Here is a 144,179-nt window from a genome sequence, read left to right as displayed (position 1 = left end):
TTGTAAATTAGCTGAAGCCAATGCTTACACCTATCCAATGCTCGCATCTCCACGAGGAGAGGAATGTACAATTGGTATGCAGCCGTTGATTTCACATGGCTTCATCAACAGATGGAATATGTCCCAAATTACACCCTATTCCCTATAGACAGTGCACTAATTTGATAGGGCTCTGGTCAAAAGTAGTGCATTTTACAGGGAAAAGTTGTAGGGAATAGGGTGCCCTTTGGGACTCATTCCACCTGTTGAGACCCACCCTACCTATTGTAAACCATTTCTCCACCCCATTCCCCCAGTTCAGTAAATGAAAGGGAGAGGCTGTGACTATAATTGATGTAATAAATTAATTTTCCTATCAATAACTTTATTTGATCAACTGCCTTTATTGTGTATGTGTGTCACTTTTAAAGGTGAGATGAATCAGTGGCCGTTCAGCCTTGGTATGGGATAACTGATAACTGATAACTGATAACTGATAACTGATAACTGATAACTGATAACTGATAACTGACAAAATACCTCATCCTTAGGAAATCATTGGGGAAATAAGTCACACTTCCAGGTTGCACAAATCTTTATTTGACTTGCTGTAAAACAGAGATGCAGACCGTATAAAAGCATGCGTTGTTTGAATATGTCTTCATTGTGTCTTAATTGAAAAGGAAAGCATAGTCTTCCTTTATTTACCATTTCAATAAGGAATGAGCAATACCAGTATTTTAATGGCTATAGAGGAAGTTCTAACACTTCAAGACCCTATCGTCAGACGGCTTTTCACAAAGACGTCATGGTAAGTAATGGAATCCAAGTTTCTGGGTGCGTGGGGAGATAGTGAGCGGGAGAAATAACCAGTGGAGGCAGCCACAGGCAGGTAGAGCTGGGCCAGGTGGGATTGGGCCAGGCAGGTCCAGGTGTCAGGCCAGAGTGTCCTCAGTTGCGGTTTAAGAGCCTCGGGCCCTCCCTTCCGGAGGAGACAGAGAAAGAGTACATACTGTATTAGGGTTAACGAGAGCATGGCTAAGAGCAAAGTACACCGCGTGCACTGGGGGTAGAGAATAATCAATAGTGTCGCTGTGGACACTGGACAATCTGACTAACACCTGTTTGACCTCGCTATGATACTGTAGGCCTACTTATGTTACCTTTCTGAGTCAATTCAGGTAGCATTCAATGCCCTGCATTTGCGTTAACCATGACAGCCAGCGTAAATAAAGAGATGTGCAGACCAGTGGAGGTTGCTGAGGGGAGGATAGCTCATAATAATGGCCGGAAGGAGCAAATTGAATGGGATACCATTCCACTAATTCCACTCCAGCCATTACCATGAGCCCGTCCTCCCCAATTAAGGTTCCACCAACCTCCTGTGGTGCATAAAGATAATCAGCTTCTGAGTCTGTGAATCCTTTCCCCTTATGTATTGTTCATGTCAGCCAGGCCCATCTTTTCAAAGACACACCATTTATTTCAATCTCGAGTTAATTAAGTAAAACAAGGAGTCTATTGCTCCATTCTTACTTTTGTTTTCACTTATTGTTACCTGGTAAATAACCAACAATCATGGATAACCACAAGGAGAATAAGGTGAGGAAACAGTCCATGTCAGCCAGGCCTATATTTTTTGAAGAAACACATTTTATTTCAATTTGTAATTGAGTAAAATAATTTATTTTGTTCTGTTCACAAGATAATTCAGAAAGTTGCGGTAAACAGTGCCACACTCTGAATGTTCTATTCTCAGCCAGGCCCATCTTTTCAAAGAAAACAATTTGATTCTCTCTCTCTTTGAGCAAAGAAATTAGTTTTGTTGTGATCACAAGAAAATCCTAAGAATACAGGTAAAGAGCGCCACAGTCACACAGACAAATCGGAATGTTCTATCATAAAGTAAGAACAATTAATTTCCCTGGCTGATATGGCTGCTACTTAGAAATACTATAACAGTACATTAATAGATGACATTCACTGCTATAAACCAGTCTCCAATAGAATCGCATAGTTTACACAGACCCATCACGGTCGCTTCTGCTGAGGCGCCTGAACCTGTAGAGCCAGCTGAGGCGCGGGAACTTGTAGAGCCAGCTGAGGCATGGGAGCCCGATGAGTCGGCTGAGGCACGGGAGCCCGACGGGTCGGCTGAGGCATGGGAGCCCGACGGGTCGGCTGAGGCATGGGAGCCCGACGGGTCGGCTGAGGCATGGGAGCCCGACGAGTCAGCTGAGGCATGGGAACCCGATGAGCCGGCTGAGGCATCCCCTGTAGCTTCGGCAATGAAAGCCTGATGAGCCAGAACCTGTCGAGCCAGCCGAGCTACCTGGAGCAGGAGTAGACGTGACAATGATGCTGCTATTTCTCAAGGCCTTTTAGGCTTATATACAGGGATGCAAACTTGTCACTCTTCTGCGAAATTCGCAGTTTTGATCTCAAAATAGGTCATCCACGTGAATCGTGTCAATCCATTAAAAAAAACGCTTTGGGTGGGGTGGGTCTGACAAACGTGTGCAGACGGAGAGCTAAAATATTTTCTCCCTGTGTGATCACTACCTTCTCTCTCGAAATGAATGACTGAGCACAGAATGCATCCCTACGCGTCCTACAAATAGAATATCAAACAGAGTTCAGAGCGTGATATCAGATGTGTCATATCAGAATGAGCGCTTCATCCAATATTATGTGTGACAGCTGTGAGCAGCCAGGCGCATATCCCAAAGCAGCTCTTATCCGACTCAGCTGCTTCTCTCCATCAGTTTTTAAATGTTTTTTTTAGCTGTGATTGTGAGCTGGGGTGTGCAGGCAGTGACGGGGTTTCTTTTGTTTCATTTGTTTAATTATTGGAGCGGCTCGCAGCGTGAGCGAAGTACATTCATACAGCATCTTTTCATTCTCTCCTGTAAGAACAAGCAGCCTCTGAGTGCCAATGCCATAGAGGATAAACAGAGCACAGTGAAAGACATGCTTTACATCACTGAAAACCACTCAAAAGTTATGCCTCATATTACCGGAGCTACCTTCTCGCCTTTATACCGTGAATTGGCGCACATTTTACATAATTTTATAAACCATGTCGCAGGCCACAAGTTTTTGTTTTGATAACAAACAACCTTGTTCAGTCATGTTACTTGGCTGGCTAGCTAACATGGTACCTTGGTTATGCACAAATTTGGGTGGCACAGGAAAAACGGAAAAGGGATAGATGGCCTACTCAAATCAAATCAAATTTTATTGGTCACATACACATGGTTAGCAGATGTTAATGCGAGTGCAGCGAAATGCGTCCTTCTAGTTCCGACAGCGCAGTAATATCTAACAAGTAATCGAACAATTTCACAACGACTACCTAATACACACAAGTGTAGAGGAATGAATAAGAATATGTACATATAAATATATGGATGAGCGATGGCCGTGCGGCATAGGCAAGATGCAGTAGATGGTATAGAGTACAGTACATACATATGAGATGAGTAATGTAGGGTATGTAAACATTATATAAAGTATCATTGTTTAAAGTGACTAGTGATACATTTATTACATCCAATTTTTAATAATTAAAGTGGCTAGAAATTGAGTCAGTATGTTGGCAGCAGCCACTAAATGTTAGTGGTGGCTGTTTAACAGTCTGATGGCCTTGAGATAGAAGCCGTTTTTCATTCTCTCGGTCCCAGCTTTGATACACCTGTACTGACCTCGCCTTCTGGATGATAGCGGGGTGAACAGGCATTGGCTCGGGTGGTTGTTGTCCTTGATGATCTTTTTGGCCTTCCTGTGACATTGGGTGGTGTAGGTGTCCTGGAGGGCAGGCAGTTTGCCCCCAGTGATGCGTTGTGCAGACCTCACTACCCTCTGGAGAGCCTTACGGTTGTGGGCGGAGCAGTTGCCGTACCAGGCGGTGATACAGCCCGACAGGAAGCTCTCGGTTGTGCATCTGTAAAAGTTTGAGTGTTTTCGGTGACAAGCCAAATTTCTTCAGCCTCCTGAGGTTGAAGAGGCGCTGCTGCACCTTCTTCACCACGCTGTCTGTGTGGGTGGACCATTTCAGTTTGTCCGTGATGTGTATGCCGAGGAACTTAAAACTTTCCACCTTCTCCACTACTGTCCCGTCGATGTGGATAGGGGGGTGCTGCCTCTGCTGTTTCCTGAAGCCCACAATCCTCTCCTTTGTTTTGTTGACATTGAGTGGGAGGTTATTTTCCTGACACCACACTCTGACGGCCCTCACCTCTTCCCTGTAGGCCGTCTCGTCGTTGTTGGTAATCAAGTCTACCACTGCAGTGTCGTCTGCAAACTTGATGATTGTGTTGGAGGCGTGCAGGACCACGCAGTCATGGGTGAACAGGGAGTACAGGAGAGGGCTGAGAACGCATCCTTGTGGGACCCCAGTGTTGAGGATCAGCGGGGTGGAGATGTTGTTTCCTACCCTACCCAGGGTTTCGAGCTTAATGGCGAGTTTGGAAGGTACTATGGTGTTAAATGCTAAGCTGTAATTGATGAATAGCATTCTTACATAGGTATTCCTCTTGTCCAGATGAGTTAGGGCAGTGTGCAGTGTGATTGCGATTGCGTCATCTGTGGACCTATTGGGGCTGTAAGCAAATTAGAGTGGGTCTAGGGTGTCAGGTAGGGTGGAGGTGATATGATCCTTGACTAGTCTCTCAAAGCACTTCATGATGACGGAAGTGAGTGCTACGGGGCGATAGTCGTTTAGCTCAGTTACCTTAGCTTTCTTGGGAACAGGAACAATGGTGGCCCTCTTGAAGCATGTGGGAATAGCAGACTGGGATAGGGATTTAATAAACTTTGAATTTATAACCTGAACTCTGGGTTGACTAACTCTGAACTGTCAAACTCAGTTTTCGGTTTCAGATTAGGTAATAACAATAAGTTAAATCAACTCTAAGTTAAGTTACCCCTGAGCAAAGCACATGCATGAGGAGATGAAAAGCCCTCATCAATGGATTGCAGATAACATGATTCATCATGGCAACAGGAGAAAAAAGGGCTCGAACCTCATACTATAGAAATATTAATGAATGCGTATGTAGAATATGAGTATACAGTATATTTAAGAAAAAAAGCAATACAGTAGCAGCAGCAAAAGAACGTGAGCTGGTGTGGCAGAAAATTGCTGACTGAGGCAATGCGTGAGTATTAATTGAAAAAAAAGAAACATTTTATCTTGAGTGTTCCACTTATTCAACATTTATAAAATATAAACTCAGCCAAAAAAAGAAACGTCCTCTCACTGTCAACTGCGTTTATTTTCAGCAAACTTAACATGTGTAAATATTTGTATGAACATAACAAGATTCAACAACTGAGACATAAACTGGACAAGTTCCACAGACATGTTGTCACGACTCCAACCGAGGCAGGCTCTCCTTCCCGTTCGGGTGGCGCTCGGCGGTCGTCGTCACCGGCCTATTAGCTGCCACTGATCCTTTTCTCCCCCTCCTTATGTGTTTATTGGTTACACCTGTTTTGTATTAGGTTTGTAATTAGTTGGGCTTATCAGTCAGCCGGCTCGCCCGTTTCTTTGTGCGGGATTGTTAGTTGGTAAGAGTGGTGTTTGTTTCGAACTACGTTGTTACTGGACTGTTTTCGTTCCCCCCGTGTCTGGGGTTGTTTTATGAGAACACCCAGTGTATAGAAGGGTGGCCTAAGTTTCTCAGTGTTCATTAAAAGAACATTTGTTATTGCACCTGCTGTTTCCTGCGCTTGACTTCGCACTCCGACACCCAGTCCTTACACATGTGACTAACAGAAATGGAAAAATGTGTCCCTGAACAAAGGGTGGTGGTCAAAATCAAAAGTAACAGTCAGTATCTGGTGTGGCCACCAGCTGCATTAAGTACTGCAGTGCATCTCCTCCTCGTGGACTGCACCAGATTTGCCAGTTGCTGCTGTGAGATGTTACCCAACTCTTCCACCAAGGCACCTGCAAGTTCCCGGACATTTCTGAGGGGAATGGCCCTAGCCCTCACCCTCCGATCCAACAGGTCCCAGACGTGCTCAATGGGATTGAGATCCGGGCTCTTTGCTGGCCATGGCAGAACACTGAGATTCCTGTCTTGCAGGAAATCACGCACAGAACGAGCAGTATGGCTGGTGGCATTGTCATGCTGGAGGGTCATGTCAGGATGAGCTGAGGGAGGAGGATGTCTTCCCTGTAACGCACAGCGTTGAGATTGCCTACAATGACAACAAGCTCAGTCCGATGATGCTGAGACACACACCCCCAGACCATGACGGACCCTCCACCTCCAAATCGATCTCGCTCCAGAGTACAGGCCTTGGTGTAACGCTCATTCCTTCGATGATAAACGTGAATTCGACCATCACCCCTGGTGAGACAAAACCACGACTCGTCAGTGAAGAGCACCTTTTGTCAGTCCTGTCTGGTCCAGCGACGGTGGGTTTGTGCCCATAGGCGACGTTGTTGCCTGTGATGTCTGGTGAGGACCTGCCTTATACAACAGGTCTAGAAGCCCTCAGTACAGCCTCTCTCAGCCTATTGCGGACAGTCTGAGCACTGTTGGAGGGATTGAGTGTTCCTGGTGTAACTCGGGCAGTTGTTGTTGCCATCCTGTACCTGTCCCTCTGGTGTGATGTTCGGATGTACCGATCCTGTGCAGGTGTTGTTACACGTGGTCTGCCACTGCGAGGACTATCAGCTGTCCATCCTTTCTCCCTGTAGCGCTCTCTTAGATGCTGACCAGACCGGACACGTCGCGTGCGCGAGCGTCGCAAAATACATTTAGAAATCCATGTTATTCAATTATTTCACCCACACTGCTTGCGCACGCCAACGAGCGTCTGTGACGCCAAGGGCTAAAATAGAAGTTGTTCCTATTTCTGACACACATCGCGCTGAAAGTCATCTCCTCATTGGTTTATAGAAGCAGGTACCCACGTGCCATCTCCTCATTGGTTATACCCACGTGGGTGATTGAAAGACGAACTTTGTTGCCAGTTGTCGTGGTAATACAATGAAAGTTTAGATGCGATCACCACATAAGTTCAACGATGAAAAAGCCTGGAAGGAGGAGAGATGACTAGAAACGATTCGGTTGGCCGTTTTATGTGTGGATTCATTGTCGGAGTAGAGGTCCTTGTGCATTTCAGGTAAAATAACAACTCAATGTTTATATTCCAGGACAAATTAGCTAGCAACAGCAAGCTAGCTAAACAGGACAAATTAACGTTAGCTAGCAAGTGTAAGCTAGCTAGCTAAATTGCCATACATGTTTAATGCTTTTCGACCTGTCCCCAAATTAATGTAATTGGTTCAGAGTTTTGATATTTTAACCTGCGTGTCGTGATCGCGTTTGGTGTGGGGGGGGGGGTAAAATAAATTTATGCACGATAGCGCACGATGGCGCACGCGCGCAGCCGGTTTGGGTTCCGTGTTAGGCGTCTCACGGTACGAACATTGCAATTTATTTCCCCAGCCACATCTGAAGTCCTCATGCCTCCTTGCAGCATGTCTAAGGCACATTCACGCAGATGAGCATCTTTATTTTGGTGTTTTTCAGAGTCAGTAGAAAGGCCTCTTTAGTGTCCTAAGTTTTCATAACTGTGACCTTAATTGCCTACCGTCTGTAAGCTGTTAGTGTCTTAACGACCGTTCCACAGGTGCATGTTCATTAATTGTTCATGGTTCATTTAACAAGCATGGGAAACAGTGTTTAAACCTTTACAACGAAGATCTGTGAAGTTATTTAGATTTCTACGAATTATTTGAAAGACAGGGTTCTGAAAAAGGGCCGTTTCTTTTTTTTGCTGAGTTTGTGTGTGTGTGTGTGTGTGTGTGTGTGTGTGTGTGTGTGTGTGTGTGTGTGTGTGTGTGTGTGTGTGTGTGTGTGTGTGTGTGTGTGTGTGTGTGTGTGTGTGTGTGTGTGTGTGTGTGTGTGTGTGTGTGTGCGCGCGCGCGCGCGCGTGTGACTGCGCTTGCTTAATATTTATGCAGGTGAAACCCAACAGGCACACAATGTTCTTGGCAGCAACTGAAGATGAAATATACATTTGTGCTTATTATACATTTCAAATTTGACCTCCATTGTAGCCAACAGAAAAAAGGCTGATGGCTGAAAAAACAGGTGGGGGTCCACCACCACCAGCACTCACAGAGGCTGAAGAAAAGGCCCTCAGTGAAAACAGTGGGCAACCTATTGTTGAAGGCATCTCTGGAGGAAGCTCATCTGACCCAACCACCCCCCAGGACACAAGAGCCTACATGAGAGGTTAGTTATTCAAATGAATGATATATGTACATTCATCCATTTGCCAGTGTTACCTCAGTGATGCCCACCCATCCATCTTAAACACAACTTGGCACATAGATTTTCTTGTAGCGATACAATTCTTTGTAATTGACTGCTGTTACTTTTTCAGATTCTTAGTTGTCCTTCAGACGTCATAATCTGTTTTAAGGTGACACCGAGTTATATATTTAAAAATTTGTGATGTGGCCTGCACACTGTTGTAAAAATAAAATTCAAATTAGGTGGGGTAAAGTTCTAATTCAACTGTCTAATCTTCTTCATCTTCTACCAGTTACTGATGGTGTAATCTGCCTGGTGGAGCCTTCTGCCATAACAGACCTCCATGCAGTTGTAAGTACTCTTAATACTCCACAGATTTTTCATGATGGGTTTAGAGTAGAACACCACAATTGTTAATTTTCATAACAGGAGGACGATGACGACACCTTGTCAGCTGCCACAGAGAGGGAAGATACCGAGAGGCCTATTGAGGTTCACACCTTAAAAATAACATCTAACAGTTGATGATAGTGTTGTACCATAATAAAATGTGCACCTTCTTTTTCTCTAACAGAGCAATGCTGGAAGTTACAATGAGGAAGAGGGTCCATTCACCTCCACAGCACAACTTACCTAAGTAAGATGTTGTTCAGCATTGGCCCATGACTTACAATGAAACTAAGTAGACCTGGCACTGTGAAATTCAATGTCATTTTTTTTCTGTTCCTATAGCTCCCTGTGAAACAGCTGTACAAGGTGTACTTAGAGAAACAAATTGAAAAATGTCATTTAGAAATTGACCACATAAGGCTGCAGATGCAAAAGATAAAAATAGAAAAACAACTGCTGGAACATCAGTTAAAGGTGGGTGATTACTGTATTAACTACTGTACTGCATTTGTACTTGAAGGAAATAAAGAAGACTTCATAAAAAGAAAGGCATATTGTCTTTATTTGACACTGGGGAGGTGACGGGTCAATCAGAAATGATGGTAGCATATTGTGTCTCTGACTGCTCTTCCATCTGGTGCGTCAGCGGGGTGGTCAGGATCGTTATCAGGATCATTCACTGGCTGAGTAGGACGTTGACCTCCTCTAATTGTGGCAATGTTGTGGAGAATCACACATGATCTCACAATGTCACATGCCCTTTCTGGGGTGACCCTGAGCCTACGAAGTCACTGGAACCGGGCCTTGAGCATCCCAACGGTCATCTCTACCCTGGCTCGTGTCCTGCAGTGAGCCAAGTTATAACGTTGCTGCAGGCCGGGCTCAGGATCAGGGTAAGGGGTCAGCAAATAGGGCTGGCAGGGGTACCCTCTGTCACCGAGCAGGTAACCATCAAACTCTCTTATGATAATATGAGGATACAGTTGAAATTTTCAGTTGCAATAGGAGGAAACAAAATATTGATTATAATAGCACATAGCTAAATATATCAACTCACCACCGGCAAATCTAGCGCTCAGTGTACACTCACGAATTTGAGCGTCATGCACAGTTTGTTTCCACGTTGCTGATGGTGTGGGCTGCATCACATATTATCTTCAAAGTGCAGAACAGTAATTAGTTGCAGTAGCTGTATTGTGAAGTATCTTTCATTTGGAATGCTACTATTTAGGCTGACCTGCACATTACTGCTGTGTGTCTGTGACTTGGGAACACCACAAAAGTGTACGGTAAACGTTTCAGTGCAAGAGTCACATTTCTGACAGCCCGACAGATGGTTGCCTTGGAAATATGCTCAGCGTCACCAATGTTATATAGAAAACTCCCATTGGCAAAAAAACGAAAAAAGAATTTGTTCTGAACTGAGAGCATGTCCACGATGTGTCTTATGAAAAACTGAAACGCTCAAACAGATAATCATCAGGGAATGATAAAACATCCAAGCAGGGTCTGATCACTCTCTCCCGACGGAGTATTTGTGCTTCAATAACAACTGGCTCTTCAAGAAACGGACACGCCATGTCTGACACCTCTTTCAGTCTGCAGGCTTCAGCTAAAGAGGAGGAGAAACTCGGGGTTAGTTGAAGAAAACCTGCCAGCGAGCAGGTTAGCTTCACAGAGTATGTTGCCATAGTAACTGACTCAGAGTTAAGCTGAACTGGCTTTGTGAAACCGAAAACCCAGAGTTTCCTTCAACTCTGAGTCAAATAACTCTGAGTTTTCACTAAACCCACTTTCTGAAACAGGGCCCTGGCCGTGTGGTGCCAGGACAACAACCTCTCCCTCAACGTGATCAAGACAAAGGAGATGATTGTGGACTGCAGGAAAAGGTGGACCGAGCACGCCCCCATTCTCATCGACGGGGCTGTAGTGGAGCAGATTGAGAGCTTCAAGTTCCTTGGTGTCCACATCAACAACAAACTAACATGGTCCAAACACACCAAGACAGTTGTAAAGAGGGCACGACAAAGCCTATTCCCCCTCAGGAGACTGACGAGATTAGGCATGGGTCCTCAGATCCTCAAAAGGTTCTACAGCTGCACCATTGAGAGCATCCTGACTGGTTGCATCACTGCCCGGTATGGCAACTGCTCGTCCTCCGACCGCAAAGCACTACAGAGGGTAGTGCATACAGCCCAGTACATCACTGGGGCCAAGCTTCCTGCCCTCCAGGACCTCTATACCAGGTGGTGTCAGAGGAAGGCCCTAAAAATTGTCACTCCAGCCACCCGAGTCATAGACTGTTCTCTCTGCTACCGCACGGCAAGTGGTACCGGAGCGCAAAGTCTATGTCCGAAAGACTTCTTAACAGCTTCTACCCCCAAGCCATAAGACTCTTGACCATCTAATTAAATGGCTACCCAGACTATTTGCATTGCCCCCCCCCCCCCCCCCCCCCTTTTACGCTGCTGCTACTCTTTGTTTAGTCACTTTAACTTTACCTACATGTACATATTACCTCAATTACCTCGACTAACCGGTGCCCCCACACATTGACTCTGTACCGGAACCCCTTGTATATAGCCTCGCTATTGTTATTTTACTGCTGCTCTTTAATTTTTTCTAACTTTTATTCTAAAAAAACGACCGGAAGTTCATGGATTCGGAAGACGGGCTGTACCATGAGCTGGGCTGTCTCCTTAGGTGAGGGCAACTTAGGAATGGGGATAAAATGGGCGGCTTTGGAAAACCTATCCACCACCGTAAGGATGGTGGTGTTGCCATCTGATGGAGGGAGACCCATGACGAAGTCCAAGGATATATTGGACCAGGGTCGGTGAGGAACAGGGAGTGGTTGAAGGAGGCCAGCTGGAGCTTGCCACGGAGTCTTGTTCTGTGCGCACACAGTGCAGGCAGTAACGAACGTGGATACGTCAGGAACCATTGTGGGCCACCAAAAATGTTGTCAGATGAAAGCCCAGGTCCAACAGGTGCCAGGATGACAGGTGAGTCTCGAGGAATGTGCTCATTCCAGAACTGGAGCGCAGGCAGAGTCCGGGACAAACATCCGGTTAGTCGGTGCACCCGGTGAGTGCAGAGAGGGGGGAAGCAAGGGTGCTGACTGCCTGGCTTTCATTTCAGTGACTGTTAGAAGATTAATTGTGTTACTATTGTTATTGTTCTACACAGTTTCTATATTGTTTCAGTCATTTTAGTATTTGTTTTGTTGAAAAATATGATATACACTACACTGAGAGTACAAAACATTATGAACACCTGTTCTTTCCATGACATAGACTGAATCGATGTGAAAGCTATAATCCCTTATTGATGTCACTTGTTAAAATCCACTTCAATCAGTGTAGATGAAGGGGAGGAGACGGGTTAAAGAAAGTTTTTGTTTAAGCCTTGAGACAATTAATACATGGATTGTGTATGTGTGCCATTCGGAGGGTGAATGGGCAAGACAAAATATTTAAGTGCCTTTGAATGGAATATGGTAGTAGATACCAGGGGCACCGGTTTGAGTGTGTCAAGAACTGCAACGCTGCTGGGTTTTTCACACTCAACAGTTTGTATCAAGAATGGTCCACCACCCAAATGACATCCAGCCAACTTGACACAACTGTGGGAAGCATTGGAGTCAACATGGACCAGCATCCCTGTGGAACGTTTTTTACACCTTGTAGCTCTGTGGCCTAGGTAGTCCCTGTAAATGTATTTCATTTGTTTATTTAACTAGGCAAGTCAGTTAAGAACAAATTCTTATTTACAATGACGGCCTACCCCGGCCAAACCCTAACCCGGACGATGCGGGGCCAATTGTTTGCCGCCCTATGGGACTCCCAATCACAGCTGGTTGTGATACAGCCTGGAATCGAACCAGCATCTGTAGTGACATCTCTAGCACTGAGATGCAGTGCCTTAGACCGCTGCGCCACTCAGAAGGTAGGGTCAGTGAAAAGCAAAACACTGCCAAATTTAGGTTACACATCAACACTTGACACTACTGTTAAAGGGACAGTTCAGTGATTTTACATATTTAGACATTTATATGGGATCCATTCCCCATGAAAGTCAATATCCCCTGTTTCGCATGCATCAAATTTCATGCACAAATCACTTCCTAAAAGAAGTGCGTTTTTCAATGAATTGGTTTTAAATTATTTTGAGATGATTTGGGTATGACATTTAAAACATGCTAAACGGGGAAGATTGACTTACATGGAGAATGCCAAAATGCTCATGTTGATAACGGCTGGCAGTGGCTTGCTTAACAAATCCAAAAGTGTGTATTCGAGTCACTTCTTGTTCATAGACTGTTTTCTAAAATGACAAGCGGCGAGACCCAGATGCAGACACTGGAGGCAGATGGTTTGAGTCTCTGATATTTATTCAAATACAAGGGGCAGGCAATAGGCAGGTCGAGAACAAGCAGAAGTTAATTAACCAGGTCAGAGTCCGAAACGCTCGACAGGCTCGAGGTCAGGGCAGGCTGAATGGTCAGGCAGGCGGGCTCAGTGTCAGGGCAGGCAGAACAGGGAGGGCTAAAAAACAGAGAATAGGAAAACAGGAGCAACAGACAAATAGAGAACACAGGTATAAATACACTGGGGATAATGGGGAAGATGGGAGACAAATCAAATCATGGTTAGCACATGGTTAGCAGATGTTAATGCGAGTGTAGCGAAATGCTTGTGCTTCTAGTTCCGACAGTGCAGTAATATCTAACAAGTAATCTAACAATTCCCCAACAACTACCTAATACACACAAATCTAAAGGGGTGAATGAGAATATGTACATGTAAGTATATGGATGAGCGATGGCCGAGCAGCATAGGCAAGGTGCAATAGATGGCATAAAATTTAGTATATCCATGTGATATGAGTAATGTAAGATATGTAAACATTATTAAAGTGGGACTATTTAGAGTGACAATGTATAAAGTGTCTAGTAATCCATTTATTCAAGTGGCCATCGCCTTCTGGATGGTAGCGGTGTGAACAGGCAGATGCCTCACAAGCCCTCAACTGGCAGCTTCATTAAATAGTACAGTCTCAATGTCAACAACATTAAATAGTCTCAACGTCAACAGTGGAGTTCCTCTGTCCAGTGTCTGTGTTCTTTTGCCCATCTTAATCTTTTCTTTTTATTGGCCAATCTGAGATTGCACGCACTCAATTCTTCATTTCTGCGACTTGCTTGCTAGCTGAGATTTCTGATCACGTTAGGCTGCGTTTCATTTTATTTTTATGTCAATTTGATCACGGGGAGGCACTAGCAATGTCTGCAGTTTTCGGTTTTGCTATTTGTTTCAAGTGTATTAGTCTATAAATAAATCTCTTTGCCAAAATTCGTCATCTCTCCCATGTCTTACTTGACTAGTAGTTCTGAAATGTTTATTGTTTGCCTACATTTTACTCCCTCCTCTATGTTTAATATAACACACATACATTATTTATTCATTTCGTTGCCTATCCTGATGCGGAGTTTGTGCTACAGAAAGTACTTGACTCTAGCCACAAAATTAAGGAAATTAGAAGGGGGGAGGATTTCGGCAAGGCTATTTTGTTGGCTGCCGAAATTCTCTCCCCCCCCCCCCCCCTCTATTTTGGGATTGCATGTCCTGGCACACTTCATAATCATTTTGGTAGCTCATATTGACCAGTAGTGTGGGCCACAGAAAGAATTTGAATCTAGCCACAAAATTAAGGATATTAGAAGAGGGGGAGGATTTCTGGACATTCCCCCCCACCGTCTATCTTGGGACTGCAAGGCCTGGCACACTTCTGAATCATTTTGGTAGCTCATGTTGACCAGTAGTGTGTGCTACAGAAATCAAAATTAGATTATAAAGAAACATAAACGTTTATTTTAGAAACATTTTGTAATGTTTAAGAAAATAAAGATGAAACACAAATATTATCACACAATAACACAAAAACATCAGAAAGTTAAGTTTGTTAACAAACATTAAATAGGAAATAAAAATTTTGATCTTTGCATAATAAGATATAAAATGACAATAAATATAATATAAAAAGACAAATAACCTAAACAAATGTTGGAAAGCTGCAACAGCTCGACTGAACATTTAGTCCACTTTCTATGGAAAGTTTTCCAGGTGATACCGTCACCTGGAACTCATGCCTAACCTAGTCCTGACAGGCAGCGCAGACATAATCCTCCAATGATGGGATGGTTTTCATACAGGACTGGTTGAACCATTGTGGGCAGCGGTCACAACCAATCTGAAATTTATGATGAAAAATGTTAAGATATTTTAAACATTAAATACATTTTCTTGATTTACAATTATTTCATTGTCAGACAAAGCGGATAATACTACCTCTAGAAATATTACTGCTTATACAAATTCGTTCTCGGAAAAATTTGCCTTTAGAAGTAAACAAGCAATTACCCAGTTACCCAGTGTTTTCCTCATTATTGTCCACCTCCCCACAGAAGTGGCACAGTTGGCTCAGGTCATCTAGCAAAACATAATGTCAAGTAGTCTATACATCTTTACATTTATTTTTCAGAGCAAACAGGGAACATGGGAATAGTATAGGTTTCTTGTAACACAATTATTTAAATACATGTGTTTTAGTGGCCATCTAGTCAGAAGTTGGATCAGAGATAACCTTGAAAGATACACATAGTTATTTTATTTTTTAAATCTACAATTATATTAAATTAGAAATTGAACATACCAGTGTTTGAGGAGAGTGACTGCTATTTATTTTCTCATGATAACATCTTTGTCCGTATTTGAAAAGACAATCGACTCCTTCAGAACACTGGGAAGAACATTTGATGGGCATTTCAGTCTTCTCCAACAAAATTATGTTACACTTAAGATTCTAATTCGCACGTAAACAACGACACAGCTATAATATCATTTGACAGTTCTGTTTTGCCTTTCAGTCAGTATACTTTCAGTAGGTTAATTGAACATTACTTATACTCTCATACTTACTTTCAAGGCAAAGACTCCACAAGAAGTAAGTATCTTGTTGGCATTCGTGAGGAAGGGTACCACACGCCCATCTAGAGATTTACACCCCTTCTCTCTCAGGAATGATCTGAACATATATGTTAATAAAAATACAGCATTTTGAAACACTTTAATGATTACAATATAGAGATTAATAACAGTATAGCATTTCAAAGACTTTATTGATTCCATTGTAAAATCTTTTTATTAAAAGCAGTTTTTACCTTGTTTATTAAAAGCAGTTTTTACCTTTACCTTGTACGTCATAATGATCGGACCAAGACGCAGCGTGCGTAGAGTTCCATCTTTCAATTAACAGAAACTCACCAAACAAAACAAACAAGCACAAACTGTAATGAATTTCCTCTTCGTCTGAGGAGGAGTAGCAAGGATCGGACCAATGTGCAGCATGGTAAGTGTCCATAATGAAATATTTAATAAATCAACAGAACACTGAACAAAAATAACAAAAGTACAAACAAACAACCGAAACAGTTCCGTATGGCGCAAACACGAACACAGGAAACAACCACCCACAAAACACAATAGAAAACAGGCTACCTAAATATGGCTCCCAATCAGAGACAACGACTGACACCTGCCTCTGATTGAGAACCATACTAGGCCAAACACATAGAAATATAACAGAACAAAACATAAAAAAACAACATAGAATGCCCACCCCAACTCACGCCCTGACCAACTAAAATAAAGACATAAAAAAGGAACTAAGGTCAGAACGTGACACAAACAAAACGTGACACTACTGGTGTGCACACAGGCAACTATCTGTAGACAAGATCCCACAAAGCACAATGAGGAAATGGCTACCTAAATATGATCCCCAATCAGAGACAACGATAAACAGCTGCCTCTGATTGGGAACCATATCAGGCCACCATAGAAATACAATTCACCTAGATGACCCACCCTAGACACTATCACGCCCCAACCAACATAGAGAATAAACAGCTCTCTATGGTCAGGGCGTGACACCTTGTCACCCCCTGGCATATTTTTATCTTTCTGGCACTTTGCTCCATTGGCTCGAGGAACAGAGCCCTCTTTTGGGATGACTGCATAACCTTTCAAGTTTAGACAGACACACACATTACACACACATACATACAAACATATTACATTCACATATATTACACAGACATAAATACACACATATGGCACACACACATTTTACACATGTGTATGTGTTCACATGTATATTCTGTATTATGTATGTATTTCTTAGTTCTTAGTACTGCCTTAGCGGCTCTTACCGTCACAGTCCAGTGGTTGTGTCCATTGATGATGCCAATAATGTACTTGTACATCATTGGATCAATCTGAAATTTAAAAGAGCAAGGAAACAGTTGCTGGAGTTCAAAATCTGTCAAATATAACATATATAATATATTATGATATTATGACAATAATCCAACCAACCTTAAGTTTTGATTTCTTGCTCCCCCAAATGCCAGTCATTTCAAAGGTGTCAATGTAGAAACCTTGCTCGGTTGACTGCCTGTTAAAATTCCACACCAGATGGAACGTGTAGGCATTGATGGTCTGACAGGAAAAAATAAAGACAATGAAGGTAAATCTGTTACATGGAAAAACAACAATTTAGGTTGTCCTTATAAATACACAGATTAATCACACACATACAGTGTTTACATGTACTGTATGTGCAACACAGTCTTACCTCGCCTTCCAGCTCCATATTTGGACCAGTCCTGTGGAGATTCTGATAAAAGATTTGATATGGGCCGATTCTAGACAACAGCACATATACATCTTTCCCTCCCCAAGCCTCTGCAACACCTGGAAAAATTTACCTGTAAGTGTACTGAGATATATACAGTGGGGAGAACAAGTATTTGATACACTGACAATTTTGCAGGTTTTCCTACTTACAAAGCATGTAGAGGTCTGTAATTTTTATCATAGGTACACTTCAACTGTGAGAGAAGGAATCTAAAACAAAAATCCAGAAAATCACATTGTATGATTTTTAATTAATTAATTTGCATTTTATTGCATGACATAAGTATTTGATACATCAGAAAAGCAGAACTGAATATTTGGTACAGAAACCTTAGTTTGCAATTACAGAGATCATACGTTTCCTGTAGTTCTTGACCAGGTTTGCACACACTGCAGCAGGGATTTTGGCCCATTCCTCCATACAGACCTTCTCCAGATCCTTCAGGTTTCGGGGCTGTCGCTGGGCAATACGGACTTTCGGCTCCCTCCAAAGATTTTCTATTGGGTTCAGGTCTGGAGACTGGCTAGGCCACTCCAGGACCTTGAGATGCTTCTTACGGAGCCACTCCTTAGTTGCCCTGGCTGTGTGTTTCGGGTCGTTGTCATGCTGGAAGACCCAGCCACGACCCATCTTCAATGCTCTTACTGAGGGAAGGAGGTTGTTGGTCAAGATCTCGCGATACATGGCCCCATCCATCCTCCCTTCAATACGGTGCAGTCGTCCTGTCCCCTTTGCAGAAAAGCATCCCCAAAGAATGATGTTTCCACCTCCATGCTTCACGGTTGGGATGGTGTTCTTGGGGTTGTACTCATCCTTCTATTCCTCCAAACACGGCGAGTGGAGTTTAGAGCAAAAAGCTCTATTTTTGTCTCATCAGACCACATGACCTTCTCCCATTCCTCCTCTGGATCATCCAGATGGTCATTGGCAAACTTCAGACGGGCCTGGACATGCGCTGGCTTGAGCAGGGGGACCTTGCGTGCGCTGCAGGATTTTAATCCATGACGGCGTAGTGTGTTACTAATGGTTTTCTTTGAGACTGTGGTCCCAGCTCTCTTCAGGTCATTGACCAGGTCCTGCCGTGTAGTTCTGGGCTGATCCCTCACATTCCTCATGATCATTGATGCCCCACGAGGTGAGATCTTGCATGGAGCCCCAGACCGAGGGTGATTGACCGTCATCTTGAACTTCTTCCATTTTCTAATAATTGTGCCAACAGTTGTTGCCTTCTCACCAAGCTGCTTGGCTATTGTCCTGTAGCCCATCCCAGCCTTGTGCAGGTCTACAATTGTATCCCTGATGTCCTTACACAGCTCTCTGGTCTTGGCCATTGTGGAGAGGTTGGAGTCTGTTTGATTGAGTGTGTGGACAGGTGTCTTTTATACAGGTAACGAGTTCAAACAGGTGCAGTTAATACAGGTAATGAGTGGAGAACAGGAGGGCTTCTTAAAGAAAAACTAACAGGTCTGTGAGAGCCGGAATTCTTACTGGTTGGTAGGTGATCAAATACTTATGTCATGCAATAAAATGCAAATTAATTACTTAAAAATCATACAATGTGATTTTCTGGATTTTTGTTTTAGATTCCGTCTCTCACAGTTGAAGTGTACCTATGATAAAAATGACAGACCTCTACATGCTTTGTAAGTAGGAAAACCTGCAAAATCGGCAGTGTATCAAATACTTGTTCTCCCCACTGTAAATGGATCAACCTGACAAGATTACATGCATACATTTGTTTATATCAGTAGCTGCTGCTGCTGCTGGTGTGGTGGCTGAGGTGGAGGCCGCTAGTGTGGTGGCTGTGGAGGCCGAACCTGCTGGTGTGGTGGTTGTGGAGGCTGCAGCTGCTGGTGTGGTGGCTGTGGAGGTGGAGGCCGCTGGTGTGGTGGCTGTGGAAGCCGAACCTGCTGGTGTGGTGGCTGTGGAGGTGGAGGCCGCTAGTGTGGTGGCTATTTAGGCTGCACCTGCTGGTGTGGTAGTTTTGGAGGTTGAGGCTGTTGAGGCTGTTGGTGTGGTGGCTGTGGAGGCTGCACCTGCTGGTGTGGTGGTTTTGGAGGTGGAGGCTGTTGGTGTGGTGGCTGCTGATTTTATTTTATGAGGGATCCAAGGAGTCTCCTCTACACGAGGCCTCAGGTGATCCACACTTGTTTTAGGGAAGATAACCTCCTTGTCATCTTCCAAGTCCACACTCTTCCCTTCAAGACCTCGAATCGTATATTTGCCCAGATAGTTTGGATCTAGTTTGCCCCCTTTCCTCTGCTAGCTTCAGATATTTACCCTCCACACCCTGTCACCCACATTAAGTTTTGGGACTGTGCCTTTTGTTTTTTTGGAAGATTTCCTCTGGACTTCACTAGTGTTGTCAACCAACACCTGTAGTAACAACATTGTAGATGGAATTGCTATGTAATTAACCTATCTGTTAGGTTAGGGTCACCTACATCACACGCACTAAGACACGCACAAACTTAAACACACAGAAAAACAACTGGCTTTAGTGGCTCTCTCCAGGAAACCAGGGCAATAAATCAGAAGAGTGACAGGGTGAGAGGTCTCCACACACACACACACACACAACCCCCCACAGTTCTACTGTGAAACCTGACACCTTCACACTAGTGTTGGAGTCTATTACTCAAGAAAGTACACATGATTGCTAGCCCCCAGGTCCAGACAGTACCACCTGGAAAACTATCCATGTCCAATTTGAATAAACGTGAAGCACAACAGCTCCCAATGGCACCAATCAGATTATACTCAGTCCTATACTGTGTATCCACATATAACCTATACTGCTAAACTGCAATTACATAGCTGTTCCTGTTTAACTGCAATGTTGTTTTGACAGGTAAGTTAAAGTTATGTAATAACATAGTAACAAATGTACACTAAATGTAAAATGGTAACATTTGAACTTTATATTCTCAAAATGAATATACTACATTTTGTAAATGCAGGAATGTAATCGTAAAGCCACATACCACTATTGGAGTGTACTCCACCTCCTGTTTGATGGATGTCATGCTGGCCTGGCAAGGTACACATTGTGACACCTGATTGAAGGAGGAAAAATATTAGGACTGATAGAGCTATAGTTTTCAAAAGTGTTTCAATAGTTCTCAACAGCAATTGCCAACTATTAAAACACAAAAACATCTGCATATTTTTTCACAAGAAGTATCAGAATAGAATAGCCAGTTTCATTTAGATAAGAGGACATTAGATTCATAATTATCAGCGGACATCCCTGACCAATAAAATATTTTTTAGATTGCATCTCTTGTTTTTTTTGTCCACAATGAGCCCCAATGCTGCTCGCATGGATACATTATTAAACATGATAAAAGTATTCATTAAGAATACGATTTCAACAAGTTGGCCTACATTCAACAAGTTGGCCTACTTACTTCAAACCTCTACTGTTGATTCTAAGACAAAATGGCTAAGTTTTAGCCACCGTCTGGAAACCTGAGCCATACTACTATATTTTGATAAAAGGATAATCTATGAAACTATGACATTTAGATAAAATCACTCAGCCATTTGGATTTGATAGTAAGCTATTTTGTCATATGCACAGGTGAGTGTAAACGATGCATTATTAATCCCAATGTTAAATTAAATGATGGCAGTTTAAGACAAGTAGATCTTACCTTGATATTATAAAACCGTTTTGTAAACTACAAAATTAACACAACATTGAATTGACAGCTGCAACATCGAGAGCATCCTGACTGGTTGCATCACTGCCTGATACGGCAATTGCTCGGCCTCTGACCGCAAGGCACTACAGAGGGTAGTGCGTACGGCCCAGTACATCACTGGGGTTAAGCTGCCTGCCATCCAGGACCTCTACACCAGGCGGTGTCAGAGGAAGGCCCTAAAAATTGTCAAAGACCCCAGCCACCCCAGTCATAGACTGTTCTCTCTACTACCGCATGGCAAGTGATACCGTAGTGCCAAGTCCAGGACAAAAAGGCTTCTCAACAGTTTTTACCCCCAAGCCATAAGACTCCTGAACAGGTAATCAAATGGCTACCCAGATTATTTGCATTGTGTGCCACCCCCCAACTGTGGCACACAATGTAAAACAACTTTAAGTAAAACAACTTTACTTAAGACAGAAAATAAATATATCAAAGAAATAACTTAGGTTTTGCTCGGTCTTCCTTCTCTCTCTTAACTGGTGTCAGGGATACCTTCTGGGACTCAAAAATTGAGTATTTCTTCTCCCTCGGGAGGAGCTTCCTGCTGACATACATGATGGGGTGCTCCTCACCTTCCTGCTCTTGGGACAAAATGGCCCCTACCCCGGTGTCAAATGCGTCTGTCTGGACCAGGAGGTTTTTTGAGAAGTCCGGGGTGACGAGTACCCGGGTGCGAACATAGCACATCCTTCAGGGCCTGGAATGCCGCCTCTGTGTCCTCCGTCCATCGCACCGTCTGGGGTAGTCGTGCCTTTGTTAAATCTGTCAGGGGAGAAACTATTGCGGCAATGTTAGGTACAAATCTACTGTAGTAGCCTGCTAACCCCAGGAATGACTTTAACTGCCTCTTGTTTCGGGGGACTGGCCATCCCCTAATGGCAGCAACAACAAAAAATATTGGGGTTTCACATTTCCCCTCCCGATCTGATATCCCAGGTACTCCACTTCGGCGAAGCCCAGCTTGCACTTGTGGGGGTTCGCGGTCAGACCTGCATCCCTTAGCGCATCAACCACAGCCTGTAACTTACACAGATGTGACTCCCAATTGTCACTGTGCACAATTATGTCATCTAGATAAGCCTCTGCGTACTCACTGTGCGGCCGCAGGACTCGGTCCATGAGCCGCTGAAATTTCGCTGGTGCCCCGTGGAGCCCGAAAGGCAGAACCCGGTAGTGGTATAGCCACCCCGGGGTGGAGAAGGTAGTCTTCTCCCGGGAGGCCGCTGCCAGTGGCACCTGCCAGTACCCCTTCGTCAGGTCCAAGGTGCTGACGTATCTCGCTGTCCCCAAACGATCAGTTCGTCCACCCGGGGCATGGGGGTAGGCATCAAACTTACTGACCTCGTTCAGGCCCCGGAAGTCATTACAGAAGCGGACGGTTCCGTACGGTTTCGGAAAAAGCACTATGGGGCTAGACCACTCACTGTGTGACTCCTCCTCCAGTACCCCCATTTCTAACATTGTTGTTACTTCCCGCTGGACCGCCACCCTCCGGGTTTCTGGTATCCGGTATGGCCGTTTACGCACTTTTTCTCCCGGAAGGGTGTGGATCTGATGTTCCACGAGGTCCGTGCGCCCCGGCACCTCGGAGGAAATGGCCGTATTCCGCTGGACCAACTCTCTGAGCTCCTGTCGTTGGGTCGGGCTGAGATCTTCCCCCATTGCCACTTCAACCGAGTGCGGGCCCTGTGGCCGGGTCCACGTAACGCACAGCGCCACTCTCGTGGTTGGGCCTCCCGGTTGTAGACACACTCCTGGGCACGTTGCGCCTGGGCCATGTGCTCTCTCACCACTGGCCAAATCGCCGCCATCCTCTCCCTCATCTCCTCCACATGTTCTACTACGCTGCGAAGGGGGGTCGGCTGCTCTTCCAGGCCTCCTTGGCTAGGTCCAGCAGCCCACGACCATACAGGGGCCGACGACCATACAGGAGCTCAAAGGGGGAGAACCGCGTGGATGCTTGGGGTACCTCGCACACTGAAAACATCAGGTGGGGCAGCAGATGGTCCCAGTTCCTCCCGTCTCTCTCAATGACCTTCTTCGGCATATGTTTCAGGGTCTTATTGAAGCGTTCCACCAGCCCGTCGGTTTGTGGATGGTACAGACTGGTTCTCACCTGTTTGATTCGTAACAGATTGCAGATATCCTTCATCACACGAGACATGAACGCGGTGCCCTGGTCTGTCAGGATTTCCCACGGAATCCCCACCCGGCTGAATAAATGGAAGAGCTCCCGTGCGATACCTTTGGATGCCGCCGTGCGTAGCGGGATTGCGTAATCCATGATTACCAGGATGTATTGATGTCCCCTCGCGGTCTTCACCAACGGACCCACCAGATCCATTGCCACCCGCTCGAATGGCACTCCTATAATGGGCAAGGGAACCAAAGGGTTTCGATACTGCACCCTCTGAGCTGTGATCTGGCACTCCGGGCAACCTCCACGACACGCTTGACTCCGGGCCAGTGGAACCGGTTCCCGATCCGCTCCCTGGTTTTCTCCATCCCCAGGTGTGCGCCAAGGAGGTGGGTGTGGGCAAGCTGCAACACAGTCCTAACATACTGGCTGGGTATGAGTAACAAGTCTTTTGTCTCCCCATTATGCTTTACTACCTGATACAATAAGGTACCAGGTCCCTCCTCCACAGTGCCTGGAAGAGATGGCAGTCTGAACCGAGGAGAATGAACACGGGTGGGTTAGGCACAGCCCCCACGCGAATCTGGCACTCCCCCTTTGGGGTGGTTATCCTCACGGGCACCGTTGAGTGCCTCTTTGTGTCCCCGTGTACACAGGACACTGTCACCTCCTCGTCCCCCGGTTCCTCCTTCCCCTCTTGTGTGAGCCACTGCGGGTGGGCCAGGGTTACCATGCTGGCGGAGTCCAGCAGAGCGCTGGTGTTGATGCCATCGATTCGTACCGGAACCAACCGGAGGGGCCGTCTCGGTGTGCGCCCAACAGGAGGTGACGTAACTCGCCATCCGGGTTATCCACAAGCTGGGGGGTGTGGAGGGCATGGCCTCCTCCCGACCGGGACAGCTTCACGCGAGGTGCCGCGGCTCACCGCACTCATAGCAGTGTCTCTGATCAGGGTCCAGCAGCCGCCGGCGTCGTCGGTTTGTGTCACCCTCCCGCTTCACAGCCTCGGCTGGTTCCGTACGGGCCCCTCTTCAGCTCCTCGCCTCTCTTTGTGTTGGTCGCCCCCCTTGCTGCATCTCCTCTCTCCGCTCGGGCTCCTCTCAGCAGGTCCTGGGTGTTCTGGTGAATTTCCACCGCTGTTAGCAATTCCTCCAGGCTCTGGGGGTTCTGCATGCTCACCGTCTTCTTCATCTCGTAGGGCAGAGCCCGAAGGTATTTATCCAGGACGAGTTTGTCGAGCATCAGGAGGGATGGTACTTCCGTCAGTAGCCAGCCCTTGGTCAGCCGTACCAGGTCGCTCATCTGCGCACGGGGGGACAGGGTGTAGTCAAAGGCCCAGTCGTGGACCAGTTGTGCACAGCGTGCGAGATTGAACCCATAACGGCTTAGTATCTCCCATTTGAGTCCCTCATAATATGCGGCCTGGTCAGTGTTCAAATCAAAGTAGGCCTTCTGGGCCTTCCCAGAGAGGTAGGGTGCCAACAGGCTGGTTCACTGGGACTGGGGCCATCCTTCCCGCTGTGCCGTCCTCTCGAAGGTGCACAGATACGACTCCACGTCATCTTCCTCCCTTAACTGAACCAAGAACTGATTCGGGCCAGACTCCTGAGCCCTCCCAACCTTCAACTGGGCTACCTCCGCTACCAGTCTGTGGTTTTGTTGGTGCTGCTCCTCCAGCGCCTGCTCCTGGAGAGCCTGTTGCTTCTGCTGGCTAATGATGAACTGAGCCACCAGCTCCTCCATGGTAATCTCCGCACACTCGACCCCACGGCACCCAAATCTATTGAAGTGCCCGCATTCTCCACCATATGTGGTAAACCGTGGGGTGTTGGGTTGAGCGTGCAGAGATTGACACAGAGACAGGGAGGCTTTAGTCTGAAAAACAACTTTACTTAAATCAAAGAAATTAGGTTTTGCTCGGTCTTCCTTCTCTCTCTTAACTGGTGTCCGTCTCTCTCCCTTCTCTCCCACTGTGTGCCATCGGGCTCCTTTAATTTAGCCTCCACGGCTGGTTGGCACTTTCCTCTAATTACCTCCACTTAGCTGTCCATGTCGGGGTGCCCAGCTCCCGTATTCCCAGCAGAGGGAGCCAACCTTCGCCTCAAGTACCTCCCCTCTATTATCATCCCCCGGGGTAGACCTCCTGGGATACCACAATGGATATGTTGACTTATATATTTGAACTTTGTTTTTCACCCAGAGTACAAATTTTAGATTTATTATTGTTATTATTATTTTATTATTACTACAGTACCTACATTCTTAAAAACGAAGACAGAAACAGTGTAAAAATTATGTAGGAAACGACTTAAGAGGAAAAAGCACGATGGGATGGGGGATTGAGGGATGGGTAGAGAGAACAGTAGAGGGCTCTGAAGCCTATTATTTCTGAAATAACCAATTCCTTTTGTGAAATAATAATTCCAATAATCATTTCGTGAAATAATAATACAAAATAATTAATTTTGTGAAATAACCAATTCCAATTCCTTTTGAGTCTAATACTTCATGTGACACACATCAGAGGGCATGATAGATCACCAAAAATGATTATGAAGTGTGCCAGGTATTGCAGTCCCAAAATAGAAGGGGGGGGGGGGATTTTGGCAGGCAAGAAAACAGCCTTGCAGAAATCCTTCCCCCCTTCTAATACCCTTAATTTTGTGGCTAGAGTCAAATACTTTCTTTGGCGCACATCAGAGTCAAATACTTTCTATAGAACAAACTCCACATCAGGATAGGCAACCGAAATTAATAATGAATGTATTTTTATTTGATGTACAGTGAGGGAAAAAAGTATTTGATCCCCTGCTGATTTTGTACGTTTGCCCACTGACAAAGAAATTATCAGTCTATAATTTTAATGGTAGGTTTATTTGAACAGTGAGAGACAGAATAACAACAAAAATATCCAGAAAAATGCATGTCAAAAATGTTATAAATTGATTTGCATTTTAATGAGGGAAATAAGTATTTGACCCCTTCTCAATCAAAAAGATTTCTGGCTCCCAGGTGTCTTTCATACAGGTAACGAACGGAGATTAGGAGCACACTCTTAAAGGGAGTGCTCCTAATCTCAGTTTCTTACCTGTATAAAAGATACCTGTCCACAGAAGCAATCAATCAATCAGATTCCAAACTCTCCACCATGGCCAAGACCAAAGAGCTCTCCAAGGATGTCAGGGACAAGATTGTAGACCTACACAAGGCTGGAATGGGCTACAAGACCATCGCCAAGCAGCTTGGTGAGAAGGTGACAACAGTTTCTGTGATTATTCGCAAATGGAAGAAACACAAAAGAACTGTCAATCTCCCTCAGCCTGGGGCTCCATGCAAGATCTCACCTCGTGGAGTTGCAATGATCATGAGAACGGTGAGGAATCAGCCCAGAACTACACAGGAGGATCTTGTCAATGATCTCAAGGCAGCTGGGACCATAGTCATCAAGAAAACAATTGGTAACACACTATGCCGTGAAGGACTGAAATCCTGCAGCGCCCGCAAGGTCCCCCTGCTCAAGAAAGCACATATACATGCCTGTCTGAAGTTTGCCAATGAACATCTGAATGATTCAGAGGACAACTGGGTGAACGTGTTGTGGTCAGATGAGACCAAAATGGAGTTCTTTGGCATCAACCCAACTTGCCGTGTTTGGAGGAGGAGGAATGCTGCCTATGACCCCAAGAAACCATCCCCACCGTCAAACATGGAGGTGGAAACATTATGCTTTGGGGGTGTTTTTCTGCTAAAGGGACAGGACAACTTCACCGCATCAAAGGGACGATGGACGGGGCCATGTACCGTCAAATCTTGGGTGAAAACCTCCTTCCCTCAGCCAGGGTATTGAAAATGGGTCGTGGATGGGTATTCCAGCATGACAATGGTCCAAAACACACGGCCAAGGCAACAAAGGAGTGGCTCAAGAAGAAGCACATTAAGGTCCTGGAGTGGCCTAGCCAGTCTCCAGACCTTAATCCCATAGAAAATCTGTGGAGGGAGCTGAAGGTTCGAGTTGCCAAACGTCAGCCTCGAAACCTTAATGACTTGAAGAAGATCTGCAAAGAGGAGTGGGACAAAATCCCTCCTGAGATGTGTGCAAACCTGGTGGCCAACTACAAGAAACGTCTGACCTCTGTGATTGCCAACAAGGGTTTTGCCACCAAGTACTAAGTCATGTTTTGCAGAGGGGTCAAATACTTATTTCCCTCATTAAAATGCAAATCAATTCATAACATTTTTGACATGCGTTTTTCTGGATTTTTTTGTTGATATTCTGTCTCTCACTGTTCAAATAAACCTACCATTAAATTTATAGACTGATAATTTCTTTGTCAGTGGGCAAACGTACAAAATCAGCAGGGGATCAAATACTTTTTTCCCTCACTGTATTTCACCTTTATTTAACCAGGTAGGCTAGTTGAGAACAAGTTCTCATTTGCAACTGCGACCTGGCCAAGATAAAGCAAAGCAGTTCGACACATACATCAACACAGAGTTACACATGGAATAAACAAACATGCAGTCAATAATACAGTAGAAAAATATATATACAGCATGTGCAAATGAGGTAGGATGAGAGAGCTAAGGCAATAAATAGGCCATGGTGGCGAAGTAATTACAATATAGCAATTAAACACTGGAATGGTAGAGTGTGCAGAAGATGAATGTGCAAGTAGAGATACTGGGGTGCAAAGGAGCAAGATAAATAAATAAATACAGTATGGGGATGAGATAGACTGGATGGGCTATTTACAGATGAGCTATGTACAGGTGCAGTGATCTGTGAGCTACTCTGACAGCTGGTGCTTAAAGATAGTGAGGGAGGTAAGAGTCTCCAGCTTCAGAGATTTTTGCAGTTCGTTCCAGTCATTGGCAGCAGAGAACTGGAAGGAGAGGCGGCCAAAGGAAGAATTGGCTTTGGGGGTGACCAGTGAGATATACCTGCTGGAGCGCGTGCTACGGGTGGGTGCTGCTATGGTGGCCAGTGAGCTGAGATAAGGCGGTGTTATATGTATGTGTGTTATATTAAACATAGAGGAGGTAGTAAAATGTAGGCAAGCAATAAACATTTCAGAACAACTACCAGTCAAATAAGACATGGGAGAGATAACGAATTTTGGCAAAGAGATGTATTTATAGCCTAATACACTTGAAACAAATAGCCAAACCGAAAACTGCAGACATTACTAGTGCCTCCCCGCGATCCAAACCGTCATAAAATATAAAATGAAACGCAGCCTAACGTGAACAGAAATCTCAACTAGCAAGCAAGTCGCAGCAATAAAGAATTGAGTGCATGCGCGTTCACGCGAAGGGGAGGGGGCATTCTGTCAGGGGAAGTTTTTCGGAACAACACCAGGCTGATGGAAACAGACAATTTGTTCCTTCGACATGGTGAGGTCTTTTTGTGTAGGTGGGATCTTTTTTGTGTTGGTAAAATGTATTATGCAATAAATGGCAGTAGAAACGCCTTTATGCGCAAATATTGCTTTAACAACCACCATATCGAAGTAAACTTGGGAGTTGCATGATGATATGTTGTGTGGTCCTCCCACTACGACTCGGAAAAAAATCTGTTTTTAGGCTACAGATGAAATAAGATCAACTTCACGGTGTGGTGAAAGCGCACTTGACGAGCTTGATGCTTGACGCGCCTTTAAATATTGAGGGTCTTATTCTGGTGACATAATGATCGATGCCTGGCTGCTGTTAGACAAATAAAAAATGTATCGCTCTTATCCATAATAATCTCATAATGTAGGTAGCCTACCCGCGCTGCATCTGCGAGCTGTTGGCTAAAGTGCACGCGCCAAGACCAATGCAACAGTGACAACACTATCAGTAGCCTTGAAAATGCAGTGGAAACCCATTTAACTTGTATTTTTCATTCGGTACATAAGAATTTAAGGAAGTTAATTTAATGTGCAGTATGTCATCACTCATGGACTTTTATCCTCAATAAATCAGTTTGATGGAAACAAATCTCTGGTGGGAAAATGTGCACATTGTTTTATGCAGATTTTAGAATATTCGCATGAAAATCTGTCGCAAATTGGATGGACACCTCGCTCATTAAGCAAAATAAAGTTGCTGGATGTCTTTCCATCTCAATAATGATTTGAGATTTTGCACTGCAAAGCAACCTGGAAGTCGTTGTATTAAGAATGATTATATGACTTTCTTAATAATTTCTCCAGGGTTCTGTGTTGCATATGCAAATTAACTCCATAATCATTCAGTACTGTTGTCAGAAAATGTTTAACTTTTAATTGCCTGAGGAGGAAACATTGCAATGGTAACTTAGTAATGGGCCCTTAACTGTCTCTACCACCACATGAAACGTTTGCATTAATTATGCTTGTGTTCAACTACTAATTTATTTATTTTTATTTAACCATGCAAGTCAGTTAAGAACAAATTCTTATTTACAATGACGGCCTACCAAAAGGCAAAAGGGGACTGGGGCTGGGATTTAAAAAAATAATATATATATATATACAGTGGGGAGAAGAAGTATTTGATACACTGCCGATTTTGCAGGTTTTCCTACTTACAAAGCATGTAGAGGTCTGTCATTTTTATCATAGGTACACTTCAACAGTGAGAGATGGAAAAATCCAGAAAATCACATTGTATGATTTTTAAGTAATTAATTTGCATTTTATTGCATGACATAAGTATTTGATACATCAGAAAAGCAGAACTTAATATTTGGTACAGAAACCTTTGTTTGCAATTACAGAGATCATATGTTTACTGTAGTTCTTGACCAGGTTTGCACACAAAATCCCTGCTGCAGTGTGTGCAAACCTGGTCAAGAACTACAGTAAACATATGATCTCTGTAATTGCAAACAAAGGTTTCTGTACCAAATATTAAGTTCTGCTTTTCTGATGTATCAAATACTTATGTCATGCAATAAAATGCAAATTAATTACTTAAAAATCATACAATGTGATTTTCTGGATTTTTCCGTCTCTCACTGTTGAAGTGTACTACCTATGATAACAATTACAGACCTCTACATGCTTTGTAAGTAGGAAAACCTGCAAAATCGGCAGTGTATCAAATACTTCTTCTCCCCACTGTATATACAGTTGAAGTCTGAAGATTACATACACTTAGGTTGGAGTCATTAAAACTCGTTTTTCAACCACTCCACAAATGTCTTGTTAATAAACTATAGTTTTGGCAAGTCGGTTAGGACATCTACTTTGTGCATGACAAGTAATTTTTCCAAAAATTGTTTACAAACAGATTATTTCAATTATAATTCACTGCATCACAATTCCAGTGGGTCAGAAGTTTACATACACTAAGTCAACTGTGCCTTTAAAACAGCTTGGAAATTTCCAGAAAATTATGTCATGGCTTTAGAAGCTTCTGATTGGCTAATTGACATCATTTGAGTCAATTGGAGGTGTACCTGTGGATGTATTTCAAGGCCTAACTTCAAACTCAGTGCCTCGTCGCTTGACATCATGGGAAAATCAAAAGAAATCAGTCAAGACCTCAGAAAAAAATGGTAGACCTCCACAAGTCTGGTTCATTCTTGGGAGCAATTTCCAAATGCATGAATGTGGTACACGTTCATCTGTACAAACAATAGCACGCAAATATAAACACCATGGGACCACGCAGCCCACATACCGATCAGGAAGGAGATGCGTTCTGTCTCCTAGAGATGAGCGTACTTTGGTGTGAACAGTGCAAATCAATCCCAGACCAACAGCAAAGGACCTTGTGAAGATGCTGGAGGAAACAGGTACAAAAGTATCTATATCCACAGTAAAACGAGTCCTATATCGACATAACCTGAAAGGCCGCTCAGCAAGGAAGAAGCTGCAGGAGGGACTGGTGCACTTCACAAAATAGATGACATCATGAGGGAAGAAAATGATGTGGATATATTGAAGCAACATCTCAAGACATCAGTCAGGAAGTTGAAGCTTGGTCACAAATGGGTCTTCCAAATGGACAATGACCCCAAGCATACTTCCAAAGTTGTTGCAAAATGGCTTAAGCACAACAAAGTCAAGGTATTGGAGAGGCCATCACAAAGCCCTGACCTCAATCCTATAGAAAATGTGTGTGCAGAACTGAAAAAGTGTGTGCGAGGAAGGAGGCCCACAAACCTGACTCAGTTACACCAGCTCTGTCAGAAGGAATGGGCCAAAATTCACCCAACTTATTGTGGGAAGCTTGTGGAAGGCTACCCGAAACATTTGACCCAAGTTAAACAATTTAAAGGCAATGCTACCAAATACTAATTGAGTGTATGTAAACTTCTGACCCATTGGGAATGTGATGAAAGAAATAAAAGCTGAAATAAATCATTCTATCTACTATTATTCTGACATTTCACATTCTTAAAATATAATGGTGATCCTAACTGACCTAAGACAGGGAATTTTTACTAGGAGTAAATGTCAGGAATTGTGAAGAACTGAGTTTAAATGTATTTGGCTAAGGTGTATGTAAACTTCCGACTTCAACTGTGTATATATATATAGAGACAACACAACACTACATAAAGAGAGACCTAAGACAACAACATAGCATGGCAGCAACACATGACAACACAGCATGGTAGCAACACAACATGGCAGCAGAACAACATGGTAGCAGCACAAACATGGCACAAACATTATTGGGCACAGACAACAGCACACAGGGCAAGAAGGTAGAGACAGCAATACATCACGCAAAGCAGCCACAACTGTCAGTAAGAGTGTCCATGATTGAGTCTTTGAATGAAGGGATTGAGATAAAACAGTGCAGTTTGAGTGTTTGTTGCAGCTCGTTCCAGTCGCTAGCTGCAGCGCGCTGAAAAGACAAGCAACCCAGGGATGTGTGTGCTTTGGGGACCTTTAACTGAATGTAACTGGCAGAACGGGTGTTGTATGTGGAGGATGAGGGCTGCAGTAAATATCTCAGGTATTACACGTACAGATTCTTCCTATGGGGGTGTGGCTTTGAATTGTGAAGAATACCCATATATGGAGGTATTAACTCAGGGGCACTGCGGCATGCTGTCTCGAATATGATGCGATTGTGTTTCATGTAATGAGCTGTTTTAGCTTGAACACAGTTTCAATATAATGGGTTTACACAGACTGATGTAATAACAAGGGCGTTAGAAGCCACATATATACAGTGTATCTTCTTTAGTGTTTTTGTTCTCACATTAGTGCCTTATGTTGGTGGTTACTTTGTGTCATGTAAACTTTTATGGTGTTGTTTGTTTCATATAGCTCAGAGGGCTCCGGTAGAAAGTTTTATAATTACGTTTTTCCAGTCATCCGGTTCTTGGAATAGCCCTGCTGGCGCTGAGAATATACGCTGTATATATAAGCTTCAATGAAATATTCGGCTCAGCTGCTCTGTAATGCCCTTTTCCCACTATCAAGCCAAACTGTACAGTGCTGGCACTGAGGTTCTTCTTTCAAGTTGTCCTTTCCCGCAACTGTGCTGGATGCGTTACCAGGCCAGCGCAGTACAGTTCGGCACAGCTTAGTAGTGTGATAAGGGTATAAGTGCACCTACACAGAGCTGATAGCTCGTCTTGTGGGGCACAAAGCAGGTTGATTTGCAGTGCCTTCAGAAAATATTCACACCCCTTGACTTTTTCCACATTTTATTGTGTTACAGCCTGAAATGGAAATATTTTAAATGTAGATTTTTGTGTCACTGATCTACACACAAAACCCCATAATGTCAAAGTGGAATGATGTTTTTAGAAATGTTTACAAATTAATATAAAATGAAAAGCTGACATGTATTGAGTCAATAAGTATTCAAACCCTTTGTTATGGCAGGCCTAAATAAGTTCAGGAGTAACAAGACACATAATAAGTTGTATGGACTCATTCTGTGTGCAATAATAGTGAAAACAGTCGAGCGGTGAATTTCAAACACAGATTCAACCACAAAGACCAGGAAGGTTTTCCAATGCCTCGCAAAGAAGAGCGCCTATTGGTAGATGGGTAAAAATTCAAAAAGCAGACATCGAATATCGCTTTGAGCATGGTGAAGTTATTAATTTCACTTTGGATGGTGTATCAATACACCCAGTCACTACAAAGATACAGGTGTAACTTCCTAACTCAGTTGCCGGAGAAGAAGGAAACTGCTCAGGAATAACCCCACGAGGCCAATGGTAACTTTAAAATAGTCTAGCAATGATCAACAACCAAGTTGAAAGAACTTGAAGAATAAAAAAATATATATTTGCAAATATTGTGCTATCCAGGTGTGCAAAGATCTTAGAGACACAGCTGTAATCACTGACCAAGGTGATTCTAGCATGCATTGTCTCAGGGGTGTGAATACTTATGTATGTAAATATGATATTTCTGTATTTCATTTTCAATAAATGTGCAAAAATTTGATATTTCTGTATTTCATATAGATAAAATGTGCAAACATTTCTAAAAATATTTTTTCACTTTGTCATTATGGGGTATTGTGTGTGGATGGGTAAGAAAAAACATATTTAATACATTTTTAATTCAAGCTTTAACAACAAAATCAACGAGGCACTGTTCAGAGCTCTGCTTATTACCAGGCAAGAAGGCTTTGAAGAACCCCTCCAGGTATAACAATTAAATCCGCAACTGAAGACAATAAACAACTTCTCTGATAGAAAACGGCCTATGTGGCATCGATATTATTCTAGTGTCAAAATTTGCTCAAGTGTAAATAGTACATTTTTGGCATAAAGTCAGCCTACTCAGATTACATGAGTTTGTCATGACTTGAGGGTTGAATTTTGATTTCGACAATGCTCACTTGCCCATTAATACGGGATACCCAGCTGCAGTAATTGCGCTCTATCCAATCCTACCTCTGCGGCTCGGACATTGTTTACCTAAAACAACACATTGCTCATTTTTTTTTCTTGAGAAATACTGTACCAAACACCTTATGTAGATGTAAACTTGCACGACTAAAATCACTGCAAAAGCCTAACATTTAATTACAGATTTATTTAGTAATCTTAGATTCATTCAGACTATTTTAGGCTTTCCTCCTAATGTGTCTCATGGTGGACAAACATCAGTAACTGCCACGTCAAACCCCCAAGACTGAAACAGAGAAATGCCATGCAGAATCGGTGCATTCAGTCCCTCTTTAAAGATTTTTATTTTTGTAGGATTTGAAGAAACTTCTTTCTTTGGCACTAATAAAATTCTTCCTTCACCACTGAAGTTTTTACGAACCATTTTGAACACAAGTGTAAGATTATAGAAACAAGGAGAGTGCAATGTCAGGAGATTGTTGATGGTGCCCTGGGATGCAACTATCCCTCATTAATCCTAAAGTTAGTACCTGTGCAGTCGAAAATAAGCCTGCAGGAATATATGATTGAATACCTAGTCTCCCTATGAGAGTAAACTTTTTGTAAAAAAAAGTGTGTTATTGACACTCAGAGATGATGTTCGGACTCTCCAGAGAGTGTACCTATGAATCTTGTAAACAGGATTAGAGGATAAAGGGGGTTAGTAACGCTTCTGGAGTTAGTAGTAAATCCATTAAAGTCATTATATTCAGCTGAAAATGAGCAACTTCAACCAGTGTATTGTGTGATTTCTTATTGCTACCTCACTGACATTGGGCTTCTGAGTGGCGCAGCGGTCTAAGGCACTGCATCTCAGTACTAGAGGCATCAATACAGACCCTGGTTTGATCCCGGGCTGTATCACAACCAGAAATGATCGTGAGTCCCATAGGGTGGCGCACTATTGGCCCAGAGTCATCTGGGTTAAGGGAGGGTTTGGCCTGGGTAGGCCGTCATTGTAAAATAAGAATATGTTTACCACTACAGGATTGGTGGGTCCCCCACGGGTTGGTTGAGCAAACGTAGGCTAATGCGATTAGCATGAGGTTGTAATTAACAACAACATTTCCCAGGATATAGACATATCTGTTAATGGCAGAAAGCTTACATTCTTGTTAATCTAACTGCACTGTCCAATTTACAGTAGCTATTACAGTAAAATAATACCATACTATTGTTTGAGGAATGCACAGTTAAGAACTTGAAAAGTTATGAATAAACCAATTAGCACTTTTGGGCAGTTTTGATACAAAATCTTGAACAGAAATGCAATCGTTCATTGGATCAGTCTAACACTTTGCACATACACTGCTGCCATCTAGTGGCCAAAATCAAAATTGCGCCTTTCTCTTACATTTCAAAGATGATGGTACAAAAAAAGAAAAAAAGTTTTTTTTTTCTTTGTATTATTTTTTACCAGATAATTAATTTTACATTAATTTCACATTTCCACAAACTTAAAAGTGTTTCCTTTCAAATGGTATCAATAATATGCATATTCTTGCTTCAGGTCCTGAGCTACAGGCAGTTAGATTTGGGTATGACAAAATTGAAAAAGGGGCGGATCCTTAAGAGGGCTTGCCTAGTTAAATAAATATTGCCTCTGGCACTCCAATTTTGTCTCCAGTGAGTTAACCTACGAATCTCATAAACAGGACATCGCTTTAACAGACTTACATACAGTTGAAGTCGGAAGTTTACATACACCTTAGCCAAATACATTTAAACTCAGTTTTTCACAATTCCTGACATTTAATCCTAGTAAAGATTCACTGTCTTAGGTCAGTTAGGATCACCATTTTATTTTAAGAATGTGAAATTTCAGAATAATAGTAGAGAGAATGATTTATTTCAGCTTTTATTTCTTTCATCTCATTCCCAGTGGGTCAGAAGTTTACATACACTCAATTAGTATTTGGTAGCATTACCTTTAAATTGTTTATCTTGGGTCAAACGTTTTGGGTAGCCTTCCACAAGCTTACCACAATAATTTGGGTGAATTTTGGCCTATTCCTCCTGACAGAGCTGGTGTAACTGAGTCAGGTTTGTAGGCCTCCTTGCTCGCACACACTTTTTCAGTTCTGCCCACAAATCTTCTATGGGATTGAGGTCAGGGCTTTGTGATGGCGACTCCAATACCTTGACTTTGTTGTCCTTAAGCCATTTTGCAACAACTTTGGATGTATGCTTGGGGTCATTGTCCATTTGGAAGACCCATTTGTGACCAAGCTTTAGCTTCCTGACTGATGTCTTGAGATGTTGATTCAATATATCCACATCATTTTCATGGTTGTGATGGTATTCTTCGGCTTGCAAGCCTCCCCCTTTTTCCTCCAAACAACGATGGTCATTATGGCCAAACAGTTCTATTTTTGTTTCATCAGACCAGAGGACATTTCTCCAAAAAGTACGATCTTTGTCCCCATGTGCAGTTGCAAACCATAGTCTGGCTTTTTATGGCGGTTTTGGAGCAGTGGCTTCTATGTATAGGAATCGTTTTACTGTGGATATAGATACTTTTGTACCTGTTTCCTCCAGCATCTTCACAAGGTCCTTTGCTGTTGTTCTGGGATTGATTTGCACTTTTCGCACCAAAGTACGTCCATCTCTAAGAGACATCACGCGTCTACTTCCTGAGCGGTATGACGGCTGCGTGGTCCTATGGTGTTTATACTTGCGTACTATTGTTTGTACAGATGAACGTGGTACTTTCAGGCATTTGGAAATTGCTCCCAAGGATGAGCCAGACTTTTTCTGAGGTCTTGACTGATTTCTTTTGATTTTCCCATGATGTCAAGCAAAGGGCCACTGAATTTGAAGGTAGGCCTTGAAATACATCCACAGGTACACCTCCAATTGACTAAAGTTATGTCAATTAGCCTATTAGAAGCTTCTAAAGCCACATCATTTTCTGGAATTTTCCAAGCTGTTTAAAGGCACAGTAAACTTTGACCCACTGGAATTGTGATACAGTGAATTATAAGTGAAATAATCTGTCTGTAAACAATTGTTGGAAAAATGACTTGTGTCATGCACAAAGTAGATGTCCTAACCGACTTGCCAAATCTATAGTTTGTAAACTTCCGACTTCAACTGTATTTGTCACGCCCTGACCTTAGAGATCCTTGTTATTCTCTATGTTTAGTTAAGTCAGGGTGTGATTTGGGTGGGAATTCTATGTTCTCTATTTCTTTGTGTTTGGCTGAGTGTGGTTCCCAATCAGAGGCAGCTGTCTTTCATTGTCTCTGATTGGGGATCATACTTAGGCAGCCCTTTTTCCCTCCTTCAGTGTGGGATCTTGTCTCTGTTTGAGTGCATGTAGTTTGCACGACGAAGCTTTTCGTTCGTTATATTGTTTATTGTTTTTTCTTGGTGGAACATTTAAATAAAATAATCTACTCCTACCACGCTGCACCTTGGTCTCCTTCCGACGACAATCGTTACAGTATTTCAGCTTAGAAGCTTCTGGAGTTGGTGCCTGTCAATCAATAACACTGACATTCAGTGTGTGCAGTCATTATCTTTAGATTAGCAACTTCAGCCAGTTAAGAGAGCGACCGAATATTGCCTCTGGCACTTGAATTTCCAATTTCCTGATCTCTCACAATTAATACACAGATCTTTAATCTGTCTTTGATGTTGTTTCTGTCTTTGATGTCAGGCTGTCATTGTCAATGTGAGTTTGTTCTCAACTTACCTCGGAAAATGTATGTTATAATGATCATGAATCTAATAGATTTCTGACCATATAATGATTTCATTAATCATTGTATCTCCATGTTCATTACATGACTATAATGAGTATGATACTAATGCGTTCTGACCATTTTCTAAAACTGGCGTGCGCAGAGGTAAGCGTGCTCCCACCAGACAATCTCAGGATGAATCTTCCAAAGCACCACCTGCACTGCTTTTCAATTCCATTGGATTCTGTCTTGATATTTTTGTATTAAATCCCTTGGTCGCCTCAACTTGTGCCAGTCACTCTTTCTCATCCTTCTTTGTTACTTGTCCCAGACTCGCAATGTAATTCCCAAGTGACTGTAACCGCTTGGGAATCCCCCCACACTACACACACACACACACACACACACACACACACACACACACACACACACCACACCTACCTCTCTCTGAGTAGGAGCACTCTACTGTCTACCCCGCCCCACAGCAGAGTGAAGCCAGCAGAGCATTCAGTAGACTCATTACCCCAGATGGCTCAGGATAAAAAAGTAATCATCCTGGGAACTTTGGTAGCATTTATACTGTGCCCTCAGTGCTGTCATTTGACCTGACAGATTGTGATTCTGAGATGTTATGATAAGTATGTCATTAACTAGAAAAGTGTTGGCCATTATCTAATATAATACTTGGTGAGGAGAGATGCCGGTCGGTTGCTGTTGTCGTTAGCTAGAGAGCTAAAGGAAGTGTTGGTCTACTGAACTACTTGAGAGCAGAAAGCTACCAGAGGAGTCAGTAGACTCATCCTGGATGGATCGGGGTAATAACGGGGAAACTGTGAGCCATTTGTACTGTGCCCTTAATGCTGTCATTCAATTGAGATTCCACTGAGATGCTGCATTAAACCCAATTCATACCGTGTGTACGTTCCCAAATCACAAACTTCAAGTAGCTACACAAAATGGCATTGTGTAGCAAAACAACTCAGACGTGTGCAGCCCCACAATTATAAACTTGACCGATGTACACAGGATCTACATTTTTCGTAGCGTTCTTGCATTGCGTACTTGCCATATACATTAGGCTTTTTACTACAAGTCGAACAGTGTTGCTGTTATATATAAAGCTAATGACCTTTTTGGTCTAATATACTACTTGATTAGGAGAGCAGAAATCCAGCAGAGGTAAAAGATAATACCGGGGAACTGTGGGACATTTATACTGTTCCCCCAGTGCTGTCATTCATCCGGACAGATTGTGAATACAATTAGCTATCCCTATATTAAATCCTATGAAATATTCTCAAGGGCACACAGAGAAAGGTCAAGAGAAGTCTTATTCATCTTGAAGGAATGTGTTCCTATCAAACTTGCGGGATCAAACACATATTGGCTTTACGATATGCCCGTAATGCATTCATTGGTAATCCCCATGCAGTATTTTTTCCTATTAAGTTTCAATTACACTGTTGCAATTGAAACACAGAAATAACAAAAATAAAAAACTGATTTGTCATGCATCTCCTCAATAAAACCATAAAGTTGAAACTGTTTTTATAATTGTTTTATTTAACCAGGCAAGTCAGTTAAGCACAAATTCTTATTTACAATGACAGCCTACACCGGCCAAAACTGGGCCAATTGTGCGCCGCCCTGTGGGACTCCCAATCACAGCCGGTGGTGATACAGCCTGGATTTGAACCAGGGTGCCTGTAGTGACACCTCAAGCACTGTTTAATGTGCATGCTTTACAATAGGCTTCTTAAAAGCAATATAATTAGTCTTCTGTAAACAATCAAGCCCTTACTAAACCCACATGACAGGTATCTCAACTATATCTCTTTATACTGAAGACCATTCCAAAACATTTGAGACTCTATGCGAGCATGCAAATAATTCCTAAATATGACACATTTTGTTTAGCAATGAAAATGTAAGTGATGCTGAAAACTTTTGTCGTTGTAAAAATATTCAATTCTAAATCAGTTTACACAGGAATAAAAGATTGCAGTTTTCAGAAAGCACTTGAAGCTAAATACTATACATTTTGGAGTAGTACTACAAAGGCACATAACATGTGTTTAGCATATGTATTTACTTACTGTCGGTGGAAATTCCCCCCTTTTTCCATTTCTTTATGGATGTCATGCGTAAATCACGTCACCTTTTCTATTTCTATGAAAGCTGTCTTCTCCATCTCCCATGTACTGTACTTTCATATTGCCTGTGCTATACATTCATAGTGAGTGGGATTTTGATGGTATAGCTAGTACACCGAACGGTACAACAACACATTGAAGAAGACAGTTAAGAAGACTGTTACAATCTATAATTGTGCCTCCTGAAACATTTGAACATTTGAACAGAATAAGATATTCAAGCTTCACTGATTACACATTAATAAGCTAATTTACAAATCTGGGTATTGTTTCTTTTTCACAGTTCAATTATTAGATAAGCTTTATAAATGATGTGTTCCACCTGAATATTAATATCCGGATGAAGAACTCTTTCATCTGCACAGAATAATCATTTGAATATCCCACAAAACAATTCGTATGTTTGTGGGAAATCTATTTTAAATCCAAAGCCAAAGACAACTTTCGCTCTAGCCACACTCACTGTACACATTCAATCAGTGATACATTTGTTATTAATCTTGTTTCATTTTTGGTATCCCCAGTCAGAATTCTGCTCCAAAGTCGAGGCCAAAACTTCAACACTGTTGCTTTCGCTCCATCCAAACTTTCACTGTACACGTTCATTCAGTCACAAATACGGTCGTTTTGGTACCCCCACCCCCCTCACTCATATTTAATCTGGACATATACAGGCTGCTGGTGGGAGTCTACGTACACGTTCTGCTCCTCTCTGTCTGGGGTGATTCTCTCTGGGGTCCCATTGTGTTGCGGCTTCTCGTTGACAGTACTACGCAGGGTCAGTTGGGTGCAGCCGGAGGTCAGCTGGCGCACGTGACCGCCGCATGAGCCGTAGCGACACGTGACCTGCCGGAACATCTCCCGGAAGCGGGTGGACATGAGGCTGTAGAGGATGGGGTTGACCGCCGAGCTGAGGTAGAAGAAGACCCCGGAGACGATGTGGACGTACTCGAAGACCAGGTGGTGGTGGCCAGTCCAGGAGTTTATGAAGCTCCACATGAGGCGGTCAATGTGGAAAGGAGCCCAGCAGATGCCGAAGACGATCACCAGTACGCCTGGTGGAAAGACGGACAGTTGGATGGACAGAAAAGCAAGCAGACAGATGGACGGAGGGGCAGATAGGCACTCAGACAGACAGATGCAGACGGACAGGCGGATAGAAGAAAATACATTTGCAGACATTGAGAACAAGACATGTTTAAGTGACAATAAACATGTTTAGAAACGAATATATTGGTTTGTACTTCAGCACAGAATTTTAAATCCAAATTCAAGAGATCGGTCTATAATTTGTCACTTTCCAGAACGTCTTATCATCTGAAAGCAAGAGCAATATTTAAGTAACAATGGACACGATTAGGAACTAATCTTTTAGTTTGTACTTCAGAAAATACCTGTAAAGCCCAATTCAATGGAGATATCGGGCTATAATTTGTCATTTCCTCTTATCTCCTCTCAACCCTTCTGGTACTGTAGAGAAAGTGGGTGAGGACTTACACAGCATCTTGCTAATTGAAAGAGTTTTAAATCACAATTGAATATAGATATACAGTAGGTCTATAATCTGCACATGTCCAGGACATTCTGGTACTATAGAGACAGTGGATGTGAAACTCACATAGCATTTTGGTGACCTGCCGGTGGCGTGCCGTCTGCTGCTGCCTGTGGACACTCCAGTGGCTGTCCGAACCAAAACTCGGCCCGGTCCCCAGCCCCTGCATGCCCCTCTCCATCCTCAACTGCAGGCCAATGCGCAGGTACAGCCCAGTGATGATGAGCATGGGCAGCAGGAAGAAGACCAGCGTGGTCACCTGGATAATCAGGTTGTACATCCACCGGGGCTTCACCATCATGCAGATGGCCGACTCGGGGAATTGGCGCCCGAACCGGTTTCCCAGCATGGCCACCCCGTGGAGGCTGGTGTTGGGCACGGCGCACGCCATGGACATGGCCCACAGCATCAGGATGACGTGCTTGGCGTGGGCACGAGTGGCGACGTGCTTGACCTTGAGCGGGTGTATCACGGCGATGTATCGCTCCACGCTCAGCGCTGTTATAATGAGGATGGACGCAAAGCAGACAGTCTCGAACAGGAAGGTCTTGAAGTAGCAGCCGCCAGCACCGAACAGGAATGGGTAGTTGCTCCACATCTCATAGAGTTCCAATGGCATACCCAGGACTAGGACCAATAAGTCGGACACGGCCAGACTGAATAGGTAGTAGTTGGTTGGCGTCCGCATCACCTTGTTGCGCACGATGACGCTGCAGGTGAGCATGTTCCCTAACAATCCCACAATGAAGATGATGAGGAAGGTAATGCAGACAGGCAGGAACATGGGTGACCGCCGGAAGCCTAGAAACTTCTCCAGGTACTGACTCCGACTCAGGCACATGTCCTCCATGTCATCAGCACTGATGTTGCCCAGGGCCCAGGACAAATTCCAACCCAGCTGGTCAGGAGTGGTGGCAGGTAGACCCAGAGAGGAACAGTTATCCTGAGCCATTGTGGTTTATGGGGACAGAACACCTGAGGGGGAGAATGGAGATAATGAATGGAAAGAATAGGAACGGAAAGTTTTGCTTGTCTCAGTGTAGGTGACAGTTAGTTTAACTCCAGTCTGAACTAACAACATCTAGCAGTTTTTGAATAACCTTGTTAACAATAATTGCCCTCAGCAAATGTAAATGAGAGCTTTGGGGAGACTGATTGAAATGGATGTCACATACAGTCAGGTCCAAAATAATTGGCACCCTTGATTTATTTTTATTTTTTTATTTAACCTTTATTTAACCAGGAAGGGCTCATTGAGATTTAAAATCTCTTTTTCAAGAGCGTCCTGGCCAAGATAGGCAGCACCAAGTCATTACAAAAATTACAGACAGACAACATGAAAAACTACAAGTAATCTAGTAAAAACCATTGAATTCACAAGAGTATCACAAAATCAAAAACAGCAAATTAAAAACATTGACAGGTCAGGGAATCAGCCCCAAAATCCTTCATCAGTGATTTAAAAACACCAATCGGGACAAGTTCTTCCAGTTTAAAATTATTTTGTAAGGTGTTCCAAGACGATGGCGCAGAGTACATAAAAGCCCTTTTAGCAAATTCAGTTCGGACATTTGGAACAGTTAGCAGGATAAAGTCCAACGAACGAAGAGAATACCCACCACATTTCTGAACAATAAAAAGGTAGTAAACCCAAAATGGCTTTGTAAATAAAAGTATACCAGTGACTGAGCCTACGAGTGACTAGAGAAGGCCAGCCAACCCTGGTATACAAAGTGCAGTGGTGCGTAAGGGTTTTGCAGTTTAAAATAAATCTCAAAGTGCCATGGTAAAGAGTGTCAATTGATCTCAAACACTGAGCGGAAGCATTCATATATAAAATATCCCCATAGTCTAGTAAAGGCATACATGTAGCTGATACTAGCCTCCTGGCTTCAAAAGAAAAACAGGCCTTATTCCTAAAATAAAATCCCAATTTCAGCTTCAATTTTTTTGTAAGTTGTTGAATATGCAATTTAAAAGAGAGGCCGTCATCAATTAGAATTCCAAGATATTTATATGAGGTTACAACCTCAATCTCCTTGCCCTGACAGGTAGTAATAGGTGAAAGGTTCAGAGGTCTATTTCTTGCATTAGAAAACACCATTAGTTTAGTTTTGTCAGTATTGAGGATAAGCTTCAATTGACACAAGGTATGTTGAACAGTATAAAAAGCAGTTTGCAAGTTCTGGAAAGCTTTTGTAAGAGACAAGGCTTGATAAAGATAAGCAAAAAAAAAAAACGGTATAAATTAAATTACACATACTGAGCTATATTATATGCTCAAATTGGAAAATGATATTATTTTATACAAATATAATTGCTCAGAGAAATAGATTGTGTTTCACAAGTACTATATATATTTTAAAGAGGGGTCAAAATTATTTAGCCAAAAACCTGGTTGTCTCTGTCAAGAGGCTGAAACTTGTGGATCTTCCAGCAAGACAGTAATGCCAAGCACACATCAAAATCCACAAAGAAATGGTTAATTGACCACAAAATCAACATTTTGCAATGGCCATCTTAGTCTCCTGACATGAGCCCCTTTGAAAACCTGTTGTTTGAATTGAAGAGGGCAGTCCATAAGCGCAGATGAAAGATATCAAGGATCTGGAAATATTCTGTACGGAGGAATGGTCTAAGATCCCTCCCAATGTGTTCTCCAATCTCATAAAACAGGGGTGCCAATAATGCAGAAAAGTACCTCACACCTACTTTAAAATATGGTGGTGGATATTTTATGTTATGGGGCTATTTTGCTTCCACTGGTCTTGAGGCCCTTGTTAAGGTCAATGACATCATGAACTTTACCAAGTACCAGGACATTTTAGCCAAAAACACAGTTGCTTCTGCCAGGAGGGTGAAACTTGGCTGCAAATGGATCTCCAATCTTATAAAACATTTTTGAAAAATTCCTTAATCATAATAATACATTGCATTTATTACACACTTTTCATTGAAATACAATCAAATTACTACAGCGAGTGAATTAAAAATAAAATAAGAGACAAAACAAGGACACATCTAGACAGGGACACTGACACCATGATGCTACAAAGGACAAGGACAACAAGGGGTACAGCTGTCAACAGAAGGCTTTCTTGCCCATAATATACATTAGTTTGAAACTGATTTTATTTCCTAAAATTATAACAAACTTGTTACCCTCAGGGGTTTTGCAAACACATTTTTTTCCCATGAACAAAGAACACAGTATTATTGAATCAAGTGCCCAAAATAGATCTATTTTGAAGGAGTCATTCACTTGTGATTGCACATGCCGTCTGTAATGAGATGCCTACCTAGATGTATTACCTCAACCATTTAGAAAACCTTTCATCCACCAACCAATGTACTTCATGTAGCAAGAGCAAGTCTATTTTTTTTTTGACGGAAAGGAACAGAATTATTGATTTACTTTTCCAACTCAAATATTTCTTTATATGAGTTATGCTACAGTTCATACTGAATGAATGTAGCCCAATTTAGGCACTGTCATTGTATTTTCCTCTTGTTAGAATTCAACCAAGTGAGATAGATTTTTTTTTTTTCTGATTTCCTGGTCTGTGGCATCAAGATAGACCCTTTCATGTGTGAATGGGTAAATATATCTTGTCTCACTAATACTGCTTTGCTCACACATATTGCAAATGTAATAGAGGATTGCATGATGCTTTACCTTGCCTGATGACTTGTGTTTGCTTGCAGGAAACCCCGGTTACATTGGTGACGGGATCTGGTTCTCCTGCACTCCACAAGGCAGTTTTAGCCCATTAAGCTAAAACCACGGAATTAGCTCGGGGTGCTAATGCAAGTCTTCAGGTCCAGACAAGGTAACTCATCACATGAGCTTGTTTCACAGAACTACCTCTGTTATGTAAATGTTGGTGAATCGAATCAATATTCACAGAAAGATCAACAGGGCTTTCCCGTTCCAAAATTGACGTCCAAGCACATGCTAATTTGCTATTGCACAACGCTGTTGCTCAGAGAAACATGACCAATGCCAGCCTGTCATAAATAATACAAATTGTCTAAACAAAGGAAATGTGTCCAAACAGATTTTGTCTCTCTGAAAAAAAACAATATTAATTATGGTAATTATTATAATAATAACACCTTTACTCAGTGGTGGAAAAAGTACTTGTCATACTTGAGTAAAAGTAAAGATGCCTTAATAGGAAACGACTCAAGTAAAAGTGAAAGTCACCCAGTAAAATACTACTTGAGTAAAAGTCTAAAAGTATTTGTTTTTAAGTATACTTCAGTGTCAAAAGTAAATGTGATTGAAATAATATACTTAAGTATCAAAGGTAAAAGTCAAAGTATAAATAATTTCAAATTATTTTGATTAAACAAACCAGACAGCTCTATTGGGGCGGCAGGTAGCCTAGTGGTTAGAACGTTGGGCCAGTAACCTAGCTGACAAGGTAAAAACCTGTCGTTCTGCCCCTAAGCAAGGCAGTTAATCCACTGTGCCCCTGGTGCTGAAGACGTGGATGTCGATGAAGGCAGCCCTCCACCTCTCTGATTCAGGGTGTTTGGGTTAAATGCTGAAGACACATTTCAGTTGAAGGCATTCAGTTGTACAACAGACTAGGTCCCCTTTCCCTATTTTCTTTTTATTTATTTTTTACGGATAGCCAGGGGCGTACTCCAACACTCAGACATAATTTACAAATGAAGCAATTGTGTTAAGTGAGTCCTCCAGATCAGAGGCAGTAGGGATGACCAGCAATGTTCTCTTGATAAGTATGTGAATTGGACTGCTAAGCATTCAAAATGTAACAAGTAATGTACTTTTGGGTGTCAGGGAAAATGTATGGAGGAAAAAGTACATTATTTTCTTTAGGAATGTAGTGAAGTAAAAGTAAAAGTTGTCAAAAATATAAATGGTAAAGTAAAGGTAGCCCAAAAAACGACTTAAGTAGTACTTTAAAGTATTTGTACTTAAGTACTTTACACCACTGCCTTTACTTGTTTAAGTATTTGACTCTATACTGCCATGCACCAAACCAGCCACGGCTCCAGCTACATTAACCCCCACAGCTTGGCTAAACTCCTGAGACTAATTCACTCCAACCAACTACTGCACTCCCCCATCCAAATTCATATAAACTTCAAGGTTATTAGCTATGGGAAGTATTAAAATATAAAGATGAATATGGAAATACAAATATGCCTTCCACTGTATTATTTATACTGCATAAATGTATACATTATTAATTTGGACATTCTCTTAGTGATACAGGTACTACATAGAGTTTTGAACACATGGCTATTTTTGAAGGAACAAATAGTTACTTGGGAGGTGACTACAACTATTTGAATACAGATCCAAAAAAGTACTACTTTTTTAAATCTATTTGAATACAGATCTCAGAACGTGACTACTTTTCAAAACTATTTGAATACAGATCTGAGAAAGCAACTACTTAAAAATATATATTTGAATACAGGTCTCAGGAATGTACTACTTTTCAGAAACTATTGGCCTTTTACTAATGGCAGGGCTGTATCTGGAGCTGCATGTTGAAGATATAAATATAATGAATAGCAAGCACAATCTCCTATACAATTCCAATCTATCTGACAGTCATGTTTGATCTACACAATACATGTATTAATACATTACTACATTATGTAAATATCCAATTTCCTGAATGTCCATTACCCCAGGTGTACATAATCAAGTCAAACCAATGAACCAATTATATTTTGTACAAATAGGTATAATAAGTTGTGACGCTCAACTACTGTATGACTCGTTCAACATGCCACTGAAAAGGTAAAACGTTGAAATGAATTGAATGATACCTGAACATTCTGCAGAGACATTAAAAGCCATTTGCAAACAGCAAGTTGGATGCTTAGCAAAAACAACTTGTGAAACTCTGTGTCCATCTGAGGGCAAGTGTTCTTGTTTCAAACACACACGATACCATCTTTAAAGGAATGGATTACTCAGAATACAAACTAACATGATTCTGCACCTACCTTGGCTGTGGCTGATTCAAGAAAGCAGTTTTTGGATATTTAATTTCCTTTCTACATTTAATAGCCATATTGTTACTGTTCGCATGCTCAGTAACACTTAACATTGAACTGTTCTTGTGCCTGTGTAATAAAACTGTAATTACTTTTAACCAACATTTTATTAGCTTGTTGTTACATAATACTTTGGTAATTGCATTTTAATAGCATAATGAGCTGAGAGTTTTTGTAAGTACTGTATACAAGAGGAATAGGCGCTGTTCCTTGTTCCACTCCGCTATTATGCAGTCATCAAGCAATTTCCAAAGTCCAAGGTAACAACAATGTTGCTATTGTAATAATCATAAAGTTACTACACTTAAGAACTTGATGTGAAGTGTTGCTGTATTGCCTTATGTCTTACTCATTATGAAAATATATTGTTTGTCATTCTGCAGCTAGAAAATAGGTCTTTTTTTCAGTTGAGGTGATTCCATGTCACACATTTATTTAATTCAAGGCTATAGGCTATATTAAGAGTCAAATCTGAGAGACCTGGGAGGCAACCCGTCTTTCTAGGGAGAATATATTTGTACTATGAAGCGGAATTATCTATATTTAACTTGCTGTTTGCAGATACAGAAGAATCTCAAATATAAAATATTTAGATTTGTTTAACGCTTTTTTGGTTACTACATGATTCCATATGTGTTATTTCATAGTTTTGATGTCTTCGCTATTATTCTACATGTAGAAAATAGTAAAAACAAAGAAAAACCCTTGAATGAGTAGTGTGTCCAAACTTTTGACTGGTACTGTATATGTGTGTAATAATATTTCACATAATTTTATTAGGTGTTGTGTGTTTGCGCACGCCACGCATTTGAAGAATTGTAAATCCATTGTGTAAGGCAATGGAGTTTGCGTAGCGAATTATTCCGATGAAATGTGTCCATATATTGGTATTTTACTGCCACCTATCAGTTGTAACTGTGAATGCTACATGGGTCCATGACTGAGATGAGTTGAGCAGTGTGTCATTTTGTGTCATGGATGAAATATTCCACCATCGGAGGCTATCGCTTGTGTAACTTGGCTACATTGGTATTTACGTTTGGTGGAAATTGTTTGTTAATTTCGATTAATGTTGTTGGAGCTGTTGTGTGTTGTATGGTGACCTTAGGCTTCATCAAGGTTTATTTGTGAGTAAATCTGGCTTTGATAATAGCCAGTGCCTACCCAGGCACCGACCTCACCGCATGTCACTGCAAAAAGGGAACGTTACTCTCTGTGTCTACCAATAACCACTGATGGACACTAATGCAACTTGGATTTGTTTATGGACATTCGTTTATAATAAGCATTCATGGTAGTCATTATGGAAGTGTCCTTCCCTACTCATTTGCCATTGATGTAAAGATGGAAAACTCACCTAGTCCTTTTGAAATGTTCTCTTCTTATTCCTCTTCAGACATGGATGTAAACGAGAGGGGGAAAGGTTGCAAATCAGTGTTCATCAATTGTCCTCCACTGCTACGATTTCAACATTGCAACGAGTCCGTACTTCTGTACTTTGTCTGTTTGGTTCCCCGTGTTCATACCTCTAGAACAGCCGTAGTGAAGACTGAGAGTGTTGCTCTCTGCTCTCAGTCTTTATGAACTGGAGAGCTAAGCGCCAAAAGGAATCTCTCTCTCGCGCTCTCGCTCTCTGTTCTCAGTCTTTATGAACTGGAGAGCTAAGCGCCAAAAGGAATCTCTCTCTCGCGCTCTCGCTCTCTGTTCTCAGTCTTTATGAACTGGAGAGCTAAGCGCCAAAAGGAATCTCTCTCTCGCGCTCTCGCTCTCTGTTCTCAGTCTTTATGAACTGGAGAGCTAAGCGCCAAAAGGAATCTCTCTCTCGCGCTCTCGCTCTCTGCTCTCAGTCTTTATGAACTGGAGAGCTAAGCGCCAAAAGGAATCTCTCTCTCGCGCTCTCGCTCTCAGTCTTTATGAACTGGAGAGCTAAGCGCCAAAAGGAATCTCTCTCTCGCGCTCTCGCTCTCTCGCTCTCACATTCGTCTCCTTTGTTCGAGTAAACGATGCTCAGCTCTCTATAACCTCCTCCTCTCTCTGGTCTCATCCCCTATGTGCAGTCAGATCCATAATTATTGGCACCCTTGATTAGCAAAAAAGTAAAATTAAATAAATAATTCAAATTCTGAGCGATATTGTATGTTCAAAGATATGTCTAAAACATTATTTTATATAAATACAATTGCTCAGACAAAGACATTTTGTATACAAAGTAAAACAAAATGTTTCAAAAAGAAAGGGGTCAAAATTATTGACACCGCTGTTCTCAGTGCATAATCTTTCCACATCCTTGACATCCTTCGTCTGCGTTTATGGCGCTCGTCAATTCAAACCACAGGTTTTTAATGGGGTTCAAGTGCAAAATGAACCATGGTCTAAGATCCCTCCCAATGTAGGAAAAATGCTTGGTTGCCAATCATCATTTTGGACCTGACTGTATGTGGTGTAATTAAATCACTAGGTCTTAATCCTGTGGTACAGTGCCAGACTATGACACTTAGCCACAATTAGGCTGCAGGCTGATATTGACTTGGCGTAAGACCCTCCTTTAGTCTGTTATTATTTTATTTATATATGTAACATTTTATTTATTCAGTCCAGTCAGCATTTATTTATGTGGGAAGTCAATAATTTATTATTTACATTGCCGGCCATTAAGAGGCCTCCGGCAGGCATTTGAGACATCAGAAGAACAGGAAAAGAGAACGACAGGATACTTTTTTAGTAGCTCTAGACTTGATAAGAGGTTCTTGCATAAGGTCTGGCATTTCTGGCATTGTGATATGTCATACCTAGCCTGTTTAAACCAGACCAATGGTGAGCGCAGCGTTCAGTCTGGTTCAACCAGGCTATACTGTATGTCATACTGCTCAGTGCTTTTAGGGAGTAAATTAATCCCATCATTTCGAAATGTAACAGTTCCCGCACCGGAGCCGCCACCGAAGTAGTCCGCACCTTTGGGGGGGGGGGGGGTACTGTCACGCTCTGGCCATAGAGAGGCTTTTATTCTCTATTTTGGTTAGGCCAGGGTGTGACTAGGGTGGGCATTCTAGTTTCTTTATTTCTATGTTTTCTGTTTCAATGTTTTGGCCGGGTATGGTTCTCAATCAGGGACAGCTGTCTATCGTTGTCTCTGATTGGGAATCATACTTAGGCAGCCTGTTTTTCCACCTTAGTTGTGGGTAGTTGTCTGTGTTAGTGACCTGTATAGCCCTAGTCAGCTTCACGTTCGTTTTTGTTGTTTCTTGTTTTGTTGGCGACATTTTATAACATTAAAAGAAAATGTACGCTCATCGCGCTACACCTTGGTCCGGTCATTTCCCTGACGACGTTCGTGACAACACCGGTGAAAACTATAGGTGTAGAACTATTGTGCATCTGTTCCCATGCATTAAGGATATAATGAGATACATGTATTTGTTGGACATGTCTCTGACAAACTGGGTGTCATGGATTGTTGGTGACCATTGTTGGATGGCTGTCATTGTTGTCGGTGACCTCTCACAAACTATCCCAGGGGGTGCATTTCAGGAAACCTTCAGTCCCTTTTCAGTTTTTCTCGTTCGCTCTATTTTGTCCTTCACTTTTCTTCAGGAGAATGCTGAAGGACACGGCAACCTGCAGCTGAAAGAGTCCTGTCAGAGTCAATATACAATATATAGAGGATACTCTATGTCTCTTGCTTTACTGGAATATTCTGGAAGTAATCTTGGCTAAAGCTAGTCATAAGCATCAAAAAATTCCTCAGCATGACCTTGCTAAAAGGGATTATCATTGTCACATCTAATCTTTTTTCCATGATGCTACTTATTTTATTATTTGATATATATACAATGTATGTACAGCATGTCTCTCAACTGTTCAAGACAAGTGACAGAAATCGTTTATTAACTTTTTTCAACTATCGCCCCTGTGTTTATTGACAGATGAGTCTCCTCATCTATCAATAAAGGTCCACTCTGTGATATTAACTGAATGATGGCGTGGGCCTTTAACGGACTATTGAGAGCATGCTACCTCAAACACTACCTTTATGGAGAGGGTGGCTATGATCATAGGTGGACTTGGACTTTTTGGCAGGGGATGCACTGAAGAAAAACTATCGTTGACATAGGCTATGACACAGGCTGTGAAGATGTAACACCAACACGTGAGACAGGGAAAACCAGTGGTGTAGTGGTTCCCCCCAAATTTCCCAAACGGCCCGCCCGGCGAAGGAAAGGCGTCCTGTGTAAAATATTATAATAGAAACAGTAACATACAATACACTCTGAATGACATAAAACGTATTGGTCTTTCACAGTCAGGCCAACTCAAGCTGTACTACGGAAGTAGACTAATAGTAGGTATACTATTGAAACTGATAAATTAGGCTGTCAACTGTCAGAAATAGACAGGTTTCAGATTTTTCCTTTTTTCCCCAGGTTTTTGCTCTCGTACTTTTTAAATAGAAAAACAACAGAATTGGATGTTCTAAGTCCATAAGAATGCTTAAACCACATCAGGAGACCACTTTTGAGGTCTGGGAAAAATCTAAGATGTTTTTATTTTTGAGTGTAGTTCAATTAAATCAATAGTTAAAAATTTAATAAAATTGTATTGGTCACATACACATATTTAGCAGATTTTATTGCAGGTGTAGCGAAATGCTTGTGTTCCTGGCTCTAACAGTGCAGTAGTACATGTGCAGTAGTATCAATTCACAACAGTACACACAAATTTAAAATTAAAAGAATGGAAGTAAGAAATATATAAATATTAGATTGAGTAATGTCGGAGGAACATTGACTAAAATACAGTAGAAATACAGTATATACATATGAGATGAGTAAAGCAGTACGTAAACATTATTAAAGTGACTAGTGTTCCATTTTTAAAGTGGCCAGTGATTCCAAGTCTATGTATATAAGGTGCAGGGTTGCGTAACCGGGTCAAATCAAATCAAATGTTATTTGTCACCTACACGTGTTCAGCAGATATTACTGCTGGTGTAGCGAAATTCTTGTGGAAGCTAGTGATGTCTATTTATCTGATGGCCTTGAGATAGAAGCTGTTTTTCAGTCTCTCGGTCCCAGCTTTGATGCACCTGTACTGACCTCGCCTTCTGGATGGTAGCGGGGTGAACAGGCTGTGGCTCGGGTGGTTGATGTCCTTGATGATCTTTTTGGCCTTCCTGTGACATCGGGTGCTGTAGGTGTCCTGGAGGGCAGGTATTTTGCCCCCGGTGATGCGTTGGGCAGATAGCACCACCCTCTGGAGAGCCCCGCGGTTGCGGGCGGTCCAGTTGCCGTACCAGGCGGTTATACAGCCCGACAGGATACTCTCAATTGTTTGTGGGGGTTTTAGAGGCCAAGCCATATTTCTTCAGCCTCCTGAGGTTGAAGAGGCACTGTTGCGCCTTCTTCACCACACTGTCTGTGTGGATGGACCATTGTAGATCGTCAGTGATGTGTGTGCCAATGAACTTTACACGTGGTCCACCCTCTGCTGTTTCCTGAAGTCCACGATCAGCTCCTTTGTTTTGTTGACATTGAGCAAGAGTTTATTTTCCTGGCACCACTCTCCCAGGGCCCTCACCTCCTCCTTGTAGGCTGTCTCGTCATTGTCGGTAATCATTAGTTACCCTTTAATTCAAGTGTGCAGGAACCTAGAGCACAATTGTTTGGTTAGCAGTGTTTCTGTAGCACATGAGATGGCGTTTGCACAACGAATGACCACTAGATTGATGCAAATAATCATGATATCGTTCTGCCATGTAGGCATAGGTTACTTTGTAGCTAGTTAATTAACATTTAATTGAGAAGGTTTTTGGGAAAGCCTTTCCATCTACCAGAAGACTGTTAGTTAGGCCTATCATTACCATCACTACATTTTTCCTGTTCCTTAAATCTTTGAAACTTGGAAGGTTTACGTCATTTTATGAGGCATACAAAGTACAAAGTCGCCTATAGCCAAAATCTCACCACAGAAATATGGAGGCAGTTATTTTATAAAGACTTACTCGAATCAAATCAAATGCCTCGCAAACAACAGGTGAAAACGAACAGTGAAAAATGCTTAGTTATGGGCTCTTACCAACAATGCAGAAAGAAAGAAAATACAGAAATAATAGAAAAGTAAAATGCGTAATAATAAAAGCAATAATAAATACAAAATAATTAACAATAATTTGTTAATATACACTGGTACAGAGTACCAGTACCAAGTCAATGTGCACGGGTACAAGGTAATTTAAATAGATATGTACTGTACAAATAACTAGAAATAAAGTGAGAGATAATAAACTGTAGCAGCGTATGTGATGAGTCAAAAAGTTCATGCTAAAAGGGTCAATTCAGATAGTCCGGGTAGTTATTTGGTTAACTATTTAACTAACTCTTTAGCGGTCTTACTATGCCTTGATGACTTGGGGGTAGACGCTGTTCAGGGTCCTGTTGGTTCCAGACTTGGCGCATCGGTAGAGCTTGCCGTGCGATAGCAGAGAGAACAGTCTATGACTTGGGTGGCTGGAGTCTTTGATAGTTTTTTGGGCCTTCCTCTGACACCGCCTGGTATGGAGTTCCTGGATGGCAGGGAGCTCGGCCCCAGTAATGTACTGGGCTGTACGCACTACTCTCTGTAGTGCCTTGCAGTCGGATGCCAAGCAGTTGCCATACCAAGTGGTAATACAGTCAGTCAAGATGCTCTCAATGGTGCAGCTGAATAACTTTCTGAGGATCTGAGGGCCCATGCCAAATCTTTTCAGCCTCCTGAGGGTGAAGAGGCGTTGTCGTGCCCTCTTTACGACTGTGTTGGTGTGTGTAGGCCATGAAAGATCCTTAGTGATGTGGACACCTAGGAACTTGAAGTTCTTGACCTGCTGCACTACAGCCCCATCGATGTTTCCTCCGTTTCCTGTATGTTTCCTCCGTTTCCTGTAGTCCACGATCAGCTCCTTTGTCTTGCTGACATTGAGGGAGAGGTTGTTGTTCTGGCATCACACTGCCCGGTCTCTGACCTCCTCCTTATAGGCTGTGTCGTTGTTTTCTGTGATCAGGCCTACCACCACTGTGTCATCATAAACTTAAAGGAGTAGTTTTTTACAACTTGATGTTAGATGGTTCCTCACCCTGAAAGTAGGTTATGGGCTAGGAAAAACTGTAATCCACGGTTCAGTTTTCTTTAAACAGCCACTACAAACTTCCGCCAACTTTAGCCACCACAAGCTAACAATCAATGAAAGTGATGGGAGCATGTGAGCATGTTTAAAAAAAAAAGTTACATCAAACCAAATATGGAGATAATTAGAATTGATTTCAATCTCAAGGTCCTTAGCTTAGTAATGAGCTTAGAGGGCACATTGGGGTTGAACACTGAGCTGTAGTCAATGAACAGCATTCTCACATAGGTGTTCCTCTTTTCCAGGTAGGAAAGGGCAGTGTGGAGTGAAATAGAGATTCTGTCATCTGTGGATCTGTTGGGGCAGTATGCAAATTGGAGGGGGTCCAGGGTATCTGGGATGATGGTGTTGATGTGGACCATTAACAGCCGTTCAAAGGATTTCAGGGCTACAGATGTGAGTGCTACTTGGCATTCTTGGGCACAGGGACTATGGTGGTCTGCTTGAAACATGTAGATATTACAGACTAAGTCGGGGAGTGGTTGAAATTGTCAGTGAAGAAACTTGCCAGCTGGTCAGTGCATGCTCCGAGTACGCGTCCTGGTATTCCGTCTGGCCCTGTGGCCTTGTTAATGTTAACCTGCTTAAATGTCTTACTCATATAGGTTATGGAGAGCATGATCACACAGTCGTCTGGGGAAAAAATGCTCTCATGCAGGGTTCAGATTTTCTTGCCGATCATAGAAGGCATTTAGCTCGTCTGGTCTAGTTTGCAAGCCCTGCCACTTCCGATGAGCATCAGAGCTGGTGTAGTAGGATTCGATCTTAGTCCTGTATTGATGCTTTGCCTGGTTGGTGGTACGTCGGAGGGCGTAGTGAGATTTCTTATAAGCGTCCGGATTAGTGTCCCGCTCCTTTAAAGCGGCAGCTCTAGCCTTTAGCTCAGTGCGGATGTTGCCTGTAGTCCATGGCTTCTGGTTGGGATATGTCCTGTACATACGACCATTGTTGGTAACGATGTCGTCGATGCACTTATTAATGAAGCCGGTGACTGATGTGGCCAACACATATATCCTCATACGCGTTCTCCTGTTCTATTGGTTTTTTTTTCAACTTCTTCCGTTATCTAGCAGCCAAAGACATTACCTTAGTCACGTTAGCAACCCATGCTAGTTGTTGCATCTATAACACTCCCTTCTTTTGAAAATGTATATTTATCGAATTTATATTTCCATCTCTGTCTTTGAAACCTCTCGCATGTGCGGTGCACATTTTAGTTGCATTTTGGAACATTCACGCACAGGCCTACCGCCGTGTGCACATTTATGTGCCAAAAATGTTAAGAAATAATAGTTTATTAAGATTTTAAGCTAAACATTCTGATCTGTTCCACCAGCCTTATTAATTGATACACCATATCTCTCCACTGCACTACTTTGATATGCATCAGTGGGAAATAAGTGGGTATATGACGTATACTGTACCTGCGTATACCCTCCACTACACCACGGCATGAAACACTATCATGTGGTGAAGCTCCTGTTCACTGACAGCCGCAACTTAACAATCAGCTGTTGCCTTTTTGCCATTAACAACATTGCACAGCAACAACAACAAAAAACATGTAAAGAATGATTTAGGTGGATTGTACTGTAAGACCAAAGAAGGACAAATGGTCTGCAGTGTGTTGTTTAACATTGCCCCTTTGACCTAAATCAGCAGTCAAATTTGACGGAAACAAAAGCCTTCCTGGTTCATTGTTTGGCTATTCTTTATCGTGACACCATCCATAAAGTGCTTATTTAATGAGGACCACACTCAAAGTTGAAACACATAATACCTTTGGATTGACTCAGTCCATATTATTATTCATCACCGTTTATAAAAAGGATCAACCAATTATGGAGTTCTGATGCACACAAACCCTATTTACGTGTTGATGTTGATACGTCCAGAACTTTAATCAATATGTGCTGTTACAAGTTCCTCGGCGTACACATCGCTGATGATCTGGTGATGAACTGACAGAAAGAAGAAAAAAATGGGGATAAACGTGGCCATGATGACATTGTTTTCCAGTCATTTCTCGCCACCAGGACATTTTATTATTGCCACTTCTCAGGAATTTCAGTGAAGTACCCTTCCTGTTATTTACTTCCTTTGAATGTCAAGACTACGCTGCTAGCGTGATGTTGACCGTAGGAGTTGGCAAGACGGCACAAATACATCTGGGCCGACGTCACTTGTTTGCACTGTACCAGACCTATCCTGTTAAGGACATGGAACAATGCCTGAACTACCCATTATAGTACAGGAAACATCCCTTTAGTTTATAGGTTTGTTTGTTGTTTGGTGTTGCCAAGCAGGTGCACTACAGTCGGACTGATTAATATCAACAGGTTTCATCTGCACAGACTTAAAATGTAACCTTGTATCCCTTTTATCTTGTTTGCACAAAACCACCCCCAGTGTACCTGCACTGCCAAAGTGCATCCTTCTCAGTCCTTGAACTTTTCCGATACCAGTAAGTGCTATTGGCAAAATTGGAGAAAAGGACACTCTGGAGACGTCATAACTGACCCTTGTCCACACCAACAAAATAATCGAGAGATGGTCTGACATCACTAAAATGCATTTGACATATTAGAATACATGTCTGCCACTTAACACAGTTGCAGATCATGTGGGTGAAAATAGGAATGCAATGTTGTGCCTGAACATACAGACCACAGCTTGGAGTTTCCACCAACTTAATGCAGGATAGTTCATCTGTGTAAAGTAGGCAACACCACTTAAAATATTTGGATAGAAATGGGTCTCTCAGATCTCTCAGATCCTTTCACTGAAGTCACCATGACCAGAGAATTAGAATACACAACCAGAAATCTATTATTTGATGTTTCTTCAGAGAAAATATATGTGTAGTGATGTGCTATGTTTTTTTGTTATTGTATTGTAATTTGAAATTGTATAATAAAAAAGAATACAAATAATAATAAGAGAGCCCTATTTGGTAAAAGAATAAGCAAAGAGAAACGACAGTCCATCATTACTTTAAGACATGAAGGTCAGTCAATCTGGAACATTTCAAAAAGTGCAGTCGCAAAAACCATCAAGCGCTATGATGAAACTGGCTCTCATGAGGACCGCCACAGGAAAGGAAGAACCAGAGTTACCTCCGCTGCGGAGGATAAGTTCATTAGAGTTAACTGCACCTCAGATTGCAGCCCAAAATGTGTCACAGAATTCAAGTAACAGACACATTTCAACATCAACTGTTCAGAGGAGACTGCGTGAATCAGGCCTTCATGGTCGAATTGCTGCAAAGAAACCACTACTAAAGGACACCAATAATAAGAAGAGACTTGCTTGGGCCAAGAAACACAAGCAATGGATATTGGACCGGTGGAAATCTGTCCTTTGGTCTGATGAGTCCAAATTTTAGATTTTTGGTTCCAACCGCTGTGTCTTTGTCAGAGTAGGTGAAGGGATGACTGCCGCATGTGTGGTTCCCACCGTGAAGCATGGAGGAGGTGGTGTGATGGTGTGGGGGGGCTTTGCTGGTGATACTGTCTGTGATTTATTTAGAATTCAAGGCACACTTAACCAGCATGGCTACCACAGCATTCTGCAGCAATCCGCCATCCCATCTGGTTTGCACTTAGTGGGACTATAATTTGTTTTTCAACAGAACAATGACCCAAAACACTCCTCCAGGCTGTGTAAGGGCCATTTGACCGAGAAGGAGAGTGATGACGTGCTGCATCAGATGACCCGGCCTCCACAATCATCCAACCTTAACCCAATTGAGATGGTTTGGGATGAGTTGGACCACACAGTGAAGGAAAAGCAGCCAACAAGTGCTCAACATATGTGGGAACTTCTTCAAGACGGTTGAAAAAGCATTCCAGGTGAAGCTGGTTGGGAGAATACCAAGAGTGTGCAAAGCTGTCATCAAGGCAAAGGGTGGCTACTTTGAAAAATCTCAAATAGAACATTTGTCTAACACTTTTTTGGTTATTCCATGATTCCATGTGTTATTTAATAGTTTTTGTCTTCACTATTATTCTACAATGTAGAAAATAGTAAATATATATATATTTTTTAAACTAGACAAGTCGGTTAAGAACAAATTCTTATTTACAATGACAGCCTACCCCAGACGACGCTGGGCCAATTGTGCGCCACCCTATGGGACTCCCAATCACGGCCGGATGTGATACAGCCTAGATTCGAACAAGGGACTGTAGTGACACCTCTTGCACTGAGATGCAGTGCCTTAGACCCCTGTGCCACTCGAGAGCCTCTATGATGTCTCTACTGTGTTACAGTAGTGATTACAAAATAGGTTAATTTGATCTTGTACACATTTGCAACTGAAAGCTGAATTACAGTATACAGTATACAGAATTACAGTATAAAACAGAGTAGATTTAGATAGGGGGAATGGATGAAGGGTTGATTGAAGCAGGTTAGGACTGGAGGGGAGGGAACATCGTTGAGTGTCTGAGCAGAGGGAGCATTGCATCGCAGCCATGCATTCGGGCAGGTAGCGTTCTCCTTAGATCTGTAGATCTGGGAAATATCAGGGAGTGGGTTTGCCGGAACAAACTTGTTTTGAACGCCAAGAAAACCAAGGTTATGTTGGTCTGTTCCACCAGGAAAAGGCCAACACAACATAGGATGTGAATAGGGGGGGGGGGGGGGGGGGGGGGGCGCTACAAATTGAGGAAGTGGCAGAAACCAAACTACTAGGGGTGCAGCTAGACAACTGCTTATCATGGTCATCTCAAATAACTTCTATGTTAACACAAATATTTAAACTGCATGCATGATCAGGAGGATAGCTAAATACTTACAGAGAAAGATTCTTAAGCAAACAACCCAAGCATTAATTGGGAGTCAGGTGAACTACTGTTCTGTGGTCTGTGGAAAGGCTTCAGCAAGTGAGATTAGGAGGCTGCAGATTGTGCAGAAGAAAGCAGCAAGGATTGTTTTAAGGTGGAGATATGATTCTTCTGTTGTAGTCATAAACAATGCTCTTGGGTGGTCATCAATCAACAAGATGATTGGGGAAAAGACATGCTTATTTTATTTCATAGTGTACACCATTTAAAACGCCCAAACTCCATTCACAAGAGTATTCAGTTGGTAAGAGACAGACATTCAGTAAATACGAGGAATAGATTGTCCACCGTCTGTCTATGTGTTATCCCGGCAGAAAAGAGAAATAGGCAAAATAACATTTGGATTCCGAGCAATAAATAAATGGAATAATTTATCTGAGCAAACCAGAAACCGTTCGCTATATAAATTCAAACAATACTTAAGAACCTTTTAAATAGAAATATAAATTGGAAGGTTGTGTAGGACTATGGTAGATGAAGGAACCAATCTTTTCAGTATTTATCTGGTCAATATGTAAGTGTATTATGTCTGTTGTTTGTAACAGTGTGTTATATGTGAAAATGTGATTGTGTTATAAATTGTATTTGATTGTTTAAGGACTCTTGGAAGATTAGTCCGAATGAAGACTGAAAAATATCCTAATCAAATCAAATCAAATCAATATTTATTGATGGTTAGATCCTACTGTCCTCTCCCTCAGATTGTCTGGGACAAATCTCTCAACCGATGGGTGGACAACATGTCCCTTTGTTGCAGAGATTTAATTTCTTCATTGATAAGCATTACATCACATCTAGTTGTGGGTGTAAAGTCCTGTCTCCCTTTTATTCTACAGAGCAAGCCTGTGCCACCACCTCCCACCATGTCCTTGATGAAGCCTGGTTGGTTAGGGGACTACAGAATCCACAAGTAGTGGACGGCAGTGTGTTTGAGGCCCCCAACATTTATTTTGCAAAACACAAAGCTTAGAGATTACTGTAGTCCTCAAAATAAAATAAAAACATAGCATTCAAAATGTCATTCTTGATGCTTTTACACTACTCTTACATAAAACATTTTTTTTAAAGGTCTAAAAGTGTACTTACTATGCCTGTGATATGTGGTTGTCCCACCTAGCTCACTTAAGATGAATGCACTAACTGTAAGTCGCTCTGGATAAGAGTGTCTGCTAAATTACTCAAATGTAAAACATAAAAATGATATTTGGAGACTTCAGAGATTCAATCCAGAGATTCATTCCATGCCTGTCTAATGTAATGCTCAAGATCTGAGGAAATACAGAGATATTTTACAATGATTTGATGTCACTTCACTAGAGTTTGTTTCTCATGATCTCAGCACCCATCTCATCCAGGTTGGCCTCAGACACAGCATCCTGGAAGAACAGAGCTGAAAAGACAAGGTGGCACACATACACTCTTAGAAAAAAAGGTGCTTTATAAAACATGAAATGGTTCTCTGGCTGTCCACATCGGAGAACCCTTTGTAGAACCATTTTTGTTACTAGGTAGAACCATTTTGGTTCCAGGTAGAGTGTATAGATGGAATGGGAATAAACCCAGACCCAGAACACTGACACGTCCATAAACCTTCATAGCAACAGGAGACGTTACAGCCACAGAGTTGATACTAGTGAGCAGCAGGAGGCCATGTTATTGTATACTCTTTAGTACAAGGCTACTCATTTCCAAATGCTGTAGTTTAGAGCAAGCATTCTTTCTAATGCACCGCTTTAAACTAACATTGGGAGCATATAACAGTGTGTTAAATAGGTACCACCAGAGTATTTCTCTATGTTCATCTGCCCGTCCACTCTTAGCAGTGTGACATCGCCACATTGGGAGTTTGAGTGGCCCGGTGGGAGAGGCATCGATGACTGTCAGATGGAACTCTGTGTCCTTTTTACACACAGTCTGCCAAATTCCCAATAACTCTCAGCTGGATAGAGAGAAAGGATGCTGGAGACGCTATATCGAGCGGTGGGGACAGAACATGGAGGACCAGTAGTGTACTGTACTGTGTGTGCGGGGGAAAAGGACGAGGAAGATGGAGAAATAGGACAGCAAACAGTATAGCCTTCAGGGTTCATCAACAACTTGATCTTACAAGCTCACCGAGATATCTAATGTTCATCCAACGGCTGCCAGACACCAAGCAGGTGATCTACATGCGCACGGCCCTACAAATGGAAAAGCTACAAATGGAAAACCTCCATTCCATCACATTTGCTAAGATGTTTCCCAGGGAAAGGTCTATCCTAGATTTTAATATTGTGGGTTGGTTTGGTATCTCTAGGCCTAGGGAACACTAGTCAAAACCCATTGAATAGGGTGATACAAATCAATCATTGGATAAAGCCAGGATCCGCTCAGTGACTTCTATGACAAACAAATGAGGAAGTAGAGGGAACAGTGGGAATTATACCGTAACATTCGGGGTTCTATATTTTCTTCACACGTGCACACATTTTTGGAATGGGCATAATAGTAAAGACATGTCATTTAACAGTAAAACATTTTTCATTTCCTTTCAATGTGGCATGAACACAACCAGTCATGATATTTTCATCTTACTGGCAAACGAATCGCTTCGAAAAGTAGGCTGGCCACCTGCGCTACCTCGTCCACTATAAAACAATTCCAGCGTCCAAACAGTGCACTGTGCACCCGCCACTTGATGAATGGAAAGAGACATCTGTTACGAAACACCAAAAAGTGTAATGACATTCGCCGTTCTCATTGGGTCTACACGGTTGTGGTCTGAATGATTTGATACGTCTTGCTGACAAAAGGACCTGTTTTTTTTTTGTAGAAAGAAAAGTTGGGACAACTGAAAAGGGGCTGAAATATGGGACTGTCCTGGGATGAGTGCAGCCATGACACAGAGGTGGGGGTGTATTTTATTTTATTTTCATATTTACCACTGTAGTGGTACAAATCGCATTTTAAACACATAGGAGAGTCTGTGATTGTGCGTGCACACACTTGACACACACACACACACTCACAAACACCAGTTTTAAACAATTGCATCAAAGAGAGGACCGTTGGTATAGTCATGTACTGTACATTTTCACATTTGATTGACCTAATCTCCAGCAGTTAAACAGCGGGAAGACCTCCATATTCAGTTAAATCAGTTCTAGTTATGAACACAGTTTGATGAAAGCCATAATTGGGAGACTAATGGACAGTCTGAGGAAATAATTGATCAACTCTTAGGGAGAGGATTTGAGTGATTACCTTCCGACAGTTAAGATAATTGAAAAACTGTTTTATGTTTAGGATGTTTATTACCATAGAAGAACAAATGTTCCATTTCAAAGGGGTTCAAAGGCTTACTTGAAAAAGAGATGTAACTCTGGTAAAAAAAAAAAAAGGATAAATAAAACAAAATTAAAAAGTTAAATGTTGTTGAACGTTAGTTGAACATCTACTGAACATCTCCACACCATATATTTGGGGTAAGTGTTACCAATAAAATGCCAAAAGCTACAATGAAAAACTATCTGTAAGATAATTGCATTCACCCGCTTGTCATCTACAACCAAATGGATGGTATAGGTAAGATTAACTGACTAAATGTATTTGGGGATCATAAAACATTGTATATTTAGTTTTTTTCCTGTCTATATGCCTCCCCCTCTGTTTGTTTTGTTTATTATTTTGTGGTTCACATGGTCCAGTAAACCTCAGAGGTATTTTTCCATGTGTGTTAGGATTTCCACATGTTCCCATGGAGAGTGTTTGTTGTAAAATAAAATTGTTTAATGAAATATATGTTCCTTTATTATTTTCCCCTAACCCTAACTTCCTATGGAGAGTTAGTGGAAAAGCTACAAGAAAAAACAGATAATGGGAAAGGTAGCAGACTTGGGATAAACAGCTATCTCTCTAAGAGACACTGAGGAAAGAGCTATTATTCAACATCCTTCCGGAATTGGACCACAATTCTTAGCACCACTTGACAGACCTGTCCACAGTCTTGGATAGATGGCTCACATGCCACAAAGCCACAAAGACACACAGGATGGGGCCGACAAAGATGGTCGCCTCGCTTCAGGTCCTTACAAAACTATGCAGTTATTTGTTTTTTTATGTATTATTTCTTATATTGTTATCCCAGAAAATCTCAAGTGTTATTACATACAGCAGGGAAGAACCATTGGATATAAAAGCGATGTCAACTTACCATCATTACGACCAGGAATACGTCTTTCCCGAAGCAGTTCCTTTGTTCGGACCTCCACCCTGGACATGCGATCTTATCCCAGAGGTCGACCCAAAACAACGTGGTTGCCGCAGGAGAGGCAGACGGAGCGGCCTACTGGTCAGACTCAGAAGGCAAGCTCACCATCCACCGCTTCCGAGCATATTACTCGCCAATGTCCAATCTCTAGATAACAAGGTGGACGAAATTAGGGCACGAGTTGCCTTTCCGAGAGACATTAGAGATTGTAACATTCTCTGTTTCACGGAAACATGGCTCACTCGGGATATGTTGTCAGAGTCGGTACAGCCACCTGGTTTCTTCACGCATCGCGCCGACAGAAACAAACATCTCTCTGGGAAGAAGAAGGGCAGGGGTGTATGCCTTATGTTGAACGACTCAAGGAACTCAAGTCCTTTTGTTCACCCGACCTAGAATTCCTTACAATCAAATGCAGACCGCATTATCTTCCAAGAGAATTCTCTTCGATTATAGTCACAGCCGTGTATATCCCCCCCAAGCAGATCCCTCATCGGCCCTGAAAGAACTTTACTGGACTCTATGTAAACTGGAAACCATACATCCTGAGGCTGAATTTATTGTAGCTGGGGATTTTAACAAAGCTAACCTAAGAACCATACTTCCTAAATTCTATCAGCATATCGAATGCGCTACAAGAGCTGGTTGCTTTCTGGATCATTGTTACTCGAACTTCCGAGATGCATACAAAGCCCTCCCCTGCCCTGCCTTTGGCAAATCTGACCATGACTCCATTTTGTTGCACCCATCCTATAGACAGAAACGAAGACAGGAAACGCCCGTGCTCAGGTCAATACAACGCTGGTCTGACCAATCGGATTCCACGCTTCAAGATTGCTTCGATCACGTGGACTGGGATATGTTCCGGATAGTCTCAGACAATAACATTGACATATACGCTGACTCAGTGAGTGAGTTTATTAGCAAGTGCATCAGAGATGTTGTTCCCTCTGTGCCATTAAAATCTTCCCTAACCAGAAACCGTGGATTGATGGCAGTATTCACGCGAAACTGAAAGAGCGAACCACCGCTTTTAATCATAGCAAGGCGACCGGAAACACGACCGAATACAAACAGTGCAGCTATTCCCTCCACAAGGCAATCCAACAAGAAAGCGTCAGTATAGAGACAAAGTAAAGTCGCAATTCAACGGCTCAAACACGAGACGTATGTGGCAGGGTCTACAGTCAATCACGGATTACAAAAAGAAAACCAGCCCAGTCGCGGACACCGACGTCTTGCTCCCAGACAAAATAAACAACTTCTTTGCTTGCTTTGAGGACAATACAGTGCCACTGACACAGCCCACTACCAAAGCCTGTGGGCTATCCTTCTCCGTGGCCAATGTGTAAAACATTTAAACGTGTTAACCCTCGCAAGGCTGCCGGCCTAGACGGCATCCCTAGCCGCGTCCTCAGAGCATGCGCAGACTAGCTGTCTGGTGTGTTTACGGACATATTCAACCAATTCCTATCCCAGTCTGTTGTCCCCACATGCTTCAAGATGGCCAGCATTCCTCCTGTTCCCAAGAAAGCTAAGGTAACTGAACTAAATGACTATGCTTTGAGAGACTAGCCAAGGACCATATCACTCCCACCCTACCTGATACCCTAGACTCACTCCAATTTGCTTACCGCCCCAATAGGTCCACTGACGATGCAATCGCCATCACACTGCACACTGCCCTATCCCATCTGGACAAGAGGAATACCTATGTAAGAATGCTGTTCATTGACTACAGCTCAGCATTTAACACCACAGTACCCACCAAATGCATCATTAAGCTCGAGACCCTGAGTCTCGACCCCGCCCTGTGCAACTGGGTCCTGGACTTTCTAACGGGCCGCCCCCAGGTGGTGAAGGTAGGAAACAACATCTCCATCCCGCTGATCCTCAACACTGGGGCCCCACAAGGGTGCGTTCTCAGCCCTCTCCTGTACTCCCTGTTCACCCATGACTGCGTGGCTATGCACGCTTCCAACTCAATCATCAAGTTTGCAGACGACACTACAGTGGTAGGCTTGATTACCAACAAAGACGAGATAGCCTACAGGGAGGAGGTGAGGGCCCTCAGAGTGTGGTGTCAGGAAAATAACCTCTCACTCAACGTCAACAAAACAAAGGAGATGATCGTGGACTTCAGAAAACAGCAGAGGGAGCACCCCCCATCCACATCGACGGGACAGTAGTGGAGAAGGTGGAACGTTTTAAGTTCCTCGGCGTACACATCACGGACAAACTGAAATGGTCCACCCACACAGACAGCGTGGTGAAGAAGGCGCAACAGCGCCTCTTCAACCTCAGGAGGCTGAAAAAATTTGGCTTGTCATCTAAAACACTCACAAACTTTTACAGATGCACAATCGAGAGCATCCTGCCAGGCTGTATCACCGCCTGATACGGCAATTGCACCGCCCTCAACCGCAAGGCTCTCCAGAGGGTAGGGCAGTCTGTACATCGCATCACCGGGGGCAAACTGCCTGCCTTCCAGGACACCTACAGCACCAAATGTCACAGGAAGGCCAAAAAGATCATCAAGGACAACAACCACCCAAGCCACTGCCTGCTCACCCCGCTATCATCCAGAAGGCGAGGTCCGTACAGGTGCATCAAAGCTGGGACCAAGAGACTGAAAAACAGCTTCTATCTCAAGTCCATCAGACTGTTAAACAGCCATCACTAACATAAAGTGGCTGCTGCCAACATACAGACTCAAATCTCTGGCCACTTAAATAAACAGACTTAATAAATGTATCACTAGTCACTTTAAATAAGGCCACTTTAATCATGTTTACATAGAGGTATCACTAGTCACTTTACATAATGCCACTTTAATCATGTTTACATATCCTACATTACTCATCTCATATGTATATACTGTATTCTACACCATCTACTGCATCTTGCCTATGCCGCACGCCATCGCTCATCCATATATTTATATGTACATATTCATCCCTTTACATTTGTGTGTATTTGTGTGTGTAAGGTAGTTGTTGTGAATTTGTTCGATTACTTGTTAGATTTTACTGCATAGTCAGAACTAGAAGCACAAGCATTTCGCTACACTTGCATTAACATCTGCTAACCATGTGTATGTGACCAATTTTTTGGGATTTGATTTTATCATTGGCAATGCCATTGAGGACTTCCACCATTTTGAAGTAGCCAACTGGGTTGGACTTGTTATGGGTCAAGGAAGAATCACAGAATTCCATCCGGGTCAGCAGGAGAAATCAGCCAATGAATCATACTCCGCGCGCATATGCAGGTGGCAGTAAATCACCAACCTTGGCTTTATACACAACGCACTTCGGCTGCCATTATGCACCCTTTCAGTTTGTTTCATAGAAGTAAAAGAAGACGAAATGAACTACTTTAATGAAGAAAGCCCTCAATGGCGCTGCCCATGCTGTCACGGAACCATTATAGAAAAGCCCTCTATCCAACTCTTTATCAGTCCCATATTTAAACCATAAAAAACTCAGAAGAAGATCACTGGCATGAAATATATTGAATATATGACTGACTGGTATAACTCAGTGGTGTAAAGAGAGACAATCTATAAGCTTCACATCCCCATGGTTCCCTTTACATCTGCATCATACCAATTGTGTCCTTTACATTTTCTAAAGGTCTGTTGCTGTCGAGGCTTGCACTCCCTATACAGAGTCCGTGTCAGCCGTACAGAGTCTGTGTCACAATCATGATTTATATGTCTTGAGACATGACACCTGCTGCTGTATAATGCCACAGTGTCATTCATTTGGCAATGGAGGCTGATGTAGGCCTAATACTACTTTGGACTTTTAATATTCAGTTCCAATGATTGTTAGCTAGTGGCGGCTAAAGTTAGCTGACGTTTGTAGTGGCTGTTTATTACAGTTTCTCCTGGGCCATGGACTACTTTCAGGGGGGTGAACCATGTATTGATAACCTCCTAATGTATTGGTATCATCATTGAAAGACCTAGGCACCCTCACCACCCTGCATCCCCCTGCTAGCTTGCCACTGAAGCTAAGCAGGGCTGAGTCTTGTCAATACCTTCATGGGAGTTTTTGCTGGAAGGACAGTAAGGGGCACTCTTTTCTCCTGTCAAAGGAGATTGGAACGTTTCCCTGCAAAGGGTGCTGTCCTTCTTATAACATGAGCAGTTGAGCATGCCACCATTGACCATTGACCGCCTCACAGACAGCAAATCATATATAACCTTATTCATACCACATGGTTATGTTTAATTGAAAATGGGAATAAAGAAATCCTCCCTCTGCAACTCTTTCCCAGATTTATGCTGTACATATTGACCATTATTTTACACTGTCTACTGACACAACAACATAGTACAAAAGTTTGATTTGTAATGATTCTATCAAGCACTAGATGGCGTCTCCACTCCATAATTTTGTGAACATCTGGCATTCAGACAATAATGTGATTAAGCAAATAGCCAGCAGGTTTCAGTGCAAGAGAACATAACCAATGTCCTCATGCCAGCTTGAATAACTCACAAACCCTTTCAAATGCCAGGTTTCTTCACCGATGACCTAAATCCACCCCTGTCACCTGTATGGGAACTAGAAGGGACCCCTGCCACCTGCTCGGTGTCAACATCCCTTAAAGGGCAGTTTGGGATATTTACAGATGTTTTTTGTCATTTAAATGAATGACCATCATAGTCAAACCTGTTATTCAGCCATCGGCATCTCTGAAGGACAGTTTGCATTTTCCCAGATTTCAACTTCAGGTTTGTTACAAAGATGCTTAAAGATCTTGACAAACCACAGTAAACCACAGTCCTGGGAAACATTCCAGCTAGAATCCTGAGTGATGCTGCTGATCGTATTGGACCTTATGTAACGCACATCATCAGCCTTTCCATTCAACATGGAAAGGAACCACAAGAGTTGAAACATGCAAGAGTAGTTCCTTCCTACAAGAAAGGAAGCAAAGTTGAACAAGGGAACTACAGACCAGTGTCAACATTGAGTGTATTGTCACGGTTTTAGAAAGAGCACTCCATGAACAGATCCTAAAGTACAGTACATTGATGACCATAACACTTTATATGACATTCAGTCCAGTTTTAGGCAATCTTATTCTACCGACACTTGTTTACTATACTTGACTGACTGACTTACAAAAGCATTTGATACTGTGAACCATGATATTTTGTCATACAAACTGAAAGCAATTGGTTTTGGCTCCAACTCTGTATGATGGGTGAAGTCTTAACTAACTGATAGGGTCCAAAGGGTGGATGTGGACAGGACACTGTCGGATGCTAAGGAGATAAACAGTGGTGTCCCCCAGGGGAGCACTTTGGGAACTTTGCTTTTTTTGCTCTACATAAATGACATGGACTTTGCCTGTTCATGCCCTCTGTTCCTGTATGCAGATGATTCTGCCCACTTGGTTTCACATAAGAATAAGGAGACTGTTGAAAAGACCCGAAGCAGCCAACTGACTATAGTCACCAAGTGGTTATCCGACAACAATCTGTCTCTGCATTTAGGCAAGACAGAATGCATCCACAAAGTGTGAAACTCTTCTAACTTCTCAGTCAAGTGTAATTGTGTAGCGGTGAAGGAAAAATGCTCTGTTATATAATTGGGATGTGAACTGGACCAACACATGACAGGCGAACTCATGGCTCTGAAGGTCATTGGGAAGGTTCACTCCATGACAAAAATTCCTGCATACAGAGAGGACCCTGGCAAACATCTCAGATACCGTGCCTCTATGACTATGCGTGTATCTCATGGTTTAGTGGCATAACAAAAAATCTGAAGGACAAATTTCAAACAGCCCAAAACAAACAAATGAGAATTATACTCAAGCACAGCTCGAGGACACACATTGGTCCTAATCATTTCAGGGAACTGAACTGGCTTCCAGTTGATCTCCGGGTGGTGCAGATCAAACTGTTGGTGGTTTTTAAAGTGATACATGACCTTGCCCGCAGTTACCTGTCTGGTTATTTTCATTTCATTAGACTCTCACAGCTATCACACCAGAGCCAGTGTTGCCAATATCAGACCGCTGGCTATAGGAGCATGGCTGGAAAAAAATTCTTAACACTGGTGCAGAGGAATTGAATAGTGTACAGTACAAAACCATATAAAATCCATCCCTAAGCTAAGTTTTAATATAAACCTTAAGAAAGGGTTTATGGGCAAAATGCTTTAAAACTGCACAGGCCTAAATAAAGTATAGTTGTTTCAATGAATGTTACTTGCTAATTGATTTTATTCCTTTGACCATTTTCTCCCTATTGATGAGATGTAATTTAGATGTATTTTGTTTTCATGTCATAATCTTGTGTATATTTGTTTTCATATCTATCTATAAGTCTTTGCTAGGTAAAGCCCTGCGTTATCTCAGCTCACTGGTCACCATAGCAACACCCACCCGTAGCACGTGCTCAAGCAGGTATATTTCACCTGTCAATCCCAAAGCCAACTCCTCCTTTGGCCACCTTTCCTTCCAGTTCTCTGCTGCCAATGACTGGAACGAATTGCAAAAATCACTGAAGCTGGAGACTTACATCTCCCTCACTATCTTTAAGCATCAGCTGTCAGAGCAGCTTACCGATCACTGCACCTGTACACAGCCATATGTAAATAGCCCACCCAACTACCTCATCCCCATATTGTTATCTATTTTTGCTCTTTTCTACCCCAGTATCTCTACTTGCATATCATCATCTGCACATCTATCACTCCAGTATTAATGCTAAATTAACCACTACGGCCTATTTATTGCCTTACTTCTCTAATCTTACTACATTTGCACACACTGTATATAGATTTTTCTATTGTGTTATTGACTGTATGTTTGTTTATCCCATGTGTAATTCTGTGTTGTTGTTTTTATCGCACTTGTAACGGATGTGAAATGGCTAGCTAGTTAGCGGTGGTGCGCGCTAATAGCCTTTCAATTGGTAACGTCACTTGCTCTGAGACCTTGAAGTAGTGGTTCCCCTTGCTCTGCAAGGGCCGCGGCTTTTGTGGAGCGATGGGTAACGATTCTTCGTGGGTGACTGTTGTTAATGTGTGCAGAGGGTCCCTGGTTCGAGCCCGGGTCGGGGCGAGGGGACGGACTAAAGTTAAAACGGTTACATTGATGTTGTTGACTCGGATCACTGGTTGCTGCGGAAAAGGAGGAGGTCGAAAGGGGGATGAGTGTAACGGATGTGAAATGGCTAGCTAGTTAGCGGTGGTGCGCGCTAATAGCCTTTCAATCGGTGACGTCACTTGCTCTGAGACCTTGAAGTAGTGGTTCCCCTTGCTCTGCAAGGGCCGCGGCTTTTGTGGAGCGATGGGTAACGATGCGAGGGGACGGACTAAAGTTAAAACTGTTACACACGCACTTTGCTTTATCTTGGCCATGTCGCAATTGTAAATGAGAACTTTTTTTCAACTGGCCTACTTGGTTAAATAAAGGTTAAATAAATAAAACATTTAATAAAAATAAATATATTTTCACGAGGACCACAATGGAAATACGTTTTGAAACTTTTTTGTGTCACCCTCAATGATTTTAATGGCATCCACATGTGTTGTATTGTGTTTTAAAATGTTCAAATAAATCCAATCAACCTCCCAAAAATGCAATATCTCCATATCACTTAGAAATATCACTTAGAAAAGCCCCATGAGCTTAGTTAAACTGTCTTAACCTATCATAGCCCAAAATATAGGGTTGGTTTACTCTTGGTGAACAATGTATTTGTCCAATTATGGAGCGTGCCTTCAAAAAGCTATGGAGAGACATTCAGGTCTGAGACATGTAATTCATTAACGCACTGACTTACTCATCGGGGACATGTCCTAGCAATGCACTCACACATAAGTGAGCCTTTCCTAAGGCACTTGACTCATACATACAGGTACAGGAGAAGAAAAACCTGCTCACTCTGACCCCACTATGAAACATATAGAGGGCATTTGACCTGCAGAAAGGGATCCCTGTTTTTTCTGCCTCAAACTGTATTGATAAGGACACAGAATCCCACTTCTGTGATGTGGGATGTGTCATCCACAGACAATCAGAAGCCAGAGACAACACTGGTGATTAAATAAGACATTAGAAGTTGATGTTTGAAGTGACGTAATCTATTCAGCCCATCTGTCATTTCTTAGTTTTCCGCTTGGTCTTGCCCAGCGGGCAAAATATGACATGGGATGTCATAAAGGGACAATTTTCTGGTTGAACTGTAACTTCCTTGTCAGCTAACCAAATTACAACCAGGTAAAGACGTTTTTTTTCAGGACTACAAAAAGACGTATAAACAATGTTTTCAGTCACTTCAGTCTGATGTCTTTTCAACCAATATTACCCATGTGACATGACCAGGAAAAACTCCAGTCCAGCCCCTAATTCTACACCATTATGCAATCGAATTTAATAACCCCCCTCACACTATCTCACTGGATATAAACTACTATTGTCTATTCTTCCATTGTTTCCTTCCCTCCACTCTCTTCCTATGGGAGTTCTGTTTGGCTGGCGAATCCTACTGCTGATGGATGTAAACATAAAATTAGGCATCAGTCGAGGGCAGTAATTGTTGCTTGCGCCGGAGCCACAAGTGAACGAGGCAAACCAGGCGAAACTCAGCAGAAAGTGCAAGGCCAAGTTGATCTAAATTCCCCTTCCTCCTGCTCCGTAATGGAAAAACACTCTGAAATGTCATTTCAAACAGACCCCAATGTAATCCGCAGCCCAACGAGGCCCACTTAATCAATGCTATGGACATGTGCATAGAGGATGAACAGTCTCCAAATGGAAAAGGAGTTCTGAGTCAGCTCACAGGAGATTAAAAAGAAGGAGATGAATAATGGAGGAGGGGAATGGTGGGAAAATTGCCCGAATGTGGCGAATCATCAATAACAGACGGAGGGTGGGAATACTTTGGGGTAAAAAAAGACTACTGCTGAAAATGAAATATCCCTACCCCGAGTTGTTTTTAATTAGTTTCACTGTGTCTCGTTTTGTTTTCGTCGTGTTGACTCATTATGCGAGTAGGCTGAGAGAGAGTTTGGTGTACTCAGAAAAACTGGGCACAATGGTTGTGGTAAGCCCACAAACAAGAGCTGTCTCCCATGGCAACCAGTTGAATAATAGTAGTCAGGTGACATTGGATGCGTTGACATATTTGAGTAGCCTACTCATACAATTTTACCAGGTTGACACTGACAGGTTCATAAATAATCCCGGTTCAGGATCTATTTTGAAAGATCCCAACACATTGAAGGTGTGTGAGCATTGATTCATATTTCATCAGGTTGTGGTGCAACACTCACATGGTGAAAAAAGTAACCCTCCACCTCCACAGTCTTGGAGCCCTTAGGCACCAACTAGTTCTTTCTCCACGCGAATCATTAGTGTCTTGCAGTGAATCAAGATCTACTCCAGAACCCCACTGACTTCTCATTTCATTGGCACGAAAATGAAGCGAATGACAGTCTTGTTGGCTGAGAAATTAATATATACGTTTTATACAGTTTGACACTATTATACGTCAGTATTGAAATACAGGACAAATATATTTTTTGGTATGACAGTGTGTTTGAGTTTTGGTATTACTTTTTCAAGTTTATTATTCATCAGTCTGCACTGCAGTAACTTTTTATGTCTACGGCTCCTATTCTATTGCCTTCATAGCTGTAAGCCTTACCTCAGTCTTGAAATATATACATAATTTAGAACCAAGACACACAGACTTCCAATATTGTCCAGAGAGCTTTATTCACCTTTGTTTTATGCCCTGGCCTTCAATTCCCTCCCCCCCACCCCCGCCCCATACACACACACACACAAACACAACCCCCCTACACACACACATACACACACACCCCGTCCGCACATACGGTAGCAGAGTCGACTGACTCCATAATTCGCAGGAGAGCTCAGGCTCTGAGATGATCTGTCATCCTCTCCTGTCAGCTTAGCGCCACTGTGCCTCCCCTTTCAGACGCTGTTTCGCAGCTGATACCTCTAGTGCAATTCTCTATTCCCAGGCTTATCCTTGGTTACGTCCCAAATGGCACTCTATTCCCTACATAATGCACTACTTTTGACCAGAGCCCTATGAGGCCTGCTTTAAAGTAGTGCACTTCATAGGGAATAGGGTGCCATTTGAGAGGTAGCCCTTGACTTGTGTCGTCTCGCTGCAGCGTCTCTTCGGCATGCTTTGTGAAATGTGTTTTTCCCCCACCTCCTCCCAATGACTGAATTGTCATTTGTGGACTGCAGCGGGATCGTAAAAGGTTCTCTCCACAATGATTCTTCATAACACACGTCACCACCACAGCAAAACCAAGATGTTTGTATTCTCAGTCCATGGTCAAAAGCTAAGGTATACAGTATGTGATGGACTTGACTACCTGTGTTAGGATCTGTTTGAATGAATGAATAGATAGATAGATATCTATCTATCTATATTATAGTCATTTTGCAGGGCACATCCTTCTATCTATATACAGTGCCTTCAGAAAGTATTCACACCCCTTGACTTTTTCCACATTTGGTTGTGTTACAGCCTGAATTTAAAATTCATTACATTTAGATGTTGTGTCTCTGATCTACACACAATACCCCATAATGTCACGATCCTTTTCCCAGAAATGACTGGACCAAAGCGCAGCGTGGTACGTGTTCATGATATTTTATTTATTCAGAACACTTGAACAAAAATAACAAAGCGGAAAAAAAAAAACAGTTCTGTAAGGTAACTAAACTATACAGAAAACAACTACCCACAAACACAGGTGGGAAAAGGCTGCCTAAGTATGATTCCCAATCAGAGACAACGATAGACAGCTGCCTCTGATTGAGAACCACAACCGGCCAAACACAAAGAAATAGAAAACATAGAATTAAGAAACTAGAATGCCCACCCTAGTCACACCCTGGCCTATCCAAAATAGAGAATAAAAGCCTCTCTATGGCCAGGGCGTGACACATAATGTCAAAGTGGAATTTTGTTTTTAGACATTTATTCAAACCCTTTTGCTATGGCAAGCCTAAATAAGTTCACGAGTAAACATTTGCTTAACAAGTCAGATACGTTGCATTGACCTACTCGGTGTGCAATAATGGTGTTTAACATGATTTTTGAATGACTATCCCATCTCTGTATCCCACGCATACAATTATCTGTAAGATCCCTCAGTCGAGCAGTGTATTTCAAGCACAGATTCAACGACAAAGACCAGGGAGGTTTTCCAACGCCTCGCAAAGAAGGGCACCTATTGGTAGATGGGTAAAAAAAACTGACATTGAATATCCCTTTGAGCATGGTGAAGATATTAATTACACTTCGGATGGTGTATCAATACACCCAGTCACTACAGAAATACAGGCGTCCTTCCTAACTCAGTAAACGGAGAGGAAGAAAACTGCTCAGGGATTTCACCATGAGGCCAATGGTAATTTTAAAACAGTTACAGACTTAAATGGCTGAGGATGTATTGACAACATTGTAGTTACTCCACAATACATAGTGGAAATGACATAGTAAAAAGAAGGAAGCTTGTACAGAATAAAAATATTACAAAACATGATTCATGTTTGCAATAAAAGTTAGCAAACGGCACCTTATTGATCTCCTGTGTAGCTCAGTTGATAGAGCATGGCACTTGTAATGTCAGGGTTGTGGGTTTGATTCCCACAGGGGACCAGTACAAAAGATAAGAGTGTCTGCTGAATGACTAAAATGTAAAGTCATACTATGAAGAAATTGGCAAAGAAATATATTTTTTGTCCTGAATACCAACATCACTGAGTAGCACTCTTCATATTTTCAAGCATGGTGGTGGCTGCAACATGTTATGGGTATGCTTGTCATCGGCAAGGACTAGAGAGTTTTTAGGATAAAAAGAAAAGGAATAGAGCTAAGCACAGGCAAAGTCCTAGAGGACAACCTGGTTCAGTCTGCTTTCCAACAGACAGTGGGAGACAAATTCATATTTCAGCAGGACAATAACCTAAAACATAAGGCCAAATATACACTGGATTTGCTTACCAAGACGACATTGAATGTTCCTGAGTGGCATACTTACAGTTTTGATTTAAATCGTCTTGAAAATCTATGGCAAGACTTGAAAATGGCTGTTTAGGAATAATCAACAGTCAACATGACGGAGCTTGAAGAATTTAAAAAAGAATAATGGGCAAATATTGTACAATCCAGGTTTGCAAAGCTCTTAGAGACTTACCCAGACAGACTCACAGCTGTGATCACTGCCAATTGTGATTCTAACATGTATTGACTCAGAGGGTTGAACATTTATCTAATGAAAATGTATTTGTGTTTCATTTTCCACCCCCCCCCCCAAAAAAAATAATTTCCACTTTGACATCACAGAGTATTTTGTTTAGATCGTTGACAAAAAAATGACAAATCCATTTTAATCCCGCTTTGTAACACAACAAAATGTGGAAAAAGTCAAGGGGTGTGAATCATTTCGGAAAGGCACTGTAGATAACTTACCTGCCCTCTAATTAATATACAGAACACTATAGAGCATTCTCTCAGGCCTCAACCTTCTGGAAACAGCAGACAGAATCATGGTGGTGTTGATGATAACGTGTTGATGGCAACATGTTAATGTTGGTGTGTAAATGATACTGTTGACCAACACGTTCCTAGGAAGAGGAAGTCACAGAATGAGTGAGACGTTTAGATTTCACACCCGCATAGATGCTGGCAACACTCTTCAGATGACAGTCCTTCCTCTCTTCAGAAGCCCCTCTGTTGTTAAGTTCCTGCTATAAGTGGTGGTCTGAAATGCAGTGTTTGCCCTATAACTCACCTAACGCCTTTCATACTTTCCCCCTTGAATTTGGGAAACACTGGTCCTTTGTGAAATGACAGAAATCGATCCTCTCTCTCTTTCTCTCTCTCGCTCTTTTTTCTCTCTCTTTCTCTCACTCTCCAACACATAGGTATCCAATACACATAGGCAGGAGAGTGAGAGTGTTACCACCCCTACACACAAATTAAAGTATTTGAAAACCCTCCTCCATAGGCTACTTGATAGACTGGCTACTCTTTCCTTCTTGATAGCACTGACTGAACATACCGTTTATTTGTTGTCTTGACATCTGCTAATGAGAAAAACACCCTGTATAAAAAGCACACTTTCCATATTCTCAAAAGAAAAACACTATGTTTTGAGTCTGTCAACTATTAACGCACCCAATACAGCGCTAGAAGCATAAGTTCCATCACAACAACACCAATTGATTACAACCCCCCCCCCCCCCCCCCCACAAGTATATACAGTATGTATATATGCTGCATTCTTGGAATTGATGTAGATTTCCCCCCCCCCCCCTTCATTTTAGTATGTCATTGATTCTATGAAAAAGCCAGGCAGCAGCATCATATTTTTTGGTTCAGTGTCAATGTAGTGATATGTGGTTTAAAGAGCCCTCCTGTCCATCACTGTTTCAATGGAGGGGCAGACCCAAGCATGCTGGGAACTGAACTGTAGATAATAAGACAACAAAGACTGGGGACAAAACAAAAAATAGTCGGGAGCTGGGGAGTCTGTGAGAGTGGGTGGGTTCGGGGGGGGGGGGGGGGGGGGTCACATGGGGGGCTAGGGGGAGCTGGTCATGGGGGGGATCAAGCTGGTGAGAGGGCAAAGGGGGGGGGCTTTTTGGGGCAGGGTGGAGAGGAGAGAGACAGATGAATCAGCAGTGTTGAAGGGGAGCCTTGTTTGAACATGGGACTCATGAGTGCCATGCCCTGTAGCCTACACACACCACTGGGGGGAGAGACAAAGGAGAAGAGGTCTAGTGTAATGGAGTTTTAATCCTTATGAGTCTGAGTAACATCATTTTTAAAAATCCCATCAAAATCTGTCAATTTAAGGTGGAGATGTCAGGTATTTTTGCACGGGCAGCACTCCGGTAATCCACAAAACCGGTAATCCACAATATGGAAAGGGGAGACTCAAATGAACATGATGGTGTTCTCTGTTTTGCTCTGTGACCACCACAAGTGTCACGGGACTCGTCTGAAGGTAACCCATAGAAACAAATGGAAGTATGGAAGTCGTTTTGTGCCAACAAAAATAAGGGGTTTAATGTGTCAAAAAAATATATATATATTTCCTGAGCTCTCTTATATCTCCTAGACATAGGACAGACATTTCAAAACCGTATTCCTTACGATTTTGACTGTCTTTTTTGCCATTTATGAATGTGTTATTCAAGGTGTTTCTATGGGCTAGAGTGTTAAAGGCTATATAGTAGCCATCGAGTTTGCTGACTGAACGACGGTGGTAGGACTGATCACCGATGACGATGAGCCTCCTATAGGCAGTGTTGTGCCAGGACAACAACCTCTCCCTCAACGTCCGCAAGACAAAGGTGCTGATTATGGACTACAGGAAACAGAGGGGTTGTAGTGGAGCGGGTCGAGAGCTTCAAGGTCCTCAGTGTCCACATCACTAAGGAATTAACATGGTCCACACACACCCACACAGTTGTGAAGAGGGCACGACAGCGCCCCTTCCCCCTCGGGAGGCTGAAAGGATTTGGCATGGCCCCTGAGATCCTCAAAAAGTTCTACAGCTGCACCATTGAGAGCATCTTGACTGGCTGCATCGCCGCCTGGTACGGCAACTGCAAGGCACCCGACCACAAGACGGTACAGAGGGTGGTGTGTATGGCCCTGCCATCTAGGACCTCTATACCAGGCGGTGTCAGAGGAAGGCCCAAGAAATTGTCAAAGACTCCAGCCACCCAAGTCATATACTGTTCTTTCTGCTACCACACGGCAAGCAATACCACTGCATCAAGTCTGGAACCAACAGGACCCTGAACAGCTTCTACCCCCAAGCCAAGAAGACTGCTAAATAGCTAATCAATGGCTACCCGGACTACTTGCACTGACCAATTTTTGCACTAGCTCTCTTGCACTGACTCTATGTCCTCACACTGGACTCTACCCGCATACTCAAACACACTTACACTGACACCCCAACACACAAATACACACACCACACACACATAATATGCTCACACATGCATACTGACGCCACACACACACTTTCACACTCACCACATACGCTGCTGCTACTGTCTACTATGTTGTTGCCTAATCAGTTTACTCCTACCTATATGTACATATCTACCTCAATTACCTCATACCCCAGAACATGGACTCTGTACTGGTACTCCCTGTATATTGCCATGTTATTTTACTCATTATTATTATTATTTGTTATTCACTGTATATTTATTCCTATTGTCACAATTTCGATTTATTTTTCATTTTTATCTTTAACTCTGCATTGTTGGAAAAGGACCCGTAAGCATTCCACTGTTAGTCTACACCTGTTGTTTACAAAGCATGTGACAAATAAAATATGATTGGACACTCAATAACCCGCGGGAGGCGCTATCTATCCATTTCAAAACGAGGCGTAGATATTGACATTCGTCCCCTATCCACAGTTCGTTTTGTATCGAAAATTGATTGATTCAGACAGGTTAGGATTTGAATGAACAGAACCTCCACATAAACCAAGGCTTTTCTCTTGTCTCTGATGCTGGTCCCCAAAGTAGACGACATTCTCTCTGCGTCTCGGCAGGGGTGTGACTCGGAGAGCAAGGCAGCTGCTCCACAGCCGACAACCCCCCTCTCCCACCCCTTCACCCACACGCCCCAGCCCCCCTCTGTCTCGGCAGTCCCAATTGCCATTCCAACGAACACTCCTTGAGGAGCAACAGCTACAACTGAGTCCGCGAAGTGGATTACTGAGTTTTTCGAAGAAAAAAAAAAGATTTGCAGTATTTTTGGAGCAATGTGCGAGTGTATAGATGCGCTTTTGGACTACAATTTGGCATCGATAAAGCGCGAGAAAGGCGGAGAGAAAGCGCATTGTAATGCTCCATAGCTTTGCTGTTTCTCCGTGGATTTGGCCGATGATTTGAATGAGTGAATAACAAAAATTGCTTGATTACTACTTTCGGCGATTGGATGTAGGCTAGTGGAATGGTTTTATTTGTTGCATTAATTCAAGACATGAGAATAAAGAGACGTGTAAAAGGTTCTACGTCTCCGGTGGTTTAGGTGCTGTGTATTGTGTGGCACCATCCGAAGGGTCCAGGCAAAAGCTTTATTAATGTTGCAAGATCCTAGTTTATGACAATGGATTACTTGCTGTGGATATGCAGCGTTGTGCTTCCCGTGGTATTAGCTGTTGAAGGTATGTATGTAAAATAATTTAATATACTACACTTTTGTTTGAACTTTTCTTTCACACGTAGCATCATTCCGATTAATCAGGTTCTAATACAAAATTAATTGGTATATACAGTCTGAAACTAATGACTGCAAAATCGTGTAAATTTACCTCAAGACAGAATGTTGAATAAAATGACATTTGTACTCGGAATTTGAGACAAAATATCCACAGGAAATATTGTTTACCCGACTTTTTAGAGGGCTGTTAGGTACAGTGCCTTGCAAAAGTATTCAGACCCCTTGGATTTCTTCACATTGTATTGTGATTAAAATGAACGTAATTGTCTTTTTTTTTTTAACAATCTACACAAAATACTTTCATGTCAAAGTGGACGTGGTTTTTTACTTATATATATGATGCTATAAAAAAATCTAACAAATATAGTCGTTGCATACGTTTTCAGCAAGCCTAAATTGGTGCAAGTGTAACATTTAGCTTAAATCACATGGACTCATTCTGTGCAATATTAGGATTGGACATTATTTTTTCATGACTAACCCTTCCTCTGTCCCCCATCCATACATACATTACATCTGTAAGTTTGGCTCCCGAAGTGGCGCAGCAGTCTAAGGCGTCACTGGTTCGAATTCAGGCTGCATCACATATGGCCGTGATTGAGGGGTGTACAATTGTCCCAGCTTCGTCCATGTTTGGCTGGAGTAGGCCGTCATTGTAAATAAGAATTTGTTCTTAATTGACTTGCCTAGTTAAATAAAAGGTTAAAGTTCTCTCAGTCAATTATTCCATTTAAAGCGCAGATTCAACTACTAAGTTGAGGGAAATTTTCAAATGCCTCATAAAGAAAGGCAGTGATTGGTAGATAGGTAACAAAAACAAATCAAACATTGAATATATCTTTAAGCATGGTCAAGTTAATAATTATGCTGTGGAGGATGTATTAAACCACCCAGACACATCAAAGATAGTCATCCTGCTGAACTGAGCAGCAGGACAGGAAGAAAACTGCTTAGGGATGTTACCACTCACCATGAGACCATTGGGGATTTTAAAACAGCTACAAAGTTTAAAAGCTGTGATGGGAGAAAACTGAGGATGGATCAACAACGTTGTACTGACTCCACAATAATGACCTAAATGACAGAGTGAAAAGAAGAACACAAATATACTAAATCAAAATATTCCAAAACATGCATCTTTAGGCACTAAAATATTACTGCAAAAACGGAATACACTTTTTGGCCTAAATGCAAAGTCTTATGTTTGTGGGCAAATCCAACACAACACATCACTGAATAACTGCGGCCTTATTTGCAAGCATCGGCAAATACTGGGGATTTTTTCAGGATAAAAAGAAATGGGATGGAGCTAAGCACAGGCAAAATCCTAGAGGAAAACCTGCTTCAGTCTGCTTTACACCAGAGACTAGGAGAGGAATTCACCTTTCAGCAGGACAATAACCTACAACAAAAGGCCAAATCTACACGGGAATTGCTTACCAAGAAGATAGTGAATGTTCTTGAGTGGCAAAGTTATAGTTCTGACTTAAATCTGCTTGACAATCTATGGCATGACTTGAAAATAGCAATTTGTGTAGATTGCGGACAAAAAATGACAATTAAATCAAATATTATCCCACTTGGTAACACAATAAAATGTGAAGAAATCCAAGGGGCTTGAATACTTTTGTATATGTTTGGCACCTAGGTAAAGTTAATTTTGTACTGGACATTCGTTTTTCTCTCGTCAATGGCTATTGAACCAAGCCTACCATGACACTGAATATTGTATATTCTGAATCAGGGGAGGATGGAGAACAATCAACACCTTTTTTGTTGGGTGGTTTAAAAAATATATGTTTTATGTAAATCAGAATAAAAAAATAACAATGAAATTCACACAAAAAAGGTGTCCGAATATATAATTTTCAATGTCAGGCTCCCGAGTGGCGCAGCGCACTAAGACACTGCATCTCAGTGCTAGAGGTGTTACTACAGACCCTGGTTCAATTCCAGGCTGTATCACAACCGGCTGTGATTGGGAGTTCCATAGGGCGGCGCACAATTGGCCCAGCGTTGTCCGGGTTAGGCTGTCATTGTAAATAAGAATTTGTTCTTAACTGACTTGCCTGGTTAAAAAAAATGTCATGGCATGCTTGGTTCAATAGCTATTGACAAGAGAACTGAATATCCAACATAAAACACATTTTACCTTGATGCTGAACTCAATCAATCAAATTCATTTAAAAAGCCATCAGCAGATGTCACTGAACCATGTACCTACAGGCTCTATAAAAAATCAGGTAAACAATACTTTCCTGTGGAAATGTTGTCTCAAATTTCGAACAGCTTGAAGGATAAACCGCCCAGACAACCGGTAGAATAAGTTTAGATATAATTGTATTCTGGCTTGTAAGGAACATTTACATGATTTTTACAGGCATTAGTTTCAGGCTGTATATACCAATTCATTGCGTATTACAGCCTGATTAATCAGACTAGTAGCCTAGATGTTTCCAAAGAATGTGGGTGTTTGCAAGCCATGATGAACTGCCAAAAATGCGATTATGTTTGAATATTACATTGTATAATAAGATGAAGCGCAGCTTTATTTTGCCAATTGCATGGCACATACAAAAATCTGTTATTTTCATTGCAGGTTTTAACTGTAATAGGCTTAAAAATTGTTTTTGCTAAAACGCCTCTGTTGCCACAGTTGAAAATGGATAGAGTAGATCGATTGTTAGGATACAAAGTTACCATTTATGTTCATACTATTCGGTACTGCCTGTTTTGTATCACACCACTGTATTGTGCTGTGGTTGAGTCACACATTGGATTTATTCTATGAAAACTGACCAATGAGAACATACACACAACACACACAGCAACAGTTCCTTGGTATAGTATATTTCCCCACAAAGGAAAGCAGGGACGTCCCATGCATTTTCGGGTCCTCCACGTGTCACCCATATGTATCACACGTCATTGCAGCTGCATCCCTGTCGCTATTGTCAAGTACCCTTTGCTGTGTTATTACACCCACTAGTTGAGTATTTCCTCATGTACTTATGTTGGGTTGCTTGACCAAGCCCACGATACAGCTCGATTTGACATAAAGTATTAATCCTAGATAAAACACCCATATACTGTATTTTGGTTCTCACAAAGTACACAGGGTATTACCACAGATAGGAGCTAGTTACCAGTGTCTTTGATATTACACTAATGGGGCGGTTATATACTGACTGTTCATATATGTTCAAAATAGGTGCCAAACATTACAACATGCTCAGTGTTAAAAGCTTTAGCGTCAGTCTATACATTTTCTTTCTGTAGGGAAAAGCCAATATCTCTAGCAATTTAAAGAGGAAGGAAGAAACAAATCCTCTAATATCCTGAAGCTTTCTCTCCTTTCAAAATACTTCACTTATATGTAGTCGTTTCAGGAACACAAACAATACTAATCGTATTGTAATTACCAGAGGATCATAATCTCCCAGTTGCTAGCCAGTCAATACCAATCAATGGTGTGTGTCATTGGACACATACAAAATGACAGTCCAAAGATACATGTATGCAAGTTGCCTTTTAGATGTGTCTGATCAAGCTGACTGTAATACACAATGTAATTGGTATATACAGCCTAAAACATTGGAGTGCAAAATCATGTAACATTTCCTTACAAGCCAGACTGTTGAATATAATTACATTTGAACTATCTCTACCTGTTGTCTGGGCAGTTTTTCCTTCAGCTGCTTGAAATTTGAGACAAAATATCCACAGGAAAGTATTCTCTCAACCAGTGAAGCTGGTTGAGAGAATACCAAGAGTGTACAAAGCTGTCATCAAGGCAAAGGGGGGGCTACTTTGAAGAATCTAAAAGATCAAGTATATTTTGATTTAACACTTTTTTTGGTTACTACATGATTCCATACTTGTTATTTTGTTTAGTTTTGATGTCTGTTACAATAATAGTAAAAATAAAGAAAAACACTTGAATGAGTAGGTGTGTCCAAACTTTTGACTGGTACGGAACATCAGGAGGGTTGGCAATCCAGGTCCGCGGTTTGTGCTGAGTTCATGGTTTAGTCGACTTGCTAACTGGTTGTATTTATACTCGTGCTTTGGCCAACTACTGTAGTTTAGCAGGTCGGACATTTCAGAGTTTCCTAGTTCCGACTAGCACATATCCTGTGTGTTGGGTTATGCCAAGCTGGCCAAATCCCAGGGAGAGATGAATATCCTCGGATTTATTTCTGCTTTATGCAGGGTCACACACTTTTAATTGAAGTCTGTGTATTTATGAATTGTCAATCTGATATCTTGAATATGGTTTTTATGCCAATAATTTGTGATTGTTTGTAATGGTATGTCGAAGTATCCCATGTACCATACTTAAAGCAAAAAATCCACTCAAGATATTGGACTTTCAAGAAGCAAAGTGCCCAGCTAACCTAATCCAAGGCAACTTCATTTAGGCTATACCAGCTCCTTTATATATTTCCAATTTCCGCCACGTTCCCTGCCTGCCTTTCCTTCTCTGAGTAAAATGTGCTTCTCTTGGACGCCAGCCAGTGTTATCGCTCATCAATTATGGTGTCAGCATCTAAATCAATGCAGCGGCAGCCTCCCTAGCTGGTCTCACAGAGATTTTCATAGGCTGATGATCAGCCAATTTTCCCCCCGACCAACAACTTCAGTTACTCAACACTGGGTTGTTAACTAATGTCTGTCTTCTGAGGATGGGTGGAGCTTTGAGTAGCTGAAGTGCATTATGGGTTTTAGGGTTGTCGGGGTCGACGCCTCGTTGTCAGTATGGTGGATTCCAAGAGATTCATTGGAATTTGGTTCTTGAATTGGCAGTTGCCTGTTGGTTTCCATTACTTTTGTTTTTGACAAAAAGAAATTGTCCTTCAAATGAATCCAATTAATTTGAGTAAAGTTTAGTGCCGTTTCACTCCAAATAGATTCATTGGATTTCATGGAAGTCTTGAATTAGCAGTTTCACATTGGTTCCCACTAGGATATGTCTTTTTTCAATACCAGTATGTCAGTTGAATTTTTATTTATTTGGTGGTTTTGAGTGCAATGTCCAACTGTGTCCTTGGGTCTGTCCATGAGTTTAGCTAGTGACATAACCTCTGGCCTCCTAGTCACCCATACAATGCACATGTGACTCACTGACCCTGTCATCGTCTTTATGACTAACCCCTTTAACAGTAATGTTGTGTCCTTCTGCTATTTTCAGAGTCGCAATGGTATTGGAACGTAACTGCAATTACGTAATAGCTCAGAAAACCTGAACATCCTGCATAGAGATAGCTCACTAGGTATGCATGGCTGCAGAAGAACACACTAATATCCAATCATCTCCGTGCGTATAACTGCGGAAGAGCATCTCCATATCGGCGCACGCTTTATTTATCTCTTCTCTATAGAGCATACAGTAAATACGCATAATTATGAATGGAAGCATATGCGCAGATGCAAATAGCCTGAAGGAGAAAGTTGAATTGGGTCAGCTTGAGTTGATTAAAGCGGGTTCATCAAGCGTCAAACATAACATTGCGCAATCTTGCAATTGTGTGTAGAAGAAAAAGGAAGATGCACTCACACGCAAACTAGATGGCGAGATAGTCATACAGAAGGCCTAGGCACTCTGAATTTGCCACTACGAATTTGCTGTTTACAGTCCAAATACCCATTTGTTGTATGTATCCGATCATGCACAAAATCAGCGGAGAGATGTTACGCCTTTGAATATTTCATCTGTCTGTGGGTGTGAGTGTGAAATTAATACGAGGAGAGGCCTTCCTTTCATAGCAGCCCATCTCTACAAAGTGAATTAAACATTAGCATGTGTGCTCCCATAGCAGCAGTGAGCATGTTTGCTCCAGTGATCAAAAACAGTATACACCATGGGCGGTGAATGCGATGCTGTAAGGACAACAAGTTCCCGTTTGAGCACAGTTTTTTGGCCCTGGGGGAGGCATCATCACTGCCAGTTTTATGACGGGGGGGGGGGGGGTAAATTGCCGGATTTGAGTTATAGCAACAAGGGGAGACTTTTAAATGGTACATGTACATGAAGGGCAAATGCGTAGGTAGAGAGCTGTACATTTGGGACGCTATTCAATCAAAAGCTGTGTCCGACTTTCAGGTTCCTGTCAAAAACGATATGTACTTCATTCGCGTGCGTCTAAAGCGTTTTTTGATTTAGTAATGGGCCTACAGTAAATTCTTCTCAGTCTGAATTTAACTCATGTGCTACGCCCGTGGATACAGGACCTCTAATCTACACTGATGTTCTTTGTGTGTTAGTGCGTGGAACTCTTCCCAGGCAAACACATGTTAAGTCATAATGAGCCTCACTAAGGTCTGTGGAGAGTTCAGTTGGGGTAGAGTTTATGTTACCTCAAGGCACACAGAGCATTGGAGCTAAAATCCAAGAATCAACCTGGACCCTTAGATGGGCTTTTTGTCTTGGCTCTTGTTGAATGTGAAGACAGCTAGTCGGTGTTCTTGCTGCCTCAAGAAGCCCATCAAAGTGCCAGATTTGAGTTACATGGTACATGTACATGGAGAGCAAATGCGTAGGTAGGGAGTCCACTATCCAATCAAAAGCTGTGTCCGGCTTTCAGGTTTCCGTCAAAAACAATGCTTCTAAAGCATGTTTGATTTATAATTTGGGCCTACAGTAAATTCTTCTCAATCTGAATTTGGCTAATGTGTTTAAGCCTGTGGATACAGGACCTCTAATCTAAAATGTTCTTTGTATGTTAGTGCGTGGAACTCTTCTCATGTCCTCAATCTTCACACAATACCCCATAATGACAAAGCGAACAGGTTTTTAGAAATGTTGGCAAAAAAATGTTTTTTAACGTATTTACAAAAGTATTCAGACCCTTTGCTATGAGACTTTAAATTGAACTAAGGTGCATCCTGTTTCCATTGATCATCCTTGAGATGTTTCTACAACTTGGAGTTCACCTGTGGTAAATTCTGTTGATTGGACATGATTTGGAAAGGCACACACCTGTCTATTTAAGGTCCCATAGACCCACCAAGCCATGAGATCTAAGGAGTTGTCCGTAGAGCTCCGAGACAGGATTGTGTCGAGGCACAGATCTGACAAAAGGATACCAAAACAGTTTTGCAGCATTGAAGGTCCCCGAGAACACAGTGGCCTCCATCATTCTTAAATGGAAGAAGTTTGGAACCACCAAGACTCTTCCGAGAGCTGGCCGTCGGGCCAAACTGAGCAATCGGGGGAGAAGGGCCTTGGTCAGGGAGGTGACCTACAATCTGATGGTCACTCTGACAGAGCTCCAGAGTTCCTCTGTGGAGATGGGAGAACCTTCCAGAAGGACAACCATCTCTGCAGCACTCCACCAATCCGTTCTTTATGGTGGAGTGGCAAGACAGAAGCCACGCCTCAGTAAAAGGCGCCTGACAGCCCGCTTGGAGTTTGCCAAAGGCACCTAAAAGACTCTCAGACCATGAGAAACAAGATTCTCAAGCTTGTAGCATCATACCCCAAAATACTCAAGGCTATAATCGCTGCCAAAGGTGTATAATTACTCTATTAGTACATTCCAAAATCACTAATAGATTTTATATAACCTTTATTTTTACAGGGAGTCACGCATGAAACCAATTTCTCTTTTTGTCATTTCTATTAAGGCACAAGGCGAGACCCAAATGCAGACACAGGAGACAGATGGTTTTAGTCTTACAATGTTAATTAATCAAAGGGATAGGCAAGAGAAATATTGTGGACAGGCAAAAAGGTCAATAGCAGAGTCCAGGAGGTACAGAGTGGTAGACAGGCTTGTGCTCAAGGCAGGCATAATGGTCAGGCAGGCAGGTACAAAGTCCATAAACAGGCAAGGGTCAAAACCGGGAGGACTAGAAAAAGGCGAATGCAAAAGCAGGAGAACGGGAAAACTGCTGGCTGACTTGGAAACATACAAGACGAACTGGCACAGAGAGACAGGAAACACAGGGATAAATACACTGGGGAAAATAAGCGACACCTGGAGGGGTTGGAGACAATCACAAGGACAGGTGAAACAGATCAGGGCGTAGCAAACTGCCTTAAAATCCTATATCTGTAGGAGCATATAGAATTTGGTGTAAAATGAAAGCCAAGAGTATATTTTTTGGGAAATGAAGACATGGATACGTTTTTCAATCATTTTCCTGTGCTGTACTGTATAGTTTACTAGGGCTGGCACAATTACCGTATAACCATGTAACCGACGGTTATGGATGAAATAAAATAACTGTCATAACCGTAAAAAAAACTTTGAATAATCTCAAATATAAAATATATTTTGATTTGTTTAACACTTTTTTTGGTTACTACATGATTCCATATGTGTTATTTCATAGTTTTGATGTCTTCACTACTATTAATATTATGTCCAAAGTTTTGACTGGTACTGTATATAATCATTTTGAATTGACAGCTGACTGAAGAGGGGACGGCTGGGCATTCGTGCGGTTGAGTCCGTTTCTGAGATCAATCAATCAATCAATCAATTTTATTTTATATAGCCCTTCGTACATCAGCTAATATCTCGAAGTGCTGTACAGACACCCAGCCTAAAACCCCAAACAGCTAGTAATGCAGGTGTAGAAGCACGGTGGCTAGGAAAAACTCCCTAGAAAGGCCAAAACCTAGGAAGAAACCTAGAGAGGAACCAGGCTATGAGGGGTGGCCAGTCCTCTTCTGGCTGTGCCGGGTGGAGATTATAACAGAACTATGCCAAGATGTTCATAAGTGACAAGCATGGTCAAATAATAATCATGAATAATTTTCAGTTGGCTTTTCATAGCCGATCATCAAGAGTTGAAAAACAACAGGTCTGGGACAGGTGGCGGTTCCATAACCGCAGGCAGAACAGCTGAAACTGGAATAGCAGCAAGGCCAGGCGGACTGGGGACAGCAAGGAGTCACCACGGGCGGCAGTCCCGACGCATGGTCCTAGGGCCCAGGTCCTCCGAGAGAAAGAAAGAGAGAAGGAGAAAATTAGAGAGAGCCAAGATTTTCAAAATTTCCATAAATGACAAGCATGGTCAAATAATAATCAGGAATAAATCTCAGTTGGCTTTTCATAGCCGATCATTAAGAGTTGAAAACAGCAGGTCTGGGACAGGTAGGGGTTCCGTAACCACAGGCAGAACAGTTGAAACTGGAATAGCAGCAAGGCCAGGCGGACTGGGGACAGCAAGGTGTCATCATGCCCGGTAGTCCTGACGTATGGTCCTAGGGCTCAGGTTCTCAGAGAGAAAGAGAGAACGAGAGAATTAGAGAGAGCATACTTAAATTCACACAGGACACTGGATAAGACAGGAGAAGTACTCCAGGTAACCAACTGACCCTAGCCCCCCGACACAAACTACTGCAGCATAAATACTGGAGGCTGAGACAGGAGCGGTCAGGAGACACTGTGGCCCCATCCGAAGAAACCCCCGGACAGGGCCAAATAGGAAGGATATAACCCCACCCACTTTGCCAAAGCACAGCCCCCGCACCACTAGAGGGAAATCCTCAACCACCAACTTACAATCCTGAGACAAGGCCGAGTATAGCCCACAAAGGTCTCCACCACAGCACAAACCAAGGGGGGGCGCCAACCCAGACAGGAAGATCACGTCAGTAACTCAACCCACTCAAGTGACGCACCCCTCCTAGGGACGGCATGAAAGAGCACCAGCAAGCCAGTGACTCAGCCCCTGTAACAGGGTTAGAGGCAGAGAATCCCAGTGGAGAGAGGGGAACCGGCCTGGCAGAGACAGCAAGGGCGGTTCGTTGCTCCAGAGCCTTTCCGTTCACCTTCACACTCCTGGGCCAGGCTACACTCAATCATATGACCTACTGAAGAGATAAGTCTTCAGTAAAGACTTAAAGGTTGAGACCGAGTCTGCGTCTCTCACATGGGTAGGCAGACTGTTCCATAAAAATGGAGATCTATAGGAGAAAGCCCTGCCTCCCGCTGTTTGCTTAGAAATTCTAGGGACAATTAGGAGGCCTGCGTCTTGTGACCGTAGCGTACGTATTGGTATGTACGGCAGGACCAACTCGGAAAGATAGGTAGGAGCAAGCCCATGTAACGCTTTATAGGTTAACAGTAAAACCTTGAAATCAGCCCTTGCCTTAACAGGAAGCCAGTGTAGGGAAGCTAGCACTGGAGTAATATGATCAAATTTCTTGGTTCTAGTCAGGATTCTAGCAGCCGTATTTAGCACTAACTGAAGTTTATTTAGTGCTTTATCCGGGTAGCCGGAAAGTAGAGCATTGCAGTAGTCTAACCTAGAAGTAACAAATGCATGGATTAATTTTTCTGCATCATTTTTGGACAGAAAATTTCTGATTTTTGCAATGTTACGTAGATGGAAAAAAGCTGTCCTTGAAACAGTCTTGATATGTTCGTCAAAAGAGAGATCAGGGTCAAGAGTAACGCCGAGGTCCTTCACAGTTTTATTTGAGACGACTTTACAACCATCAAGATGAATTGTCAGATTTAACAGAAGATCTCTTTGTTTCTTGGGACCTAGAACAAGCATCTCTGTTTTGTCCGAGTTTAAAAGTAGAAAGTTTTCAGCCATCCACTTCCTTATGTCTGAAACACAGGCTTCTAGCGAGGGCAATTTTGGGGCTTCACCATGTTTCATTGAAATGTACAGCTGTGTGTCATCCGCATAGCAGTGAAAGTTAACATTATGTTTTCGAATAACATCCCCAAGAGGTAAAATATATAGTGAAAACAATAGTGGTCCTAAAACGGAACCTTGAGGAACACCGAAATGTACAGTTGATTTGTCAGAGGACAGACCATTCACAGAGACAAACTGATATCTTTCCGACAGGTAAGATCTAAACCAGGCCAGAACTTGTCCGTGTAGACCAATTTGGGTTTCCAGTCTCTCCAAAAGAATGTGGTGATCGATGGTGTCAAAGGCAGCACTAAGGTCTAGTAGCACGAGGACAGATGCAGAGCCTCGGTCTGACGCCATTAAAAGGTCATTTACCACCTTCACAAGTGCAGTCTCAGTGCTATGATGGGGTCTAAAACCAGACTGAAGCATTTCGTATACATTATTTGTCTTCAGAAAGGCAGTGAGTTGCTGCGCAACAGCTTTTTCTAAAATCTTTGAGAGGAATGGAAGATTCGATATAGGCCGATAGTTTTTTATATTTTCCGGGTCAAGGTTTGGCTTTTTCAAGAGAGGCTTTATCACTGCCACTTTTAGTGAGTTTGGTACACATCCGGTGGATAGAGAGCTGTTTATTATGTTCAACATAGGAGGGCCAAGCACAGGAAGCAGCTCCTTCAGCAGTTTAGTAGGAATAGGATCCAGTATGCAGCTTGAAGGTTTAGAGGCCATGATTATTTTCATCATTGTGTCAAGAGATATAGTACTAAAACACTTAAGTGTCTCTCCCGATCCCAGGCCCTCGCAGAGCTGTGCAGATCCAGGACAGCTAAGCCCTGGAGGAATACGCAGATTCAAAGAGGAGTCCGTAATTTGCTTTCTAATGGTCATGATCTTTTCCTCAAAGAAGTTCATGAATTTATTACTGCTGAAGTGAAAGCCATCCTCTCTTGGGGAATGCTGCTTTTTAGTTAGTTTCGCAACAGTATCAAAAAGAAATTTTGGATTGTTCTTATTTTCCTCGATTAAGTTGGAAAAGTAGGATGAGCGAGCAGCAGTGAGGGCTCTTCGGTACTGCACGGTACTGTCTTTCCAAGCTAGTCGGAAGACTTCCAGTTTGGTGTGGCGCCATTTCCGTTCCAATTTCCTGGAAGCTTGCTTCAAAGCTCGGGTATTTTCTGTATACCAGGGAGCTAGTTTCTTATGACAAATGTTTTTCGTTTTTAGGGGTGCAACTGCATCTAGGGTATTGCGCAAGGTTAAATTGAGTTCCTCAGTTAGGTGGTTAACTGATTTTTGTCCTCTGACGTCCTTGGGTAGGCAGAAGGAGTCTGGAAGGGCATCAAGGAATTTTTGTGTTGTCTGAGAATTTATAGCACGACTTTTGATGCTCCTTGGTTGGGGTCTGAGCAGATTATTTGTTGCGATTGCAAACAACATGGACTCTTAACATGGACTCTTAACAACGTGATTAAACTGTGTTGCCCTGTTTTTAAAACAAGCAAGGTGTTGCAGCAAATGATGAATAGATTGGGCTTGGAACTTCTAACCTTGGCAATTTGACAGGTAAACTCATTTGTAAATTATTATTCTATATCTTTTTTTTTTGCTATTCGAACCGTTATTACGGAGACTGTGGTCATTTGGCGGGCCAATTACCATCATCCAAAATTCCATGACCGTCACAGCCCTATACTCTACTTTTCTTTACCATACTGTGAAAACATGTGAAGCATAGACATCTATGGTTGGTAAAGTTTTGTCCGGTCTGGACCAACCAAATTGGGTCTTGTTTGGGGAGCAGATCTCATTAGAATAATAGCCAGTGGGTAGAATAATACTCATGCAAAGGAGGATATTACACTTTTCTACCTTTGTGTACCTATTTAGGATGCATCACCATGAAGAGAATGACATTCAAATGTTATACATTTCTGTATAGTACAGATCCAGGACCCTTTGATGTCGTTCTGTTACCGTCATTCTGTTACCGGGTGTTGACCCACTTTAGTTCAATAATCAAAGTAGATTTCTTTCAAACTCAAGGTATCATGTTATAGCTGACACCCCATTTTATCTGCAGACATCTTTGAATCTTAAGTCGGACTAGATATTTATCAAAGAGTTTGGAAAATGTGATCACCTAAAAAAAACAGAGAGATTTTACTGTCATTCTGTTACCAAACTTTGCATCGGCGCTGTTGCTCAAGTAAATGTGTTTCAGTAAAATTGTCAGTAGCAATTGTTAAAAGTAGACTCATGTCGGTGTATGGTTTGATAAACTTTGCAATCAATGGTTTTTGCTTGGCATACATTTTAATGTGAGAAAGTGAGTCTCAGCATCACCCTGTTATCCGTGGAATTGCCCTTTTACAGATGAGCCCTGTATACACATCAATATACATGTCAATATTCACATCAATACACAAAAAGCAAAACACAGTCATGGAAAACAAACACATTCTTCATTAAAAAGGTGCTCAATCAGCCTTTTGAAATGTATTATAATCCATTTGAAGCGATAGTGTGATCAACGGTTTTGGCGCCATTTCGTGCTGCTTTGAGACAAGCGTGGGGACTCGTCTTGATAAATCAATCAATGTCCGATTTCTTTCTTTTCACTAAATCTTTGTTTGGATATTGGTTATGCTACAATTAGGCTGTGGAAATGTTATCTAAGTTGAGGTGCTGCTCATGATCATCTTGTCTCGTTGGCTCATTTGTTAGCACTGATCAGAACATTTTGCCAAGCGTGGTACTTACTGTATGTAGCATAACACGTGGATTATTTTCCTCTTCAGTCGCCTGTGACTCCTCTTAATCGATCAATGTGATTTTGTTCCAGTGAATCGCCATCTGTATATTTGGTTAAATCTCTGTCTGGGCAAATAAGTAGAGGGGTTAGCTCATCTATCACTGATTAGACACAGTTCGCATTGCGATAATGTAGCCTAAATCAAGTGTAGGCCTATTATTTTAGCTTGATCGCGTATAGGCAACTCCAAAAGCCCACGGAGGTTGTGAAATGTGAACACAACACTCGCATGCTTTTGAAAATATCGATTGTCTATTGGTATCGTGATGAAGATACTCTCATTGTAAGACCCTACGCCTTCTCCCTAACAAAGCGGAGTGAGGGTAGAAAAAGACATGAAACGTCGATCAAAGAAGCATGTGCTTGCCTTGGGCTCAATTCAAAATGACAGCCATTCCACACCTTGCTGTATATATAAATATTATTTCCATTTTATTCTGTTATATTGAATTCTATTCTTAGGCTACCCTAATCACAGTCAACACACATATTTTATAGAAGGCTAAGTGTGTCTTGTTTGTTTGATGAACAAAACTACTATAGGCTGCATAGACCAGTAACATAATTCATCTCAATATGTCATTTGATTCTTTTGAAATGCCATTTTATTCGTCTTATAATGTTTCTTCGGACCTGCCTAAAACAAATGTAATAACGGATTTCCTTGTGATGGTGTATATTCAATGGATTTATTCAAATAGACGTCCACCCACATGGGCCCACGTCTACTATCGCTCCTAAACTTGCCTGCATGTGCACTGGAGATTTAAAAGGCTTATCCCGGCAAGAATGTGGTAGAAATGGGACCATATGAATTGGGTTCTAAAAAACATTGGCTGATTTTTTTTTAGCCGGCGCCATACCGTAAAGTCTGTCTGCAAAGGGAATGAGAATCAAGAAGTTAACCTTTTACACCTTATAGCTAATCTAGATCCAAACTATGGTAATAAGGAAGCTAGGACTCAGGGTTGGGGAGTAACTGATTACAAAATAAACTAACTGTAATCAGTTATGTTACCAGCAAAAAGCATTCTAATCAGATTACAGGTACTTTTGAAAACTAGATGGTTACTTCTTGGATGACTTTTAAATTCAGAAAGGATGTTTGCGAAAATACATTGACACCTTTTTCTCAATGACATTAAATTGAGCATTGAAAAAAGGTGCAAGTAACCTACCCAACCCTGATAGTTTTTACCCTTATTTAACTAGGCAAGTCAGTTAAGAACAAATACTTATTTACAATGATGGCCTACACTGGCCAAACCCGGACAACGCTGGGCCAATTGTGCGCCACCCTATGGGATTCCCAATCACGGCTGGTTGTGATACAGCCTAGAATTGAACCAGGGTGTTTGTAGTGACACCTCAAGCACTGAGATGTAGTGCTTTAGACCGCTGCGCCACACGGGAGCCCAAGACCCCATGCTTGAGCTTCTATTCAAAGTAATTGACACAACTGTAAATTGGATGTGCATTTGAGTAAGCAAAGAAGATAACCTTTTGCAAGCCTTTGGTGTGTTTTTAATGACTTCTCTCAACCATCATACAGATTGACAGGTGTCAACGATGTCTCTTGATCCTCTTATTTAATCTCTTTCTTCCCTTTATTTGTTTACCTCCTCATCCGTCGATTTTCATACTGCTGACTCTCTCAGAATTACCTGTATAATACGAGGTCACCACTCTGGGGAATCCAATATGGCTGGGCCGAGTAGTGATTTGTGATTGAATGTGATATCACTTAGTAATAAAGCTTTGAAATTCGATCGAGGTGATTTCTCCCTTTCTCCCTCCTACATTTTCTCAAATTTCTACATTTTCGGTGGTATCAAAGGCAGACAGATTTTTCTCTTCCGTCATCATCTTTTTATTTAGAGCTTTATGAGGATTTAACCGTTTTCTCATGACAGACTTTCTGTGTACCCAGTTTTTTATGTATCCGTGTGGAATTGATGCCGATGGACTTACTGTCGTCTTATGAGAAGAATTGACTAAAATAATCAATTAGGTAAACAATAGACTTCTGCTTTTTGGACTATAATTTTATTTCCAACCACCACTTAATAGTTATTGCAGCGTTTCCCAAACTCGGTCCTCAGGACCCCAAGTGGTGCACGCTTTCGTTTTAGCCCTAGCACTACACAGCTGATTCGAATGATCAAAACTTGATGATTAGTTGATTATTTGAATCAGCTGTGTAGTGCTAGGGCTAAAAAGAAAGCGTGCACCACTTGGGGCCCCGAGTTTGGGAAACCCTGAGTTATTGTTTGTTACAATAGCTTCTTGGTTTAACTAACTCTCCTGTTCTTGATTTATAGAAACACTAATGGACAGCAAGTGGGCGACAACAGAACTGTCCTGGACCACATTTCCGGAGAGTGGGGTGAGTGTGTTGTTATTCCACAGCATTTGCTGCTTAGTAGAGCTCCCCCTGCTTAAACGACACACCTCCCACTGTTTTATACCTCTCTTTGCAAAGTTTCTTTTCTTTTCTTCGTTGCTAAAAACAAATGAGAAACATACACCTTTACGTTTGACTTTTAAGCAAAGTTTTTCTGAAATGAAGATCCCCCCCCCCCCCCCAAACCTCCAAAATAGTCCAAAACTCAAATCTCCCTAAAAGTCCCGAAACATAAATCTCCAATATAGTCAAAAAATACTCAACTCTGCTACATACTCATATTGAGTACATAGACCCAAAACGGCAACAAACACAGCTACAAGCAACACTAGCTGAAGAATTTGGACATACAGTACCAGTCAAAAGTTTGGCCCCCCCTCTAATTCCAGGGGTTTTCTTTGTTTACTATTTTCTACATTGTAGATTAATAGAGAATACATAACAACTATGAAATAACACATTGAATCATGTAGTAACCAAAAAAGTGTTTAAACAAATCAAAATATATTTTATATTTGAGATTCTTCAAAGTAGCCACTATTTGCCTTGATGACAGCTTTGCACACTCTTGGCATTCTCTCAACCAGCTTCTTGAGGTAGTCACCTGGAATGCATTTCAATTAACAGGTGTGCCTTGTTAAGTTAATTTGTGGAATTTCTTTCCTTCTTAATGCGTTTGAGCCAATCAGTTGTGTTTGTGACAAGGGAGGGGTGGTATACAGAAGATAGCCCTATTTGGTAAAAGACCAAGTTCATATTATGGCAAGAACAGCTCAAATAAGCAAAGAGAAATGACAGTCCATCATTACTTGAAGACATGAAGGTCAGTCAATCCGGAAAATGTCAATAACTTTGAAAGTTTCTTCAAGTACAGTTGCGAAAACCACCAAGCGCTATGATGAAACTGACTCACATGCGGACTGCCACAGGAAAGGAAGACACAGTTACCTCGGCTGCAGAGGATAAGTTCATTAGAGTTCACTGAACCTCAGGTTGCAGCCCAAATAACTGCTTCACAGAGTTCAAATAACAGACACATCTCAACATCCACTGTTCAGAGGAGACTGTGTGAATCAGGCCTTCATGGTCGAATTGCTGCAAAGAAACCACTACTAAAGGACACCAATAAGGAGAAGACACTTGCTTGGGCCCAGAAACACGAGCAATGGATATTAGACCAGTGGAAATCTGTCCTTTGGTCTGATGAGTCCAAATTTGAGATATTTGGTTCAATCCGCCGTGTCTTTGTGAGACGCAGAGTAGTTTAACGGATGATCTCCGCATGTGTAGTTCCCACCGTGAAGCATGGAGGAGGAGGTGTGATGGTGTGGGTGTGCTTTGCTGGTGACACTGTTGGTGATTTCTTTAGAATTCAAGGCACATTTGACCAGCATGGCTATCACAGCATTCTGCAGAAATATGCCATCCCATCTGGTTTGCGCTTAGTGGGACTATTATTTGTTTTTCAACAGGACAATGACCCAACATAGCTCCAGGCTGTGTAAGGGTTATTTGACCAATAAGAAGATTGATAGAGTGCTGAATCAGATGACTTGGCCTCCACAATCTCCGACTTCAACCTATTTGAAATGGTTTGGGATGAGTCGGACCGCAGAGTGAAGGAAAAGCAGCCAACAAGTGCTCAGCATATGTGGAAACTCCTTCAAGACTGTTGGAAAAGCATTCCAGGTGAAGTTGGTTGAGAGAATGCCAAGAGAGTGCAAAGCTGTCATCAAGGCAAAGGGTGGCTACTTTCAAGACACTCAAATATGAAATATTTTGATTTGTTTAACACTTTCTTTGGTTACTACATGATTCCATGTGTTATTTCATAGTTTTGATGTCTTCACTATTATTCTGCAATGTAGAAAATAGTACAAATAATGACAAACCCTTGAATGTGTCCAAACTTTTGACTTGTACTGTATTTCTCTTAAAGTGGAAGAAGCCAATAGGCAAATTACAGCTGGGAATTAATGTTTCAGCTGATCATATCCCCCATAGAAACGGTGAGAAAATAAAACAACATATATTTGACCCCCAGGCTAACAGCTCGACAGACCTTCCCCACTCCCGGGCAGTGTAATTTGTCTTTTGTACGTGAGCGCAAAGTCAGTCAATGAAAACGGCGGGTTACCATGGCAACAATCTCCAGCAGTCCATTCTTTTCAGGCCTTTCTGCAGACTCACACCGAATGTCTTTGCACCCCAAGAAGTCATATGTCATTAGGGCAAGGCGGCCCTCTCAAAATGCGTGACAAGCCCATACGTTCTGTCCGGGTGCAATTATCATATTTGTGAGGTATTGCTGCTGCGACGTGGTGCACTTGATTTATGGTGTAGAATGCTGACTCCTGGACTCATCGTTTTGGAATAAATTGCATGCGTGCGGGCTCTGCCAAATATGGAATTATGCATTCTGTTCCTCTTGTTGAATTGATCAATGTTTGGAGCCCTCATTAAGAATGGAAATTAATTATTCAGGTTGAGTTGTTAGAATCAAAAGATTAACTTCTTGGAAAAGGTGATTTATTCCTTGGGCAAAAATATGTTAATAACCCAGTTAATCATGGATCATGGTTAATCATGGATTTAATCCTGTAATAGATAGCTCTTTGAATATTTCCTATAGGTAGTCATGCCTATATTGTAGAATATATTTGGTGTAGAATATCTGGGGATATGAACTGGTGTAAATGGTATTTTTGCTGACTGTAGAGAACCATATCGCAGTTAGACCGTTGTTGAAGCTAAGTGCTGTGAAATAATTAATTGACTGCTTCACTCAATGAGGTATACTGACCACGTTTCATAGCATGCAAAAATACTTCTCACGGCTTTGAAGAGTAGGCTTGGAAATGTTCCACTTGAAATATTCCACTTGAATCTTAAAGTACCGTAAAACTTCAATTAAACGCTGAGTCTCAAATAGCCGCCTGTCCCTTTTAATAGCCGAGCAACGGCACACATTTCAGCACACAAACACCTGTTTCAAATAAACACCGGATCTAAATTAATTGTTTATGAGGTAACCATGAATTACCATGAATTGTTTATGAGGTTTAATGTTTGATTTGTTACATTAAATAATTCAGTAATGTCTCGAAAGAATGATGGCAATCATCCGTTTTTATCACGGGTAAGAAACTGCCAGCCATTGGCTGCTAACAGCTGAGAACTTCTAGCTAACTGGCAAGCACAAAAACAATCAACTTCGGGAGTACAAGCCCCCAGAAATCGTCTGGTTGCCCTCTAGTGGCAAAAGTAAGAACTGCCGAAAATGTATCGTCAAAGACAAAAATAATTACTCTGTGAAAGAAAAACATTTTGGGGGTGTTGAAATAGAGGCATACTAAGACAAATAAAACGTGACACAGTGTGTAAATGATAACACATTATTGAAGGAAATGAAGAAATGTATTAAAATGCTGGAAGTGAATGCTGGAACTAAACAATTAACTATTAAAATGAGCAAAAGCTGTGCGCGTTCGGGAAATAGACGCCTGGCTCAAATAGAAGCCGGTCTCTAATAAGCGCCTGTTGTGTTCAGTGATTTGAGCAAATAAACGGCCAGTCTATTAATGAAAGTTTTACACTATACACCATAACACCTCCATGATGCAACCAGAAAGATGACATTGAATTTGAATTGCCCCTTTAGTAAATAATGCACTGTTTGCATTATACACGATTTGAGATTAGAAATGGCAGAACTCATTAAAAATAGGCCCTATAATCTCTTTCAATATCAGCACTTACTAAATTACTGTAGCATTTGGAGAACCAACATTTCCTAGGAAGGACATTCGGATTGCTACCTTTCTTGTGCAATTATACTATGATTATATGAAGACCTAGGTTCAATTAGTATTTGTTTTCTTTCAAAGGCTTTGCATGTTAGTGCCTGCCTGGAGTGCCAGATGAGTGGGGTTTGCATTTTTGGCACTATTGCATTGGTTCAAGCAAGCTCAACCAAACGCAGCTAAACTATTTGAAATCAAATAAATACTATTTGAACCCAGGTCTGATGATATCTACAGTTCTCTTCACTAGTAACATTGTTTGTCTGTTTTCCTGCAGTGGGAGGAGGTGAGTGGCTACGACGACTCAATGAGTCCTATCAGGACATACCAGGTGTGCAACGTGCGCGAACCCAACCAGAACAATTGGCTGAGGACGGACTTCATCCCCCGTAAGGGCGTGCTGCGCGTCTACGTGGAGCTCAAGTTCTCCGTCCGTGACTGTGCCAGTATTCCCAACATCCCCGGCTCCTGCAAGGAGACCTTTAACCTCTTCTACTACGAGTCCGATGGCGATACCGCTACGGAAAGTAGTCCCTTGTGGAGGGAGACCCCTTATGTCAAAGTTGACACCATTGCCCCTGATGAGAGTTTTTCCTTGCTCGAAGCAGGCAGGATCAACACCAAAGTGCGAAGCTTTGGCCCTATTTCCAAGGCCGGCTTCTACCTAGCCTTCCAGGACCTGGGGGCTTGTATGTCCTTGATATCCGTGCGGGTTTTCTTCAAGAAGTGCTCGACGACCATCGCAAACTTCGCCGTCTTCCCCGAGACGGCCACAGGGGCCGAGGCCACCTCCTTGGTCATCGCCCCGGGGGCGTGTGTGTCTAACGCGCAGGAGTTGTCCGTCCCTCTTAAGCTGTACTGCAACGGGGATGGGGAGTGGATGGTTCCCGTGGGGTCTTGTACCTGCATGCCGGGGTTTGAGCCTGCTATGGCCGACACACAGTGCCAGGGTGAGTTTTTAGTCTATAGGTGCCTGTTTTTACTTTTAACTAAAGCCTGGTTTTTAATGATTAACTAAAGCCTGGTTTTTAATGATTAACTAAAGCCTGGTTTTTAATGATTAACTAAAGCCTGGTTTTTAATGCTTAACTAAGCCTGGTTTTTAATGCTTAACTAAGCCTGGTTTTTAATGCTTAACTAAGCCTGGTTTTTAATGCTTAACTAAGCCTGGTTTTTAATGCTTAACTAAGGCTGGTTTTTAATACTTAACCTAAGGCTGGTTTTTAATACTTAACCAAAGCCTGTTTTTTAATACTTAACCAAAGCCTGTTTTTTATGCTTAACCAAAGCCTGGTTTTTAATGCTTAACCAAAGCCTGGTTTTTAATGCTTAACTAAAGCCTGGTTTTTAATGCTTAACTAAAGCCTGGTTGTTAATGCTTAACTAAAGCCTGGTTTTTAATGCTTAACTAAAGCCTGGTTTTTAATGCTTAACTAAAGTCTGGTTTTTAATGCTTAACTAAAGCCTAGTTTTTAATGCTTAGCCAAAGCCTGGGTTTTTTATGCTCAATTCAAGTCACACAGTCTACTCCACCCTCTGTATGTATTGTGTGGCGCATGAATGAAGGGTGAAGGAGGGTGGAGAGTTTGCATTAATGAGCTGTTGCGGAGAGCAGCAGCATACAAATATTGAGAGAGGGGGGGGATCGGAGGGAGAGGGAGAATGAGATAGTGAAAGGGAAAAAGAAGATAGTGAGGAGAGAAAGGAAGATAGTGGGAGAGAGAGAGCGAGATTGTGAGAGAGAATATTGTGTGAGGGAGAGACAAAGAGATTGTAAAGGAGAAAGGGAAATTGAGGTGGAGAGAGATATACTGTGAGAGGGGGAAGGAGAGATAAAGCGAGAGACAGACAGAGGGAGAGAGAGAGAGAGAAGGACAATGAGATTGAGCCGTGAATTGCTGATTGCCCATGCCAAAATGAGGAGCGGTCAGAGAAAGAACGAGTAGCTTCCTCGTCTCTCTCCTTTCTCCACCTGGGCGTGAGAAACGGCGAATAACACGCGCCAGAGAGCTCATTTATGGCCATTTGGCGGCTCAAGGTTAAAAGCCTGTTGTCGACGCCTGATAAAAGGCTTCAGGCGTGGCGGAGGCGGGCGGTGGCGAGGAGGAGGAAGTGTAATTTCCTGTATGGTCTCCCCACCGTTAGTTCATCTACAGACGGCTGCACTCATTACCACCGCTCAGACCACCGTGAGCCAACACTGCCACCGCTCACCATTAATCACAGGGACGTTACCTCAGTCTAGAGAGAGTTAGAGAGGGAGAGAGAGAGGTGGAATGAAGAGAGAAGAGGGGGGGTTGTAGAGAGGGAGGGATGGAGAGAAGGGGAGAGAGAGAGAAAGAGGGAGAAATAGAGAGGGGAGGAGAGAGGGAGGGGTGGTAGAGGGTGGGGGAGAGGGAGGGTGAGCGGGAGGTGGGGTAGAGAGTGAGATGCCAGTGAGGGCCATAGAACTTTCCGGTATCAGAGAGAGAAAGACAAATGGGCATGCCCTCCAAGGTTAATGGATTAAAGCGGTGGATTCAGGTGATTGTCCTCGAGAAACAAACAAACAAAAGAAAACGATGCTGCAGTGTATAATAATACAAACATAAATCAGATTCATGTTTCAAGAGTGTATCTTGGCCTGAGGTCTTAGTTGAGTTACGAGATCCAAAACACATTTTCATGTTATCTTAACTTATCTATTTATTATATGGTTTTTGAGCTAGAATGTGGAACTTTAAAGTTCGCTAATTTCACACGAAGTAGTATTCCGGAGAATTAGGACTTAGCTTAAATTCAAACTGGAAAACCACTTAGCCCGACTAGTTAATCACAACCTCTCGCCAGAAAGGTTTTTACGAGCCCCCATGCTGATCAGACAGATGTTAAGCCAGAGCCACGGTTTTACACCACACTTAAAGAATGTGAGAAAGGTGAAAGTAAAGTCTAGTTTCTAAGTGATATTCACAACCTCATAGTGTAAACCTCCTTAACCATACTTTTAGTACAAATCTTAACCCCATTTGATGTTGAGACCTTTTTTGGTTTATCTTGACACTTTTGTCAATGAAGTTGCAGATTGAATTGATAGAGGATAGGCCCCCAAAAAGAGAAGCAAAATAGTATCCCTATAGTTGCATATGATTGATGATCAAGCTGCTTTGTATGTGTTCAGACCCACCTTTTTGAATTGTGTTCTTCTAAGCCCCACATAGACACTGAGTGATGGATTCAGGTGTATGCTTACTTTCAATCCTCCATCCTTGTTAGCCAGACCGGAACAATCTACTGTAATCCGTCCATCTTCATCTTTCGCTCTCAATTTACCTGTCATCCATAGTCCTCTCTGGGATAGATTGAAATCGCTCATATGTTATGATGAAAATGAGAGGGTATGAAGGATTTGCACAGACTAGCTAGAAGTTTATAAAGACTTCCTGACATATTTCCAACCCACACGGACTGAGATAGTCTAGGGTGACGATATGACACGCGAAGGTATTTGACAGACTAGCTAGAGGGATGTGACAAATGAGGAGGGGGAAAAAATCTTGACCTTTACATTTTTGTATTGGTTTCCCGTTAAAACGATAAGAAATGTTAATAAATGCCATGTGATTTCAAAATGCGTCCGTTTCAGATAGTTAAGCGTTGTACCTGCGTTACCATTACTGTACCTCAATTCCACCTTGCAAATGTTGCATTTTACCACCTTCTCATTTAATAACTTCGCAAAGCATTGCCATGTAGGACTTCGCTGATGTCGCTTGCCTTTCTCTGCCATTTTTCCAACTGTTAACAGCAATGACGTAGTGGTGGAGAGTCGTCTCCAAAATAATCGACTCCTTGCACGTCGACTCTCATTTCTGAGAGTCATTACACATTTGCGTCTTTCAAAGCATGGGAGAAAGAGGGGAAGGGCACAGTACAGGCAGGTCGGCCACTAGTTAGACAGAGTCAGAATCGTGCACTAGGCCTATCTATCGGCAATCAAAAGCTGAATCTCACAATGGAATGCTTCATCTTGCAATGTCTCACAACATCAGTAGAGCAGGGCCTATCATTAAGGAATAAGCGAGTATATTCTACAGGCACCAGACCGAAGACTGAACACACACTTGCATCATTAGCGAAGAGAAAGAGCAGGCAAGCCAGCACGAGGCAGAGAGAGGAGGGGGCAGGCAGAAAGAACAGTGTGGATATGTCATGGTAATCTGTATCTCGCAATGTCTTGTCTCGCAAATTAGCCTAAAGTTTACCTCTTCCTCTCTGGTTTTATTTAAATTACACAACTTTCCCCAGGCCTTTCTAGCCTATCGTCTAGTTAGGCTATAACACGGCAAATAATATGTTTCGTGATAACTGCACTGTGATTGACATTTTGCGGGAGGGGGTAAGCAAATGATTTTCTCTTCATGTTAACGATCCCTGTTTCGTTCACACCCCTCGCTAGAAGTTTCCTTAATAAAGAGTTAGGTGTCCCTCGCCCATTCAAACTCAACCAGAAAGAGATAGTCTCGTGTGACATTATGTTTTCAAAAGATTTGGACAGAGTAGCTCTCTCAAACTCAACGAGAGCTGCCCTATATCAATAGTTAGGCCTTTCTAACATACTTGACCCCGGCCGGACTGAGATTGTAGTATGTGGCCGGCCTTGGTTTGGTGTTGTGCTTTATTGACTTTGACAGTGTTCTGACTGTCCCTTTCGCTTTTGTCTTTCCAATATAGCGTGCACCCCCGGGTCATTCAAGTACAAGCAGGGGGAGGGCTCGTGTTACCCCTGCCCCCCCAACAGTCGCACGGGCTCCAGGGGGGCCAACATCTGCCTATGCCAAAATGGCTTCTACCGTGCCGACAGTGACCCTCCGGACTCAGCCTGCACCAGTAAGTCAAGCGCACCGTTTTTCATTAGCGGTTGTCATTGGCCGTAGAAATTCAAGGAAGATTCTCCGTTGAGCATGGGAGATTCTCCATGCTATTTAGTCTAGGACTAGGCTTAACCTTTGTCTGAGGAAATGGCCCAGGGAGTTTCGAAAACCGCTATGGTGTAAGTGTCTGCGAAGGCAGTTTAGTTTTAACTTGAGCATCTACAGTTGTTTCCACAGACACCTTTTATCCGAGAAATCACAGTTTTTCTCAGAGATATCACAGTTGATGTGTGATAGACATGCACTGCTTTGACATTGTGACATAGCCTAACACCAAAGGCCTTTTTTTCTCTGGCGTAACATACTGTGACTGAGCCCCTATGACTCGTGCAGACTCTCCTTGTTGAGAAAATTCGGACTGTGTCACTGTGTCCAAATCTTTTCAAACCACTGTGTCACTATCCTCGCAGACCATTCGGACTCCATACTTCCCCTATAGCCTGTCAGAGCGTGTGCCAGGCCTGGCAGACAATGTTTAGCAAGGGGTCGAGGGTGTTGTACTAGAAAGCTCAGCTCGGGCTCGCGTTGGGAGCCCAGCATTTCAGACTTTGTGCCCAATTAGATGAGGCCACATTCCAAACTGTGTCAGTCTAATTGGATAGGACAAAGCATGGGGAGGGGGGGGGGGGAACTAGCTCCACTTAGGGCGAACAGGCAGAGGAGCTGAACTGAGTTGGTTGAGATGTGTGAACTGAGACACTCTGAAAGCATTACCTCGCCTCGACTTGCCTCGCCATGTGCTGCTGCCGTAGTAGGTGTTGTCTGAATCGGCTTTGAGAGGGGTTTGGGTTTAGATTTCCCCTCAGCCTCTGTAACTGGATGAAGGAAACATTCTGCTTGCTGCTCCAGTTGTCCCCTGTAGCATTTATCACACGTTACCCCGATTTCATACCGTTCTTATTGAAAGAGCTCGTCTCTATTGAGTAACACTGTTCCATAGGTATACACTACTATGCACCACCGCTGCGCAATAGATCATTTCAATTCAGATCATCGCTATTTTATGGGTAATGAATCAAGTTTCATGAATAGTGATGTTTAAGTCAAGCGTGGCTTGGATATGGTTTATATTCGCTATGCGAATCCTGCTATTTATTTCACCATGTATAGCAGAACATATTTCTACTTCATGGAATGAACTCCCATTGCTATTTAATGGGTAATGATTTAAGTTCCATGAATTATAATGTTGGAAGTCATGCATGGAATGAACACGGTATATATAAAATAAATGAAGACTTCTGTTCAATTCATTATGTGCTGGAGATCACGTTTCTCCACCAGAAAGTGGACAATTGTATGAACTGTATGGATCCAGGAAGATAAGCCCTAATTGGTATCTTAGTAAGCAAATCTTAAATGCTTAGAGTGGGGTTCGAAGACTATGGTTTTAACAGTGAGGTTCTAAAAGTGAGGTTCTACAATATTAGCCTCTATAAGCGGTGTTCAGAGGACATCACTAACCCGTATGTGGCGTTTCTGTCCAGCCGTGCCCTCGCCACCTCAGAACGTCATCTCCACGGTGAACGAGACCTCGATCGCCCTGGAGTGGGAGGAGCCGCTGGACGTCGGCGGGCGGGACGACGTCATCTACAACGTGGTGTGTAAGAAGTGTCTGCGCGACCAGAGCCCGTGCTCGCGCTGCGACGACAACATGGACATGTCGCCGCGCCGACTCGGCCTGACCCAGAAGAAGGTGGTGGTGAGGAACCTGCAGGCGCACACCCGCTACAGCTTTGAGGTCCAGGCGGTCAACGGCGTCTCTGGGAAGAGCCCCGGCGCACCGCGATACGCCACCGTAAACATCACCACCAACCAGGCCGGTTAGTATCGTCGTAACGCCTTGTCAGCGCTTAACGTTAGCAGCACTCAACATGAATACTTGATATCGGCACTCACTCTCACCTCACGACAACACACCACTCAAGGTCACCACTGTAAGTAAAGTAGCTACCTAGCACTTAACATCACCACTCTGACTACACGACGACACACCACTCAGTGTCACCAACTTTACCACTCAACTCCGGTTAGCAGCAACAAAGTCATCTACTTTCTACCGTCTCATCTCGTTCTGAGTACTGATGCTTTGTGTGAGTTTATGGCCTCAGTATGTGTCATTTCAGCCTAGTACCAAATCAATCAACTGAAATGTCATGGAGAATGGTCAGATAAATGTCATGGTAAGAAGTCAGATAATCGTAAACATTGCTAGATGAAGAGCTTGTACACTTTGCTAATTTCATTTATACCGTGGAACAAAAATGCTCTTAACATATTCAACATGAAAGCTTGTATTTCTTTTACGTGTTAACATCACCCTTTTTTTTGTTGTCCAATCACAGCACCGTCAGCAATACCCACAGTGCACCTGATGAAGTCAACGTCAGACACCCTCAGCCTGTCCTGGCTTCCCCCAGAGAAACCCAACGGGGTCATCCTGGATTACGAGATTAAGTACTACGAAAGGGTAAGGCACTGGTCCCAGATCTGTTTGTGCTGTATAGCCCACTCCCATTGCCTTTTTCCCAGCCTCTAGCCTGGTCCTAGATCTGTTTGTGCTGTATAGCCCACTCCCATTGCCTTTTTCCCCAGCCTCTAGCCTGGTCCCAGATCTGTTTGTGCTGTATAGCCCACTCCCATTGCCTTTTTTCCCAGCCTCTAGTCTGGTCCCAGATCTGTTTGTGCTGTATAGCCAACTCATAGGTGTTGTAGGTGTTGACTATACAGCACAAACGAAATCTGGGACCAGGCTCACTGTTCTCTGATTCAACCAGGATTTACATAAGTAAACATTTACTCTGTACCTTAAGTTTGAAGAGTCACTGGAAAGAAAACAACTGTACAAAATCTGTTTGAAGAATAAACATGGCATCTTTTGTCTGATGTAGCCTGGGTTGTTTATGGCATTTCACAGGTTAGCGCTCACTTGATGCAGATGTGTGCTGTTTTCTTCAGCAGCATCAGCACCACGTGCCGATAGACCTCAGCATGGACATAGACATGCTGCTCATATAGGAAGGAATATGAACCAAATGAACTCACCTACATCAAGAGAATGCTGTCCCTTTTTTTTTTAAAGAAGAAGAATTTCGCTTTTTTCCCCCCCGATTCTAATCAATGTGTTGTCGGGTTCCTCAAGGTTTTCTTGCTTCTAGGGAGTTTTCCTTGTCACTCTGCCTCTGATTTCAGTCTAAGCTGTGTTACTGTAAAATCACGTGACAACTGCTGATGTTAAAAAAGGGTTTGATAAATACATTTGTTCGATTGGTTGATTGATTGACGTGTTCCATAGGGCCAGGCCATGTCTCACACGGTGACGGCCCAGCACAGCTCAACCCGTGTGGAGGGACTGAGGGCTGCCACTCCCTACGTTGTCCAGGTCCGGGCTCGCACTGTGGCTGGCTACGGGCACTACAGCATCCCTATGGACTTCAGCACCTCCATACACAGTACGTGTTTCTCTCTCCTCCTCCTCCTCCTCCTCCTGTGCTCCTTCGTTGTCTCATTCTTTCTCTCTGTGTTCTGTGTCGATCTCTTCCTCCCCATCGGTCTCTGTGCCTCTTACTTTCCCTCTATCTCTCCTCCTTTTCTGCCTTCACTAGTTCATTGTCTTTTTCTCCTCCTCTTTCTGTCGCTCTCTCCCTTCACTGTTTATCATTGTCCTCCACCATTGCTAATGCCTTTCATTTTTTTCTTCACCGGGGTGTTTCAAAGCTTTTCTATGTTCACTTTAATAAGTACAATCCATCCAAGTAGTGAAAGAACACTGAAGAAGCAATTTGAAGAAGCTGTCTGTTTTTAAAGAATTTGCTCTTAATGGCTGTGTGATATTTCTACAGTCTGTTATGGAAGCAGATTAATGCAGGATTAATACATATAAAAACATTGAAATAAAATGTCTTGTTTTTCAATATCCGTGTTTTCTTTTTTACCAGAGTGCATTGCTTTTTGGAATAAGTAAGTAGCCTTGCACAAGGCTTGGCTTCCAGGAGCAGCAGCCAGTCTCCTGTTTCTGTAGCGTGAGGCAGCTTGATGTGCAGGACGCTAGTCTATCGCAAGGCCTTAACCCCAATCTAATTCAATGCTGAGTGCCAAGCAGAGACGCACTGGCCGGGGATCGAACTCCCAACCTTCCAATCGCAGGCCGCTAACTTGGCTTTTTGTAATAAAGCACTTTCATTGTGTCTAAATGAAAAGCCAAACACAGATTGGAATACAATTCACATCCCATTATTTGTTTTGGCATGAATCCGCTTCCATATTTCACGAGCTGTTTCTTTAAGAATCCCTCAGTGACATTTCAGGTGTTTATTGTTTGTTTATCATAGTTTTTTATTTCTCAGGTGACCCTCAGAAATCGGTGCAGGACCAGCTGCCGCTCATCGTGGGCTCAGCGTCGGCCGGTCTAGTGGTCATCGTTGCCATTGTGGTCATGGCCATAGTTTGCTCTAGGTAAGTAAAAAAAAAAAAAAATTTATCTATTTATCTAACACAGGCCTTTTTGGTCATTATTTGGCAACTTCTTGAATCCTGAAAAGGCCCTTAGAAAGCCTTAAGCCAACCTTAGCATTGTTCCATTCTTCCAATCCCGACTGTCTGAGCACAATCTGTCATCTTCTGCTTGTTATTTGAAAGCAGCCTGTGGAGTGCCAGCCAAGAATGAGGATTGATCATACGAATGAGATTGTGCGTGTGTGGTCCTTGTTTGCAGGAAGCAACACAGCAGTTCGGAGCTGGAGTACACAGAGAAGCTGCAGCAGTACGGTGAGCACTGGGGGAGGGTGTGTGTGTTGGGGGAGCGGGTTGTGTGTTTGTGTGTGTTGGGGGCAGGGGGGTTGTGTGTGTGTGTTGGGGGAGTGGGTTGTATGTGTGTGTGTTGGGGGTTGTGTGTGTGTGTGTGTGTGTGTTGGGGGAGTGGGTTGTATGTGTGTGTGTTGGGGGAGTGGGTTGTATGTGTGTGTGTTGGGGGAGTGGGTTGTATGTGTGTGTGTTGGGGGAGTGGGTTGTATGTGTGTGTGTTGGGGGCAGGGGGTTGGGGGGAAGGGGTTGTGTATTTGTGTGTGTGTGTTTGGGGAGGAGGTTGTGTGTGTGCGCGCATGTGTGTGCATACTATACAACTCTAATCCTGAAGAGCTGCAGCTTCTGTGGTCCTTTGTTCAAACCAAGATGGTAAAACCACCTGATTGAATGAATTATTCAGTCATCTGACCAAGGCAGGAAACTGCATTTGCTCACAGAAAACCATGATTATCTAGATCACCCCCCCTCGCTCTTCAAGAATCCCCGAGCTGTGTGATAGATATGCCCATGTGCTGTTCATGCTTACAATTTGATTCCAGTCATGACTGTGTTAGTTAGTCACTCCACATTGGAACAAGTCACTCCACATTGGAACACATGACTTCCAAACTGCCAGTGTCACGCATATCTGATGAACGTGTGTGTTCAAGACCTGGCGAAAAACATCTGACGCAATCCTCCCTTCATTCATTTCATCTCTCTAGTTTCCCCGGGGGTGAAAGTATACATTGACCCGTTCACTTACGAGGACCCCAACGAGGCCATCCACGAGTTTGCCAAGGAGATAGACATCTCGTGTGTGAAGATCGAGGAGGTCATTGGTGCAGGTAACCAATATATATAGCTAGTTGTTGAAGTTTTGTCTTTAAAAAAAAAAAGATATTTGTTTAGGGGGTAGATCAGCTTTAATATTGCAGATAGATTGTGGCTTCCATCAATGTAATTGTCTGCATCATTTCCAATCCCCATATGTTTTGTATATAGATATATATAGATATATATATATTTTCCTATATTATTTTCCCCTAACACTACCATCCCTCCCACTAATTGGAGTAAACTAATAGACAACAACACTTAGGCTTCTACTTCCAGCTTATACTTACTATATACGTTTTACGGACACCGAATATTTTACAAAATGTATCTTTTGTATGTTTTTAGTTCCACCCTTCAGCTCCACTCAACCCCTCCCATCTATATCTGAACACCATCCAGTTTTCGATTTCTATTGGCCATATATTTTTCAACTGTACTGTGATGCTTCACAAAAGTACTGAACCTTAGATTCTACATATTGTAAATTAAAGATAACATTTTTTTGCTCGAGTATTATTATGTTATTGATCGATTGACTATGCCTTTTTTAAATCACCCAGCAGTGCTATTTGCAGACTTAGCTCCAGGTAAATGTTGTAATTCTTCTGCCATTCCTGAACCTGCGACCAAAAACAAGCTACATATGGACAGTACCAAAACAAATGATCTAATGATTCTGTCTCTTCGCAGCAAAATCTGCAGAGCCGGGATGGTTATATCCCCCATAATATATAACATTCTATTGGTTGCATGAATTTTGTACAACATTTTAATTTAAAAACTCTAAGTTTTGAATCGAGGGTTGTTTTGTGTATCAGTTCATAAACCATGTGCCATGGAATTGGTACATCAAAAATCTCTTCCCAACTATTATGCAATCTATATGGCACAGCTGTCAATTTTTTGGTCCTGAAATGAAGCTGGTATACTTTTTTAATTTATCACAATTTTCTTTGGACAATTTTGCTCTTTAATGCAGGGCCGACAGACAAGTTCCTTACTTCTCCCCATTCCACTTTCCTCTTCCATTTTTGCGTTAATGCTGCAATTAGTTGGTTGTAATTTTGAGTAGAGCAGACATTTCCATATATTTCTGTTAGCTGCATGTGTGACATAACTATAATTTACAAAGATTATACCTTTTTTAGTGCGGTCTTTTTGAAGTGTTGATTTTAAGGGGTAAGCTTTTTTGGAGTCAATTGTGTTTTGGGGAGTGGTTAATGTTGGGGGGGGGGGGGTTAGTTGAACAGGATGTGTGCTGGGTGGGCAGTGTGTGTGTTCAGAGGATGCGCAGCGGTTGTTGAGGGGGTCTGTGTCTATCTCCTAACTTCAACCTTGAATGCCTCCTTTGCTTTCTTCTTTCTCTTCTTTCTCTTCCTTTTTAAACACACAACTTTTTACCAAGGCACCAAAACCCCCAAGCTCCTCATCCGTCCCCTCTCCCCCTACCCCGGTCCCAGGCACCACTCCCGGTCGCAGGTTGATCTTTCCGTCCCTCAATCCCTCCCCAACCTCTCAGACCCCTGAGCTCTCGCTCTCTTTTCCTCCCCTCCTCACTAACTCCATCCCTTGCTCTCTTCCTCCTCCTCTTCTTCCTCCTCAGTTCAAACCAGTAATGCTCCCTCTCCCTCACTCCTCCCCCCCTGCCCCAATCCCCACTCCCTCCTCCACTCCCCTCACTCCCTTCCCCACCCAGGTGAGTTCGGGGAGGTGTGCCGCGGGCGCCTGAAGCAGGCCAGCCGCCGTGAAGGTGTGGTGGCCATCAAAACGCTGAAGGCGGGTTACACAGAGCGCCAGAGGCGGGACTTCCTGGGGGAAGCGTCAATCATGGGACAGTTCGACCACCCCAACGTGATCCGGCTGGAGGGCGTGCTGACCCGCAGCTGCCCCGTGCTCATCATCACCGAGTTCATGGAGAACGGAGCGCTGGACTCCTTCCTCAGGGTGAGTGACACCAGTTGTGGCGATGTGAGCAATTGTACATGACAACTCTGGTTGATATTGATAGCCTCGGAATTGTATACTGTTTAAAATCCCCAAGGTTCATGGAGAATGGAGCGCGGGACTCCTTCCTCAGGGGAACACTGACTGAGTTGTGATGATGCATGGAATCATACAGGACACATTCAATTGATATTGAGTCTACTCTACCGAATCAAATCCTGGAGTCGCGCATTACCACACGTACTGTGCGACCACCTACTCACCAGCGGAGGCTTTGAGTCGTACCCGAACACACACCAGTTATGACAACCCGTGGAACCGTTCCCGACCCCTCTGATGAATATTGATAGCGGCTGTGCTGAAAATCCTAAGACCTGCGTAGTTATACACAATACAGCTGACGGATAGGGATTCTACTGCACAAAACCACTGATGGAGCTCCTCTTTGACTGTGCTGCATAAAAGCCTGGGGACAAGCACAATTGCACATAGCACCTCCTACACATCAGTGGATGCTGAACAAATCCATGGGGGAAGTAGAGAACTTCTGCAACTTCGAGAGTTCTATTACGTGACACCTGCTGTAATGACAGTGGGCGGTGTACACACACAGTAATGCTCTCTGACTCAGTAAGAGCTCGTTTTGATTTTCGTTTCGATTCAACCCATATATTACCAGGTAAGTCGACTGAGAAGACATTCTCATTCCCAGCAACCGCCCTAGGGATTAGTTAAAGGGAAGCGGAATGAGCCAATTGGAAGCTGGGGATGATTAGGTGGCCATGATGGCATGAGGGCCAGATTGGGAATTTAGCCAGGTCACCGGGGTTAACACCCCTATTCTTACGATAAGTACCATGGGATCGTTTAGTGGCCACAGAGTGTCAGGACACCCGTTTAACGTTCCACCCGAAAGACGGCACCCTACACAGGGCTAATGTCCCCGATCACTCCTCTGAGGCGTTGGGATCTTTTTTTTTAGACCAGAGGAAAGAAAGAGTGCCTCCTACTGCCCCCCCCCCCCCCCCCCCAACACCACTTCCAGCCAGGACCAACCATGCTTAGCTTCAGAGGCAAGCCAGCAGTGGGATGCAGGGTGGTATGCTGCTGGCTCTTATTAGCCGTTAACCTTGATGAGCTCTTAGGAATGACGCACTGTCCATTCTTAGGTCATCGTACTATAGCTTACATAAAAGTCTAGCTCCTTTCCTTTAACAGTAAACCAAGATCCCACCTCCGAATCAACAAAAAACAACGATTTAACCTTTAACCGGGAACGACCCTAGAGGTTAGAGACGAGGTTAACATAGTCATTCACAAATGATCTCTCTCAGAGGATAATGAGGAAACGTAAGACCATGCGCTACAGTATAATCTCCATAACCCTCCTTGTCTTATCTCATCTTGTGACTCAAGAGCAGCTTCTCACTCCTTCTCACGCACTCCTCTCAGTCAGATGTCCATCCAACCGTGTGTGTGTGTGTGTGTGAATCATGGATACACTCTGCCGTGATCTAGTGATGTCCCGTCAAACTATTGTGCCTGATTATGGGATGCTGGCAGAACAACACACACACACAACACATGCATAACAAGAACAAACACGTTTGCACGTAAGGACAAATACACACACACACACACACACAGCATATGTTTTACTATCCTTGTGGGGACCTAAAATGTATTTCCATTCAAAATCATGTTTTCCCTAACCTTTAACCCTAAACCTAACCCCTAACCCTAATCTAACCGCTACACCTAAGCCCTAAACCTTAACCCATAACCCTAAACCTAACCGCTAACCCTAATTGTAACCCTAACCCTAATTGTAAACCTAACCTCTAAGCCTGAAATAGCCTTTGTCCTTGTGGGAACCTGGGAAATGTCTCCATGAGGAAGAATTGTACTTGATTTACTATCCTTTTTGGGATTTTCGGTACCCACGAGAATGGTAATTACAAGCCCCTAACAGGCCTAACCATCTATGCCTGTTATGAAGCATTTTGTTTACATATCCATCCAAACTTGTTTTCCTGTCAAACTCAATTTGAGTGTAGAGTACAAAACGGAATGTTTACATGTTTGGCATGTTACCCTCCTGAGTTGTTAAGAAACAAACCTCCATTTCCAGGCTCCCTCGTGAGACTTGGAAGTATGGCATCGAATTCAATCAAACTTTATTTGTCACAAATGCTTGCTTAACCAACAATGCAGTTTAAGAAAGAGTTCCAAATCAAATGTAATTTTGTTGGTCACATACACATGGTTAGCAGATGTTAATGCGAGTGTAGCGAAATGCTTGTGCTTCTAGTTCCGACAACTCAGTAATATCTAACAAGTAATCTAACAAATTCACAACGACTACCTTATACGCACACATGTGAAGGAATGAATAAGAATATGTACATATAAATATATGGACGAGCGATGGCCGTGCGGCATAGGCAAGATGCAAAAGATGGTATAGAATACAGTATATACATGAGATGAGTAATGTACAGTTAGGAAAATATTTACCAAATATACTAAAGTAAAAAGTAACACAATAAAAGAACAATAACGAGGCTATATACAGGGTGTACCGGTACCGAGTCAATGTGAAGGGGTACAGGTTAGTCGAGGTAATTTGTACATTGAGGTAGGGGTAAAGTGAATATGCATAGATAATAAACAGTTAGTGGCAGCAGTGTAAAAACAAATTGGGGGGGTCAATGTGAATAGTCTGGGTGGCCATTTGATTAATTGTTCAGCAGTCTTATGGCTTGGGGGTAGAAGCTGATAAGGAGCCTTTTGGTACCAGACTTGGCGCACCGGTACTGCTTGCCGTGCGGTAGCAGATAGAACAGTCTATAACTTGCGTGACTGGAGTCTTTGACAATTTTTGGGGCTTTCCTCTGATGCTGCCTAGTATATAGGTCCTGGATGGCAGGAAGCTTGGCCCCAGTGATGTACTGGGCCGTACGCACTACCTTCTGTAGCGCCTTACAGTCAGATGCTAAGCAGTTTCCATATCAGGCAGTGATGCAACCAATCAGGATGCTCTCGATGGTGCAGCTGTAGAACTTTTTGAGGATCTGGGGACCCATGACAAATCTTTTCAGCCTCCTGAGGGGGAAAAGGTGTTGTCGTGCCCTCTTCACAACTATCTTGGTGTGTTTGGACCATGATAGTTTGTTGGTGATGTGGACACCAAGGAACTTGAAACTCTCGACTTGCTCCACCACAGCCCCATCGATGTTAATGGGGGCCTGTTCGGCCCACCTTTTCCTGTAGTCCACGATCAGCTCCTTTGTCTTGCTCACATTGAGGGAGAGGCTGTTGTCCTGGCACCATACACCCAGGTCTCTGACCTCCTCCCTATAGGCTGTCTCATCGTTGTCGGTAATCAGGCCTACCACTGTTGTGTCGTCAGCAAACTTAATGATGGAGTTGGAGTCGTGTTTGGCCACACAGTCGTGGGTGAACAGGGAGTACAGGAGGGGACTAAGCATGCACCCCTGAGGGGCCCCAGTGTTGAGGATCAGCATGGCAGATGTGTTGTTGCCTACCCTTACCACCTGGTGGCGGCCCGTCAGGAAGTCCAGGATCCAGTTGCAGAGGGAGGTGTTTAGTCCCAGGGTCCTTAGTGATGAGCTTTGTGGGCACTATGGTGTTGAACGCTGAGCTGTAGTCAATGAACAGCATTCTCACATAGGTGTTCCTTTTGTCCAGGTGGGAAAGGGCATTGTGGAGTGCGATTGAGATTGTGTCATCTGTGAATCTGTTGGGGCGGTATGCGAATTGGAGTGGGTCTAGGGTATTCGGAATGATGCTGTTGATGTGAGCCATGACCAGCCTTTCAAAGCACTTCATGGCTACCGACGTGAGTGCTACAGGGCAGTAGTCATTTAGGCAGGTTACCTTTGCTTCCTTGGGCACAGGGACTATGGTGGTCTGCTTGAAACATGTAGGTACTACAGACTCTGTCAGGGAGAGGTTGAAAATGTCAGTGAAGACACTTGCCAGTTGGTCCGCGGATGCTTTGAGGACACGTCCTGGTAATCTGTCTGGCCCCGCGGTTTTGTGAATGTTGACCTGTTTAAAAGTCTTGCTCACATCGGCTACCAAGAGAGTTATCACACAGTCGTCCGGAACGGCTGGTGCTCTCATGCATGAACAATACTAATAAGAAATGGGACTGATTTATGTATTGGAGCTGGTAATATAAATATAATTTCTAGAACGAAAATGCCCATTAATTTTCCATTCTAGTTATTCTAATTCTGTGGAGCTGTTGTGATGGTAAGCATGGTTAGCATGGCACCATCAATGGAACGCTCATTTCCTTTCAGTCAAGACTGGATCACGCAGAAAAAGGTTGAACCTCTTGTCGTTCTGTGAAAGGAAAATTGAATTCTGACTGTAACTAGTTGACAGCGGACTTTCCTATTCACTTTCACGCTGTTTCATCTGTAGTTACACACAGCACAGCACATGGAATTTAGTTTTTAAATATTCATTTAAATTATTCATCTTATTAGATGGGGTCAGACAGCTTGAAAAGTTTGTCTGTTGCAGACTGACAGAACCAGCCATGGATGGTTATGGCATATGTTATGATTATGTTTATGTAAGCTTTAGGACTGACTGACTTACTTCTCTCTCTCTCTCCCTCCTCTCTTACTTTTTCCTCACCCATCTCCCCCTTCTCTCTCTCTCCCTCCTCTCTTACTTTTTCCTCACCCATCTCCCCCTTCTCTCTCTCTCCCTCCTCTCTTACTTTTTCCTCACCCATCTCCCCCTTCTCTCTTCTCTCCCTTCTGTCTCTCTTTCCTTCTTCTTCCTTCTGTCTTTCTCTCCCTTTCCCATTCCCCTCTATCTCCCCTCCTCCCTGTCTGCCTTACTCCTCTATTTCTCTACCTCACACCCCCATTCCCCACCCATCCCTCACAGCTGAATGATGGGCGCTTCACGGTGACCCAGCTGGTGGGCATGCTGCGTGGCATGGCGTCGGGCATGAAGTACCTCTCGGACATGAACTATGTCCACCGGGACCTCGCCGCCCGCAACATCCTGGTCAACAGCAACCTGGTGTGTAAGGTGTCCGACTTCGGTCTGTCCCGTTTCCTGGACGACTCATCAGTCGATCCTACCTACACCAGCTCTCTGGTGAGTTGTGGGAGGATCTGCTTGTTGGCTTGGACTGTGTTTATTTGGTATGTCTATGTTTGTCTGTGTGATTGCTTGTTTGTTTGTTTATCTTTGTTTGTTTGCAATTTTGTGTGTGTATGTGTGTGTGCTCACCATGTGTTGTCTTTTTGTCTCTCTGCAGTCTGTATATGAGAGTATGGTTATCAGTGTGTGTCTGCCTATGTGTCTGCCTGTGTGTGGGTGTCTCTGCCTCTGTGTGAGTGCGTCTCTGCTTGTGTGTGGGTGCGTCTCTGCTTGTGTGTGGGTGCGTCTCTGCTTGTGTGTGGGTGCGTCTCTGCTTGTGTGTGGGTGCGTCTCTGCTTGTGTGTGGGTGCGTCTCTGCTTGTGTGTGGGTGCGTCTCTGCCTGTGTGTGAGTGCATCTATGCCTGTGTTTACTCCATCGCTCAGCATGCTCCAATGTAGAAACCCTGCCTCCCCCTGTGTCTCTGCAGGGAGGTAAGATTCCCATCCGCTGGACCGCCCCCGAGGCCATCGCCTTCAGGAAGTTCACCTCGGCCAGTGACGTGTGGAGCTACGGAATCGTCATGTGGGAGGTGGTATCCTACGGAGAAAGGCCCTACTGGGACATGAGCAACCAGGATGTGAGTCAGTTTATATGCACTGAACAAAAATATAAACGCAACATGTAAAGTGTTGGTCCCATGTTTCATGAGCTGAAATGAAAGATCCCAGAAATGTTCCATACTCAGAAAAGGCTTATGTCTCTCAAATGTTGTGCACAAATTTGTTTACATCCCTGATAGTGAGCATTTCTCCTCTGCCAATATAATCCATCCACCTGACAGGTGTGGCATATCCAGAAGCTGATTAAACAGCATGATTAATCACAGGTGCACCTTGTGCTGGGGACAATAAAAGGCCACTCAAAAATGTGCGGTTTTGTCACACAACACAATGCCACAGATGTCTCAAGTTTTGAGGGAGTGTGCAATTGGCCTGCTGACTGCAGGAATGTCCACCAGAGCTGTTGCCAGAGAATTGATTGTTCAATTCTCTACCTTAAGCGTAGTTTTAGAGAATTTGGCAGTATGTCCAACTGGCCTCACAACCGCAGACCACGTGTATGGCGTCGTGTTGTCGAGCGGTTTGCCAATGTCAACGTTGTGAACTGAGTGCTCCATGGTTGCGGTGAGGTTATGGTATGCACAGGCATAATCTACGGACAACGAACCCAAGTTGTCTGTGCCCAACAGATGCATATCTGTATTCCCAGTCATGTGAAATCCATAGTTTAGGGCCAATTTATTTATTTAAATGAACTCATTTCCTCATATGAACTGTAACTCAGTAAAATCTTTGAAATTGTTGCATGTTGCGTTTAATATATACTGTATATATCTGCTGTAGCGGACTAGAATGAACAATAGCGTGCGACCTGGATGTCAGTTAGTTGGTTCCTAGCTGCTGTTGCATCTATTAGAGTGACACAGAGTGTGGAACGTGGTTCTGTTCCAATACTCTCTGCCTACTCTTTAGATAGAGTTTTCCACAACCCTAGCATACTACTTATTTATGTATTCATGGAGTTGATTTGATAGGGACGGTGCACATTAATCAACATTTCCAGGGTGAAAATCAATGTAAAACAACCGGAGTTAGCAACTAAGCTTATTTTTAAGTCCCTTAATAAAGTACCTAAAATTAAGTATTGGTAATCTATTGAGCGGGATTTATGTAATACTTTGGAGGTTGGATTGTAACCACTGTTTAATTTCAGGAGGGCTAGTTTACGCCGAGTTACATTGCGGCCTCTACTTTTCGCTTGAGCTTGCCAGTTCTGCTTAAGTGTGTTTTTATCTTCACTGTGCAGGTGGTCAGTGCAGCTGTGTGCCTGGGTTGGCGTTTTTTGACTTTACTGCCTCCTGCCACCCCTATCTACACCTGCATCTTCCCTCCACAGATATTTACTACGGCAGAGTAGTAAACACACACACACACACACACACACACACACACACACACACACACACACACACACACACACACACACACACACACACACACACTCTATCCCCACAGCACATCTTACCATCTCACTGGGCTTCTACCTTTTTAATAAATCGAGAACAATTATGCTCATCCAAACGTGGCATCCAACATGTTGTGTTACTACTGTAGCTAGTTGCAAATAGAGCAGCACAAAAAGTGGGAAGAGTATAGGAGAGGTTTTGTATGATCCCCGAAGGCAAATTTCCATTGCAGGAAGTTGCAATTAAAATACATACAGACAGCATATGGATATGAATAGCTTCCCTGTACAGAGAATAGAAACATGTCAAAACAAATCAATGAGCAAACGAGGAAAGTTGTGGAGTGCAGTAGAGAGATTCATTATCATCCCCAAAAAAGCTTTGTAGCAAGCAGTTTAAAATGCATACGTAAAGTGAAGGTATGAAAATGAGTAAAGGGAATTGAAACATGCCGTACCTATTCAACGAGTGGACATCTACAGAACTTTCTTTTATTCCACCATGAATTGTAATGTAACATTCCCCTTTCGAATTGCCAGAATTTTTTCCCGCGGAATATTGTATTATATCACAACATATTCGATCACGTTGTAGAGTGTCATATTGTGCCGTAGAGTATCGCATCGAAATTGTATTTTATTGTGACATATCGTATCATATTGCATTGCATCACAAGATATATTGTGGTGCACGGTACCGTACTGTATATCATATTAACCCTTTACTTTCTGTAGGTGATGACTGCTGTGGAGCAGGACTACCGCTTGCCCCCTCCCATGGACTGCCCCATGGTGCTGCACCAGCTCATGCTGGAGTGCTGGGTGAAGGAGAGGAACCTGAGGCCCAAGTTCTGCCAAATCGTCAGCACCCTGGACAAGCTTCTCCGCAACGCCGCCACCCTCAAGGTGGTCACCAGCACATACTCGGGGTGAGTGGAAGGGACTGGAAAGCATTATTTTTGATTTGCACAACGAGACCGGTGTTAAGACAAAGTAACGAGGCAACAGTTTCAAAATAAGTATATATACGCGTGTGCAGGAGAGATCAGAAACCTAAGGGATTATACAATCTTTTTTGTTGGTTTGATCTGTTGTTTTGGGGTGCGATCAATAATATCGACAGTGGTTAGTTGGCCCTAAAATGTACACTAAGTGTACAAAACATTAGGAACACCTACTCTTTCCATGACATAGACTGACCAGGTGAATCCAGGTGATCCCTTATTGATGTCACCTGTTAAATCCACTTGAATCAGTGTAGATGAAGGGGAAGAGACATGTTAAAGAAGGATTTCTAAGCTTTGAGACAATTGAGACATGGATTGTGTGTGTGCCATTGAGGGTGAATGGGGTATGGTAGTAGGTGCCAGGTGCACCGGTTTGAGTGTGTCAAGAACTGAAATGCTGCTGGGTTTTTCACGCTCAACAGTTTCCCGTGTGATTCAAGAAGGGTCCACCACCCAGCCAATTTGACACAACTGTGGGAAACATTGGAGTCAACCTGGGCCAGCATCCCTGTGGTACGCTTCCGACAACTTGTAGAGTCCATGCTCCGACGAATTGAGGCTGTTCTGAGGACAAACGTTGGGTGCAGCTCAGTATTAGGAAGGTGTTCCGGATGTTTTGTACACTCAGTGTATGTTTAATGCATCAACTGCATGTGGCAAAGCTCTGGATCAGCTCTGTTTACCAAACAGAAACCGCAAAATTATCATTTTCCCTCACTTAACAGCTCCTCTCTTGAGCCGCAATAGAGAGCAATAGTAATGATGTCTTTTTGTAGGCACTAACTCCACCATGGCTCATTGGTCAAAGTCTGTGGGGAAATTAATGGGTTTTTTGGATAGGCGTCAAAAGTAAGGTCTGTGGTAAACACAGGCTTAGGAGATCTTATATATATATAAAAAATAATCTATGAGATAATCTTCATTAGCTAACGTCCCTTTTTGTCCATTTTGAAGCATTTATGTTGTCAAAACAAACACATGAAGCACATAAAGGCTTCATAATTCATATAAGGTCATGTTCACTGACCAATATTATCTCAAAACTTATGAGATCTCCTAAGCCTTTCCCCCAAACTCCATTCTTTCCCCATTAATTTCCTCCATAGGAACGGCTGGACGAACCAGAGGTTACTCATTTCTGGGGGTTTTTAGGACTACAAGCTGGCCAGCTCTGTCTGAGTTTCCGCTTTTCACTGTCGCAGCATTACCCCACGGACGATTCCTATTGCAAGGAGTGGGCCTAATTGCGTGTGGAAACATAATGACTGACCTAGGTTGAATTCCCTGTGCTCTTGGCTGTCTCTTAAATGTAGGTGATAGGACAGAGACAGAGCCAGGGCTGCCGATGTGGAAACAAACTACCGGAGGGCTGAGGTGATGGAGTGTGTGTAATAAGGCAGATTCAGGAGAAGCTAAAAGAGAGGAATGTGTTTAATTAGGTTGCTAATTAGCTTTTTTTATGCGCCAAGGGGGGCCAAGCCATTGCTTTGATGGGTCGAATGGGGAGTTGTGTGTATGTGTATGTCAGTGTGTCTGGCATGTGTTATGCTACATGTCACTGTATGCAGATGGCATGCGGATGATTAATGTATGGCCTCATCTGTATGTGACAGCCACAGAGGGAGAGAGAGAGTGAGAGACCCCTATCAAAAGCAGTGGACTATATAGGGAATAGGGTGCCGTTTTGGATGCAAAAAGACAATGTAGCATCCTCAGAAGGTAGATGAAGGAGATACTAGTTTTATTACAACCCCAAAATGATGAATTGATTCTGCTCAGAGGTTAAATTGGATTTTGTAAGTGGTGGAACTGGCTTCTAAAATAGGTTGTCTTTTCCATGATCAGTATCAACACATATGTGATCGATTCTCACTGTGTGCTGCTACGTGTGCTGTCTCCCATCCTCAATGTTGTTGACAGCGTAATACTATACCTAACACAGCAGCATTCTTCAATCCTGGTCCTGGAGAGCCGTCAGGGTATGCAGGCTTTTACCAGACCATTATTGTAAATACAAATATGTTCTTAACTGAAATAAAGTATTTTTTATTAACCTTTATTTAACCACGGTTAAAATATATATTTTTTAAATACTAAAAAACCTAACATACCTAATTCATCAAATCAAGGGCTTGATGTTTTGTTGATAAGTTGAATGCATTGCGCTAGCGCTGGGTTGGAACAAAACCCTGCACACCCTATGGGTCTCCACTCCAAGACCAGGAATTGAATAAGACTGGTCGAACAATTTGTACTCTTGAAAGAAACACCTGTGACTGATCTTTGCCTCTCTTGTTGACAGGGATCTTTTGCGGATCGGGGGGACACTGCCTGGCCACCACAGGAAGAGTCTGGACAGCAGTCAGAATGATATAGTTCGACAACCGATGAGCACGACTCTCCCCATCAGGGTATAAGGTTTGGGTCTGGACCAACAAACCAACAAACAACCAAACAGAGACCGCATGGGAAACTGGGCCCACTAGAAACTACCTAGGAACTCTACTTGCAGAGCCCAATGGATGAATGAATGACCATACCTAGACAAAACAAACATTGTCTACTGTAACTAGACAAAACATTGTCCACAGTAGACAAAAACGTCTACTCTACCTAGAAAAAACTAACATGGAAAAGGAAGTGTCGAGTTTGGACAGCTTCAGTAGGGCACCGTAGAAAATAGACTCTTGAGAAGCTTGTGGATAACCCATCATTGATGTTGAATTGAATTTGTGAACCGTCCATTGACAGAAAGCCAAACTCCCCCTCAGGTTGTGTTTGCATGTCTGCATGTGCTTTCTGCTGACTGGGATGTGTTCTTTTCCCAAAATGATTTCCATGTCTCCTCTGCCACTATCGTTGACTTTGACCATGGATGGGAATGGACATGGATACTGTGGACTTCGACGTCTGGAAAGAAACGAGTGCAATGATGATGCAAAAAGGTTTGTTCACACATGGGAATTTAAGGATGGATTCTATGGATTCTAAATGAATGTGGGCACCTGAACGATTGTATCCCAATGCCCATGGACAGGGAACCTGATTACAGACGTCTATAACAATTGCTGTTTTTGATCTGGTTTCATTCACTTTCTTTAAATGTGGTCTTCCATGTTACTGGGAGGTTTTGGTTTCATGATACTGTATGTGTTGTTGTGTGTCCTATTCACCTACTCTGGATAAAGGGGGTGACTGAGAAGGACTTATTTGACTGTACAGGACACACCATCATGTGCATGCTATGCCAACGTGGAACTGTTGCGGATGAACGTCATGCAAACAAGAGACGATGGTTCCGCATTAACTGTTACTCTACAGACATATGCCATATTTTCATACTCTTATTTTGTTCAACTATGCCTTGATTTGGATGCTAAGTTATTACTTATTGTTTAAAAAAAATTGAATATTCACACATGAACTCAATACGCTAAACAGTGAATTTAATGATTAAACAAGAATCAAATATTTTACGGAGGCTGTTGCTCATAGGAAAGGGTTAATGGTGAACAATAGCTATTTCTAGTCACCAGTGCTGGCTCACATTTTCAACGTGTCAGTACAGTTGTCAATTCCATTATTCTGGACTAGCTGCTGATATCTTAGCCTGGGGCTCCAGTCCCTTTGTGCCTCAACCAACTCCTCTCTGTGTTCATCCATTGTCATGCCTAACATGTTTGGCCTGACAACGGTAGTCAGGGGAGTTGGCTAAAGCACATACAGTATGGAACCAGACGGTTGATGTGTCAGATCTATTCTTTAGTCAAATGTGTCAAGGATCAATGCAAATGAAAAAGGTCACCGTTGAGATAATAACTATGTGACCTTATCATCAACCTGACCCACAAAATGTTAATGTAGTTTGAATTATTCAGTTAATTACTGTTTTTTTTAAGTACGACCAGCTGTCAGCATCAATCTCTCACATTAGCACTGCCGCTATGCTACAGTTATTATATGATCCCCATTGGTACTACACCAATCCGCTCAGAGTTCATCTTCATTTCACCCTCTGGCCTCCGTGTGAACCCTTGTTTGGATGTTTGTTGTTGTTGGCAACATCAAAAGGGAAATGACAGTTTAAAGGGGCCATGTACCAGGAAAAGAAAATCTATGTGAAAGAAGAAAAATAGGAACATGTATGTCCGTCAGTACAGACTTCTTTCTGTAAGAGTAAAGATGTATGGAATTGTGAGAAGAAAAAAAAATGGAACAAAATACACATTTCTCTTTGAGTATTTTTACGATAATCATATGCAAATAAATTATTAAAGTGATCTATGGTATTCTCTTTGATTTCTCCACGGGTCCAGCAGAAAGTCATTCCAGGTCTTCTCTTCTTCCAGTTGTAGGACGAACCGAGGAAATAGCAAGTACTTTCAGCTTTTAGGAATATCATATTATTTCTAGAACCCATTCACTTTTAAGCTTAATCAAAGACCAGTCCACATGGCTAATTAGTGAGAGAGCAGGACTATAGATTTGCCCTCCTTCATTGGAGAAGCTTCAAAGAAGCATAGATACCCTGGCATCATTCTAAAGCTGCTACTGTATCTTTGTGCATTTCTGGCAACCTGTACACAATCGCATCATGTCACATCGGTTTTCTCTTGTCAATATTGATGAGCGACGCTGTCACCCGGCAACACGCTAGCTGTGGAGACTGATGTTATGTTCTTATTGACTGTGTTGAAACGGATCCTCACGGAGGGTTCTGAAGCCTTATGCATATTTAGGGATTTCTTTGGACTCAATGTTAAGCCAGCAGGCATATGATAATCTCCCTGAGGAGAGATCAATGGTGACATGTTCGTCCTCCTCCGATATGTCCTTGAGAGGGTAGACACTGTATTTTTACTAGGCCCATCAAGGGAGACATACCATATAGAAACCATATAGAATTGTTAAAGATAACTTGCTACTGTGTCCCAGTTCATTAACAACATGGGGATCGGTCATTGAGATATATGGGTCAGCTCTGGCATGAATTCCATCTTGTATATAATAGATATCAGTATATCTGTGCTATAGTGTGGCTTGTGGGAAGATATGCTTCTTCTACTATAGCCCACAGTACGTTGCATGGTGACATACAGCACTATACATTGATGGGAGACAGCCAATTTATATACAAGTGTAGGATCTTAATTTGATCAGTATTGTTGCAGATACAGGATTTGAACGTTTAGTCCATAATGTTGCTTGATCGGTGGTTAAAACATTTGCTGTCAAATTAGGCTACATGAAAAGCAGGGATTGGAACTGAAATTGTTAAGTGTTAAGTTAACTGTAATTATTTTTTGTTCCGTTCCCCTGTTCCTATCTGCAAAATAACTTCCGAACCGGTTCAAACCCCCTTCAAAGTGCTGGTTTATATTGTTATTTTCTGTTCCTACATCTAAACCTAAAATCAAGATGTTTTTAAATTATCTCGACATTAAATGACTTCGCAATCAGTGAGGATAGAGCAGCTTGCTATGGAGCGGACAAGCAATAGTTGTTTTAGCCTAGGCATCAGCTGCCTAGGCTACAGTTGTTTACATACACGATGGACAGCCAGTGTAGTGCGTGAGATGCGACTGAAATTTGTGTAGGTGGAGGAGGAGCCTTGGCGTGAAGCGCTGGACATCTTGTTATGACATGCATTATCTGAATTAGGCTCACAGATTTATACCTATGGAGGAACTTTGAACCTCCATTCTCTACAGTGCTTGACTTGGGATGGAATATGTGCAGGAGCTCTTTTCCCAAGTCAGTCCATTAGGCTATGTTCACCGAATTTCACACATTACATTATGCTATAGAGACCTCTGATTATTCCCTGTTAAGGGTTTATCCACATTTTCCATGACTTCTCCATGACTTTTAACCAAATGTTCATGTTTATTATTATAGCCTACATGAAAATATAAGCATTTTTGACACTGGAAAGCTGTTGTGTCTGATCCCATGTAGACCTACCACCTCCTGCCATTGTGCCCTTGATCAAGGCACTTAGCCCCACATATAGAAGTGTACTGTTGTCAACCCTCCATTTGGAGATCTCATGGGTGTGCATGCTTGGCTTTTGATCCAGCCCTGAAACACCCAAGTCTGCTTATCAAGGTCCTGTTGAGCAGCTGATGTTTAGGGTACAATGTGGTTAGAGCAGGGCTTGAACAAAAGCCTGCACACCCAGTAGCTAACCTGGAGGACGGTTGCCACCCTTGTCATAAAATATTGTAACATTACAGCCAAATACTTTTGAATTTATAAAATGAGTACCTCCTTCAATAAATCAGGGATCAAATGGATAAGGTAGGCTACTGCCAAGCAAGGTAAACGGATAAGGTAGGCTACTTCAAAGCAAGGTATCTAACTACACATGTTTATACAGTATATAAGGCTCAAATATTCATGTTTCAGGGGAGATCTATGCACAGCAAGTTATTTGTCAATTAGGCTATTCTTAGAATATTTTTAGCGTTGTCGCAAATACATGGCTAGTGTTTAATAGAGAGGAATCCCATCTTTACAACGGTGCAGATTTATTTAGGCTCTACAGTGCCGGTGGAAAGGCGACAACAAAATGAATGCTTAGTTGGCTATAGTTAACTAGCGAGATAACTTGGAGCTGTTATGTGTTGAATTGGTGATCTAGTTAGTCTGTCTGTCTCATTATTTTATAGTACTTGCTGCTGAAATGTCGCAGTCTCTCCTCGGGCAATGGCCCGCTTGCAATGGCACACATGCAGCACCACATGCACTGAAGGGTCATTCCGATAATGGCTGACATGTCGTTTTTTCATATTTAAAAGTGATCTTTCATGAATTACATTAACAAAAATCATGAAACTAATTAAAATGACTTTTCAATCTTAATTTGACAACTTGCATCATTAGGGCTGTGTTGTCATTTTGTCAGCCAGTGATTGTCAAGCAAATAACTGCTGGTCTCACGGTAATTGACCTTTTGGAACATCTACATTTTACAAAGTCTAATAAATCAATGTAATATAGCCTACACCTTCACAATAAATCCATTATTTATTTTAGACAGGTCTAAAGGTACATGATAGGAAGAAAATGTAGTCTATTTCAGAAGAACAGAATAGCATACTCTGAGCTATACCATATGGCTGTGGGCTACACTAGTTGATTTAGATTTGCTTAGAATTTCGTGGCATTATTTTATATTATTTTATAGTATGAAGAATACAATTGAATATAGCTGAATAAAATAGAACGGATATTTTCTCCAAATGATTTGAAGAAGTGTGCACATGCGGCTATTTTGTGTTGAGTGGTTAACAAAGAAACAGGTACTCCTATTTGCTTAATTTAGAGTTATTTATGCAACTTTAGTTGTGATACAAACGTTGGGCTATATGTTTTCATTTTGTACATCATACAGTACATTATAAGGCTGCAAGATGCGACTCCAATGGTGATTTGAAAAAGGTTGCATGAAAGGCATGAGCTCTGCTTTGTTATTTGCACAGGCTAAACACACTTCATCAGTCTCTCATTCACAATTTGACAAGCACTTGATAATGCCTCGAATTTCCCGGCAGCATGTCCTTTGTGTGTCCGCAATGCCCCCTAGACAAATCCATGCCTTTTGCGGCCAGTGGTCGTTGTGCCCTTGGGCTAAATATAATAATTATAATTCCCTTCACATGGCTCTCCCATATAGCTCAATTCTTATTAGCCAATGCCTGTCATGTGATCGGTTCTTTCTCACAGGCTACAAGTGAAGACAGACAAATCGGGGACGCAACTGCGCACGTCCTTATCCATTTCCGAGGTGCGTATTGAAGATATTGGAAGAACTGTCCACATTTACTTTTCGTCATCCAACAAAATGAGTAGGCCTAAGGAACAGCAAAAGCACTAGCCTATCAACTTTTGTACTATGGGGGATAGTAGATTGACAGGGTGCCTATGCCAATCTACTATCCCCCATAGAACAAAAGTTGACCTATTTTGTGCGAGAAATAGATATTCCAAACACAATCTGGGACAGTTGTGGGATACGATAGATCCCAAATTAATACAACCACTAGCTTCAAAAATCCTTGTTTAAGCAATGAGGCTGACGCAACCGATCAGAACGTTTATCTTAAAATGTTGATAAACTATTAGGTTATTTCTTCACATTATAAGTGTAGCAATGCACACACGGCAGTGGGCTATGAGCGTTAATGTTACAAAATGCAATCAATTAGCTGGAAAACACCATTCTCAAAAGTGACAGCAAATGTGATTATGCATGTAATGCTGTTATTATAAATTTTATGGTGAAATCTTCCCCAAACTTGAAACTCACTACCTGCTTATGTATTACAGTTAGCCTCTACACCCGTTGTAAAGCGTATTCATGTGCTTAATTTTAAGAACTTATTTGGCCACTTTAGTTGTGATACAAACCTTATCAAAACACATAGCCTATGGGCCAGCTACATGCGACTATGATTTGAAAAAGTTAACAAAAAAGGCATCCGCTGTTTCTTGCGTTACTGCACACAAGCTGTGAATCATTCACAAGCGATGATATATCATTCAGTGACAGGCTAATATTGTCACCCATCAGTGTTCTTGATTTAATTTTGTCTTTACATATACTAAATAATATGTGTGAAAATTGTTTTGATATAGAATGGACCATTATCATGCACCTATTTTGAAACAGGGGCAGGGGAAAAAATGACATGTCATCTATGCACTTAAATAGTGAATGGAGCATTTCCATGCCAGCCAGGTAGGCTATACTCCTGTCCTGTTGTAAAGAGAAGTAATGTGCTTAACATTAGGAAAGCTGATAAATAAATATAGTATGCCTAACCTATAGAAAGCTGATGGGATCCTCCTCTTTTTAATAGAGGCCATCACTTTATTTTCTCACACAATTGCATAGCCTATAGAAATGTTGTGCAACATGAGCTCAAGTGTTTGATTCGATTTTTAATCACATTTGCATTGATGTCAGAGTGCTTTGAGGGACAATAGAGTGGTGAGTACCAGGCAGTTAGCAAGTTTGGTAGGCTACTAATGACCATCAGAGCTTGGAGAAGCCTAATTACCATGATTAAACTGTCACGTGGAATTTGACTGCCGTCATGACTCGTGACCACCGGTGTGGCGGTAATACGATCACCGCAACAGCCCTAAGCATCATGCCATTCAGGCTGGCGCATTGTCAATCTGTGCAATTTTCAATCTGTGCAAAGATTTCAAACAGCCTACTGTCACGCACAGATTCACAGACTAGAGGCAATAAACTGGAACAAGGTGGAATCAGGAAATTAATGGCATTCTGGCATTGCTATTCAATGAAGATCCCGCATTCATTACGCTTTGATCAACCTTTTTTGCCTCAGTGTGTAAATCTGGGCCAGTGATAGGCTACTTTGTCAGTACACAATTCCCCAGAAATGAGATGTACCAGTACGGCGTTCCGGACAGCTACTGCCCAAGTGAAGCACTGCTTCTCTAATCAAAAATATCTCCCTACTTTATGAATCACGCTTGTAACGTCAGTGGGAATAGCCTAAGCTTCGGAGAGGGAGGGGCAGGTTGCATACTTACAGTGCATTCGAAAAGTATTCAGACCCCTTGACTTTTTCCACACTTTGTTACGTTACAGCCTTATTCTAAAATTGATTCAATTGTTGTTTTTTCTCGTCAATCGACATACAATACCCCATAATGACAAAGCAAAAACAGTTTTTTAGACATTTTTGCAAATGTATTAAAAATAACAAACTGACATATTACATTTCCAGAAGTATTCAGACCCTTTGATGTGAGACTCGTAGCAAAGAAGAAGACTACTAGTATTGTAGTTGTTGCTTCATAGAGGCTCTTCGGTGCACTAGCTCTTCAAAGGAGAGGGAATTGACTTGCTATTGGCTTCAGACATTGTGTATGCTTGATATTGACTAAGACCATTGACACGTGGTGCCAGTAGTGGGATTTCGCATTCTATTTTTCTACAATCTCTCAGGGCCACCATGCACTAGAAATCTTCAATCTTCCATCGCTCACTTAATCTCACTGGGAGTGTCTCGGAACTCATTTTTTATTTTCCAATTTAATGCGAGATGACAGCGAGCTCACAGGAAAAGATGCGACACCATCCCCATATTACAGACTATTAGGTAATGAGAAATCAACTGAGACAGTTCATCCATAGATTTTAATGAGTGTGCTTGATGGAGTAAAAATGGAGGACGTGGCACATAGATGACAGTCAATTTCAGGGCAATATATTTCCTGCTTACTTGTCGTATGCTCATCGATGGCCAGACACTCGTGCAGTAAAACGTCAAATCCCCACATCACCAGTGTGATCCTATGATAAATATGAGATTAACAACTGACAAGCTCTTGTACTTAATACTGTGTGTACATGAGACTGCATGTGGGGGAAGGATAATCATCCACACACACACATGCCATCATGTACACACACAGACAAATACATACATGCACACTTGCTTGCACATGCACCCACAACACACACACTCCGTTCCCTCCAACACACACCCACCCTTTTCCACTCTCCACACACACAGATACATCCCCCAACCCCGGCCCCCACATACATCCAGTGGATTGGCAGTGACTTCTCGACTTCCCCTCTCTCACGTATCACCTTCTGATTTCACCGGTACGGTTTCTGCCTAAGCTCAAAGCACTCATTTGCCATTCTGTCCAAAGCAAATTTAACGTCTCCAATTACAGGAGGCTCTGCAAGCAGGCAGATTTGGGGCGAGGTCAGAGCCAGAGTTTGCTACGCATCAGGGCATTTTAACAGAGTAGTGATTTTCTGCTGGTGGGGCAGATGATGGTGTCTGTATGGCCTCATCAGTGGAAAACTACCCCCTTTATGTAGAAAACGAAAGGTTGCTTAGCTGAAAACTGCTGGGATAGTCACAAAAAGATCTGCCTTTCAACTGTGCCTGCTATCTCTCTATCGGAGGAAACCTCAACACAGCAGATGAAGGGTTGTATCAAGGAGGATGGGAAAAGTTGACAAGGCGAAGTTGTTGGGAAATTGCGAAATGTTGCGGTATGAATAAGGCACATACACCTTTTATTATAGCGATCGCATCACACACAAAAACATTGTTTAGGTGAACCGTCATACCGCTAACGAACATAGGGATGGATTCAAACCTTATCGCAGAAGTATCACAGAAGATCCGCGTTTATAGCTCTACTGAATTGTAATAAATCAAATAATTCTTCAAATTAAATCATTGAGACAAACAAAAATAACCTAAGCAATGTAGCCAAACACTTCCCTGTTTTCCAGTCTTGATGTCAACTCAGCAACTCCCGGCAGCCTTTGTCATTAACATCCTTAGTTTCCAATGTTCTTGCATTAGCATGACAGTGCACTTTGTGTTCGGCCGGTGAGGCTGAGGAGGCATGAAGCATGTGTGCCAGTGTTGTGATCTGCTGAAAGGCCACCTAAGCCTACCATTGATTAAATTGGTGTCAATGCTCCAGAGGGCCTGAGTCTGATGGACAGGGTGCAGGATGCGCATCAGAATGTGCCTGGCTGCATTCACAGGTGGGGGGGGCGGGAGGAAGGGGGTAATCAGAAACATAAAAGAGAGAGGATGATGAAGTGTTCTTGTGGTAGAAGTAAAAGTAGATCAGTTTTGATCATTGGTCTCTAAATATAAGTGAACCTATGTGGTTTGTTATTTGCTCATTATGGCCCGAGGGAGGACACTAATTCACTGATCTACACATCGTCACGTGGGACTGCATCACAATTATGCCAATCCACTGATTGTGAGTTTGAGGTGATTGAGTCTGACGTCACTCAACGAGAATGTGCCCTATTATTGGAATCACACAAGCTCAAAGACCTCAAAGCAGAGATTTAAGCCATTGGCGACAGTCAAAAATACTGTGTAGTATCTTTCACTGAAATTCTGGCATTTGATTATTCTCTTCAAATACAGTCCCGCTCACGTACCACTATCGGCTCTCAAAGTAGAGATCTGAACCCTTGAATAAAAAAGTAAAATATCATAATCTCTGTTCACTCTAATTCCAATAATTTTCCGCATATACATTTATGTGGTGATTTCTAAGTTTCACTCCTTAAAATATGATTTTGATAGGTATTATGTATTGTGATGCCGTTATAATGCATTTTAAGACATGTCATAAGTATGTATGATCCCATTATATTGTCCTATGTCATTTCACAATGACCCTGTCTATAACAGATATTTTGAAAATACATGCTCATGTAACACCTAATAACCCATTATACCAGTCAGCTGTAAGTAAAGTGTTACCCAATTGCATCGTAGGAAAGAATGCCTGATTACTGACTTGTGGTGTCAAGCGGTCATCCAATCACAGTGATGGACACTGGTTGAAGAGAAGAGCCTACCGAGACAATTAGCTTGCATGTGAATGGGTGAAGGAGAAAGGGCAGATTTAGCCTGATTATGCGTCCGTGTGTTTGCTGATGGGATTGGAAGGTCCCACAAACCTCCTACTTGCATTACAAACCACACCGGGAAGGGGAAAAGAGGGATAGATGGGTAACATAGGCCTTTGAGCAAACGTACTGGAGGTTGTTTGATACTGGGGCGATGAGGTCTCTGAACAGATGGTGAACATTTGGGAAGAAAGAGAGAAAGTGAAAGGGGTTGCTGGATCGAAAGCTTGGAATTCTTCACCAAAAAAGCTGTATCTGTGCATTGTAGTCATAGCAGGCAGTTGTAGTTCTGAAATATTATTTCAAGAATGTCCTTGTTTTGGCCTTAGGGCATGTTGACACTGGAGTGAGAACAGACTGGCACGGCTTTGGGGACCATTTCAACAGGATTTATATCTGAAACGATAAGGAGAGACAGGCAAACTGATTTCCTCAACCAACACAAAAGTCTTGATTTTGAGATGCGTTTACCATAGCAACAAAGCCACCTCCGATGACTAACAAACACAAACGCATACCGTGGCAGATTCTTATTATCTGAAACTACCTGGTATATGTGAAATAAATGAGCCTGTTGAGCGTTTGATGGGCTGGCTTGAAATCTCACATGCTTATGCTCCTTTGTCTTGCTTTCAAGTCACCATCCCCATGGAAACGCCTGACATCAACAATTTATCACACACCCCATAATACTCCAGTCTAGCCCATAAAACCCCAGCTAGCATATGCACAACACCTGTTTTAACTTTTGCAACCCTCAGCTGACAAATGACTATATGGGAGTAAAACGCGAACGGCTTAGTCCAATCAATTTGGCGTATGCCACTGCGTGTGATGCATGCTTTGTTATTGATGGACATGAGAGGTTATACATTTATGTGCTAGGTGGCATGTGATGTAGTTTACGAAAGGTCAATCAGTAAGGCTTTTCATTCATCTAGTAAACTCTTATAATTCACATCGCTTCCTATATCACTCATCAGCATAGCAGGTATTTATTGGTAGTGTCTATAATGTTACCTCGTCAGCATAGCAGGTATTTATAGGTAGTGTCTATAATGTTACCTCGTCAGCATAGCAGGTATTTATTGGTAGTGTCTATAATGTTACCTCGTCAGCATAGCAGGTATTTATAGGTAGTGTCTATAATGTTACCTCGTCAGCATAGCAGGTATTTATAGGTAGTGTCTATAATGTTACCTCGTCAGCATAGCAGGTATTTATAGGAAGTGTCTATAATGTTACCTCGTCAGCATAGCAGGTATTTATTGGTAGTGTCTATAATGTTACCTCGTCAGCATAGCAGGTATTTATAGGTAGTGTCTATAATGTTACCTCGTCAGCATAGCAGGTATTTATTGGTAGTGTCTATAATGTTACCTCGTCAGCATAGCAGGTATTTATAGGTAGTGTCTATAATGTTACCTCGTCAGCATAGCAGGTATTTGTAGGTAGTGTCTATAATGTTACCTCGTCAGCATAGCAGGTATTTATAGGTAGTGTCTATAATGTTACCTCGTCAGCATAGCAGGTATTTATAGGTAGTGTCTATAATGTTACCTCGTCAGCATAGCAGGTATTTATTGGTAGTGTCTATAATGTTACCTCATCAGCCTAACAGGTATTTATAGGAAGTGTCATAATGCTACCTCATCAGTATAGCGTCACTTCTCTACTCCTCCTTTACTATTAGCGCGTGTGTGGAATGTCATTCACGTACTGTATTAACTTCAGTCTATGAGCATGTCACACTAAGGAAATTGCACCACGGTTGCTGATTAACCTGTAGGCTCACTCGTGTAATAATCACTTTCCTTTCTTTCAACCAATGGGCTTGAATCTAGGGTAGTATTTATATGTTAACTTAAACCTTGTGTCGCCCACTTGCTGTTTTTCAGCAACGGTCTTCCAATGACCTTTCACACCCCCACTACCACCAACTGAAGCCCCGTCATCGGATCCCCGGGGGGGGTTCGATGCCAGCTGCCCGGCATAGGGCAACCTGTCATCAGCATCTGACTCTGAGGAGCATTCCTTGGAGACGAGGCCTACCCCAAACTTTTCAGTAAAATTCCATATTGTAGTCTGTCTCTGTTGTCATTCAGTTAAGCCTGTACTTGATTGAAATATTTGTTATTACCAATGACAATCGTTTAGTACTGTTGTCCGTTTTGAACTACATTGTATCTTGATGCTAACCTCTGTAATTGAATGGAACTCGTTGTATGTGAGTAAGAGTAGTAGCGGTGAGCAGTGCACAATGCTCTCTCACAGACCTCTGCAGAGTTCATTGTCCTCTGTGTGTGTGTAACGATCTGTCAGTGATGTCGATGTTTCCCTAGTATAGTCATCCCGCAATTGGGCCAGGATAGAAACATCCTCATGGTGAAGTCATCCAATTGTCTCTTCTATTCTTCACACTCTTTGACCTAAAAAAAAATCCTCATGGTGTACTATGAGTGACCTTTTATCTTTTGTTGAGTCTAAATTAGCTTTGTTCCTTCCCACCTAACATACCAAAGTAAAAGTGATGTCATACTCTACATGCTATACATTCCACAATGTATTTCATACGTTAGATCGTCCCAGAGTGTAAGATATTAAACTCCCGGATGAGCCCTTAAAAATGTGTTCCAGGTCTCAGGTGAAAGAAAGATATAACTTCAAAAATGCATATGGAAGGACCCATTCCCAAATTGTGGAAAATGTGGGAATAATAACTATTGGATATAGACCTACCTATAACATTCTGAGCTGAATACCTCAGCTACTCTAACTGTACAGTAGGTTGTGAGGTACACCCTTCTCTCCTACAAGTTTAATGTCTCCATCAAAGGAGGATCAAAAGACGGGATTTAGCCCTACATAACAGAGGATAGGAGTTATTTTTCCACTGAACTCCAGTGAGTTTCTCATTCCCTCGTCCCTGCCGAACGGTAGCCATGGCAACAGCTAGATGGAGGGAAGCGCGCCGATGATAAGGGATGAGAGAATGGGATGAAAGGGTCGGCAGATCGTTTGGAGAAGCCTGACCCTTCTGCCGAGGACCTGTCTCGTCTGGTGAATTAATACCGTACGTAGTTGGAGTATAGAGATTGACAGTTTGGGCCCCCAAACTCTCTTGGGGGGCAATTTAAAACATATCATGAGACAAGAGTGACACAGACACTTCTGAGGCGATTTTCACACTTTCTCACTTTACTCATTTAAAGTGAAGTTGCCACTACTTAATTTTTCACTCACTATTACAAACACACTTTGAAAGCCAGCCTACTTTATGAGACGACTTATTTGTCAAGGTATAATTGCGGTCATAAACAGCAACAACAAAAAAACAGTGAGGTGAATTTGGGTACACCAAATACTTTTTTACTCAAAATCAAAGCTACCTTGGCTTAGAAGCTACTGGAATTGAAATAGATGCTCAATTCCTTTCCTTAGAGTCTTCACACTGCCAAAGAAGCTGCTTGTGTGCTTCAGTATGTCAGGCCTAAAGGCTGCCTCGGAGGCAGCTAGACAGATGTGGGGTGGGATTGGACACACAACATTTGTTTTCTCAGCAATGAATTGGGCTGAGTGTACCTAATTAGGCAAAATGGCCACTAATTGAGCCCCAGCTGTATGTAAAGAGATGTGAATCTACTTCCACACACCCAACATCGCTACAAGCTCCGAGACTCTCATCCTCTATTCCTCTATTCCTGTTCCTCGCCCCGAGCTCCCTTTGTTCATTCACAGCAGAACATAGCACGGTGAAAGATTTGTAAGGATAATGAGTACTGGGAGATAGACTGGAGTACAGTAGGGAGGGTTGCTGTACTTTGGGGCTCACTATTAGCTAGTACAACATGTAGTTCTGCAAGTATATTTTAAAACTTAAAATATCTTAAAACTATTAAGAAAATTGTTCTAGAAATGAAGGATTTTCAAAACAATGTATGTAGGCTATATGAAATATACATATTTCAATAGCATACTTAAGATAACTTTCATGTTTGCAAAAGACCAAGATGATTAGATGCTTTGTATTACTGGCGGGTTGAACTTGAGGAAACAAAACTATGAATGATTCAGTGCATCGTTTTCAAAGGATCCATCTGCACAGCTTCTTAGGGCTGACTAAAGATAACATGAGTTTCTCCCAGACTTCACAGAAAACAGATTTAAAAACTGACATTTCCGCTGAACTAAACCCCAATGAGTTAAATCAGTTGGCATTGGACTTCGTGGAAGATGAGATTTTCTTTGCAGCTCTTGTATCTTGGTCATCAAAGTGTTTGGCATGCGACCAAACTGTGAATTCTCACTAATCTGATTTTGTCGTTAGAGCCACAATGAAGCCTTTGCGGGAGCTAGTGCAAACAAAGCCCTCGACAGTAAAGGAGAAGCTGAGGCTGCATCACAAATGGCACTCTACTCCCTATATAGTGGTCAAAATGAGTGCACTATGTAGGAAATAGGGTGCCATTTGGCACGTCAGCCCGAGAGCCAGGCCAGGGAGGGGTTTTAGGCTGAGAGGCAGGTGGAGATGGATTTTTACGAGGACCCTTTATCTTAAATTCTTGAATAGTGAGTCATTTTATGAGATGGGCGCTGCAGAAAGTAATGATAGATGCACATATGGTTTAACTGTAAAAAAAAAGAAGACTGACTGTGTACTATGGTAACTTAATCTGAACTTTGATGAATGTTTGAAGGTGGGCTCCCGAGTGGCACAGCGGTCTAAGGCATTGCGTCTCAGTGATACAGACCCTGGTTCGATTCCAGGCTGTATCACAAATGTCCGTGATTGGGAGTCCCATAGGGCGGCGCACAATTTGCCCAGTGTCGTTAGGGTTTGGCCTAGGTAGGCTGTCATTGTAAATGAGAATTTCTTCTTTACTGACTTGCCTAGTTAAATAAAGGTTCAATCAAAAAAAAAATATATATATCTATTCATCACTGCTTTTAACCACATAAGTTATCATTAATAGATGGAGCTAGATTAATGATTACCTAACACATTGAGGCCCACTCAGAACAGGTGACAAAGAGAGTTTTACGTTGCCTCCTCTTTTTTTCCTCTCGTTCTCATTCATACTGGCAATACTACTTTAGTGGGTGAATGAATACAATGGTATTAGTTTCTTGGTAATGCTGCACCTCTTGTCTTCTTAAAAATCTAAAACCCTGACATTTTTAAGTGAAGAAATTGCTGATCTTTGCGGCCAGTATAACACATAACCACGTGATTTTGCCCTGTTTAATCTCATGTCAAGATTTTATCATCCTTTAAATGCAGAAATAACCAGGACAGTGCAAAAGAGTGTCATTGACTTCTTCTAAGCCTGTTCTATTGTGTAGGCTAATTTAAGTCAAGTACCCAGCAGCAGATGTTCTATATTGTAAATTAGCCTTCTGAGGGGAGGAGTCAATATGTTGTTCAAGGTCATGAACTCGGGACCGTCTGTGTTTACCCCGCTGCAGAAACTGCTTTCAAAATAGGAGTAGTGTGCTTTCCAGTAGCACTTTCCTGCAGTCAATGACCAAAAGCGCCTTGTTGGTCTCATGGGTGGAATGTTATTAATATTTTGCATAATTTCATAATTAATAAATATCATTTTTTTATACCTGCCAAACCGGTTCTTTCTATGTCAAACAGTTTTGTTATATTTCAATCTTCTGTGATGTTTACAAGTGTAATATTGTAATATTGGGATGCAAACTCAAAATGTAATACATTTCAACTCTATATCTGACATGGTACAGGTGTCTTCTTTTTTTAATCCCCTAACCATGTGTGTGAGGTGTATACTTTTGTTTCAAAGTCTATTTGTTTAAGACTACCAAGAAACACTCTGTGTGACCCTGATTTAGCCCACTGCAGTAAAAGGTTAAAGGGAAAATCCACTCAAAAACCACTGTATCCAAAATGTTTTGCATATCAGCAGTCAAGTTTTCAAGTGAATGGACTTTCATGATGATGTAGCCAGTGACACTTGGATTCTTGAAATTGCAATTTCTTGATAACATGACTGCTGACATGTAAAACATTTTGGGACTGTATCAACAGTGGACTAACGAAAAAAATACCTAAATACATTTTTTGGAGTGTATTTTCCCTTTAAGGCGGTTAACCAGCTGATGGATACTGTAAGGCCTGGGATTTAATCTAATTCCGGCAGTCTCATTTCAGGGTTTATTTTTCAAACCTCAGCCAAGTCACAGCGCTGTGTCCATTAGCGGACAACGCTGAGCATTCAAGGAGCAAACATACGAGGACATGAAAATTGAGTTACTTCGGAATTGAGTTGCTTGGGAATTCAATATACTTTCCTAATTTCAACATATTACAACGCTACAGTCCTCACAATTATCAGATGGATAACATGTTAATAAACTTAATGGAATAGCATACGTGTAAACAGTTTTTCATTCCTACAACAACATAGGGTATCTGCAAGGCCATCTTGAACACATTTGTAAATAGACTTTAAACATTGGATTTATGTTTGCAATGAATATACCATGAGCTATATGCCTCCAGCCCAAAAGGCAAAGAAACATAAAAGTAGCAAGGTCGGTATTTACTTTGGGCTGATAATATACTACCATTTCAACATCTCTGTCTCCAATTACCCACTAACCACTGCCTGAGCTCACATGGCCTTCCTAGTAGGTCCACAATAGCAGATGCTGTTTATCTCAAAGTAATGAGAGAATTTATAATCAGGTACTACGGGTAGGAGTTATAGTTAGGACATGTTTAGTCTGCTATTTTAAATATGTGCAACATACATGCTTTTGAAAACAATTGCTTCCAAGTTACAAGTTCATTAAGAGTTTAAACAAGATACAATCAACGCAAGTCTCAGAATTTCTTCTCTTTGAAGTGCTGGCCTAGCTAGGTATCCCCCTGCTTTGACTTGTCCTTTTATGGCTTTGTTAAATGCAGAAAACATTGAAGCACCAAATGGAACCGTCCCCTCTCTCTCTCTCTCTCTCTGTTTACATTGCCAAAACAAGTGAAACGGATAAACAAAGGTGAAATAAACAATAAAAAGTGAACAGTAAATATGACACTCACACAAGTTCCAAAATAATAAATGTCTCTCTCTCTCTCTCTCTCTCTCTCTCGCTCGCTCTCTCTCAATTCAATTTCAATTCAATTTAAGGGGCTTTATTGGCATGGGAAACACATGTTAACATTGCCAAAGCAAGTGAAGTAGATAATAAACAAAAGTGAAATAAACAATAAAAATTAACAATTAAACATTACAATCACAAAAGTTCCAAAAGAATAAACATATTTCAAATGTCATATTATGTGCAAATAGTTCAAGTACAAAAGGGAAAATAAATCAACCTAAATATGGGTTGTATTTACAATGGTGTTTGGGTCTTCACTGGTTGCCCTTTTCTTGTGGCAACAGGTCACACATATTGCTGCTGTGATGGCACATTGTGGTATTTCACCCAGTAGATATGGGAGTTTATCAAAATTGTGTTTGTTTTCGAATTCTTTGTGGATCTGTGTAGTCTGAGGGAAATATATGTCTCTAATATGGTCATACATTTAGCAGGAAGTTAGGAAATCCAGCTCAGTTTCCACCTCATTTTGTGGGCAGTGGGCACATAGCCCGTCTTCTCTTGGGAGCCAGGTCTGCCTACGGCAGCCTTTCTCAATAGCAAGGCTATGCTCAGTCTGTACAAAGTCAAAGCTTTCAATAAGTTTAGGTCAGTCCTAGTGGTCAGGTATTATGTCACTGTGTACTCTCTGTTTAGGCCAAAAAGCATTTTAGTTTGCTCAGTTTTTTTTGTTAATTATCTTTTTGTTTTCTCATGATTTGGTTGGGTTTAATTGTGTTGCTGTCCTGGGGCTCTGTGGGGTGTGTTTGTGTTTGAGAACAGAGCCCCAGGACCATCTTGCTTAGGGGACTCTTCTCCAGGTTCATCTCTCTGTAGGTGATGGCTTTGTTATAGAAGGTTTGGGAATCACTTCCTTTTAGGTGATTGTATAACAGTGGAGGCTCCTCGGAGGAGGAAGGGGAGGACCATCCTCCTCAGTGAATTTCATAAAAACAAAAATGGTAAAACATTGAAAAACGTGTGTCTTTTTTAGATAAAACTATTCTAAATATATTCACGTCACCAAATAATTGATTAAAACACACTGTTTTGCAATGAAGGTCTACAGTAGCCTCAACAGCACTCTGTAGGGTAGTACCATGGTGTAGCCGGAGGACAGCTAGCTTCCATCCTCCTCTTAGTACATTAACTTCAACACAAAACCTAGGAGGCTCTCGGTTCTCACCCCCTCCATAGACTTATATAGTAATTGTGACAACTTCCGGAGGACGTCCTCCAACCTATCAGAGCTCTTGCAGCATGAACTGACATGTTGTCCACCCAATCAAAGGATCAGAGAATGAATCTAGTACTGAAAGCATAAGCTACAGCTAGCTAGCACTGCAGTGCATAACACGTGGTGGGTAGTTGACTCAAAGAGAGAGAAAGACAGTAGTTGAACAGTTTTCAACAAATTCATTTCTTCAAAAATGAAGGAGAAGCAAGAGAGAGAGAGAGAGATTTTGTCTTTTTTTCACTTTCAGTTTCACTTTTTTAGCTAGCAAATGCAGCTGGCTAGTTTAGTTACTCAAACACCCTGCTCAAACAGAGGGATACTATGTTAGCTAGCTGGCTATGACTATCCAACACAACACTGGAACTCTTCCAAGTCAAGGTAAGCTTTGGGTATGATTAATTTATTGCCACCGGGGCCCGCCTGTCTAACTGCTTACTGACTATACACTGTAACGTTACTGCATGATTGTAGCGGGTTTACTAACACATTAGTTCTATTAGCTATGTTGACTATGACATTACTTTAGCTAATAGGGTGACAACAATGTAGACTGTGTGTAGCGGTTATGACATGGTTTGGCTTGGAAAGGTGTGTTGTTCATTGAAGTCCGCAAACGAAGGGAAAAGGTGAGAGGAGGAGAGTGCATAGAGGCTAGAATGAATACAACGTGGCTGCTATGATCAGGGGTGTATTCATTACGCCGATTCTGTTGAAAAAAACATTTCTTAAACGGAAGCAAACGAAACAGGGATAAAAATACCTGAATTTATAGAAACTCTTGTTTGCAACTGTTGGACTGATGATTACACCCTAGATAAGCTAGACGCAGGCAAGAGTGTGAAAGGCGGTATTGAATGTGTCACTGTCTGTCATCTCAAATTTCTCTCTCGATCTGTGTGCACCTACGTTGTAAACTTTAATCAATAGGCTAGGTTGTAGCAACCTCATAATGGGTATAGTCTAAACTTATCGATGTTTCATTGAACTGGGTGAATGGAATATGAATGACAGTCATCTAACATGCTGTAATAGAACTAAGGCCATGCTCATGAAAAAAATTATCGTCCTCCCTCATCATAAACAGTGTTTTACGTTGTACACAGAGGATAGTTCTGCATGCAGTCTCATGTGGACTTCAGGAAACAGCAGAGGGAGCACCCCCCTATCCACATCGACGGGTCAGTAGTGGAGAAGGTGGAAAGTTTTAAGTTCCTCGGTGTACACATCACGGACAAACTGAATTGGTCCACCCACACAGACAGCGTTGTGAAGAAGGCGCAGCAGCGCCTCTTCAACCTCAGGAGGCTGAAGAAATTCGGCTTGTCACCAAAAGCACTCACAAACTTCTACAGATGCACAATCAAGAGCATCCTGTCGGGCTGTATTACCGCCTGGTACGGCAACTGCTCCGCCCACAACCGTAAGGCTCTCCAGAGGGTAGTGAGGTCTGCAGAACGCATCACCGGGGGCAAACTACCTGCCCTCCAGGACACCTACACCACCCGATGTCACAGGAAGGCCATAAAGATCATCAAGGACAACAACCACCCAAGCCACTGCCTGTTCACCCCGCTATCATCCAGAAGGCGAGGTCAGTACAGGTGCATCAAAGCAGGGACCGAGAGACTGAAAAACAGCTTCTATCTCAAGGCCATCAGACTGTTAAACAGCCACCACTAACATTTAGCGGCCGCTGCCAACATACTGACTCAACTCCAGCCACTTTAAAAATGGGAATTGATGGAAATTATGTAAAAATGTACCACTAGCCACTTTAAACAATGCCACTTAATATAATGTTTACATACCCTACATTACCCATCTCATATGTGTATACTGTACTCTATATCATCTACTGCATCTTGCCATCTTTATGTAATACATGTACCACTAGCCACTTTAAACTATGCCACTTTATGTTTACATACCCTACAGTACTCATCTCATATGTATATACCGTACTCTATACCATCTACTGCATCTGCCATGCCGTTCTGTACCACCACTCATTCATATATCTTTATGTACATATTCTTTATCCCTTTACACTTGTGTGTGTGTGTAAGGTAGTAGTTGTGGAATTGTTAGGTTAGATTACTTGTTGGTTATTACTGCATTGTCGGAACTAGAAGCACAAGCATTTCGCTACACTCGCATTAACATCTGCTAACCATGTGTATGTGACTAATAAAATTTGATTTGATTTGATTTGGTGTTTGTCCCATTTTGCGAATTTTTGGTTGGTGACCGGACCACCGAGCCCTCACAACCATAAAGGGCAATGGGTTCTATAACTGATTAAAAAAAAAATTTTCAGGTCCTAATTGGTATGTCAAATTTTATGTTCCTTTTGATGGCATAGAAGGCCCTTCTTGCCTTGTCTTTCAGCTCGTTCACAGCTTTGTGGAAGTTACCTGTGGCGCTGATGTTTAGGCCGAGGTATGTATCGTTTTTTCTCTCTCTCTTCATCCGACAACTCACCTCTAAAATGCAATGACACGTGACATGAGATCCGTGTGGGAGGGAATAAGTGTTGAAATAGTGTTGAAAATAGTGCTGAAATAGTGTGGTAAAGAATGAGAGTGTTAAAACTGAATCCCTCCAACTGACTGGATTCATTCCTGACCGTTAAGCTCCCAGTCACCTAAAGTTAATGGCCCAGCCATTTACAGGCTACCTCCCAGCCAGGACAGATCTTTTGACCTTCTGCTGGCATTTTAACATGCTTCAGATTCACCGCAGACAGCAATCGAGATGTGAACACTGTGATAATAGTACCAACAGTAACAATGGGATTACATGGAGTCTTCTCATGTATCCCCTGCAACAAAAAAAAACAAGTACAACCTGAATCTGAGATTCTGTGTGGGAAAAGTTGAGCAGTTTTAGCGAAGTACGACTGCTATACAGTGTTTGACTCGGCGGCCAGCATAACATGATTTGTCTGGAATGCGAAGGTCCATTGGTCTGGTAATAGAGAGGTGTCTCCCTGATACAATATCTGCACCCCAAATGGTACTTTATTCCCATATGGCTCTGCTCA

At 42.4% G+C, this 144,179-nt stretch overlaps 2 protein-coding genes and 1 long non-coding RNA gene across 4 annotated transcripts; 1 reads left to right on the top strand and 2 right to left on the bottom strand.

Moving 5' to 3' along the window:
- Positions 1–15,078: 15,078 nt before the first annotated feature.
- LOC139551351 (uncharacterized) lies at positions 15,079–16,183 on the bottom strand. The gene is made up of 4 exons (XR_011670262.1): positions 15,871–16,183; positions 15,629–15,734; positions 15,363–15,449; positions 15,079–15,139 (listed from the first exon to the last, which is right to left on the bottom strand). It is a non-coding gene; the product is annotated as an uncharacterized lncRNA (long non-coding RNA).
- A 12,391-nt stretch (positions 16,184–28,574) lies between these two features.
- LOC139551084 (ephrin type-B receptor 3-like) lies at positions 28,575–124,618 on the top strand. 2 transcript variants are annotated; one of them, XM_071362474.1, is made up of 16 exons: positions 28,575–28,649; positions 45,192–45,316; positions 95,810–95,874; positions 99,973–100,645; positions 104,406–104,561; positions 106,093–106,428; positions 106,951–107,075; positions 107,901–108,057; positions 108,952–109,060; positions 109,320–109,372; positions 110,113–110,235; positions 111,924–112,171; positions 117,104–117,319; positions 117,794–117,943; positions 120,067–120,260; positions 122,641–124,618. In XM_071362474.1, exons 2-16 carry the CDS (start codon positions 45,292–45,294, stop codon positions 122,753–122,755), a joined length of 2,745 nt encoding a protein of 914 aa, XP_071218575.1. In that variant the 5' UTR covers positions 28,575–28,649; positions 45,192–45,291; the 3' UTR covers positions 122,756–124,618. The 2 variants fall into 2 exon arrangements, with proteins under 2 accessions (XP_071218575.1, XP_071218574.1); XM_071362473.1 differs by lacking the exons at positions 28,575–28,649; positions 45,192–45,316 and adding an exon at positions 79,313–80,012.
- LOC139551085 (neuromedin-U receptor 1-like) lies at positions 39,325–49,375 on the bottom strand. The gene is made up of 3 exons (XM_071362475.1): positions 48,889–49,375; positions 41,553–42,461; positions 39,325–40,989 (listed from the first exon to the last, which is right to left on the bottom strand). Exons 2-3 carry the CDS (start codon positions 42,436–42,438, stop codon positions 40,580–40,582), a joined length of 1,296 nt encoding a protein of 431 aa, XP_071218576.1. The 5' UTR covers positions 42,439–42,461; positions 48,889–49,375; the 3' UTR covers positions 39,325–40,579.
- Positions 124,619–144,179: the final 19,561 nt, after the last annotated feature.

Source organism: Salvelinus alpinus, chromosome 23, assembly GCF_045679555.1.
Source record: "Salvelinus alpinus chromosome 23, SLU_Salpinus.1, whole genome shotgun sequence".
NCBI lineage: Eukaryota > Metazoa > Chordata > Actinopteri > Salmoniformes > Salmonidae > Salvelinus > Salvelinus alpinus.
The sequence above is the reverse complement of the archived record's forward strand: the minus strand, read 5'-3'. Positions and strand labels throughout refer to the sequence as shown.

Bases quoted from the DNA above. Each gene is read 5' to 3' on its own strand.
- LOC139551084 (XM_071362473.1), top strand. From the start codon at position 79,949: ATGACAATGGATTACTTGCTGTGGATATGCAGCGTTGTGCTTCCCGTG. The intron at 95,875-99,972 runs GTGAGTGTGTTG...GTTTTCCTGCAG, and splicing joins CCACATTTCCGGAGAGTGGG to TGGGAGGAGGTGAGTGGCTA. The intron at 109,373-110,112 runs GTGAGCACTGGG...TCATCTCTCTAG, and splicing joins AGAGAAGCTGCAGCAGTACG to TTTCCCCGGGGGTGAAAGTA.
- LOC139551085 (XM_071362475.1), bottom strand. From the start codon at position 42,438: ATGGCTCAGGATAACTGTTCCTCTCTGGGTCTACCTGCCACCACTCCT. The intron at 40,990-41,552 runs GTGAGTTTCACA...TCTTTCCACCAG, and splicing joins GCAGGTCACCAAAATGCTAT to GCGTACTGGTGATCGTCTTC.